Here is a 144,179-nt window from a genome sequence, read left to right as displayed (position 1 = left end):
ATGGTATCTTTGAGCAAACAAAAATCATATAAAGGTTTTAGAGCAGGATGTGTAAAGGCTACATATAAGAATATTTTTATGAAGTGTAATATTAATATTATTAATTTGAAAATAATGAGACAAAGCCAGACATTATTAATAGAACTTTATAAAAATAATCAGTCTTATAAGCAAGATGTTCACTGATGTGTATAAATGAAGGTGAGATCATGGAAGAGCATGGTGATACACTTTTTAAAAATCAGTAAACAAAAAGTAAGGAGCTAGGAATGATATTCATACAATATATGCATAGTGATGATATTTCAGCTCTCTGCATACTTTCCCTGGGCTGTTCCATGGTGAAAGCATCTTACCCGCCTGCTTTTTGAATTTGGTGTCAGGATAGTTTGATGACATGTGGCTTATGAACAATGGATTTTATGCCACCTAGTTTGTTATAAGAGGCCATTAAAGTAATATGAGTATTACTGTTGGGATTAACCCTATATTTTTTCTTATCCTGCAATTGGTATGTCCAAATTTTCTGTATCTGAGAGTACTCCTTTTCCTTTTTCAGCTCTGTCTGCTTTGACAAGTGGTGGCTTGGTCACACTTTCATAAATTGTTGATGGACATCTCAGTCTTTCCTCCCTTGCTTTAAATTTGAAAAGCCTTGACACAGTTGGCTTGCAAAGGTAAAACAGCATCTATCAGCCGTGGGTTTTCAGTGTAGTGGGTTTCCTACACCTTCTTTAATGTGATCCATTGCAGTCCTGTCAGAAATCCATTTGTTTTCTTTTTCACAAGTGAACATTTTAGTTTCTGTCAGCACTGGACTGTAATCACACAGTAAATAAAAGATTTATATTTCAGTTAAATACATGAATATAATTAATTTATGATAGTGACAACTAACAGAAACAGTGGTGGCAAGAGGGATCTACTTGTATTTTAGTCTCGAAAGACTGCCCTTAAGGACAGTCTTCAGAATACCATGTGAATGCATATATGGCCTCTAATTAGGACACAGTTTATGGCAGTGTTCTTTAGCCTGTTAATACTATCCCTAAACTAAGTGTTTAGAGTTAACTGATTTGCATAAACATTTGAAGAATCCTCTTCCAGTTTGCCTGATATTTATTTTTAAAGTTCTGGGCAAAAGGCCCCAGATGAGTTCTCCTTTAATGCAGTTTAAGCAGTTAAACAGTTCAGTGTATATTCAAGTCGAAATGTCAGTAGAATAGGCCACTTTCCTACAGATGCTTAATGAAAGAAAAGCTTTTTTAACCTTGAATGTCTTTAAACGAAAACTTAATAACTTCGTCTCAGTAATCAGTAAGCAGAACAACTTCAATTGAAAAATAGCTGTTTAATAAATGAAGCAAGTGGTTTTAAATATGTTTAGAAGACACTTTTAACTTCAGCATAGAGCTGATGTTCTCACAGTGAGTCTCTGTGACTAATCCACTGGAAAGATTTACCGTTAGGGAACGCAAGGTCTGAGTTTCAAAGGAAATATTGGTAAGGATTATTATTCCCTTGTCCCCAGCAGTTCTTAAAATCCCCTTACACATCAGCAGGATTTACAAATACAAAATAAATGACAAAACTAGAGTGCTCTGAGGCTCTGTGTTTGCCAAACAAAAAATGAAGCCTAGATAATTTGAATCTTATTTTGAGTTCATTATTAGATACCTATGTATTTTTATTCTAAATAAAATAATACTTTTTATTCTTACCAAAGGCAACTTTGGTAAGAAAAGAATCAAATACAGGCCACTACTAAGTGGCTGCAACAAAAATCTACATCAAAAAGATCTCCATAGGTTGCTTACAGAACAGATCTTAAAGAAACTTAATGAAAACCATGGGATTTAGTATGCTCTGATCAGTTTGCACAATGGTGACCCTTGCATGCTTGACTTTAGGTTTATAGAAGAATGATCAAGATAAGTAAATTGCAAAAATTAGGATCTAATTGACTGTTGAAAGAAAATAACAAGTTTCACACTTGGATAGCTGTAAGCTCTCTGATGGCTTGCTTATACTCCCAGAGTAGAGCAGCTGAAAGGGTCATTTGTTTAAGTGTGAGAAGATGCCACAGTAAATGTGTTTCAAGTTAAATATGTTCTTAACTGCTTTCCTGGGTGACTGTCAGGTAAAGCAAGGGTTTTCATTTGGGGAGATAAAGCAAGGTTAGTGAAAATGCACTCCTGGAGAGACCAATGAAATGGTATGTGTAATTAGGTAACCCAACTGCGTGGCATTCTCTCACATGCATTTTCAGAATTGCAACTTAATGCAAATCTAAAACCCATTACACTAAATTGCTTTCCTGTTAACTGTTTCATAGAATCATGGACTGATTTTCCAAGTATTTATGTTTACGCAGTAAACTTGCTTAGGGTGCTGAAATGTAGGTGCAGTCTTTCATATCTGATGCTTCTGTTGATTCTTGTTTTGAGAGATACTTTGCCACCACAGTCCTGAATAAGAGTTTAGTGCGTGTATGAGTTTTTGGAACCTATTTCTATTAGTCTCAGCCTTCCTTACAGGAGTACTTGATAATAGGTAAGTCCATTCTTACTTTTGCTGGTGAAGACAGAAACAATATGCTATGTTTCATTTTCTTACAGGCAAAGCTTGCTAGAAACCATGCAACTGTATCCTATAATATCCATACTGTTTTAATCCACAGATGATACCTGGGATTGCATGTTTCCTTTACCATTTCTAACACAAGTAAAATATTCTAGACAGAGTGTGAGAAAAATGCTTTCTTGTGCTGTGTCTTTTCCTGTGACTTTCAATCATTCCTTGTGACACTGCTTTTTAATTCTGAGTTTTAACGGGTTGCTTGGATTCAGTCCAAGACTTTCTTTGATTTTAGTTTGTTTTTAGGGAAGTAGTCTTGAGGGCCTTTCAGATGAAATTAAGACTTGACTTAAAGTTAAATCCCATGACAGAGCTGAATAAAATATTCACACTAAACCATATGTTGTTTGGGCCATCAGTAATTTATGTAAGATGTACCTATGCTTGTGATCATAATGTGCTCTAATGGAGAGAATGAAGCATGTTTTTCTTCAGAAAGTATCTGTTATTTATCATTTTTAACAAAGAACCTCCTGTGCAATCCAAATTCCACTGAATCGACTCTTTCCATTGGAGTTTTGTGTGGGTTTGTTTTTTTTGTTTTTTGTTAGTTTTTATCCTAGAAAGTAGCATTGTCAATTCTGTGTTGGAGCATCTTAATCAGGTCTTGGTCTCAGAGTGCTGTTTATCAGCTTAATGAGTTGTTCAATACAAGGACACAGTTCCACCTCCAGACCTTAACCTCCTGTGCTTTAAAGGGGGGGTTCAAGTACTTGACTAACCTGAAAAGTCCTGAACTGCTCACTAAAGCCAGCACAAAAGAAGAGAAAATGCAGTGAAAGGGGATGGGAAGGGTATGAAGGTGTGTCTACAGTATTTTCATTTTAGGGCCCCGGAGTGACTATGGTATTGCAAGTTCATAATAAGTTTCTATGTGTGTGTGTGTGTGTAAAACTCCTGAGGTCAGTAAACTTTCCTAGAAAACATGTCAGGTATACTACTGAACATTTCACAGTAAAAAGTGAGGATAAGGACATTGCTGCTTGGTGATGGAAAAAATCAAACTTAGTCTAAGGAATAGCAAACAGTGCCAGTCAGAGCAAAGAGAGCAGTATTATGTGAGTGTTTAAAGCTGTGATACAGTGGTAATTCTCACTACCATATTTCAAAATGATTTCTAAATTTTGGCCAAAGGCAGGGATGAACAATAAAGTACTAGGAATACCTAGTCCAGACTGCTGCTCTGACCAAACATGCCACACCTTAAGCACTTAAATAAACCTTCATATACAAGCATTTTTCAGTGGAATATGCTGTCAGCGATAAATCAGAAAATTCAGGCCAGGAATCAGGAAAAATCAAGCAGAGGTTTTTAAAGAGAAATCCCATATCAGATGGGGAAAATGGCATTGTGAAAAATGGTGTTTGTAGAAAAAATGTCGTAGAAAGTTGTGGCTGCCCCATTTGTTGAAGTGTTCAAGGCCAGGATGGGTGGGGCCCTGGACAACCTGGTCTAGTGAAAGGTGTCTCTGTCCATGGCATAGAGGTTAGAACTGGATGATCTTTGAGGTCACTTCCAACTCGAACCATTCTGTGATTCTAAGAGGAAACTTAGCAAATGATGAGCTTCCCCTTCCTCACCAAATAGGATCTTGCTCATTGTGTGGTAGGATGAATGGGAAGAATTATTCTTACAGCTTTGATGTTTTTGTGTAGCCAGGCTTCTTGTTGTCTCTGTGTAACTATACTTCTGTATACTACTGTCTCTCCTTGGGTGGTCAATTTAATCCAAAGTAATAACTTAGAAAAAAATATCATATAGGACTCACTACACTCTTTTTCATGTTTTATTGCTATTTCAACTGTTTTACTGACAGCTTTGTTTCTGATGTGTAAAATTTACTTACAGTCTGGAAACTGGGTTAGTCTTTGCTTCAGACATCCCGTTTTTGATAGTGAAATGCATACAGGTCAAAACAGGAGTAACTTAGCAGTAAGAAGCTGGGTTGTCACAGTATTTGAAGCCTCTGAAGAGGCATGCAGGACTTTTTGAAAATCCTGTTAAGCACAGATTATTTGGCCCTTGTCTTGTCTTTGTCAGAAGTTTTTCATCTTTAAAATGGGAGTGTTGTTATCTGTTCTCTACTGGATAAGGCCATGCGTGCTAAAAAATAGTGAGTTTGTGTGAAACTTAGACCATTTAACTATGAAAGAGAGATTGAAACCTTATGCAAGCTACTGGCACGCCACTGCCTCTGGAGGGTAAAGAGATTTTGGTGGATTTTACACATTTTAGTAGACTGGAATTTTGTACATTGATGGACAATGAGAATAGGTTGTTTAAAGCAAACATATATTGTATTTGACAATTTTCTAGGATTTGTGCTTTACAGAAAAAAAAAACAACAAAACAACACAGGGCTCTGACACAATTTACCATGAAATTAAATAGAGGTTTACCCCAGTAGCAAGTAGAAATCATCCCTCTGCCTGAAACTGAAACCCATTTCCCGCGCAGATGCAATATGTATCTTTTATCCACACTCTGCACTGATACAGGCACCTTGCAATGTCCCCTACAGTTAGTAGACTAAGGTTATTTCGGATTAGGAAGGAAGCTGTTCCACGCAGAATACAACCATGGAAAAGAACACATGAGCAGATATTTCTACCTTCAGTTTCTCTACATATGATTTATAACTTTTGAACCATCCTAGGATAGGTTTAAAATTGAAGTTTTCATTTTTCAATATTACTATAAGTTCCTTTCTAAATACTCCTATATTCAATTATAGAGAAAAAAATGCTAATCTTCATGGTGAATACATTTAAAGGATACTAGAAATATATTCTTTTATTTTCTTCTCCAGTGTGATAGCTTCTACTGAGCTAGGGAGTAAAAATGAATTATAGATTTTATTAGCAAGTCAGAGCAAAGATATGACACTTGCATAAATGCCTCCAAGACTTGAAGTTTCTTATCTTTTAGTATACCGTCATGCCTAGGGGGTAACTTGGAAGTAAGGGCAAAAAATATGTTAATAAGAATTTAGAAATAAAAACTAAACCAGTATATGCTCTTAGTCCCAGGGTCTTCCTCTAAACAATCACACAGAAGAATGGCTAGAGCTGGAATGCAGGAGATGTTCCTTCATGAAGCTTGCTAGCCTACTCTAAGTTTAAGGACTGCTATGTGTAGGGAGTCTGGATTCATGTCTTCATGGAAGACAAAAGTCAAAATAGAGGCTTTATTATGTAATCATAGGAAAGATACATGCCATAGCTTTGTATTTAGGCTTATGGCTTTTTTTATGTCTCTTGGTTGTATTGTCATGAATGCTCAAAACTTCTCTGTTTTTCTAAATTCCTACAACAGCGATCTTGTGTAAAAAAGAAGTAGGTTTGTTAAGCTGTTGCTTTCCTTGGAGCAGTAGAAAATGGTGAGGAAAGTCTAGATGATGCTGGAATACTATCTTTAATTCCTTAGTGACAACTTATACAAAATTGCAATGGTTTGTGATTTTTCTGCATGCAAAAAACTCCCGCAAACCTGTAATGCTGTATATACAATGAAACTAGTGTAGAAAAATAAACCAGACAGATCTATAGGAAGGCTATAATGATCTAATGAGACCATTATTACATTTAGAGGACCTGTACTAGGCTTGTGTTTTATCAGTTTTATCTTGAAAAAAATACTAAACAGATAATATGACACTTGCTGGGAAGCTGATGTATTAACTTCCTATTTTAAATGTTTATGAGAAGAAAGAGAGCCACAAGCTGTGAAGTAGACCATTTAAGAAAAACTTAATGAAATCTGTTCAAGTCAATTTGAAACCTGCTGTAGGATCCCCACTTGGACCGTGTTTAATGATGCACGAAAACCATTAGTCTGAACATGGCACAACATCAGCAAGTAATTGCATGGCAGGAAAACTTACGCATGGTTTACAAGTCTTAGAGCTGGGCAACAAAATAAATGATGGATTGGTTACGCTAAGCCTACAGAGTTGTAGTTCTGAGGCTTTGACCAAAGGGTTATTTCAGAATATACGTGATGACAGTGCAGCTGCTATCAGATGTAATAGAGCATTGGTCCCTTATGAGTTGGCATGAATATTCTGTAGCACTGGCAATTTACAAGGTGATACATACATGGAAGAAAAGCTCTCTGGTTAAATACTTAAAATGCAGTCTCTTGCCTTTTTAAAGCATTCAGCAAGTTCAGAAGAGATTCCATCCATATGCATGTGTCATCACAATGCTGAGAGTTGTTAGAGTTGACTGAGGAAGGAGGACAGAAGAGGCATGAGTGATGTTCAGCTCAAAAGCATTTAGAAAAGATGTAAGCATCACCTTAAAAAGTTGCTGTGTCCTTTGTTCATCTTTTTGTTCTTTTCATCTCTGGAACTTTTCTTTCAGTTGGGCCTTTAATGATTAAGGGACTACTTTTTCAATGGAAAAATATGCAATGATAAAAATCTCCTTAATGGAAAATACACTTGATGTTTTTTCATGGTATTAAATGATAAAATAGGAATTGGACAAACAATAAAATTTTTGCTGGTTATACTCATTACCTGTTTATGTGTGGAACCTCGATAATAATCATTTATCAACTGTTGTTGGTAAACAGGTTTGCCTTGGTTATCAGTTACAATATGCTACTGGGAAATCAAATTCAAACCAGCTAAGAGTTTCAGACTAGAAAGAGGGAGAAGGTAGGAAAAGGCAAGGCCATTGTAAGCTTTATTGGAGAACAGGGGTCAGACTGAGCTGGAAATTTTAATAGTATTTAGCTAATGAAAGAACTAGGAAGCTAGATTAAGCCTTTATGTTGGGAGTGTCAACTGTCCATAAGAGTCATGAGGATGCTTCTAGTGCTTTCTCACCAGCCACATTGTCACACATTAAGCAGAGTTCAAACACAAATGAAGATCTCTTCCAAATTTCTGATAGCAGCAGAAAGGCAGTCCAGCGTATCAGTATGAGTCAGTCTCTACTCTTCAAACACATTAAAGATATTTACTATTCTGCCTTAGAAAGTGGTTCTGGAAAGCATTCTTTTACTCTTTTGGTTTACCTGAATAACTATGGAGGCATGTGGTGGACACTGTAAAGGGATAAAATTCCATATCTAGGCTTTTGTCCATTTTTTAACAAACACTATTCATTTTGTTATATGTAACCCTACTGGTGTGATATGAGCCCACTACAAAGCCATTCTTTTCTTTCTTCTGCTGTAGGAAACTGACAGCAAGCTACTGTGAAAAATCTGTTAGTCTTTGTCTGAAAAAAATGTATGCTAGAGAATGGTGATAGGTAAATAAAAAATAAAAATAAAAGAATCTAGAACAGCTTCCAGTGAGCAGATTTACTGATCCCAACTGCCAGACTCCTTGGAGGGGGAATGTATCTGAGCCCCACAAGGTCAGAATACGTTTTCCATGTGTGAATTTATGTTGGTAGCTGCCCCCTCTCAAACACTGACTCACTCTCAAAGCACTTCCTGCTCACACACAGTTTCCCTGAAGCCATATGGTATGAAAACTTCACTATAATTTTTGTCCCTTTCCTCCATGCTTTCAAATCCTTTCTCCACTTCCTTTGCCTGTAAATTTACATTAAATTTACATTAACTTAGGGCATTCATAGAAAACAGCTGTATCTTCAGAGATGACCATTCTTTTGTTTAGTGGCTTTGCTTCTCTGTTAAGTACACAGTAGTATCAAATCATCTTGGGTGGCTACATTAGCCAAGGACACAGAGAGATCTTTCTATCAATTAGATTCTCTGAGGTTTATTATGCATTTTAAGAAGGAGTCACGGAATAAACAAGTAAATTGCAAGTATGTTTATGGTAGGAAGCTTCTGATTTTTTCTACATTTCATTTGGTGTTTGAGGATTTGTGTGGAATCCAAACCTAAATCCTCGAGATGCACTCGGTGTGGGGTCAAAGCTGAACAGCCTCAGAAGTTTCTTATGATTTCTGTGGTTTCTGTTTGAAAACAGAAATGATCCCAGAATCACTAGTGAGCTCTGGGAAGCATTTCAATTTACACAGCCCGAATTTCAGTTTTGTAATTAAATGATTATCATTGTCAACATCCATAGGCTGTGAGAGAAGCTTTTCATTTGGCTTCTTGCTCCTTAAATATCAGTATAATGTGCTTTCTTGCTGTGAGGATGACATGCTTCTGCTAGCTGCTTCAGATAACAAATGCTATTTATCAGTAACTCCTTGTAGGATAACGTGCAATTTTTTTTTTGCTTTTTTGTTAGTTTGGTTGGTTTGTTTGTTTTTTTAAATTTGGTAGCCAAAAGCAGAAAAGCTGAGTTGAAGTTCTGATAAGAATCTATCTGAGTTCTGTTGCAGATTTTAGGCAGAACAACTAGAAACTGCTATTATGATGGGAGTTTGCATTAACTGTGATTTCATCTTACTCTGAGTTTCTATTTAATAAACAGAAATTTACAAAGTGTTGAAGTCAGATATGGAAATGATATGATATAAAAGTGATATGTTCCCATATATAGAAATACTTCTCCAAGAGAGTGGTCAGGCACTGGAAAGGGCTGCCCGGGGAGAGATTGTAGAGTCACTGCCCCTGGAGGTGTTAGGTAGATGGTTGTACTGGATAATCTTGGAGGTCTTTTCCAACCTTGGTGATTATATGATTATTTCTTTTCCTACTCCATTACAAAATAGCCCAAATATGGAAATCTATCCAAGGTAATCATTTAGGTTATTATTTTTAAACTAGGAAGTCTACTAGATTATGTCAACGAAGTTCTTTTTCTCTCTCCATTTTTCCCTTCCTTAATTAAGTAACAACTGGATCTTGGAAGTTTATCTCTGTCAGATGTCACAGCTTAGAGTCTCATATTTAAATGTAGCAGGAAAATTAAATTGCTTCTATAACTAACATCAGTTTTAAAGCCAAAGAATTTAGAATGAAGTAATTTTGTATGGGAAATTTTGTTGATGTGTAGCTGGAGAGTATCTAACAACACTCTTTATTATATAGTTTTGTAATTGCATTCTGTTTACAATTAGGCTCCTAAGATCATAAACTCAAGGAAATTTACTAGTAAAACTGCAAACGCTAAAGGCATCTGATAAATTCTAAATTTAATCTGGACTAACTTGACTTGCAAGAGGCCCTGTTTATCAGCTTGTGGGAAGTGAATTTATTCCACTAAGCACAGTCACATTCTGGTATGTGTGACTACAGCTGTTATGTGATACAGAAACACAAATTAAAATGGTTAAACAGACAGGGAAAGATATATTTTTTTTTGTCTGTCTTCTCATGCTTAAAACTGTTCTCTGAGTTGACAAAGGGGCCTATTCAGATGCAAATATATCATTTATATTTATGATTAGGATCTGCCTCAGAAGGTGGTGATGTAAATGCCAAGCAGTGCTGTCACATTCTTACCTTGTGAGCAGCTATAAAAATCAACTGGGGAGCAATATACATTTACAGAGATTGTAAATTTATGACATCAGACCAAAGGAATAAAGCTCAAGCCTGAATACAGTTTGAGATCTCCTTAGGGATCCTCTTGACTCTCTTCACTTTGGGATACAGCACAGTCTTCCAGCATGACTTGCAGGTAATGGCTCTCTCTCCAAATTGTCTTCTCGTGGACATCTCTGAGACAAACCTTTGTCAGTCAGCTGACCCTAGATCATATGCTATTTCTCTATAAAGGTCAAGGACTTTTACAGTGCGTTGCATGTCCAACCTGAAAAGATTTTAAGAATTATAGGTAACTCCTTTCTCAGACATATGGCTCTTTAGTCTCTCACCCAATACTGAATACATTGCAAACACAGCAAGTGTAGTATATGCTCAACCTTTCCTTGCTCCCGTGTCAAGTTGCCCACGTCCACTACAGATATAAAAGTCTGTTACTGCACCCAGTCTTGGTCATTACACAGCCACTGCCCTTCTAATCACTTCAAGTCCAGACTTGTCTTCATATCTATCTGCAGCAACTTTTGGTCTTTTTATTTGTTAATTTACTTGTTACCTTCTTCTAGATGTCTCAGTTGTTATCAGTGTGAGGATAATGTCCCCGAGCTCTTAACATAGGATGCATCAAGAAAATGCCTGCTAGCTCTGTTTGCCTGGCACTGTGCTTCCCACAGATAAGTGCTGCAATGTCCTCTCCCATGTAAAAACAGCAGCTGTAATCTCTTGTCACTCCTTCTCTTCCACTGAAGCAAATTAGCTGCTACTGGCAGTAGATCACAAACTGCTTTTGGCAGTAATTTAGTGTTTGTACACCTTTGCTCTAAAGGTCAGGCCATGCTAGTGTCTCATGCTGATCCAACCCTATCTAATCCATTCATTTTGCTTTCTTACACCTGCTATGTTACATTATTGTCGTTCTTCTCTTATGTTTCTCTAACCTTGCTGTGAATTATTTCTTTCTGCTGTATTTTTCTTTTTGCTGTGCCTCGGGGTTGTTATGGAGTGTACATTATTTTTGTTTTCCTTTGTTTCCACTCCAGGCTAAGAGTAGTAAACTTTCATCTGGGCAGGGAAGGTTTTTATGAAAAGAAATTCTGTATCTTGACATTTTCTTCAAGGCTCTTGAGAAGTCTTTTGCTCACAGCCTCGAAAATTAGGCAGCAGCAGTATTTTTGTTTCATATCTCTTTAAATGATGTGACCTTTTCTATGATCCAGCAGTGAGACTTCCTAAAGGAGGGCTCCAACTGAAAGCTAGAGTGGGTTTAGCTGCTGCAGTTTAAAGTTTTAGCATCTCAGCAGCTTGCCTTTCCCTTCTGTAGGGATTTAGAGTCCTGCTGCTTGGGGATAGAGATGCAGCTTCACAGGTGGAGCCGTGTCTGACTGAAACCATCTTTGCTTGGTTTCCAGCCCAGATGTACCAGTTATGTACTGAAACAGATAAGATTTCAACGGTGAGGGAAGCCTTAGGGCTTCAAGCGAAGTCCTTCCGCACACATCTGTGCAGATATGCCAGAAAATAATTATGTAGTTAGCATGAATACACAATCAGGCTGAACAAAAGCAGACCTCATTGAAAACAATAGAAGAAATAATAGGAAGTAGCCTGTGCCTTTCAAAAATTGTGGGCAATGCAGTAGCAAGATCTGAAAGATGAAATATGTATGAAAACTAATAATTTCTCTTAGATAACTTGGCAGAAGAATATTAGCTAATGTAGCATTAGGAGAGAAGAAGATGCTATCTGATGTGGGAGCTCTGATAAGCCTCACTGTTCAAAAAATCCCTTCCTACGAACTCCTCAGTTTGTGTGAGGTTGAGCATAATGGCCACGCTGGTCAGTCCACTTAGCTTAGTGTTTCCTTCTGCTTCATCCAGTAGTGGATTTTTGGAGGGCAAAAAAAGTTACTAGCAAGGTGAACACATAACATTTGCCCTGAATGCTCCCCAAGCCTTGAAGAATTTGCAGCTTAAAAATCACATCTTTGTAATGTACAGGCTGCACAACACTTTAGGGCAGCAGAATTGAATTAGCTCCTAAAGCCATGCAGGATAGAGCCACAATTCTGCTTCCCTTCATCTGGTTACAGTTCATGATTCTCAGAGCATGACAAGAAGGAACTATTCTTGTATTTCTTTTTGTCTTCTTCTGTTCATGTAAAGGATGGATTTAATTTAGCCCTTAACACATTTCCTTTTGTGGTCTGCTGGAATCCCAGGGGAGCTGTGCTGTTGCTGAGGGCTCTTGTTGCTTTCTGGACTGGTTTGGAAAATGCACTCATTTCAATAGAATTAATCCAATTTAGGGGGGAAAAAAACCAACAAACATACATACATTTACAGCGCTGTCTTCAGATCTGATTTTTGATTACAGTGTTTGGTAGAAGCTCCTAGTAACAGAGGACATCTGCCTATTGATAACATCTCAAGACATTTCTGTGAACACAAATCTGAATACATCAATCCATACTTTGCAAAATGACACTGATCACAGCGTACAAATAAGTAAAATAAATCACTCATGAATAATGATTTGAGTGGTGAAATACGTATCTTTGCAAGATGGCAAATACCATGCAAAAGGGCAATCTGGGGAAACTGAAAGCATGATCTCATGCCCCATCAGCCTCACATTCTTCCTAGTGTTTTAAATAAATGTTCTGAGATGGTTTACAGTATTTCTGAGTGGGCTGCAATTCCCAAAGAGGATTTCCAGGACGTTTTTGGTGGGAAACAGTTCAAACTTCCTGCTTTTGATGTTGAGCCAAATAATTATTTAAGAAATATTGTGCTGTTGTGCAGCTGTATAATGCAAAATTTTCCTTGTTCCTGATGACAAAAAGTTAAAAGTAACATATAATATCAAATAATTAATAGACTGGTAATTTAATTATAATTAACGTATTAATAATGCTATTTTTTACTTTTCTAATATTAGCTTTATCACAAAATAACATTTTGCTGGTGTGGTACTTGAAACAGAGCAGCTTAAGACTTTCTGTGGACAATGATGCTATTTGCAATATAACCTGTGCTGTCATGCAACTCAACTGAGTGCATAAAGGTTTGTACTATTCTTCAGTGGACTGAATCAGGTCACTAGGAACTTTTAAAGAAATTAGCAAAAATGAAGATTCATAAGAGCAATTAAATTAATTTACAAATCCGTTCAGCCAGCACTGGGGAGACCTACTCTGTACTTTGTCCTAGTTATCTTCTAAGTATTGTGGGCAGTTGGGAGGAGAATGGTTTGTATCATTGAGTCATATTTGGTTTGGGATGGAAGGGAACTTGAAATCACTTGGTTCCGTCTTCCCCTGCTATATGTGCAGGGCTGCCCCCCACCAGCTCAGGTTGCCCAGTGCCCGATCCAACCTGGCCTTGAGTACCTGCAGGAAAGGGACACCCTTGACTTCTCTGGGCAACTTGTTCCTTTTCTTCATCACCCTCTGAGTAAAGATTTCCTCCTAACATTAAACCTAAATCCTTTTTTACTTTTGAAACCATTCCCCGTTATTTCAATGTAACTGTAGACTCTGGTGGCTGCTTCTTTTTTGATACAGCTCAGGATACTGTTGGCATTCTGGGCTGCAAGTGTGCTCTGCTGGCTCATGTCCAGCATCTCATCCACCAGAACCCCCATGTCTTTCTCTTCTGGGCTGCTGTCAGTGACTTCTCTTAGTTCTTGTGGTGTCACAATGTCAGTAACAAAGCGGAGTTAGTAGTAATCTCCAGTTTCTTTCTCACTTTCAGACTCACCAGAACTGTAAGCCCTCAACGAGATAAATCTCAAGTAATCTCTTGGGACACCACATTTAGAAAAAGCAGTTGTGTTCAAGATCATGCTTACTTTTTGAGTGGAGAAAAGTGCCTACTCTTTCCACAGAAAATTGACATCTTCATAGCTTTTTTATACCTAGAGCAGAGTGAGTTTCTAAGAGCAAGTCCCAGAAGGGATGATGTGAGTGTCTTGCATTCTGCTTTTAGATATGAGATCTTCTGCCAAATATTGTCTTACTGTGATTATCTATGTTGCTCTTCATTATGAGACAAGTAATGCTACATTGCATGATGTTAAGATCTGATATAAGAAACTGAAGTTAGGATAGAGTCTTAGGGTTGGCTTATTATGCAAGTATTTCACTTTGCTGCTTGCTGTTTGCTTTGCCCACAAACCTTGTGTTTGTGAGTCAGTGAACAATTTTGCTCTGAAATTACAATTAGTTTTCATCTCCTCATGTGTAAGGTGTTGCAATAAGTTAGTGCTCCAGAGCTCATCTCATTCCTCACAGTGGCTCCAATAGGAAGGAGCTATCAGTGGGGATAGTTCATAAGAAATCTCTCCTGTCCCTTAAGCCTGCTTTTAGGATTCTTACCACAAAGTGCCTGTTAATCTCTGAGTAAATATGAAAGTTCGTTACTTTTCTTGTGTTTTTGGGAAGTAGATGTACAAGTAGGGATGATTATTCTAGAGCATTTCTTTGCACATGTAGCTGCTATTACATTGCTTATTCATGAGATCAGTGCAAATTTTCCAACAGAGTGGATTTTCCTTTGAGAAATCTTCTTGATATATTAAATATACTAATTTCCAGAGGAAAAATTATGAAAGAAAAAGTCATAAACCATCTTCAGAAAATTCTGAGTTTGAGGCTTGACCTACTGGGCTGACACAGCTTGTTCTGGTCCCTTTAAACTGGGTTTCTGAGATGGGTAAGGTCTCTAAAATGCAGAGCAGAGGGGGGGAGTGGAACTAATTAGGCTGCTTGCTTGTTGTTTTCTCTTAAGCTGTGTAATTACCATTTTAGGTTACCAACTTATGCCATATGCTGTTGTTTACAGTTGTGGAAAATATAGCATGTTTTATTCCAAGTGAGTTCTTTTTAAAACTGGAACAACTGAATATTAATATCTGGTGTGTATGTATTCTAAAGAAACTTATTGTTGCAGAAACTCGAGAAACAGTTTTTAAATGACACTGACTGATATTTCTGAAGATGAGTTTAACTTTAAGACCATGGAGGTGAGAGAAAATGTAAAACTTTATTAAAGATTACCTTATTAAAACAGGTGTTTTATTGGATCTGACCTATAAATAACAGAAGCAGGTTAAGACTTCAGCTGAACTACATGAAGTATTGCTATCTTTCCTAGCTCTGATGGTCAGCAACACTGTAAAGGAGAACAAAAGTCTGTGTTTGGTCACTGTTGCTTGATTAGCAAGAGGAGCTGCTTGATTACTGTGGGAGAAAATCTGCAGTAGCAAAAATCAGGAATGACACCTATATGACACCTATGCTGTGCAGCCCATTTGCCAATCCAGGCAGAGTGCTGCAGAGAAACAGAAAAAATATTAAATATTTGTGCACACATATTAAGTGTTATGTACACAAAGGTGCAATATTTTAAGAATTTATTCTTGGTCAAGTGTGCCCATTTTGTGGCTTTAAATGTGCCAAGTCATTCCAGAGTGGGTGGGACTGTGGGTCAGAAGCACTTCATCCTTACTATGAGCTAATTCAAGTTGGGTTTCTCACTCCTTTTTCTTACTTTTGAATCTTTCCAGCAGTGTGCTGCAATATTCTTCAAGCTATAACTTGAAACTGGAAAAAAAGAAGTGCCACCGTCCTGCTGTTTAGGAAATTAACTTGGATTCATTGTTGTACTAAGGTGGTTGCATGTCTATAGTGGAGATTAGGTTTGTGTCTACTGGGCTCCTAGTGCTGTAAATGGAACTGTCTGTTTTTGTCACATTATTTGATTAAGTAACCAAGAGCTCATAAACATGTCTTAAAGGGAAACTCTGAAGGCACATCTATGAGTGATTAAATAGGGCAGAATTTTGCTTTTCTTTTTTATTTTTTCCTTTAAATCTTTTACATTCTTTTATTCCTCTTTGTGAGGCTGTAAATTATAATGACTCTTGTTGATGTTAAGGTGGCCAGAGAGCTAATGTTTCTATAACAGAACGGTTTTCTGCAATTTTAGAGCCAGATATGAATATCATTCCCCTCTCAGCAGAACAAACAACAACAAATGCCAGTAAACTGAGTAGGTTAGGTTTGTTTTTCCTCTTTTATGCAGCCCTTCATTTTGTGAAAACTTCCTAGGACTTTAGGCTTGTCTGGAAAAGGAAATGTCCCCCCAGTTAAGGGCTAGATTGAAAAATGTGTATCTCTGTTTCATTTCCCTGGACTACAGTAGAGTGAAATTTGTTAAAGAGACTGACTATATGAGTTGAGAAGGCCTTGTGGACAGCATGAAATTTAGTTCCTTTAAGGAGAAAAAAAAAATCCTTACCTATGTAATAAAGCCATCACTGTTCAGGAAGTCACATTAATATATACTTTAAGTTTATGAGTCTAACCATGTGCAAAATAGCATTCTTGGAGAGGAATAGTTCTCTAAACAGGAGCCTTAATTAACATGTTGCAATCCTGAGGTAAAAACTACTATAGAAACAGAAATCAGTGGTAATAATATCAGCCTCAGTACATTTAAATCCTCTTATTTCCTTTGATTGAAACTTAAGCATAGAAATGTAGCCTTTTAAATACAAATATATAATACACACACATATAGATGATCAAATATAAATACAGAGCAGCTCTTTAATTGGTATTATGTTTCATGAAACATATGTTCTAAATAACAAAATAATTGCAGATGTGTTGCCAGACTATATGAAAATTCAAATGACTTACCCCCAAGGAGCGACCAAAATAGCTGTGCACATACTTTTACTTGTATATTTTAAAAGCTGTAAGAGCAGAGCTGGGATCCCAAATGTCATACTATTTTTAAGTCCTTTACAGTACACAGGGGACAGAAAAATACCTTGTATGTGTATTTCTATGAGCATTTAAATGTTAACTCTTGCTTGACTTGGCAAATTAATAACAGTGGTACTATATAATTTATTTTACATGTGTTATCAGTTTCCTTTTTCCTTATGAGAAGTTTTTAATTGGCTTTCTCTTTGTATGGTCTTAAATTCCTTGTTTAAGTAAACAAGTACGTATTAAATATGCAATTCACATGCACAAATAGAAACTTGGCATTTGGGTTTTGGTGATGATTTTTCTGGATTTACATCAGTAAGAAAGACCTGGCCTTGGTCCTACTAACATAAAAAACTCTGATGAAGTGAACATGGAGAAGTGAAGGCTGCAGTAGTAGTTAAATGCAACATTAGCATAGAGCTTTACTGTCAGGATCTCCATGTACTTTGAGGAAAGAACATGGAAAACACTGTCTCATCTCAGTGAACTTAGCCAAATATGCTTCAAGATTTTGTAAGAATCTTGACAAAGGAAACAACCCTGCCCCCATCTCTCAAAGATCATAATTCTCTCACTGTCCTCTTACATCATTTTCTGCTTATTAACCTGTGTCTAAAAACGGGCTCTTTTCTTCTCTTTGGATACCTTATGACTGCAAGTAGTGCTGTTACTCAACAAGAGCTGTGCCTGGGAGCAGCAAAGCACAACTGTAATTCATTTTTCATATAACCTCTTAAATACTGTGTGATATGTGACAGCTGTGGTGCTGAAACATTTTGAAATTGGAGAACAGTCATTAGCATTGATATTATTGCATTCATACTCTTGAGTAGAGGCTCTATTTTCCTTTTCAGTAGTGAGAAAATATCACACTGATCTGTGTGCTTGGTTTCCATGACTAGCATAACAAAACTATTCTGTATCTTTGTAATTGTAATATTTCTACTTACAAGAGGCTGAAGTGTTGAAGAAGGAAAGTAATATTTCTTCTTCTGCTTGTTTCTTATCTTTAGCATCTGATGTTTTAAAATTTGATAGGAATTTTTTTTCTGTCTGTTGGGCCTGGCATGTTACAAGCTGATTTGGGGTCATGTGTCAGACTACCATCACTGTGATTTTGTTGTTGTTCCCTCCTCCTTGACCACTGCTGTTGGTGTACCTTTGGTGTTTTACATTCCCTTCTCCTCATATGTGTCTTACTGTTCATAATGCTGTGGCATGGATAATATGGTATAAATGAGTTCAAACTGTTCTTTGACATGTTGTCAACTTCAGTCTTAGGTGATAATGTAGCTTAGTCCTGTGGGGTAGCCAATTCCAACAGAGCAGCTCACTCTCACCCTCCCATCAGGATGAGGGAGAGAATGGGAAATGTGAAAGTGAGAAAAGTCATGGGTTGAGGTAAAGACAGTTCAGCAGGTGAGACAAAAACTGTGAGTGCAAGTAAAGCAAAACAAGGAGTTCATCCACCACTTTCCATTGGCAAGCGAGGGGAACTTCCAGGAAAGCAGGATGGCTTCTTTGTGTTATGTTTACTTAGGAATGCAAATACTGTAAGCATGATTGTCCCCTTCCCACATTCTTCTTTCTTTACCCCATGTTTACTCTTGATAGCATCATATGGTATGGTTGTTTGGGGTCATGTGTCCTTGCTCTGTCCCCTCCCAACTTGTGCACCACAGGCTAGGCCCACATGAGAAAAAGCCTTGCAACTTTCAGCAATAGCCAGAACATTAGTTTTTTTTACCAATTTTTTTTTTTTGGTCACAAATCTGAAACACAGTAACATATGATCTACTGTGAAGAAAATGAACTACATCCCAGCTAAAATCACTACAGGTAATTAAGCCTGGGATCACTTGCCATAGTTGACTAGTGAAGATGCCTCACTCAGTGCCTGCAAATGATACTTCCCCTGAAGTAAGTTGCAATGTGGATTATTCATATATAACTTCAGTGGTATTGCAGCTCATTATTTATTTATTTATTTATTTATTTATTTCCCATGCATCATTTTAGAAGTTGACTATAAGGTTCTGATTGATGCACCTTTCTCTTCCTCGTAGTCAAGGATGTAATTACCTAGTTAAAAGTTCTTACTGTCGTCTTCTCCATAAAAGAAAGTATTGTCTTAGTAAATTCCATAGAAGATGCCCTCTTTTTTCCTTTGCCTCACAAGCTTTGTTTCAAGGTTCTAATCTTGCAAAGAGAGTCAAAGTAAGAAGAAAGCACAAGACACATTCATTGTGATTATATTATTTACAAATCTGCAAGCCTTTTTTTTTTCTTCACAGTCCTCATTTTCATTATCCGAACAGCTTATTCTTTGCTGAATGGACTACATTTTGGCACATCAAAAAATAATTTGCAGAATTTATAGTTCAGAGAGATGAATACTTACTTCAAGGTAATCTTTCATGGAAGCACTTATGTATCTCAATATATGACTCAGAATAGGGTTCAAACAAATTCGCATAAACATTTATTTTCCCCTCATAACTATAATAAAGTTGTGCCTTGAACTGTACTGTCTGCGAGTCATACACAAAGAAAAGGGATACATATTAATCCTTAATATTAAATCCTTGTTTTATTCAGTTAGTGGAAGAGACTTCTCATTTATTTCTAAAATGATGTAATTTTTTTTTCAATTTCAGAGTAGATTGTTTTTCCCTGGTAAAAAGAATTATCTTCTTTAATTCATTTTCCCTTAAATTTGTGAGATTTCGTATATTATCCAAGTATCTTCCAGTGTTCTCCTTAACCTGAGAGCATTTTACACAGCTGAATAGAGCATGCAAGGATAGGTAAAGTGACTTATGTTTGGCCTTGCGTAGTCACTATAAAAATGACATTTTCACTGTGTTGAGGTGTTTGAACTTATGCAGTACCGTTAGACATTATTCATGAAAAGTAATACTTCCAAATCAGAAAAATGCGAAGTCATATTGCTTCTCTTCTTCAATTGCTTCATTTTTTGAATTGTAATTTTGAGCATTTTTAGCAATTTTTTTCTTTAAAAATGATCTTGATCTTACTCTGTCTTCATGGCCTCCAGGATACTGTGTATTTGCCATGTTTTTATTGCTGAAGACGAAGCACCTGCTGGTGTCCAATCGACCTTCAGAGCAATGCATAAACCCTGCTCTAGGCTGATGTGCTTGACACTAAGAATGCTGCTTCCTGTTCATTGTATGCTTTTTAGATGAGAATGCATTAAATCACAGACAGGCATTCTAAATTCCAGAAGTGTCTACATCTTTTGTGACAAATGTGCCTAAATACCAAGGTACTTAATACTGGAGAGGGAAAAGATCTGAACTGTCAGCTAGTGAGTGTTAAATGTCCTTTCATTTCATTAGGCAACAAAAGAACTTGTGGATTGACTTAGATGGGAATTCATATGGGTAAAAATGAGAGCTCCTTTCATTCTCTTTGCAGTAGTACTTTGAAAAAGAATATCCTCTGGTCACAGGTTTTTCTTTCACAGAGGTACACCATGCTTTTTAAGCTTGCATTCATTCTTTGGCTGCTGTGAGATTTTAAATCCGTTTGTACCCCAACACAAGAAAATGTTTTGGTTCTATTCATGAAAGCCTGTCAACAATGAAGTATCAACAGAGTTGTTTATTCTTTCAATTATAGATTTTTTTATTTTTTTGCTTCAGTATCTATGCTCATCCAGTTTAAAATGTAAAGCTGCTTATTGTGCAAGTCATGGAATTCTTTAGGATTTAAAAAAAGGAAACATGTCAAATAACAGAGCAACACTTCCCAAGTGCTTATCTGGCAGACTATAGAACCCTGATATTTCACTTGAATCAACTGTTCAAATGAACAGTTTAATGACAGTCTTTATTTGTGTAAGATTTGCTTATGTAGCAGCTAGAGTATTTATACAAAGAATAGCAGCTTGATGAAACAGAGTTAAGAAATGCATGCAAGCAAAATTAGATCTGTGCCAAACCATCTTCTTTCATATTTTTTGCAGTAGAAGATGAGCTCTTTTTCCATAAATAGGGAAGTCTGCATTGCTTAATAGTGAAGAAGTTAAATGGAGTCCCTCTAAATTTTAGTTAGATCTATTGCACTAGGAAAAATCTGAAGCCTTCTTCCCATTTAGCTCCTCTGAGTGTGTAAAAAGTATCTATTTTTCTCTGTCATGTGGTCTTCTATTTGTGGGGGAAAAAAAATAAGATGTAAGATATATACATCTACTAGTAGGTAGTATCTACTATCTAAGATATATATATCTACTTACTAAAGATAATTAGATTATTAAGAAGTATTTCTGAAGAGCTTCGTTACAGCTCTTGAACAGTCAAAACGTCTTCTATTACCAAAGGATAGGATTTATTATCTGCAGATTTACATGCTTATGTCTGATAGCCATCGTAATAATTAGGATGATGTGTGTAGTCCATTTTAGTGCTTACTTAGCTCCACAGAGTAAATGATGATATCTTAGGGAAAATCTCATGTGTAGGTCTTTGCAATGTAGGTATCTATTCCCAAACAGGCAAATCCTAATGTGGGTCCCAATAATGGGAAAAAATACTTGGTTATTTTCTCTATAACTTAGACTAAAAAATACCTTTGGTCATAATTTTCAGTTATACTTCTATATATCTTATGTGTTTTTAGGAATTTCATCCTTGTTAGATGTATCATCTACAGTAGTGCAAGTTTGCTGAAAACTGTCACTTTGAGAATAGAGAGGAAAATCTGTCACAGAGTGAATACTCTATGAATTCATGCACGTCTTTATCACCACAGTGTGGCTCTGAACAGTTCATGGAGTCATTTATGTTGTTTTTTGGAAGACATCAGTGGGGTCTTTATACACTTACTAAGGGTAAGAGTATATATAAAATACTTCATCTTGGTATACCTCAATCTCTGAAAAATCTCAAGAGACATGGCTATATCTTGGTTATCACTTGGTCTTCTCTTCAGTATGGTGTAGTGAAACAAGAAAAAGTTGAAAGTGCAATATGGAATGGTGTGGTGCGTTGTTTTCTCAAGAAAGAGAGTAGGTCAATATATAAACCTCTGGGGGAATATTTTCTGAAAACATTTTTAAGTATTCTTGTGTTTACCTTATTAGTCTGTTAAATACTTTTGTCTATAAAAATGCTTGCATAATTGCTTGACTGGTTATGCAAAATAGCTATAGAAATGATAGCATGTGTTCTATACCTAATTTTATGCTGTTGAATATGATTTGTCTGCAATGAAGTGCTTAGAAATGCATTTATAGACCAAGAGTTATATACTTGCATTTTTTTCCACAATGATTATTAATACAAAATAAATTAATTGAAGAACATAGTGTATTCATGGGCAACTGAGGAATTAAATGGAATAAATTGCTTTCCCTTATCTGTTTCCCTGTTCTAGCTATAAACAGAAAATTAAAATTATCCTCTGAAAAAATAGAAATAGAGCTTTCAATTAAATATAAGAGTATAATCAGGAAGAGAATACATGCCATGCAGTAATGTGGGATCAATGATAATCACAAGGGCTGCTCCAAAACTTTTATTTTATTCTTTTGGTCCTTGATGTCAGAAGCAGATGGTGGTGGTATGGCAGCAGAGGTTGGAACTTCCTGCCAATATTCCATTACATTTCGTTGTCATGTGACAGATGGCATCAGAAGGGCAGTCTGACTAAATGGTGTCTGACATGGAAGTGTGTAAATGAAGCAAATGCGTGGAACTGAATTCCTCAGTGCAGGAAAAGTCGCACCCATTGACATTCATCAATGCTTGCTGAACATTTATGAAGATCAAAGTATAGGTATTAGCACAGTGAGTGGGTGGTGAATTTCAGCAGTGCGGGCAGCAATGTGAAAGACAAGCCATGTTCCAAATTGCCATGCACAGCTGTTACATTACAAAATGAAGTGCCCTTGCTCATGGCTGATGAAAATGCATAACTAATGGTGGTGACTGCATTGAAAAATAGTGCTTTGTGGCTGAGAATCTGCTTTGTCAAACATTTATCTGTTGTAATTTCCATGGAAATAAATAGGAGGCATTGCTTTTCGATCAACCTGCAACATACAGTGTAATGCATGGATGTGGACTCATGCTATTAGCTCACGTCTTTTTGCACATACAGTTCTGATAATAGGTGAATATATTATATATTTCTTAGTTAGCTACTTTCTCTATACACTTTTTTCCGGCACCCTTGAGGGTTTTTTTTTTTTTTCACAACAATTTTCTTTTGAATGAGCAGGATGAAGCAAGCTAATGAGTTAAATATTGTGGATTGCAGATCCACCCTTGACTGACATGCAGTGACATGGAACTGAAGGCGCTTCAGGGGGTAATGGTTTTATCTGTCCCCTCCAGATCAGGATATACATGCCAGCCCTGGCACAGCTCTAGTACCTGAGGTAATATATCTGTGTCTGTATAGGACTAGATTGAGATTGTGACACATTTTGTGACACATGTGATTGACCATGTATACAGTGCTACACTGAAGTAGCACTCTTCTGCACCACAGCTGAGTTCTCAGAAGTATACTGTGCTATATTACAGTAATACCACTCCTCAGCACTAATTTGCTGAGGAACAGTATGGGAATTGCTACGTGGTGCTGTATTGCACCATATGGACATACAATTTAATGTGTAAAAAAGAATTAGAAGCAGTCAAAGCGCAAAAACGTGCAGTGCTTCTTTAGCCCAAGCACGCTTTTCTATGCAACTCTAAAATGACAGGATATAGAAACACATTCTAAGCAGACAGAGCTAGTATCTGTTGAGCAAGAAAAATATAGTCTTATTGTTGTGGAGTCATAGTAGGGTTCAGAGAGCTGCTCTGCTCTGGGTATTGTGGTTTAAAGCAGTGAACAAATACAAGCCTAGGCTTGGGGGCTTCATGTTTACTATTCACAATTTGTTTCTAAAGTATTATTAACATGACCTGTCATTATTTGATTTATGTTTATTTTACAGAACAATCAACACATGCATTTGTACCAGTATGAATCTCTGTTACAAATATGCCTGTGATGTTGTAAAATATCTTTTGTTATAAATTGTAATTTGGTTGAAAATGAATTGGAGAATGAGCTTTCATGGGACCCTGTTCATGTGGTTTGTAAGCCTACAGAGAAAATACATCACTGGCATTCCAGTTTAGTTTCACAGCCAGATCAGTTATGAAAATGTAGCCATATTGTGGAAGCTGTTTTGACTCAAGGCCACGTTCTTGTCCTCCCACACTAGAAAGTCTGATACAGATGACTGAAATAAGTAAGGGATTTCTAGCTTCAGGGGCAATTATGCTCCAAGATTGTTCATCTTCAAATTCATTTTCATGATGGCTGTGTTCAACCAACAAAATTTTTCAACATCGGGTAATTTTGAGAATGTACATTTGTGTGAGAACTAATATCCAAGGCTTTCTTAGGAATATATTTGTATTTCTGGAAAATATATTTTCCATGATCTAATTGTAGGGAAACCCTCATATAAGGCTTGGCTGTAGGCACATTTTCAGTTTTTCTTAACCTTGAATTGCAATTTGCCATAGCTCTGCTACTATAACAATATTTTATCAAAGGGAAATCTTAACTTTTAAGATATATCTAGGAAACTCGAGAGTTTGGGGGAAGGAGTAATTTTTCCACTTTGGTTTTTGAGACATCAGCTGTTAATAGATAATACCGCTTCCCTTTAGTAATTATTCTTTCTTCATACAGATTTGCAGCTTGTCTTTTTTTAGAGAAAAGTGAGACATGGTTTCTTTGCAGCTGTATTTCTCCTATATTATTGGATAGATTCAGACTGTTGAGATGTAGGGAATCCACTGTGTGACTTACCTAGTGATATTTTAGTGTCCTCTGCTGAGACTTTGAACAACAACCTAATAAATCTCAGTGGTACCCCTGGATAGAACAAAGTAGGCTCAAAAGACAATTCACCAGATAGAAGCAAAACATAATAAATACATGTTGGCTAAGACTAAAGCTAAGTCTTTCCACTGAAATGATCACCTAGTTCAAGCCATTTCTAGTAATAATAACAAAATATTTCTGTCAAAACCAGAGTGCAGTGAACAAAACAATATATTCTAAAAGTAATCAGTATATTTTCTCTCAGCCAAAAATGTTTAAATCCTTTGAAAATAAGAAGTGGGCATCAAAGGATATTCCCTGGTGGCTCTGATAGTGGCTGACCTCTCCATAAACATTGTGGACTGGAAAAAATTGAAAGCTCAATCCACAGGATTATTGTGAGTGGAAAAGAAAAAAAAGAAAAAGAAAAAATAAGGGTAGAACAATGGGTGTTCATAAAAGTTAAAAGGATGGTTTTGTTTTCTAGATTCAGTTTGAGCCTAAAAGAAGCTTGTGAGCTTCAAAATCCTGTGGAGATTTGACAGCTCAGAGAGCAGTAAGCTAAATTTGTTGTAAAAATTATTTCTTTTGGCAGTAACACTGATGTATGAATATTAATGATTCAGCTTAGCATACATTTGAATTCTGTGGATGTCATCCACTGAAGCTCTGTAGAGGCTCTTCTCTCTCACCATCCATGAAACATGACTCTGATTCAAAGGAGGAAAAACATAACAAAGCCTCTTTTACTTGTCTGTGAATCACTTGATTCCCTGTTGTCTTTCAGCTATTTAATGTTCATCCTAACCTGTTGGGAGCTGAGACCTGTTTCCATGCGAGCCCCATAGCTGACTTTTGCAGTCAGTAGGCTTGTTATGTGCTGCCATTGCATCTTGAGTGGACTTGAGAAAAACTCCTGAGTGCTGAACACCGACTTTCTCTGCATTCATGCTGGAGGAAGTTCTGCTGTTAACATATGCAAGGGCCATAGTGTCAACATCTTCTTTTATGTTTGAAAGCCAGGAATAAAATTAAGGTTCTGGTTATGCCCCAAACTGTATCATCATTTTGGAGCTTCTCAAGGACAAGCAGTAAATAGAATGAGTATAGAGCAAATGTGAGGTAGAGAAGTTGTCAAGTAGACATGCTTATTTGGCAACTAATAGTCAGCCGTGGAATAGCCACTGACAATAGTAATGCAGGAGCTCCACATGGTCAGGATCCTGCACAGATCCTCAGGAGCAGCTGCTATTTAAAAGAAACAAATTTGCTGTCAGAATAGCATGGAGGAGGGATGACAGTTGGCAGCTCTACAAGGCTGGGCAAGTCGGATGCTGAGGATGGCAGGTGGCTGCGACTGCACCAATGCTAGCAGTGCCAGGATCAGGCCTGGAGGCTGTGCCTGGGATCAGCCTCAGCCCAGTGATCAGTCAGCAACTCTACAGTGGTAAGGCAGGTCCCAGGTCAAGCTATTATGAGAAATGTGAGGGAAGTTCGGGGTTGAGGATGTACAAGACATAGTGTAGGCACAGCTAATGTAGCTCAGATATGGGTGAAGGATGAGCCCTTTAGTATAAGAGTTGATTTCAAGGGGGGAAGAGGGAGACCATCACTGAGGCTCCTTCCAGCTGCAGAAAGGTTCACAACAGCCCTTAGTAGTGAGCCGGCATTGAGCATATAAGGTGCTAAACTCCTACACACAATGGGTGCTGGCTTCACAGTGGCTAAGGCAACATGATAATGTGTTATGCCAATTAAGCTGGAAGCCTAAAAAATAACATTGCAGATTGTACCAATTTATGGGCATAGCACTCTTTTCCTCTGCTCCCACTATGGGAGATGGTGGATCAAGGATGGTGTGTGTGTGTCTCTCTCTCTATATATATATAAACATACACATATGGGATGCACTAAACAGTCTACTTGTTTGGATACATATTTATATTGTTTGTATCAGTATGTTAAAATGTGTCACTAAATCTTAAGACTGAATATCAAGCCATATGTTTTCTGGATTTTTATTTTGGTACTTCTGCCAAGTGTGAGGAGTGCTCCACCAGAAATAATCATAGTGAGAATGAAATCACATTTCCTAGGTGTACGCTGATGATGTAGGAAAAAATTATGAAAAAAAATTCTAATAGTACAGTGCAGGTTCATAGCAACAGCTATTGTATATCATAATTGCTGCTTTCACTGTTTAGATGGTTTCTGCTCCAAACTTATTATCTTGAAATGTCAGCCCATCTTTGTCTGATCGTAATCAATATGCAGTAGTGAGTAGCATGCATTTGTTGCATTTGTAGGTATGCATTAAGTATGGTTACCGATGAATATGTTGTAGGAAATACAAGCTTTAAAGTGTGGATAGGCAGAATTTTGATGTTGGAGCATTTCCTTGCTTATGAAAAGTGTTGTTATTTATCATAATGAGCTACCAACCTTTTAAAGACTTGGGCAGTCCTGGGAACAGTCATTAACAGTCTGCTTGGGCAGGGAGACATTTTGGAGGAGGCCCAGGAAGTACTTGTGTATCCGAGGCAAGCAACAGTGCACTGCTCCTTGAGGAAAGGGAGTCTACAGCCCTCTCCCAGCATCTCTGTGTTTTAAAGAAAGCTGGAAAGCATCTGCTGTTTGCAACTGAGGAGTCTCAAAGGGGGTTACAGTCAATAAAAAAACAAAAGGTATGTCTAGCCTTGAACCTCTCTCTGAACATTTTATGATAAAGCTGAGAACTGCCTGCCAGCTTATTAGAGATAATTGATGTGCAAAATAGAGTTGACTTTTTTCTTTCTTTTTTTTTTTTTTTTTAAGCCTTCTCTGAAAACTCAGGAGGACTTTTTTTATTTTTATTATTTTGGAGGAGGAGGCCAAAAGATAACAGAACTCTAATTGCAAGGCAGTTTTGAAAACTGGTAACATGGCAATATGGAAGGTAGAAGTGGCTTCCCTGATGCATGAAGTGAGATATACAGGAGTGTGTCTGAACTTAAGGAATCCAGAGAGTCTACAGCTGAATGCTAGCGGGAAAAAGCAATTTAAAATAAGTAAAACTTTTATATTTATCTGGTCTCATAGTGGTTTTGCTCTGCCAGTCTCAGCTATGAAATCAAAGACTAAAGAGGATATTTGAGCTGAGAACTCCTGTTATGAAATTTAATATGTACTGCTAGTACTATTTCATCCTGAAATGCTTCCACTTACTGTGAAGGAATTACATTCTCTGTGCGCTCTCTCTCTCTCTCTCTCTCTCTTGCATTCTCTTTCCAACAAACACCAGAGAGGTCTGCCTAGATTTTTGTTAAGGCATCTTAATGTGTGAGCTGCAGTTGGGAATTGCACCTCAATATGACTTTAATTTGTGTTAACATAACTGAAAGAGTTTTGTGACCCTCAGCAATGGAGCATCATTTGAATGAAAGGGGTATGTTATGGGATTACCCTGACACTTCTACTCTATTTGAATTTTTTCAATTTCCTGTTTTCTTAAGCAGTACAAAAACCCTTGTAAAAGTCTGAAAATAGCAACTACATAGATGCCAAGAAAGGATTTTTATTTGTTTTTGTCATAAGGATATAAAGTATAATATTTTAATTGCTGGCAAGAGAACATAGCTGGGAGCTCCAGCCTGCATACCACTGTCAGAACTATTTCTGTCTCTAAATGGTTGGCTTTGAGCGGAACACCAAAGATGACAAAACTCAGCAATCGTTTTAGGGAGCTGCTCATTCTGAAAGTGAGATACCAAACATCTGTTTCTGACTTGTTAGCTTACAAGTTACCTTGATGTGGGAAGAAAGATGTTTACTCATTATATTTTCCCTACACATTTAGCACAAAGTTTTATTGGGTCTCCCTTTATGCCTCGTACCTATTTGTGAACAAAATTCTCTTGCAAATGTGATGTTTTCTATCCAGATCCTGCTGCTTGAGAATGTAGGCTAATACTAAAGTGATGCTATCAGTCACTCATAATCACCCTGCTGTCAAAGAAGGCACTCCTCCAATACTCCCTTTGTCTTTCCCAAAATTTACTGGAAAAGAGTCCTACGTCTGTTTATTGCAGCATATGTCCCCAAAGTGCAAGTAGCATGCACAAGCTGAGACAGATTGCCCTTGAGGGATCTCAGGTAAAGAGGCCCAGGCTCTCTTTGTCCTACTGCTATCTCCATGGCATTTTCATTACAATTAACTGTAATAGATAGAGTGAGAAAACTGGAGGTTTCAGAAAGTACAGATGGGGAGAAAGATTAAATCAATTCTGTGAGAACAACTGCCTAAATGATTTCTACTTAAGGTACACTGGACAAAAAGGAATGGTGGGAGATACCAATTTCATTAGTCAGGGCTACGCTTACCAGGAGAGATCCAACTACTGGAGCCAATCTATGAGGTATGTTTTGAACTCCCATGTCCTTTTGACACAACAGTGTACCTTTTCCTTTCAGTGTATCCAAGGCATGACTGGAGTTTGCTATATTCAACCTTTCCAGTTTTAATCTCTTTCTGTCGTTTTTCTGTCCAGTTCAGCTAAGTCCCATTGGCCTTCTGTTTCTCCTTCATCAAGTCTCAGGATATTGTAAGGGGTAACCCTTTTCTCATTAGAGTGCCCTAGCCCCCTGACAGTAGGATGCAGTTTACTTACTTGAATAACTGGAGAGGGACTGAAGTAAGACTTCTGTTAGAGTTCAGACTTGGATGCTTCTTATTCTCTCATAGACAATCTTTCAAATGTACTTAGTACCTAACAAATGCATGTTCATGTCCTTAATCTCTAAATGAGATTCACAGTCTTAGAAAAATTTCAAATTGCTTATTGTCAAAGGAGTAAGCCTTCTTTTTGCTTCTGAATAGGAAATGTGTTCAGAATAAAGAAAATGTTGTTCCCCAAAAGCAAAACTTGCTTTTTCATTTTCTTTTTTTTTTTTCCACAGGATGACTTTCCTTAGCCTCTGCCTATTTGAATGCTTCTAGCTTATTTGAAAGAAGAAGAAACACCAGGCTTCCACTAACAAAATGAAGCCTTATGTGAGGGTACGTTTTCCAGCTCACTTCAAAAGGATATCCACTGAATTTGTAGAGGTTGCTTATTTTCTGCTGGGGACGATATTGTCCCTTAATTAGGCTTTTCAAATGTAAATTCTCAGCAAATGAAACATTTTAAGGATAAAAGCATTTGTTTGTGGCATTATGCCTCAAAGTGTCAACAAATCTGAGTCTGTAATCTCCATATGTTTTGATTACTTGCTATCATAGAAGTTTCTTGCAAAGCAAAACTTTTCTTTACACTCTAGCAGAGTCTAAACTTACACCTGGTGCCAGTACTCTTACAACTGACGTATGACTGTTTGAGTGGGAACAAAACTATGTTGACAGATGGGCATAAATTCAGGGGTGCCAAACAACCAGTGTCTGCACTAACTTTGAATACTAACGGGCCATTCATACCCTGTAGTGTCAGAACAACAGCCTGTTCACAGCTCCAGGTCATTAGGAGAGGAGTAGGGGGAGAGCAGAACACATAGTGAAATTAATAAACAAGGTGATTTTAGTGTTGTTTTTAAAACTATAAAACTGGGTGATACGTTGCAATTAAAAAAAAAAAAGAAAGTTAAACATCTGTATTTAGAGAATTGAGTTCTCTAAATATGTGCATAGAAGGAAATCAGATAGCTTCAGAGTAAGCTGCTGAGGAACACTGAAAGAAATCAGAAAGAAATTCTTTGCCCAGCATTCTACAGATAGATAGCTTCTTTGGCTGCTGTGCTGAGTTTTTGTAGCTTGCTCAAATCATCTTCAAGAATGGCTCATAATGCAAAACCATGCCTAGTTATCATGAAGTGATTCTGGCTTTTTTATTTTGTTTTAGAGATAGAGGATCTGTTTCTCATCACATACTTTCTACAGTGGCCTGTGCAATGAACCACGTACATAGCAGCAATGTTCTGCAGCTGCTCTATTAGTTCCAAGTCTCTTTTCAAAGAGATTTTGAAATTCAAGAAATTATATAGAACACAAGTTGCTAAGTAGAAAGAAACAGTTCAGCTGACTCAAGTTCATGTACTTCTGATCATGCAGTTCTTTTGGGGATATGTACTTGCAACTTGTGAATAAACAGTACTCCTTGCTCCACTGAACTATACACTGCTGGCTTTTGTATGCTGTACTCAGCAAGGATTTGTTTCCTTTATTTGTAAGGAAAGCGTGAGACTTTGTGGGATGACTGTCAGTCCTCCCATTTTTTAATAATTCCTTTCCACTCAGAGATACTGAACCTCTTGACAGGGGCTTTGAGTAAGGTAGCTTTACTCAGGGGAAAAATTTTGGAAGGGAAAAGACCTTTATCATTTAGGGCTTATTAATGCAGCCAGAATTCCATGAGTCTTTGTGTTTGCTGCTTTCTCTTGGCTAGCTTCAGGCTTTCAAAAACATTTAGTCAAAAGGAAACACCATGCTCAGGGGCTTAGATGGAATTTAGGACATCTGAGTAACTCTCAGAGTGTGTAAAATAAACTACCCTTTATCTGGACTGAGGTTGTTGACTCTTTGGGGGCATGAATGTTTAGGATTTAATTTATGGTTCTGGCTGCATGGTGCAAGTTTCATTTAATTTTCTTTCCAGGCTTATATTGAAATTTGTTTGTAATAGTTTTCCAAAGCAACTCAAGGTTTATAACCAGACACAAGGGGTCAATAACACTGGATGACCTTCTATAGCATGGAATTTAAGAGTTTTTTAAAGATGACCTTCTGTTGTGTCCAAGTTCCCTGTTATATTTTTCCATATATGTGTTTTTTCAATTTCTAAGAAGCATATCCTTCAGATTAAGGAAAGGAACAGAAAAAGAAATTTTCCTTCTGAAAGGGAAAGTGTTTTTGAGATATTGCTCCTTCTTTCATATCTGCTTATTAATATGTGGTGGTTTAGGCCACGGTGGCTTGATGTGTAGATACAGCACTCAGTTTAAATATCACTGTTAAAAAAAAGAGGGCTGAAACTATTTTGAAAAGTACCTTAGAATTAATTTCCAAGATGGCAGCAAAATTCTCTTTTTTTTGGTAACAGAGTACTAACTTTGGTCAGAGTCACAACATTTTACAGGCTTGAATAAGTATTTGCTGCATCATTCAGAAATTTCAGAGATCAAATTCATCATTATATTCTGCAGAGTACTGAAACTCTTTCTAAACTATTCCTCTGTATTATAAAATCAGTAACATCTGAAAAATGTGTTCATATAGAAATGGATATTTTCATGTAAAAATTGATAACTGTACTGCGATTCTCCCATGCCTCGATCTGATAAATACTTGCATATATGCGCAGGCACCCTATTAAGAGAGCAACAATTGCAGCCTAGAGAGCTGTTGTAAGCACAGATGAGCTATGAAGCACCCTACTATACACTTTATGGATTATATCTTTTTGCAGCTCTCTTTCATTTGTCTCTGAGGAGAAAGGCATGAAATGCAGGTGCACAGTTGCTACAGAGAAGCAGTATGTGCTCCATGTCTGCAGTGTTGCTTGTGATAGGGCAGGAGGCATGGAATGTTTTTTGTGGCTGGTGCACATCTTGTCCGAACACTCACTGCAGGATGTCCTGCTCATTTCAGTTGCATCAGATCCTAAGTAGAGAATGTTAGAGACTGCTTCCTGCCTGTAGCCCTGACAAGTAAACCTCATACTGGATTTTCCTATGCGTGTAATGTTCCCATGACCCATGGGAATTGCTGATAGACTTTTAAGGTTAATTTAAGTTATGAAAATCATATAACCTCAACAACCGAGATAAACCATTCCTCAGTTTCTACCCATTTAAGTTTATATCTGCACTTGTGTATATCTGCACTTGTGGCTGCTGGCAGCCTCATTTGAGACAGCTGCTTAGTATACTAAAACCCAGAACCGCAGCTATCTTGCTTTTGAGTGTTTTTCATGTGTGTATGGTCTTTAAGGGGTGTTTATTTTCAAAAATCAATATTCTAAAAGACAGAAGAACTCCTGTTAAACATTGACTTTCTCTTTAAATGCCACATGTTGTAAACCTTCCATCTGCTCATCACTTTCTGTACAGATGCATGATAGAAGCTATTGGCCCTTCCTACCTCTAAAATATTCTCCCTGCTTCTCTGCTTTTGCAACCTTTCTTTCCTCTCTTCACTATTTTAACCTCTCTTTCTTCACTTAATTTCTACTGCCTCTGCTATTTTAATAAAAGTCTTGCATTTCTGTTTGCCCCTTTTCAGTCCTATCACGCATGGAGCTGCTAGGTTTGGGATATTAACTGAGATGTAAACTCTTATCCCTGCTCCCAGATCTGAGCAGGAATTTGAAAGAAGACGGCGCTTCAGTGGTAAAACGTAATTTTGTAAAGAATTTTTGTAAAATATACCGCAGAACCTGTGAAACTGTATTTCAAGCACTGTTCTTTGTTCTGAAGTCTATGTATTATTTTTAGTGGTTTTGAACAGCAGAAGATACACTGCTAAGTGAATGCTCGTGCAATAGTGACAGCAACTTTTCTCAAACCTAAGCAGCCTCACAAACTAACAGTATAGTATTTATCTATGCCCTCTTTGCTGCTTGCTGGTGATGATACATCACAGGGAGCTAAGGATATGTTTTTTTCCTTATATGGTTTTGAACAAAAAGGGATACCTTAAGACCCGATCTGCGGATTATGTTATGGACTGCAAAGTCACATCAGGGCTAGCACAGAGTGAGTTGTTTTCAAGCAACTTTCAGTCTCAGCTTTGTCCACCTGGAGTATCTCCTACCTCTGTAGAAGAAAGAGGAGGAACTCACAAGACAAAGTGAAGGATGATCATGACAGTGCTCTAAAGTACTTAGTCTCAGTGTAGCCTGTCCTGGGCAGAAGACTGTGGTCTGGGTTGGGTAATTTTTTTCTGCCAAGAGTGCGCCAAGTCAGACCTGATTCGGAAGGCATTGAGACATATTGATAATGTCTGAGTAGGGACATCACCCAGAGAGACTTTGCAGAAAACCAGCCCTTTAATGGTGGTTTGAATACTTGCTTAGAGGGGATTTGAGCTCCAACCTTGTCTAGAATAATTCAGGTATAAGGCTATTCATGGCCATTAGCTTGGAGGTTGCTGAACCGCTCCTATTGAAATGGTTACTCTTTTACATGAATAATTAAATATTTGGTGGATTAAGGACTGGGCACTTTAGATAGATCCAATGTTTATGATGTATCTGAATGAGAAAAGTTGTTCATGGTAGTCTTTCCTGCAGTCAATGCTTGCTCTTTCTCTATATTCATTAAAGTCTGAGTGGACTGTCCAAAGAAAATCCAAGGAACATTAATTTGGAGATTGTATTTTCCCCTTCTTTTTCACTTTACTTACTGCCACAAAAATCATTAAATAGTTTTGCAGGCCGACAAATGACCCTTGAGATTAAGCTAGGAACTTTGACCTTCGAAAATGTAAGCATGCTTACTCACAAGTTTTCTTTTTCCAGTTGATATTCTTTGTTCAAGGAAAAAGCAGTGTCAGAATTGTTACTTGCTAGTGCTTGGGCTTAGGAAAAGAGAGAGCTTGGATGTGGGTTCCTCCAATCTCATAATGGAAGAGCAAATTAAAAGCTGGTGAGCTCCCTGCTGTCCTTAAAACTGCCTCCAGATCCTGGGGAGAATTTATGGCTGATCTTTCTGCAAAGAGATATGTATTTCTTTGCAGTGGAGAGCAGCATGTTTGGCACTTATAAAGAAAAATGAAACTTCCCCCTCATGTCCATCCTCATTGCCCGAGGAATTTCCAGCTCAGAATGCTGGCCTCTCTGAAATCTAATCTTAGCTACAATTTATTGATATGCTTCAATATTGGTTAGGCAACTATATAGTTAAAGTTAAGATCACGCTTAGTGCATGCTTCCCAACTGTAGATGTAGTTTTGAGTCATTCAGACTCGAATTTAAGAGGTGACTAGAGATTCAAAATGATTTAAGGCATTCAAATAACTTTTCAAATTGTGACATCAGATTGTTTGAAAATTTTATTGTGTAGGTAGATTGGGAAATGAAAAAGTATTTATTTACAGAATATGCAGGTAACAGTGTGAAACACCAAGCAGACTGGTAGCAAGAAAAAAGAAATTATGAGGTGAGTACCTAGTTCGTATTTTGACTTTCCAAGATGCTACAGTGTGTTTAAAGGTTGTGTTGTGCTTCTGGCCTATGTGTGACTCTTTGGCTTCTGTCTTTTCAGTGGGTCCTGCAGGGAATATGCTTTGACTGTGCCCAGAGATGAGAATCCCCTGTGCTTTTAAAAAAAGGCAAGTCACGCAGAGGGCTAAAGCACAGCTCACTCTGACCCAGTTTCAACAGAATTACCGTTTGTTGAGTAAGACCACACTGCAGAGACCAGCCAGAATTGTAGCTCAGTTGCTAAGCGTCGCTAGGTACCGTCAACACTAAACTTTGAATCAAATCAGACAACATCTGTGTTGTAGCCTAGTCTGTAGAGTCTGTTTTTCTTGTTGATGCCCCAAGAAACTGAGGAAAAATTCATGCATGATCTGGAAACCAAAGGGAATATTTGGACTTGAAGAAGCGATGTGTGGAAAAACTATTCTGTTTCAGAGATGATAATGTTAGATCTGTTATCACTCTGTTGCAAAACAAAGATCCAATCTTTGAGAAATTACTGTGAAATAATCTGGATCTGCACTTTGCAACACGTTGCCTGGCTCCTTCAGTAGAAGCCCAGACTGAGGCGCCAGACAGAGTTGCCGAGAATTTGGTCCCAGTGACATTTTGTTGAAATCAGAAGGAATAAGCAAAACTTGCCAGAACATTGGTCAAGGATGTGAGTGTTTTTGTGAGCACATGCTTGTGGAATTGTTTTGTGTTTTGGTTGCAGATGTGCTCTTGGAACTGAGGTTTAGCATGTTTTGGTTTACTTCCAGTGACAGTGGATAGAGTTGGCATTACATGCTCTCTGGCTTACAATAATGATAACTTCTGTTGTTATTTTGCTCTTACCAAATAAGTAACAGCCATTTGTACAAATGAATACAGGTAGCTCTTTGAATATTACTGTAAAGGGAGAAAAAAACTAAAACATTTGACTTACTCTGAGACAAGTTTTCAAAAAATGTACAAAAATATTCATATGTGTTCACAGCACTCCATATATATATTTGTGCATATATATAAACTATTCATATGTGAACATAGTTCATGTGTACTCTGACAACCAGTGATATAACTAACTTAAATGTCCGTTGATGATGTTGTTTGATTTTGTTTACTGTTGAGAATGCCTTGTAGTGTAGATATTTGTGAAAGCTGCTCAGTTCTGTGCAATGTACCGTGGAGATGCTGAGTACTATAAGATGGACATGGTGCAGAGTCAGTACAGAAATCTGTCAGTGAACTTTTGCTGCTGGAGCTGAGGGAGGGTGAATTTAGCCTGCTTGCAATCTCATGGCGCCTGGGCTGGACTTCTCCCAGAACCCAGTAAATTCTGACTACTGGGAAGAAATGCCTAGGCCCAATCATGCTCATCTGTCTGCTCAAAGGATTTATATTCTAGGAAGCTTTAGGTTGGAAAAGACTTCTGAGGCAGGACTGGGCTGTGTATGAATTTGATTTGGCTCAGTTTTTGCAGAGTTATCTAAAGAGTGAAAGTGAATCTAGCTGTTTTATATAAAAAACCTCTTCTGTAGGATCCCATGTTGGATCAGATGCTGATGTGGATTGTTTGTCTAAATATCCTCAGGGCTGGCATAGCCTGAGAGGTTAACCAGTAAAGCCTTTGGTATATGTAGAACACAATCCAGGTCTGCTGTCTATCTTGTGCCTTAGCTTCAAAATCATCCTTTTAAGGAGAATTCACCGAGCCATTCATGTTTTGTCATTTATAAGCATTAAATTCGCTGGTATTTTACTTTTTTAAAGTTTCATAAAGCTAAGGAACCCTTTTCTAAGTTCTGTAGATGCTTAGAGGCAAGTTTCCTTTCGTTGTTTTTATTTTTTATTTTTCCCTCCTCTCTAACTAAGCCTTCCATTAACTGGAAAAAAAAAAAAAAAAAGAAAAAAAAAAAAGAAAAAAAAAAGAAAAAAATCACAAGAGAGGCTTTATGCTACTTTCCTGTTTTCCAACATGACAGATGCATTAGAAAGTGTAATGCACTCTAACAAACAAGGAAACTTTGCATATTGAATATAGCACATGAAATAATAAAAGAAGAACAGCTGCTGAGAGACAGAAAGAAGAAAAGAGATAAAAGTTAACTTGAGTTGTGTTTCATATGAAGAGCTTTGAATTCAGTCAGATTTAAAATTCAATGCCAAGTACATTTACAGACATCTGGGAAATCAGGTCACATACTCTTTGTCAAGTCTGCTACTACTGGTATAAAACAGGGTACATGGAAATGTAAGCCTGTCACAAGGACAGTCTTTTTCTTTCAGAAAATGACAATTTAACTATTACGTTTGTGCAGTGATTAATGTGACCAGCGATAACTGGAAACAGGATAACACTAGAAAGGGATTATAATAGGATTCAAAGTTTTCCAAAGTTTAAGGTTTTCTGAATCCACAAGTTGAGTGGGACACACTTGTGCCAAATCTATACTTTCTAAATGAATGCTAATGTAAGGTTGTGCATCAGGACATTGACATATCACTGAAGGCCTTAAGGGAACATGTGTGCATTCCTGTAAAATAGCTAACTGCTAATAGTGAAATGATTTAGTTGCTGCTCGATTGTCAGTAATCTCAACTATAGAGAAAATGTATATAGCAAGTTGCCTATAGATTCCTAAATGTCTATCATGGTACTGTATATTGAATGTTAAATTAGGCTGACTTTGACGTGCTGAATATTTGTACCTTGTACCCAGGTGCTCTGGGGGGCAAGTTGATAGTGGTTTTGACCACAGACTAGATTTGAAACATGATGAAAAAGAAAGGCACTGCTTAGGAAAAGTGGAGTAAGCTTCATAGGGTGATCCAGTTCCTGAATCAGCTGTAGGAGTTACATCTGCTTGCAGGCAAATGTTTGTCCACAGTAGGTTAGTGGGTGGTAGTTTGAGATGGTACCTGTGTGCACAATGGTCCCTTGGTACAGCAGCAGTACTCACTGTTGCTTGACATATGAGAAGTAGGAAGAAGGTAGAAACAACTCAGTTTTCTTCATATCTCTACTTAAATTTTAGCTTTCTATCAACGAGTCTTGTAAATATCTTCCTAGCTGAAAGTACTCTCATGTTTTACTTTTGAAAACTGGAGACAGGTCTTCTCCATGCTTCTAAGGAGCAAAGCTGAGATAAGTTGTTTTTGGCTTTTATTTTAAAAAACATGAATTTCAGGGCTTGTGAGATATCAAATTAATGTAAGATGAAGCCTGTTCTGTCAAGTTCCATGTCAGACTTTCACAGAAGTATGTAGTCCTCAGCAGGGTGTGCTCCTCATTAATACGTTAAATGTAGCTGAGAAATTAAGAACACCAATCATGCACACTGCATTGCTTTCTTTGCTTGAAGTACACATCTAGCTTAATAAACCCCAAAGAAGATATCTGTTAAAATCTAATGTTCCTTCTAGGCTCTAGATGTTCCTTGAATGCTAATGAGCAAATTCTTCCCTACCTATTTCATTAAGCCTTCCAGCCTTTCAGTAATTCTGTCAGAAGCCCAACAGGTCTGGCTGCTTGCCTTTTTGTTTCAGACTCAGTACTGTAAATATCAGAACACAGATTGCACAAATTTCAGCATATGTGCTTAGAGAATGACAACAGCAATTGGACTGAGCCAACAGTGGGCACTATATTCATGTGGCATTTCATGATTTCTTCAGAAACTAAGCAAAAAAAACCCCACTATAATAACAGAAGCAAACATATAAGAAACAAAACAAACACCATCCCTGTTGCGAGGAGAAGCAAAAAAATTACGTGTTATCTTGCCTTCCTGAGTCTCCATGCAGTCTGAAGCAACAGCTCCAAGTCCAAAAAGACACAAAGGCCAGCTGAAGGTTGAGGGAGAGGAATGGGATCATTGTAATACTCTGTAGTGTATGGAAAGGGAGTGCAAGGAAGCAGAACACCTCCTGAGAGTGATTCCTTAGGCAATAGGACTTACATACAAGGTCAGCCTAAGTGGATTCACTGCCAGATGATGTGAGGAACTGGCATTTGCACTCACATGGGTAGGGGGTGCAAAAATATTTTCATACCAGCTATGTTGTGAGACTGGAGCTCTTTGCAGAGCACTAGGTGTGACCCTCTGAAGGGCTAAGAGTCAGAAATTGTCATAGTTCCATTGTGAGATAATGCTGAGACAGACACTTATTTTGAAGGCATTATTGTGTTATTACTGAATTTCCTCTTTTTTTGTTGTTGTTGTTTTTGTTTGTTTTCTTTTTTCTTTTTTTTCTTTAAAATGTTCCTCATCATGATGATCTTTAATGAATTTACTTGTTGCACAAGTTTTGGAAACTGGACCCCTCCTAGTTCTAGAGTTTGTCTTTTTAGCATAGAGATATGTAGTCTCCAATTGCTCTGAGGAGAATGATAGAAGGTAGTGCTATTTCACTGTGCCCACAGGTGCGCCTGAATTGGGAAATTTCTCAGTTGCTGTGTAAGCTCTCAACTTCTCGTATCTGCGTTGTTGTAGCATCATGAAAAGTGTTGTATACAATGTGCTTTTTTCTCTTTTCTGATCAAGGAGGCAGACCTCTCCCTTACAGATATTCAAATTGTTTAATGTGGTGATGATGGGAAGGCGCACTCATTGCTATCAGATAAATCTAGCCTGATACAACTCTTGCAGCAATAGAGCCCCAAATCCTCTATTCATTTGTAGTGTATCATGCTTCAGTCTTTCTCTCTTTCCTTCCCTTACTTTTCCGTGTTAAGATTTTTGGATTCCCTCAAACAAAAATCTGGGAGGTGTTACTTAGGGTAGCTCTCTAGGTTGTGCTAGATACATAATGGTTTGTACCAGCTGTTGAGACTACTTCTGTTTTAAAGTAAGCATCATATTCCTCTCAGGGAGAGAGAGAGGGAAAAAAAAGAAAAAGAAAGAAATAGAAATCCCATCTAAGCCGTCTGTATTTTAAGTGTTGAATTTCCCATCACATTTTCTTGGTGAAGATGAAAAGCCTTAAAAGAAAATCAGACTTTGTAATCAGATGATGATGCATGAAAGGATGTGTCTGGGTAATGTGACAGATGATCCTAACCTTCATTAATATGCTTTAATTGGATTAAGCTTTCTATGAAAGGCCTTTTCTTCTTTTTCAACACCTTCAGGGCTCTTGGCCTCACAATGTGAATGTACAGAACATCCTGCAAAAGGGCACTCATCCAGCTTCATAGACATATGCTGTACATCCTGACACCAAGTTAACATAAACAGAGCGTATCTTCAATGACATGGCCCCTAGGGTGCCAGAGAGTGGTGGCCATCAAGTGATAATTGGGCAGTTACAAGATTTGTTGCAGCACTTGGAGCACTAAATCCCTTTACTGCCCAATGGGCTACTGCACCAAGACTGGAAACTGTCGCTATACATATCAGCTCTTCATACTATTATAAATAAAAGCACAGATTATAGATGATTGACAGTGGGACAGGCTTGCTGCTGCTGTTAATACTGAGAATACTATTTGCTGCGTTGTCTCACAGTTTTGAATAGGACTACCTGGGGAGTAAGGTATTACTGAGCATAAGCCAAAGTGGCAGCCTCTTTCATAAAGTGATGGACAGCAGCAGAAGTAACATATGTTTTGCCTCAATGGACTGGGAAGGTATTCTGCAACATTTGAAATTATTTTTGTGAATAGGGTATATGTGTACAACTACTTTTTCTGACATCGGGCTTGCAGACTTGCTCATTTTGACTGCTTTTAAAGATTCAGCAAATTCAACACTGGCAAATTCCTCACATATGCTAACCACGGTGGATTTGCATGCTACATATGGGTAGTTTGTTTATGTGGGGGAAGATTAGAGAAAAATAATTAAAAACAGGCTTAAAAATAGGGATGAGAGGGTGGATAGAGGATCTGTGTATTGAAGGAAAACGGAAGGAGAGATTTCAAAGACAAGCAATGCATTTCATGTCACATAAAAAAGGCATCTCATTTTCGTAAAGTTTCTGGTTATTTTGTTGTTGCTTTAAAAAGTACTTACCCCCCCCCAAAAAGCACTAAAATCTAGTTCAGTGTAAGTCAGTGAGGATGATGCTGGCTATGGCAGATGTATATTCAAGTTTGAGGTGCTGTTGTACCCATGTATGTCTGGTCTTCTAAGCCTCAAAAAAGCAGGGGCAGATGTTTTTGAGTGTTCTTACAGAATGATGTCTTTGTATCCTTGAAGGAGATTTTTTTTTTAAATTTTTATTTTTTTTAGTAATAAATTTGTTAAACATACTGTATTTACAGTAATATTTGAACTACAACTTCATGGGAAGCTACCAACTGTATGACAGCTAGAATACTTTGTGCAAAGAATATTCCCACAATATGTCGTTTAGGAAATGTTTGGGGGAAAGCCAACAATTTTGAAATGTTTCATATTGATTCATGACTCTCCAAATGTTATTTTAGTCTTCTAGATCACAGAATGTGGTATGTTCAAGATTTATTTCTTTTCCATATATTAACAGTTGCTTGTCAAAGGTCTTTGTCGTATTTTTAAAATGACTTTTGCTGTTTCTTTTTTCTTTATTTATTTATTTTCTTTTTTTTTTTTTTCTTTCCCTTCTTTTTATTTATTCACATGCTTCCAAAATATTTGATTTTTACTTTGGTAATACTTGGACTCTTGGTCTTTCCCTCAGTATTTAAATACTATGTCTCTAATTTAAAAGGCATTGCAAATTTTGTACTGCTTACAAAAGCTAGATTTGAGTTTTATTTGCTGCTTGAAGTCATAAATGTAGATGATGGCTAAGCCAATTAGGAACAAGTTTGTTCATCTCACTTCTCATTCCTTGATTGTCTTTCTTGTTTCTTGATGTTTCTCAGCCTGTTTATCATTTTTCTGAAGCAAAAGGAAGTAGTGGTTAGAAATAACAGTCTGTTGGGGTCTGAACAACTCTCCAGTGTCATAGCACAGTATCATACCTCTGTCCCACTGAATGCGATGCCCAGAAGAAAGCCTGATAACTACTCAGGAGAAAGTGTGTAGAGTGAAATTTTAGATATAAGAAAAACAAAAATGGATATTTTACATTTCATAAGAAATCCCCTTTGAACAATCACAGCCACTTAATTGTTAAAAGGCCCTACTCTGTCGCCAAAGACATTTTGTAAACTGGTAACTTTGTCTAACCTTAATAATTCTGTGTAGACAGCATGTTATTGCAGCTTTTGAAGTAAAATTTTACCTCTAATTGTTAAAAATAATAAAAAAATAAAAATAGCAAGCTGTCAAGTCAGAGGCCCAGGTGCTTGTTAGATTATATAAATTGCTTGCAATTAATTAGGTGGTTGTATTTATGTATAAGCATTCTTGTCACCCATTTTTATAAATAGGTTTGTATCATGAGAAGTTAAACAGGAAAAGCATCCCTTCAAAAACAGAAGAAAAGCATTTCGCGTAGTTCTCATATGCCATAACAAAGTCATAAAGAACACAACTCCAGTGTTATGTTTCCTCCTTTCTAGGTTCCCTTTAGCTAATTTCATCTTGTTTCGCTTTCTGACCTCTGAAACAGAGCATTCATCCAATGACACTCTGCTTCAGGCATATCTCTCTTCAAACCTCAACTTTTTCCACTAATAAACTCTCTAAGGTCACATGTTAGTAACCAAAATATATGCATGTTTGTAGCAATCAACAGTGCTGCAGAAGTGCTTTAGAGAAGAGCACATTCTATCAGCACATCATAGTGGTGGTTCTACTGGTACATAGAACTACAGTTTGCCAGAAATAGCAGATCACTTGTTTATATAGATTGATTTAGAATTGACATTTCTCATGTGCATCTTGTTTAGGTGAACGCTGTTCTGTGGGACCTTGCTCTGAGCATCTTAGTATGTCAGTGGCTCAGTGAGTGTACTGACATTTTTCCAAGGCAGCTAAAGCTCAGGCTCTCTATAGATCCTAGCTAGCCTTCATTTCTCTCTACCTTCCTTATGTGCAGAAACCTCTGCCTATGCTGGAGTGAGAAGTGTAGAATGACCCCTGATTTTTTCTTAACCATATCTGATGTCCTCAATTATTTCTGCATTATATATATATATATATATATATATATATATATATTTTTTTTTTTGCCCCCTGGCACTTAGACCTGTGTACATGCAGATTGGAAAATGAAGTGGTGCACAAGCTGATGTAGAGGCCAAAGAAAAGTTCTTAATGAGCATCACAAAAAATGCTGATTGGCCTATTTATAGATTTATATAATATATTTGCTCTTGCAGCAAAGGCATGGAATTGTTAGCTGAGTAGGATCTTTAATTGGTATAGTTTAGGATTCTGTGTTTTTGCTGGAGATTCCACGGACCACCTCCAACATGGAATGACAGTGAAAACACGAAGGCACTGTCCCCTATCTTTTTACACAAATGAGAAACAGTTAGAATTAGTTAGCTGTTGCTAAAGAAAGTTGTAGGGTTTTCTGATCCTACTAGTTTTCCCAATGGTCAGTTTGTTGCACTGTAGATTTTTTTTACCATATCTTACAGAAGTCAAGGATTTCTGTAGTGTACTTCATAATGTTCACTAAATGCGCATGTGTGTATGCAGTTATGAAGTGTCCTCCTTCTGCTTTGCTTGAGATTAACAGGTTCACAGAATCATAGAATCCTTAAGGTTGGAAAATCTCTAAGATCATCTAGTCCAACCTCAACCCATCACCTCCATGCCCACTAACCACATCTCTCCGTGCCACATCTGCATATTTCTTGAGCACCTCCAAGGATGGTGACTCCACCACTTCCCTGTGCAGCCTGTTCTAATACTTGAACACTCAAAGAATTTTTTTTTATTATTATTTTTTTTTAATATCCAACCTGAACCTGGTCTTGTCCCAGTAGCAAATACTAAAAGTGATAATATACCTGAAGGCAGCTTAGAGTGGAGGCCCCTGTGGCATTTTCTACCAGATACTTTTGAGTATCTGGTAATTTAAGATGAAACTTCCTTTTCCTAGTCCTCTGATGTGTGACTTTTGGAAGGAAAGCTGGGGAATGAAGGTGATTCCTGCAAGCTTCAGAGCTCCCTGTCTCTCTTGAGAGACAGAGAGCAAATCATCTGAATTCTGTGCATCGTTCTGACTTGCCTGCTCCATAGTTTGGAGCCAAACATATGCTAAGTGGCTGTGGGCAATATCCTTCAAGCTGGCAGGACAGGAATGCTGGCTGTCAGCTCGTCTGCCCCTTTCTGCTGCTTCCAAGGAGCATCCAAGCTATCATTCTCATAGTTATTTAAGCAGGCAGACTTTTTTTTACAGATCCACTAGGAAAGCAATCATGCACTCCAAAAGCCTATGAACGTTAGCCAAATACAAACAAATTAAGGAGAGAGAGCAGAAGAGTTGCATCTGTCAGGTCAAGCTGGGTGCAAAATGGCTTTAGGAGCTGCTGAAATGGAAGAGGAATTCTACCACGTTGAACTTCTCACGAGAAAGCAGGCTGCTCTTCCGCATCCTCCTCCCAAGGCCTGTGTGAATCAGCCCAAGTGGTATGCAGTTTACAGTACGACTCCAGAGGAAAAAAATAACAAAGGGCCTGAGAATCCTGAGGAGATAAAGATGCTTATTATAGAGCTCTTGTACTACTAAGCTGTATTTTCTCCCAAGGGCAAAATGTTAACAAGTAGTAGCGGTCAGCATGAATAGCAATTTAAAAGCATTATTCTCTTTTCTAGAGAAAGACTTTGAAAAACTGACTTCATCAAAAATCCATTTCCTTTCAAGTATTTTTCTACTACATTATTGATACTGTTTCCTTTTTAGGGTATCATTTACACATAACTATAATCCTTCCCTTTCTTCTTAATTAGTCTGTGCCTGCTCAGGGTCTCTTCTGAATGCTGGATATGATCTGTAGAAAAAGAGTAGGACACGCAGATTGTTTTTATAGGGAAAAAGTCAGGATATGTACTTCAACTTGATGAATAACTATATATGTAGATGTCTGTCCGCCTATGCACGGAGCATATGCTCGTGTCCTCACATGATTTGCTTTATTCACTTTCTTAGCATATAGCTGAGCTTATTATCTTACTTTGATGTAGCGGTGTGGACTATCTGAAAAATAGCTGCTGCTCTTGGGAAGGTCAAAAGAGATTAACAGGTAGATACCGCTAAAGAGCTAGACATCAACAGACAAATGTCGTGCTTGATACCCTAGCCAGTGACGAGGTGCAATGTACCCTCATAATGATTTTGTCAGCCACTCAAACTGAGTAACACTGATTTAGTTGGCTGCATCTTTACCCTGAGGTATACATTTCCTCTGGGCTGAGGAAAACTGAGAATCGGTGAATCAAACTCAAACAATTAGATTGATGTTGTCTCTCTTTTTTTTTATGACTTGTTTTGCTTCCCATATGTCATGCATTTTGGCATGAAAGTTGGAAGCCAGATGCAAAATGTGATGCTATTTCTGCTCTTCCCTTGGGACAGCAATGATAGTTCTTGTGGAATAAAGAACAAGGGGTTTTGCTCTCAGGGGGATAGGAGTGGCTGTATGTTCAACAGCAAGTAAATATATCTTTTAGTTGGAAAGATCCATGCATAATATTCCTCAGGTTGTTACCTTTCCAGCTTCTGAATACTTTTATTTCCCCTCTGATGTAATCCCCAGCTACTGGTAGGGCTATGCAGAGCTTGTAATGTTGTTAAAATCTATTCTTCAAATAAATTTACCAAAGTGAATCAGTTTCCCTGAAGAATCTCAGAGAAGCAAAGGAAGTGGTGTGATGGCAGTGAGGATCAGTGGGGTTAGGAATACAAAGCCAAATATAGAGTTTTTAAAGGACAGAAAGGGTCCTGAAAATCTCATTGGAAGAAGCAGATAGAGACGTNACAAATGAACCTGTAATCTATCTGGCAAGCTCTGCTTAGAGGAAAATATTCCTTGTTCCACGTATTTCTTCTTAGCACATGTAAAGCAATACAAATTGTTCCAGTCAAAATTATGACCTTCATGTAATTAATATGAGTATGGTCACACGAGACTCTTCTAATGCACAAGAGAACTCAGTTAAAAGGATTCTTAAACATGCTGTTTCTGGAGCTGATCATAGTTTTGGGTGCCTAAGTCTGGAAATTTATGCTTGATGAAATCATGGGGTCAGCCCATATGACATGGGATACGTGATGGCTAAAGTTACCTTTAGTCTTAACTGAAACTTTAATTCTTTGTCCATAAATAAACATTTTAATCTTAGATTTCCCCCTAAACAGAGGTTCTGGTTTTATTTTTTTCCTGGAAATCAGCATAAGTCCACTAGTGGCATTGAAACTGTCTCCTAGTCATTTGTTGTCAAATCAGTCTCTATTTAAGGGTGTGTTAAGTTACTGTTTCATGGATTTAAGATACCTAATTAGGGCTATTTTGCAGTTTGCTCTTACTTTATAACCTGAGGGGTCAGGTCCAGTTTAGATTGTCCTGGATTTCTTGAGAAGAACAGATCTAGAATTTTCAAACTCCACTTATGCCTAGCTGCTTTGGACAGGAAATCATAGAATCATAGAATGAATCACAGAATTGCTTGGGTTGAAGGGGTGGTGAAACCCATCCTAGCCCTTGACACTCTCTTGATCAAGCTGCCCAGGGCTCCATCCAACCTGGCCTTGAGCACCTCCAGAATCATAAAATCACCAAGGTTGGAAAAGACGGTTCATCCAGTCCAACCATCCACCTACCACCCATATTTCCCCACTGAATCATGTCTCTTAGTACAGTGTCCAAACATTTCTTGAACACCACCAAGGATGGTGACTCGACCACCTACCTGTGCAGAATGTACCAGTGCCTTATAGCCCGCTGAGGACATCTTCCTAATTTCTAAATTTCCCCTTTTTTATTTAAAACCATCTCTCCCCCCCCCCGTCCTATCACTTCTGCCCTTGTAAAAAGTAGGTTAAGTGTTTTGCAATTTCTTGAGGTCTTTAACAGAAGATGTACTGCAGCCAAAAAACTTTGAAGGAAGTATTATTTTATTTCATTAGTGTTGAGGATCTGCATAGCTATTTTCATGCTAGTTCTCTAGTTCCAGTAGTATCTTTTCTGTGCCATGACAACAAATTGTGTTAGGAGTATTTTCAATTGTGACTTGAGAGGATAGCATCAAAGGAGGTTAGTCATGCAGGATTCACTGAGTATAGATTAAAAGCAAATATTTATTTTTGTATGTGTATTTAATAGATGGAAATAATTTGCAGTTGATTGTAGTTTGAGGGATAGCTTCCAAGGTAAGTAACCATAGGCTGTTAAGAATTGATCTCAGTTTTTGAGCTTGGACATGTGTGACCCAAGAAGTCTGGAACAGATTACAGTAGAAATACACATTGTGTCCTGTGTCCCACTCCTTCCTCTACCAGTAACAAAATTTTGCTCTAAGTTGGCTGCCCTATCCTGCCTAATAAATGCAGATGACCTACTTTTCCACCTCTTTCCTTTAACCTCTGTCTCGAGGGAAAGCTTACCCCTCGTTTTGTCACAGCTTGCTCTATGTACAAAATAGGGATAGAAGAGGGAGTCTGAATTCATCTACTTACCTTTACTGAGTCACAACAGACAATGGATGCAGTCTGTCTCCAAGCAAGTATTTTTCTTGCAGCACAGCAACATCCATGTAACTTGTGTAAGAAAAACTCTTTGTCAAAGTTTTCTCAAGATGTGCTTTGAAGAGCAGAATGTACAACGCAGGCAGTGCTAGAAAGAAATGTTTTCCAGACAGGATTTTCCTCTTCAGACAATAAAGTAAACTCTCTCTCTGTCCCTTATGTTTGTAATTGGTTCAAGGTGGCCTGCCTTGGGTAAACACCAAGGGGAGGAAGGGGGATTAAAAATGATTGTTTGCAAGGAATTTACATGGTGAAAATCTGAACATAAGTTTAACAATATTACTTTCTGAAAAGTCATCTTTCACATTGGCTTTCACAGACTTAACGTGAAAGTTTCTGAATAGCACTGAAAATTATTGAGGCTTTAAGGACATGCTTCAGCATCTTCCTCATGTCTGTCTTCTTGCTGTGATAGCTTTGTGCAATGCTATGTTCTTCCAGAAAAAAAAAGAGGAGAGTAACAGCTGGTCCTAATTATCTTAACTACAGTGTGACTACACACACAAATGTCCCACATTTCCATTTAGTTCCATTGCTTAATGAATGAGTTATTAAAGAAAAAAAAAAAAAAAAAAAGGAAAAAAAAAACCAACAAAAAAAAAAGAATTGTGGTGTTTGTACTCTGCTTCACCATTTGTTTCTGTTTACTCACATCAGTGAATCTCTGCTCACATGATTTCCCTGATCAGAAGCCAGCATATTTGATGAGAGGAGAGCTTTGGAGAATTTAGCAGGCACAATAGAAAAGACTGTCTGATACAGAATAACATAAAAGTTCCTCTTGGAACTTAATGACTTTTTTAAAAATAATGCTTCAAATGAGAACAACTAATAAGAATGCCTCTTTTATTTCAGATGAAGGTAACTGCAAAGCAGCCAGCTTTTTGGACCTGAATGACCTTTATCAAAGTCAAAGGCTCCTGGCTATAGTGAGTTATTAAGGCAAAAACAGCATGTTCTATACTGTCCTTGATAAAGGTCACGTGAGACTAAATATCAGACCTTTTCAATTGCTTCACCTTAAGTAAAAACACTATTTTATGTACTAAAGCTGTCTCCATTCATTTAGTGTTTTAAGGAATTATTTGGGTCCAGCATGCCTAGAGGAGCATTGTGTTAGTTTATAATAAATGAGATGCTGAGTTTAGAACAGGCATGCACCCTGGAGCACCTGCTTTCTGCATTCTAGAATAAAGTCATGCTGTTAGTCTGCCTGTTTGGTGCTCACTTTGCCCTTTAGAATTCAGGTGAGAACAAAGAAAAAGCTCTAGGAGAAAGCCAGACATTCAGAAATTAAAATGAGTGCTATGCCATTATTATCTAGGCAGTACATTTTTATGTTGTCCTCTATACGTAACTTTCATCAGAGCCAATTTTCTCTCACACACGACACTGCAGGTCCTGAACAGGAACCATTCCTCTCACCAGACATGGCTCCTTCAGCCTGGTTATACTCACTGATTTCTTATGAATGGGCTACAACTGCAACAGCCCCTCTTCAGTTCTCTTGCCACTCTTTCCCAGTAGTTAGGTTGGAGGTTTTGGGAAAAGAATGCCTTGGAGTCAGTGAATGCTTTTACTTGGCCTCATATTTCAGCCCATACTAAGAATATTTTTTCTTAATTTCTTAGCATTTAAATACAGATAATGCATGTCATTTAGCTTTATATGTGTATGCATATAAAAATGACGAGGGTACTTTTAACTTCAGTGACTGCTGAGATCTGTATGTTCTTTGTGGAGAGTGGTGGAGATGGGACCTTGCCAGCATAGTTACTGTAGCAGTCAAAGATTTCAAGCTTTGCACCTCAGAACAAATCTCTGATGAATGTATACTTGTAACAGGAGGATCTCAAAGATCACATGAAGTTTTACAAGTTATCAGAAGCTACCTTGCCATCCCCAGTGAAGTAGATGAGGAGCTTTGATTTCTTTCTCCTAAGACCTTCAGCTTCAGCTGTGTGACAAGGTAGGAAACTTGCAGCTGTAGAAAGAGCAGGCAAAGGAATAGTTTTTTTCTGGTTCTCTGTTACAATCCTTTTGCAGCATTTTGCAGCCAGTATGGGGGAGGGGAGGGAGTGGGAAGGAAGGCTTCACTTTGTCTGGGCCAGACAGATTCTTGGTAAATTGTGTTCATTCATGAAGCAGATTCACTGTTAGTTTTTCCTGATGGCTTTCGTAGTCAGCTTATCCCCTCCTTCCTTTCCCTCTTTCCCACCAACTCCCTGACTAACTATCCTCAGAAGAGACTTTGTTCAGGCTTGATTGGGGATTTGATGTTCACATGGTTATTATTTTGAAAAGACTGTGATATTTAATTTGGATTTGCAAGATGGCAGAGTGTCTTTTCTTTTGCACTTCCTTTCATCAGAACGCAAACTGGCTCATTTGATTCCTGACTTTAGAGATATATCTGACAGTTCCCTGGTGTGTAAATTGCCTGTTAAAACCAATAGCATAATTGTGAAATATCCATGAATAAGATCTCTAGGTAGGTGTGAGCTGTTCCTGAAGGAATAACAATGTGATCTGATAAAGTTGGAATGAATTTTGCATTTTGATTCGAGGAATAATTTCTTAGTCATATTGTACATAGCTTTTCTTACTTTTCTAATGCGCATCCTTTTAGATATGTGTTTGATATAAAGAAATTTAATTACAACCTACTTGATTATTCGGTGTTAATATAATAATATTGAAAACAGAATTATTGAAGCTGGTTGTTACTGGTTTGATTCAGTTTCCAGTCAGTGACAGTGGTTGTTTTTGATCCCAGTAGGATCAGCATGAGGTGAGTGCAAGATGCATTTGAAAATGCAACCTTGAAAGTATTATGTGTAGATATATTATATGGGATAAAGGAACTGTTTTTTTACTTCACAGAAAGAAAGGGAGGATCAAAACACAAAACATTTACACAGATCCATCCCTTATGTTGCTAAATAAGACAAGTATTTAGAACAGGTCAACAGTACACTAAGTCACACGATTTATTTGCATTCACCTACCTTTGAAATAACATGGACTTTTTAGTGTGACACAATATATGGTAAATTAGATATAAATAGGAGGCAGACACAGGTCACCAGTGCCTATAGTACCTATATTATAGTATTTTTAGTCAAAACATGATGAAATAGATCTGCAAATACAAGCACTACTATTTATGCAATGTGCTTACTTTATGAATATTGTGCTGTTTGCAGGATCTTCTGAACTAGCTGTCTAGTTTAGGTATATCAGCTAAGATCAGAGATCTTGACACTTATCTTGTATCTGAACAGATTATACTTGCCAGATTGTGGGAGGCCTTTTTTTGTTAGGAAAAATAATGTACTGTAAAAGCTTTATTCTCTCTCTTGCACCAGGATATGACCTCCTCCTTTCACTCTCCATTAAGACAGCATGTTGGAGGAAAGCAGTGAGTCTGGCAACTTGTCACTCACTGGGGTAGAAATCTTGTCTGGGAATTGGGCTGAGATTGTCTAACCCTGAGGCACAGGCTAGCTGAACCACTGAGAAAACATGTGTTAGACTTTGTGAATACAAGAGGGGTTTTTTGTTGCATAAAACAGGTCTATGGCAGCATTTTGTGTGATATCAAAGGAAGCCACTGTATGACAAGTAACTTGCTCAAATAAAGAAAAAAGAAAAAAAAAAAAAAAGGTTACACAAAAGACCTTTGTGGAAGTATCTCCTAGGGCAGCTATGCATCAGGATGCTGCTACTACAAAAAGTTCATCTTTAATAACACAAGAGAGCGAACATTGTTTCTTCAGCAATGTAGTTACATATGTTTTTAAGGCAATTTAACAATGCCTAATGTTTTACCATTTGCTTGCACTAGTTCTGGCTGCCTGCCTGAAATTCATAGGAATGTCTCAAATCGAAGTGTTTAATAATCTCCCGGGTTGTCTGTTCCATATTTCAAAACACTGAAGCAGCAACACTTCCAGAATTGTAAGTAATACAATCAGATAGCACTGTATGCTTCCTACTTTAGAAATAGTTCAGTAAGATACAGAATATAATTCCCTTTTACTGCTTTCAGATATGGCATCAAAAAGATTCTTGCTTTCATCTCAAAGTATATTCAGAAAGAGGTTATATTTAATACTGGTCAGAAAGATTGTTTTTTAGGCATATGGTCTGTGTTTTAAGGCAAAGTAACAAACTCAGTTTCACTTTTGGCTTACAGAGAGTTTCTCCAGAAGATCTCAATGGTCACTGGTTTTATTTCCTTCAGAGAAAGTCTGTTTTCTTACTGATTTAAGAGATTGCAGTTTAAGTAGTGCTGAAAGCTTTTGGAAGTTCCACCTGCCTTCCAGTGTTATCCAAAATGTAAATTAAAGTATATATTAATTTACTCTATCCCGGTTACACTATGAGCTAATTTAGTAATGCTTGTTTCATATGTATGGTATTGAACATTTTTATTTCCATACATATTGGCAATACCTTTAGAACTCTGGCTCTTGCAGTCTGTCCTGTTAAAAGTGAGATTTTTTTTTTTCTTTTAAATCATTTGAATATTTTATTCATCTTTATTTCCAACCTCTTTCTGCTATCTATTTAAAGAAAGGGATTTATTTTCCAGATCCATTTGGGATCCAACTGTTCCCATTTTTTCAGAAGCATTTTTCATCTTGGGCTTTAGTTCTTCACATAAAATAAAATAACAAAATACTTCAACCATTAAGTACAAGACAGCACAAACTGTATTCTCATTGTCTTAGAGTATATAAAGAATAGTTGATTAGTGTCTGAAGTTTTCAGTCATAAATCCATTTCTGAAAGTAATGCCTTATTCAGCAAGCCTTTAAATTGCCTGACTGCTGTTTTTATGCCGTGATCCAAAGTGCACTCAAATCCATGGAGAGGCTCCAGTGTCCATAAGCAGGGTTTGGATGCAGACCAAAGAACAACGTGCGGTCAGGTAAGAGGCTCTGCCAGAGTGAAGCATGACTAGAGTCTCCAGAACAGGATGAATTGGCCAGGCGGTTCTATAAAGATTTCTTTAATAATATTACTTTTGGCTGAGCTGCAGTCACCCTTTCTTTCTTCCTTTCTTCTAATGCTTATTTTGGCAGAGCTCAGAAAATTTTTGCCTCTTGCAGGGATTCTTATAATGTAGCACGTAAAAAAGAGTTTTGAAACAATGAACTGCCCCAGAAAGGAGTAAGACCCTCCATTTTTCTTCAGGCACATATCCAAACTGTGAAACAGATAAACAGGATGGAGGACAAAAATTAAACAGCAGTTAGCAATGGTAAAGGGTTTTCAGGTAACAATGAGATCCTATTGTAAAGAATGCTTTATATTGTCTCTTCATCAAAGTGCATTTATTTCAATGCAATTTATTTCACTTCATATATTACAAATATTTGGAAAGGAGTATTAGTTGAGAAGGTTGAAGTGTCAGTTTTTGTAACTTCAAGCTGAAATACAGGTTAAAAAAAAAGGGTGAAACTCTTAAATGCACTTTACTGTACAGAGAAAAGTGGTAGTTTACAGCATAGGAGATCAGTGTAACTATAGCTGCTATTGGAAATTTAGCTTTCTACAGTGTGTATGCAACTTGCAGTCGTTTGGTCCAGTGGAATTGGGGACATAAAGAAATTGAAACTTCATACAAATATTGTTATTATTTCTTTCCCTTTTCCTTGAAAACCACTAAAACAAGATCCTTCCAGACACATTAACAGTATAATTCACTGAAGAAGCAGCACATAGATGGACTCTGCATATGGGCAATGATTTGGTACAGTTTTTAAACACATTCATCTATATGCCCATCAGTAAATTCTGCTAGACTTGTTAGTACTATTTGCATGTTGACTTACAGTGCACTAAGTGCTTAACTATTGCAAGGTCAAAACATAATTCACATGTAGTTATAGTCTGTCGCACATTTGTGTATTTTTTAAGTCCTCAGTTTTAAAAACTCACAGAATCTTTGGTATTCAAAGACTATGAACTTTATTCTTCATAACGAAAGCAGCGGTATAAGCATTGTCTTTATGATTAATATGAATGATTATCCTAATGAAAGGAGGAAATAAGAATGTTTTATTTCACTTTGTGCTCTTGGATTAGAATTGAAAAATACTAAGTGGTATGTTTTAAAGCAAAAAGATGTATGTACTGTGATAATATGGTCTACAGAAGTGCATTGGACATTTGATTGCAGATGTAATTTCCACTTGCTGTAATTGCAAGCTAGTTTGTCCTAGAATTTTTTAATATTTTGATCAAATTTCCTCTTCAAGCAGGAAGATTTTTCTTCCACTGCTGTAATAGAAATGTTGCTCTGGTATCACACTGTTCTAGTCCTAGAAAACTTCTCCAATTCTAATCTTACTTTTATGAATGACCGGTAAATATCTATTTCATCTTGTGCAACAGCATGCCATGTAGTAAATATCTGTCTTTGATGATGGAATTTCCTGGGGACAAATGGCTATTGCTGAACCTCATACCTATGAATAAACAAGATAAGAGGTTTTATTTAGAATTCACAGACAGATTCACAACTCAAACTATAGCACTTGCTCTTCTTAGATAGTAAAGTACTATCCAAAAAAAAAAAAAAAAAAAAAAGAACAGTGTCCCTTGTTTGGAAATTACTTCAGTGGCAGCAAGATTGGATCATATCATATTTGGAATGGCAAATGTTCTTATTGCTTTCTTATTTTCCTCAGTTAAACTACTGTAGCTAAAACCATTCCTTTTGCCAAATTTGAACGAAAAATGTCTTCCATTTTTCAAATGAGTTCTTCCATTTTACGATCCAGCTCTCCCACCTCAAAATCTTAGTTTGAGTATTCTGCAGAGATGGGGGGGGGTAAGGGGGAGGAAGCTCCAAGAACAGTTAGTTACTATCTCCATGATGGCAAAATCTACTGTGTCCTTTTGTCCACTATTTTGCTTTCTCTCTGTAAAGTTACTGGAATGCAAGGAATTTGGCATTGTAGGAGGTCATACTGGAAATAATCATCATATCCTTCAGGGCTGTTCAAGTCATTCCTTGTTTTCATAGTCCCTTCTGGTCAACTTATGTTCCCCCAGAAATGGGTATTAAAATCTGGTGTGAGAGCTTACATTTGCAGACTGAGGAAAACACTGAAGGAAGGGGAAGGATAGAAACAAGTTTTTTAGAGATTCTGATGTTTTGTGGTAAGTTGCATCTTAGATAGTAGCCTAATACCAAAGAGGATGTAGACACTGGAAAATAGTTGTACATCTCTGAGCTTTGTTCATCTAAAAACGGTCTGGAATTGGGAACCAATTGTGCAACAATCTTTAGAGATAATTATACGTGCTACTAATGAAAACTGTTTGAGCACTACTGGGTTGCTCACTGTGTTGATAAAACACTTGCATTTCTGGTATTCCACAGGGTAAGACAGTGAGTCACCAAAGTCAGTATAAAAATAAATATAATATATATATATATATATATATATATATATATATATATATAAAATAATAAATAAATAAGTAAAAAATCCCAAGTTTGAATGTATGGGCTTAGCATCTCTTCTGAGTGTGGAAAGTTGTTGTGTTTCTCTTTTTTTTGTGTGTGTGTGTGTGTGTTTGTGGTTTGTTTGTTTGTTTGTTTGTTTTTAAATAATTTTGCTATAAGGCCTACCTGGAACTTGTATCTAGTAAATATCCTAATTTGGCTCTGGGAACCAAACCAAGGAACAGGAAAGAATTTGTTTGGTTTGTGGGGATTAGTAAGTGATGGGAAAAAAATAATAATGGGATGGCATCTAAAATTTGTCAGTCTTTTCTGAAAAGAATGTGAACACTTCTTGACTTGGTTTTATTATTATTATTATTATTATTATTATTTTCATTGCTGTTTTTCAGTAGTCTACTGAGAGACTTTATTTGGAATCATATAATTAGAACATACTTCAGTATTTCTTTTTCAATGTGATCTGTTTCTTCTTTTGCTTCAAGTACTCATTTTCTGTCATATTTGCCATGTTTTAGCACAGCCAAGTGCAGCGTATTGAATATTATCTGTCTCAGTCTTATTTGCAAATGGTAGAATTTTGATCTGAAGGGAGAAGAGAGTTTTGAAGCAAAGTCCTATTGAATCAAACTCTTATGGGATTTCAAATCCCAGCAAGGCTTTTTGAAATTAAACTTCACTGATTTCAGTAATTTTCCTTTTTTATGCCTGAGAAATGCCATAGGCAATCCAAATCCAGTAAATTAACTGCAGTCACATATTGTTATCTGGCATTATGGGAAGCACTCAAATACTGCATATTATTTACTCAGATTTATTGAATATTGGAATTCATAAGAGAAGCAGAGAGGATAAATGTACTTTTGCTATATATTCTGAGTTTCTGTAGTGAGTCTTACCTTTCTGAACCAGCCTCCAAAGAGAAGCAGAAATATATTGAAGTCAGGAGGGGTGGAGCAGATAAGGCTTAAACTGATATGCAATTCTAATTTGAGTTGTCATGAGGGTCTCTAAAGGGTTAAGATAACTTGGACAGGTGATATGAATGCATATGCTGTATATCTATCTTACATTTTAGCATGAAGCCCACTGTACAATTCAGGGAAGTAAATTCACAGCTTTTAGTGAAATGCCAACAGGTCTGAAGTGCCTACATGCAAATTGGCATGTGTAAGATATCTTTCTCTCTGTTTAGCAGTTAATTGTTTACCAGGGACTCTGCCAGAGCTGCCTGGTAGCCTTTTTACTGAACATGGCTTAAGCACTGTATATTCACAGCACAGAAGAGTAATTTTTCAGGGTATTCTAATTTTCTGACATTTTTTTTTAATCAAGGACATAAAATACATGTGGAAATGACATTTATATAGATTTCATATTGAAAACTCAGCTATTTTTCCCCTCAGCAGAGCTGTAGCACAACTCTGTAAACAACTCCAGTGGAAACAGAGGTGGAAACAAGGACATTTCTGCAATAACATTCCTCAGTTCAGCTTTTTCCCCTCTTCCCTTTGCCCAGCCTGTGCTTTGACAGCTAACTAACTCTGACAAGCGCACTCCTGTGGTGTGGAAGTGCAGGGCTGAGATTTTGTGAAGGATTATAGTTCACTGTCTAAAGTTCAAGTCATTAAGGAAGGAAAAATGACTTTCGTTATCATTTCAGTTTTCCTTACTTTAATTCCTATGGGTTTGCAGTGAAACTAGCAATGCTTACATCACGCTGTTCTGAGAACAAGCAGTCACCACGTACTAATCTTTCACCACCCACATGCAGCTCAGGAACTGCTCAACACTTCCTAGTTCAAAGTACCTTCAGACTTCATTTCCACACTGCTTCTTGAGTTTGGCTTGCTCTACATGGGCCTAAGCGTGTTTTGACAGTAAGGCAGAATTTGCACTAATTGTCCTCCAGAGTAGTGTGAAGCTACAAAATAAGAGGGTGAAAGCTGCAGGGTAGACACAAAACCTCAAAATAGCATTGGCTCAAGAAAAAGCAACATGGAAGAGCAAAACCAAAAGTAGGCACTCAGAGTGCATAGCAAGAAACTGGTTTTTTTGTGCATCTCCAGAAGAAATAGTGCACAGAGTTTTACCTCAGCTTCTAGGAAAATATATATCTGACCAAAAGTTGTGATGGATTAGAGAGGAATGCCACTTAATTCTGAGACAATGTGCTTCAGAATCTGAAAGGAGAGCAAAATTAGTTTACTGAGTTAATCAAGCTGAGAAAAGCAAGTTTTTATGTTAAGACATCTCTCCTGCTACTGAGTTTCTGGCTCCCACTTTTCTCTCTGATTTACACCTTGCTCCTTAGCTCTGAGTTGAATCACCAGCTACTTATATATATGAAAGCATTTTTGGCTGTGATAGACACATAGGACAAAATAGATTTTTCTTCATTCCAAGTCAATATATTTCCATTAATAGAATTTTGTGGAGATCTTTACTAGGAGAGTGGTTAGGCCCTGGAACAGGCTGCCCAGGGAGGTTGTGGATGCCCCATCCTTGGAGGTGTTCAAGACCAGGTTAGACAGGGCCCTGGGCAACCTGATCTAGTAAAGGTGTATGTTTGGTGGCCCTGCTAGGCAGGGGGGTTGGAACTACATGATCCTTGAGGTCCCTTCCAACCCGGGTCATTCTGTGTTTCTGTGTGATCTGGCATTCACGCAAGTATTTGTCATTGAAACTGGACATCTGACAAAATCTACATGTTAGGGAGAAGTTAGTTTCATAATAGCTATCTGTATAAATAAAACCAAGCAGCAGGATCTTCTTAGTCACTGGATAGACTTTATGGACCAGAAATAAGCTACTCAATTTGTAGATCTTTTGCTCAGGTTTCTTTGAGGAAGCCTTGTTAACAGACCTAACGAAGAATGCATTTCCCTTTGCAGTGTTTCAAGTCTGAAAAGGCCTTTCAGACTTTCAAGAACTGTTTCAATTGTAAGTCAGCGTATGCTTTTCTTTAGTGAAGAATTCACATTTCAAACATATTTCTGAGGAACTAGGGGCTGTCTTATTCCAAGAGATCAATGGACAGATCTATCTAGACCAAATTGCTTCTAAAGATTACTTGATGACAGAAGAGGAATGCCTTGCTATTGAAAGGCTTTGAATGTCTTCACAACCGCCTCTTCAGTAACCAGTCAGAACTGATGACTCTTTCAGACATCTGACTTTCTGGAAAAATGTCAGGATCTGAAATAAAATTATGGTACTTAGCCCTCAGCCCTATTCTTTCAGAAGCAGAATACTATATTTCCATTTCTTTAGCATTGAAGAATTTGACATTTGCTATATGGGTCTGATGACCCTTGCTTACTTGTATATGAATGCCTAAGGAATGCACAAACTCAAGAATAACCTAACGTGGAAAAGAACTGAGGATTGAAATTGTCAGGATAGATTTAGGTTGTCCGCAGTGAATATTTTCCTGATATATATACCTGCTTCTAATAATCAAGGAAGAGTAAGGAACAAAGGAAATGAAAGAAGCTACAAAAAGGAATTGCTATCATGAAGGTGGGATTAATTTGTTTATGGGTTAGGGCTGTAAGCACAAACACTATTATGGCTGGGCACCTTATCTAATGGACCTAATGTAAATGTTTTCCCTTTATGAGCATCTTTCCATGTTTGGGCTGGAGCCATTGTTTGCAGTTTTCTAGTTATAGGTTTTTAAAAATTTCTTTTTTGCCCCCAGATATTTTGACTTCACTTAAATTGGAGATTTTCTATTTGATTTTACACTTTTCTTTCTCTATTTCTATGCCCTATGCCTCTTTCAATTTTTTCTCTTTTTATTTTCTTATCGTCTTCAGCTGCTCTTTTGCTTTCTTTCTTTCTTCTGCTTTTCTACTTTTAATTGCTGCTTTTGGAAAGCTAATGTGAAAAAGGAGCATAAACACAGCACTAGCAGACATTCACAGTAGTTTTCTCTGAACACCTATCAGGAGCGTATGGAAAGAAGTCTCTTTTTTCTTTTCTTTAACTGTGCTGTAAACAGTCTGAGAGTGTTCTAAGGCAAAATGTCTTGACATAAACTCAGTAAGTATTATCTGTTACATGGCAGTAACACAATATCAATGAGTGATTCTCAATGGAAAAATGGCATATATAGATGAATGTAAGTTCAGTAATTATAAAATATTTTTATACTGTTATCATACAATGCATTTTTAAGTAAAATCGTGTGGCAAGAAATTGGGCGAACTTGCCTTGGATAATAGCGATTAGAGTTACAGTGATCCAATAGGATGATTAGCACCTTCTGCTACCAGATGTTCAGATTCCTGCGGCAAAGAATCATGTTCTTGCAGGACTGACCAGTAAAATGAAGGCTTCCTTAGGCTAATTCAGCTTATGCTGGGCTCTCGCGATAAATAACATGCCTTGCCTTAGGGAAAGTAAGAGGAATGAGCTTTCTGGGATAAATTTTGCTATTTCACACTGACTTTACCCCTTTCATGTTTTCCATCATACTACTCCTTTGCATGCTGTCTGCACAAAAATTGACACACTAAGGTTGGGAAGAAATGTTCATGGATGTTGAGAAAAGCATATGCATTCACATACATACTTCTTGTCTTTCCCATTGCAGTTTTTCTTAATCTGTTACTATTTTCCTTTCCATTGAAAAAGTGATGTAAAATGGCCAACAGTGGATGGAGCAGTTTCATGAGAAGCCTAGAGGAATACTAAAATTCTCTGTGAGAATGATATAAATCTTAGAATTATAAAATTCCTGTCACTTGTGCTCTGCCTACATCTCACTGAATCCACACCATTCTGATTTTTCTGGGTAAGGATATTAAGTAGTTGTAATAAAAATAGCTGAAGGTATGAATGGCTAGAAAGTGGTGCTAATCCCACAGAAAGAAGTGTGTGATGATTTCAGTCCAAAATTGTAAATAGTTACAAAAAATGGAGCCGTTTCTTGAACAGTCAAGTGTTTTAGAAGAGAGTGTAGAGAAGGGAAAAAAATTGAAGCTGCACATTTTGACTCCAAATCTTCATGTAATGGTCTTAATTTGGTAGTGCAGTAACTGAGCAGTAAGTTGTGAATTTTAATAGGTTTTCAAATAAATGCATTAGAAATAGATAATACTAACAGATACGGACACATTAAAATCTCTCCACTGTGTATTAGTGTTGTAAATTTCTAACTAGGATTGGTACAAGAAATAGACATCTTAGTTTTGAATACCTGATTAAGGCATTTATGGCAAAGACAGAGAGCAAATGGGGGATTATGGGAGAGAAAACAGCACATTTAAATTTAAACTTCAAAATTTAACCTTTAAGTTAAACTAGTAGGAAGATTAAATATTACATCTTCATTGTGAAATGTGGGAAAGTAGAATCAGGACACTTGTCTGTTTTTTCATGGAAATATGGACAATGGGGAAATATCAGAGGTTCTAACAATAAATGCATTGAGTCGAATATGGGTAGAAGGCATCTTGGCACTGAAGAAGGCAGGAAAACATCCGGAAGTTCAGATATATCTGAAGCTTTTTAAAAGGGCTGTGCAAAACATGATGGCTTTATCTGAATCAAATTGTTCTTCTACCTCTACCCTTAGTTCTTTACCCCTTAACTCAGCAGTTATTCCCTATGTATCACTTCTATGCTGGCACACATCGGTATTTAATTTTTTACTTCAAACAATGCAGGAATTACTTTACATCCTTTCCATGTGTTCCCTATTAGTGTCTTAAAAGCAGAGAAACCGACCTCCCAGCATTTCCTGCTTAGAAAGCATTCACTTCTAAATGTCTAGAGAATATCTGAGAATAGTTGTTTATAAATGCATTTCTAGAACTTAACTGCATGTTCAGAGCCAGACTGCATGTGAAGGACGTTTATGGTTGACCATACAGTCAGATCTGGAATGCAATTTGTTTATTACAGGAAGAACGGTCTTGGAGATTCAAATAAAAAGAGAACTGTAATTTTGATAAAGTTTTGTTTAGTCGAAGACCTAAATAAATTCCTGGAGGTTTTCTCTTGCTCCCAGCTACTTGACGCCTTTTGATCATTTGCAGATGGCTCATGTGGGACTGTTACAATATCCAAGAGCAAACCTCCTGTATCCTTCCAACGCACTTTATACTAACAGCTTACTACAGTCAAGTTAATCCAAACAATAAGCAATAAATCAGATGCTTCAATTCCTTCTGCCACCGTTTGCCCTATGTAACTCCACCTACCAGAACTTCAGCAGTTAAACTGAGAATAAAGAAATTGGCCCAATCTATCTTATGTCATTGCTCTAAAAATTAAGAACTTGAGTGTTTGCTTGATGCTTTGGCTGTACTGTAGACCACATAGTTGCTTTCCTTTAAAACCCACCATCTTGTCTGAACTGCAAAACTCAGCACTGCGTAAGTTTTCAATACAGCCAAGAAGGAAAGTTAAGATTTAATTTAAAAATATTTCTATTTAGACCAAAGTGGTAGTTAGAAGAAAAAACAGTTGAAATGTTGAAACTGATATGTGTACAACAAAGGCAGTTGGTCTGAATGCTAATTGTGGGGTACCACATTTGGCAACTTCTACCTCTCTGCAGTTGGACTGAAAAAAAATTAGATAACATTCTTGAGATCTTGCATCATTTCGTTGTAATTATAAATTCAGAGTCCTTTGTAGATGGGCTTTCTGGGAACCAGACTTGCGTTTTTGGAGAAGATATTTTGTTTCTCCTTATATAAAGCAAATCATTAAGGCTGGATTGCCAGAGATTTTTTCCTGCATAAGGAGTTAGAAAAGAAAAAAAAAAAAACACAGACATTTAGTGATTCAGACCTGCATGGGTCTTAATAAAAATGCTTGTAAAAAGCTACAAGTAAAACTCTGCTATGTTATAAGGAAAAATATCAGCTTGTGTTTCCTTTGTATTCAAATATTAGAAGACTTTTTTTGTGTGTGCATTCCCAGGGAATGGCTCTTTCTCTTTCAAGTAACCTTAATCTACCTAATGAGAATATCCATATTTTTGTGTGGAGATGACTGCATTTACCACTCTCGCTTAATGTTTTTAAAATGCAGCATCATTTTTTTTCTTCTGCTCATTTTTTCTGCTATATTTTAGTGACTGCACATGAAGACCTTTTTTTCTTTTCTCCCACATATCTAAAGAGGTGCTGGACTTTTTTTTTTTTTTTTTGACAGATAAATTACAATACTGTGCAGTATTTATTTTTTTTATTTTCTTTTAGTTTTTCATTTAAAAATAGTGATTGCCTGGAATTTCTCCAGCTATGGCTTTTTTCCTGTTTTATGTGGGCACCCTAATACTCAGCAGTCTAACAACTGGGCACCCAGCAGAAGTTGTTTCATCCTGCTTGGCAGAAATGCAGTTGAATACCAAAGGGATATTAACATTTCGGTTTGCCAAGAGTGACAGATCTGATTCAGAGCTGCCCAGGAAGACTGCAAATAATGGCCTGTTAAAGAAAGGTGGCAGATTATTTCATGATGTTTTTCGTGCACAGCCTAAAAGCATGCTGTGGGACCTAACTAAAACTCTAAAGAGGAAAATACATCTCATGGCAATATTCAGCTAACAAAAGGAGAGAGAGGTGCATTCAAATCGCAGTGCATTCCTTTAGTCCAAGTTTGTAGGCCAGGATAATAATTAGCAAAGATTTTCACTGCTCTTTTGGCTCTCAAGTGGCTTGCCATCACATCACAGGGCTGTGCAACGTCTTCATTCACACTTGCTTGCTGAATAACTTCTGTGAATAATTTGCAGCTTCTTGTTCACAAGCATTTTAGCAGTTGCAAGTATTTGATATGCAAATTGTTGCCTTTGGAAACGCAGGTCAGAGAATGTGTCTGATCCCTTGCTGGATCAGAATGAAGGTTTTGATGCAAATTTTTGTGATGAATTTAGTACTTTTCCCCCATTTGAAGACACTTGCATTTCCCATCTGAACATAGTTCTGTCAGTGTTTTTCTGTTCAGTTCTAGTGCTGAATCTCTGAAAAAATAATTAGCTTAAGGAAAATGCAAACCACATGTCTGTACCTGTTTCTATAGAATGACACACATATACAAATATCCAGGAAGTACTGCAGATCATAGAAGCCCTATTTAGACTAAATAAAACGTGTTTTGGATCTTGCAGTTCTTGGAAGGCAATGCACTGGGCTAATGCATTAGTCCAGATTATTAATGGAATATTTTTTTTTCCAGCGTGCATGCCAAAAAACACTTAGTGGAGCTGCAGAGAGGAAACCCAAGAGTGGGTGATACGTGCTATTTCCTATCTTGAGTCTGCCTGTCTGTTCTTGCATCTCCAATAAATCAGAGCAGCAAAACTCACTGTGCTGTAATAAACTCCTTACATCACTCTTATAGGGGGATGGGATAAGATGGTCTGCATCTCTGCAGTTCAAAAAGAAGTAAATGCATCCTTCTTGGTAATGGGAATCAGACCTTGCTTGCTCTGAGTGGGAGGCAGTCTCTCCTTCAGTACTTCCTGTGACTGATGCAATTTCTATCCTCCTCCTGTAATCCCAGTGCTAAATTATTGTCCCCCTTTTCTTTTTTTTTTTTCAGACTCGAAATGGGTGCATTCACTTGAGAAATGTGAACAGGGCTGCATATCATCAGCCAGGCTTCAAGACGTCTTGGCTGCCTTGGTGGTGTAAACTTCAGTATCGTTCAATACACACTCACTGGTGAGTGAATTCACATAATAATTTCTAACAATTGCCTTTGATCGAACTCCATCAGCCTGTAGGAAAGGCATTGGAAGATGTGACTACAACTGATGAGGTGCAGGAGAGAACGTGCTGAGTATTTACAGACATATGTTGAAAAGGGGTTAGTTACATTATCAATGCCTGAAAAGATTGGCAGTGAACAAGGGTGCTGCTGCACCCTTATCATGCTCCCTTATGACTGTTGCTGCTGAACGATATTTTCCACTGTGATCCTCCCAGTAGTGAAGGAGCTGGGCTTCTTGCAGGCTGCTTACCACAGCAGCTTCATGGTTTTGGGATGGGAAGGCAAAAACCTTCCCTCTGCAGCACAACTGAGTTCTCACTTGATCACACTGAGGTTCTATGTGATAGGCTTGCCAAAGGCATGTGTATTAGCTGAGATAACAGGTATTCTTTGCATCTCCACCTAGGAGAGTGGAAAAGAAGGCTGAATGACTCAGGGAATATTGCAGGCAGCAATATCCTGGGGTGGTGAACTGCAGCCACTAAAATGTTGAAATTATAAGTTAGATTTTCAAATGTGCTTGTATTTAGAAAGGTATGGAGGGACATATTTGTCATTTATTGAAACGTTAGTCCTGGGGCATTTTTCTTTAAAGCCAAGTGTTATTGAAGTGGCTATTGCAATAGCTAATCCTCTCAAAAGCATGTTTGTGAACATTTTTTTAGGTCACAGAATAGCCAATAATGAAAACATCTGAAAGAGAAAACACTTTTCTTGCAGTGTTTTCCCATTATTGAAGCTAAATCACTCTCAAATGACTATGAACAAAACAACAAACAGAAAAATGAAATAAACTGTACAGCCAGCTCTGCTTGTATGCAAGTCATCTACTCACCAGGGCAAGTAAGAGCCCTGGATGCAGTAGTTTTTCACATGCATCTGATCTGGAAAAAACTGTTAGACTTTATCCCGATCTCTGAGAACTACTATGATGACACCTTTTTAAAAATCTGGTTCCATCACTTACAATAATGTTTTTTTCTGTTTTACTGATGCAGAAATCTCTGGTAGTGGATGAGCTAATCAATACATTCTCACATCTTCCTATGCTCATTGATGACTGTTTCTCCATGGCATTGGTAAACAACATTTTTTGTAGTGCTTTTTAGCTTCTACTTTCTTGTTCTGAACTGGCTCTGAGTTTAGACAGCTGCAGAAACATTTCCAGCTGTGAGAGAGGAAGCTGTAATTGCTAACCGTATGATGGGCCGAGTATGCCATTACCCTTTGAAAAGCTACAATAACGTTTGTGTTGGGTTATGCTTATTGAAAGAAAACTCAGGGAAATCTTTAGTGGTGGGGAAGGGGACTCAAACAGTGTACTGAGAATAAGAGTTTGTAATTCACTGCATAGAAGAAGTCCCAAATAATGGGGCTGCAGTCAGTGGACAACTGGATACTCCTTTTCTCCTCAGAGTAGTAACAATCCTTCAGCCTGCACCTGAGAGAGATGATTACAGTTCTGATAGGGGAACAGTCTCATCTTTCTGTGACTGGCAAATAACCTTTCTTGTTTTTCCTTGGTAAGAAAGATGACATTCGGTCTTTTGTCATTTTTCCTCATTAATATAGGAGGTGCTTAGGAGAAGAGTCTTCACAAGTTCTTTTCTATGTATTTTGCTGCCCTTCTATGATCTATGAGTTGTAGGCAGAGTTTTATCCTTGTTGATTTGTGACAGTACTTGAGGCAATGGCACAGATGTAGCAGAGGTGAATTTTGGAAAAATTCAGGTATTACTATATGCCATCAAGAACTAGGGTAGCTAGTTCTTGATGGCATACAAGAACTAGCTAAAGTTTGGACCCACCAGCTCAGAAACCATTTGCTGACTTATAAAGAACTACTTCACAGTTTGTTATTTTTAGCCATTGGGCAATTATGGGGACACCATATGTTGGCGCAGGGGTGCACATATAGCATATATCCAAATATTTGAAGGGCACATACTGTGCTGCTGTCTGTGAATGCTGCAAGACAGAGTCATGGTCATACACACTCTCCAGCTCCCTCTTCCAGTGCTCCTTGTGTGATGAACACAGCAAGTGTGTAATAGTCCTCCTCTGATTTAATCTCCTTTAATGCCCCTCGCCCCAGGTTTGTAAAGAAGAAGGAAATTCCAGCGACAGTCAGGTCTGATGCAGGAACCACAGAATCACATATGTGAAGCTGGCCTCAGTCTTTAACTGCACTTAAACCAGCTGATTTGTGTGTATGTCTCTGAGATCTGGCCTTGAACAGTAGGCCAGGTAATGAAACAAACTTTACGAAGTAAACTGGTATGTGCTCATGAGGCAAATTAAAAGTAATTGGGATTAGTTGTGTGTTTCATTAGGGAGAAAGCCCCAGATCCAGAGAGTGGTGTGCAGCCTGCCTGAAAAGTGAAGGCATTTCTGTGTAGTCTGGTAAGAAGTTGCTGGAGAGTGAGGGTTGCCATAGCAATACTGAACAATTTTAAACAGCTAATACTTCCTACACAGCTGAATGGAGTGGGCTGAGGAGTGGAATCTGAAATCATCCTCAGCATAGCTAAGTTAAATTCAACTGCATTTATTAAATGTGCACTTATGTCACACTGGCTATTCCACAGGCCCTCAAAGCACTGCACTAGAGTAACGTGCTGTCTGATACAGCAGCACTCAGAGGCAGGCACACTGAAATGGAGTGATGACAGCTGAGTGCTGCAACACAAGATGATTGAAACCTCAGTGAAGGACCAAGTATAACAGGAAGAAAACTTCCGTGTGATGCTGTGTCCATTTAGAAGAGATAAGGACTGGGATTTTGACAGTCTCTTGCAGTCAGGCATCACTGTAAACTGCATGTTACAGATGGCTGGAAAAAAAAGCAACAAAGAAATTCCTAAGTAAACTGATACAGTGGGTATTTTAGAGAAAGCGATGGCACTTATACATTTTATTTCTTGATCCATCCTGCAGCAATCATTTTCCAGTGAAAACTGTTTGGTATTGAAAGCTTTTAGAAGGTATAAAGAGAGAGAAGGGGCATGGTGCTCCCTTCCCTAGCACATCTGTAAGAAGCCAACTTACCATGCAAACTTCATGTTTGACACATTTATTTCGAGCTTTTCTGTTCTGTTTGTAGTTGTTGTGAATTTGTTAATTGAAATGTGGATCAGGAAGAAATTTTAGGGAAGGGTGAAAGGAAACTGCTTTGCTTCAGACAGCTGCTAGGAGGATTTGGGAGGTAGGAGGGGAAGGCAGGTAAGAGCAGAGAAACTGAGGAAATGTCAAGAGAAGTAAGGAGATGCAATTCATCAAAATCAAAAGTTACTGTTTAATGGTTACTAATTCACTTTTTCCCCCATGAATTTGTCTAGTTCCTTTGTGCACCTCATTTTAGTTTGGCATCCACAGCTTCTCATGGTAGTGACTTTTATACTTAAACTGCCAATATATAAGTACCCTTTCCTTCTTGAGACATAAAATCTGGTCATTTTATTCTATCCCTCTATTTCTTGACATTTGGAAATGCTTCTCAGGTCTTTGAAGGTAAAGATTCTGTTTAGGCTCTTGTATATCTTATAATCTGATGTGTCCTGAGAGAGAATAGCTTTCCTTCTTAAAAGAGTAACAAATACCCTTTATCCAATTTTTTCCTATGAGCATGTCCAAAATACTCCAAATATTTAAGTTCAGCTTTGCGCCACCTTATGCCTTGCTGATGTGTTCAGGTACAGAGTCATTATTTCAGGCACAGAAGAGTTAGTAGGCTCAAAAGTTTCACAACAAGCACATTATTGTTCCAAAGTAAGTTTGTTATGAAATCACACTGTCTCCAGTGCTGACAGAGGCTATTTCATTTTTGCTGAATACTGTGCAGAGTAATGAATCCAGCTATAGAGTGGCAAAGTTACATTATACAGTCACCCAAGGGGGTTCTTCTTGTCCTTGTTGTGCATATAGAAATGTGCAGTCTAGCAAGTAACTTGTATGTGGCTGCACATTTTATTTTTCCTCTAAACACTTTGCTGTCAAAACGTATCTGTCCTGTTACATGGAGGAACTGTGCCTCAAGTTGTAACTAAATATCTTTTAATAGGGATATGCTGTCTTAAATGCATCTTTTAATTATTATTTTGAGTTTTAAAGCCTCTCTCTCCCCTCCTTTTTTTTTTTTTTTTTTTTTTTTTTAAATACTCTGCTTTTGCTATCATATGATGTCTTATAGGCACTGCCCACCACTTTAAGCACAGACATGCACATGGCTAGCTGGATGCTTTTCTAATCAGCAGCAGCTGTGTTCATTTGTAAACTGACATGCCTTCATGGCTGGGCCTGATTGTTGGTGACTTTCAATAGAAATCCAGTTTTTGTAAACCACAGGTTTCTGCATTGTTGTCCATACACAGTAGTATAATTTTCCATGTCCCCAATCACAATGGATCTCTACCTTATTTTTTTGCCTGTCTTCTCCATTTAATGTCATTTTTTAAAAGACATTTTTAGTTTTTTAATTGTGGTTTTCCTTTGAAATAGTTTCATGATTGACGCGTCACAGAAATGGTTTTTTTAATAGTCTGAGCATCTTTGCCTTGATGATCCCCCTAATGGTTATAACAGAGATGGATAAGGAAACAAGCTGTCAACAGGTCTGAAATCTTTGCCATCTGAGTAGATTCAGTTCCCCTGCTTTCTCTCTGAATTTGCCAGGAGTGAGATATTCTGAAATTACTACAAAGAAATGTATGTAAATATAAAAGATACGTAAGAAGTAAATAAGAGGCATCTCTCCTGTTCCTGACTTGAAGGAATAATTCTAGAGACAGTTAGCTCTAGCTCCTCATTTTTACCCTTCTGATCCCCTAACAGCTGTATTTTCTCAAACAAATGAATAGCGTTTCCAGCCCTCCTAAATTTCAGAGGAATTTAGAGTAATTGGAGACATTGTTTCAGAGGATTAGGCAGCCAAACTGTTTTGATTTCCAATAAGATAGAAATCCTTAGGGATAAATGGTCACCACAGTATTAGCAGAGACCTCTTTTTAGTTTTGCTTCCCCCATTCCCACTCATATCTTGAGGTATAAGTCAGCAACAGGGAATAATATTGTCTCACTGGCTTACCTTCGTTCTGCTCCTGTTTGTGCTTTCTCGCTCTGCAGTACTGAGGCATATTAAACCAACAAGAATTAACACTCCTCTAGTCACCTCCTCCAAATCCTCCCTTCCCTGCCATGTCCCCACAAAGACAGCCTGGGGGCTAAGCAGAGAGCAACAGAACTTTACAACGTGCAGGAGACGTCTACAGAAATTTAGCAACATCCCCTCAGAAGCACAGCAGCAGAACACAGAAGTACGAGGATGGCTTTAGAAAGTGACTGTGAACATCTGCTGCTAAGCTAGCCCAGATGCCTGGGCCCCAGTGTCAATTATCTAAGTTTATGCTATAGTCCAGGCATGTCACAGATCCCTTTTGAAAGTGGTTCTTCAGTTCCTAAGTAATGTCAGAGTTTTAGTAACTTTATGATCTCAGCCGACTTGCTTTTGCCCAAATCTGGAAGAATCACTCCAGATGGGTCAATGATGAAACACTGTTTTTTGCAGAGAAAGCTCCATGACGGTTGTCTCAATTCTGCTCCATAAGCTCTATTTTAAAGTTATTATAAAGCAGGGAAGCCAAGAACACCAATTTCTTATGTAATACCTTATAGATTTCCTGGTTCTGAAAGACTGCAAGGAAATGACAGCCACTTGCAGACGTATCCCATTAGGAAGTTTAGCTGAAAATTACATACAGTTTTATACATTTCTTGCTGTTGCATCCCCCAGAATGAGGACAGGTAATAGAATCTTTGCTTCTTATTTATGAGTTCTCCTGTGAGAACTCAAATAGGAGAGATCCCTTTTAATAATGTGTTTGGCACAGTTCTGAGAAAAGCCTCACTAAAAAATTTAGATAATACTTCCTCTCCCCCACAGCCCTACCACTATGAACAAAAACACAGAGAAAGGAGGGCAGAATGGAAAAGATGTGGAAAGAAAGGGTCCTTTGCAAGGCGCATTCAAGAAATAAAATAACACATTTATATTTTATAACGCGGTCCCCAATCACCAAAGAAAAAGCATAAAATTAAGCAATTCCCTATAAGCATTCTGTATGATAGCACTGCTTTAATAATTAAAGCATAACTCTTTTTTGAAAGAATTTGATGTGCAGCTCCCTCCTTCCTTTCAAATGTACTGCTCTAACTGAATGGCTGAGCTTCATATAAAGCAGTCCCATAGTATAGTAGCAACTCTGTTTTTACTTTTGTAAAACTTCAGTTTGCTTCTTTTCCTCTTTCTCTTATCACCTTCAGTTTCATGAGATGATCTGACTGACCACCCCTGACAGTCGCAGTCCAAATCTCATGGCATTTTCCACAAGCACAAAGCCAAGTGAGAGGGAAGTCAAGTGAAAGTTCCCAGAATTTCCTTACATGACTGCTCTTTTTATATCTAGATCACATGGAAAAGCAGACACTTTAAATGTACATTTTCTGTGCATGAGAGTTTGTGCACTCAGATCCCATTCCAAATGATAGGAACAGCAATTGTATCTCTGCTATCCCATTTTTAAAATGCATATGTGAACTGCAGTTGAAAGGCTAGCACAGAAAGTTTCTCTGCTACAAATGGATCTGCTGGTCTGGCACTGTCTGGACTTTTGGAAATGCCTGTTGTCACATTAGTTGTTTATGAAGCTTTTTCTATATTGATTTGAAAGCTGCCTATTTAGTGCTCTCTTATGTCCAGATGTTGGAACTGGTGCCAAGGGTGCATGGGGCTGGCTGCAGAGGGCACATGAACTGATTTGGTCAAAACTCTTGCCAGCATCTGTGACTTCATTTATATGGAACAACAAAAGGTCCCTCCAGGTGCAAAATGCCCCAAGCCCTTCTGTGAAGGGCTCTTGCTTTGGCTTCCTGACAAAAGCCCATACTGCTAAGTGCAGTTTCCTAGGTATAAGGAGGAAAACCTACAAGAACAGCCTCACTGAAAGCAGGGGGCCATTTTGGGTTACAGTTTGGGGCCTCTGATGAATCCAAAGCCTAGTTTCTCTGAAAGCCTATAAGAAAACCTGTAGCTCTAGGGGGCAAATAGGGATTGGTTAAGGGCAGAGATTTCTATTATTTAATCAAGTGAGCAGTCATAGACAAACACTGCAGTGAAAATATTTTCTGAGATTGCTTGTAAGCCTTCTTGGGCAACTGTTTGTTTGCTAGTGACAGAAACAGAAAAGCCATATTCAGTTAAAGCTTCGTAAAGCACAGCTGGGTAGGAAAACACAAAGAGTATGAGTGAATAATCAGTGTTTTATGACCATCTCTAATTAACTAATCATGACTTCACCAGAAAACAATACTTACAAGAATGTGGCAAATGTTATAATACATACAAAGGAACTAATTTTCTCAGTGAAAATAAACACATCTTCTTAAGAATATAAACACCTGTCAGTCTTTTAACTGCCACACCAGGAACGCTAATTTTCAAATGATATTTTAACTCTATGGATTTGCTGTAGAGCAAAACAGAAAAACAGTGTTTTCTGGGGAAAAACAATCACTTTTGTGATGATGTGGGTGGGAAAGAAAACTTCCTTAATTTGAGGAGGTGAAGAAGTCACCTCCTCAGATCGTTTATTTTTAAGACATTGTCTCTGAAAAACTGGGAAGGTACCCAGTAACTTCATATGTTTTCTGTTAGGCTTTCTAAGCAACCAAAGAAGGAGCCTTGGGAGCTGATATGGAATGTGAAGTGCAGAAATTCATGCAGCTTCTCCTGTATTTATATAAAGCAAGAGCCAGGATCATTGGTTGAAAGACTGCCACTGAGACCACTGATCACTTGACTGGCACTGAGTCCTAAACGGTAAGCAGGCTATAATGTAGAAAAGCAGAATCATGTCCCTTTTGAAGAGGCTGCACAGAAAAATAATAATAATAAAAAAAAAAAGTAGATGTCACCCTTTTTTCACTTCTTTTCTTTGTACTGCTTTGATTTTCCATCTAAGGAATAGGAAGTGCACCTGAATTCTTTGCTGTTCCTGGCTACAGCTCTTGGGATTTTTCATGTATTGGAAAAACTATATTGGGCCATAGATTTCCAAATAGCCTCCTGCCATCCCACAGAAAATTTGAATTGTTATACTTCCCCTGGTCTATCAGAGAAGCCATGATAGTTAATGAATATAGTAAAGATTTTTCTAAAGAGTTTCTTTTTTTTTTCTTTTTTTTTTAATAATCTCTCTTTCATGCCTTCTGAAAATGAAATATGATGCAGTGAGACTGAATCCAGCATGAAGTAGTTTGATAACATTTCCATCTAGGGTACTAGCTGTTTTTAAGACCTATTATTTCATATTTCACTGAGTCAATCACTTTTGTCTACCCTAAGCTCACAAGTTGAAAATTGGAAATGTAATCCATCCAGTAAGTGAACTAATAAGGGAAGGAGAACCCGTAGGAAAAATCTCAGAGTAAATGCACGTTTCTATGTTTTCTATTAAGTCTTTTCCTGGCTCTCATCTGAATTTGTACTGAGGAGTGATTGGGTTTGAGTGTGAATCTACAGTGTCCTCATATGTACGCTTCCCCTGTGTTGCTGAAAGAAAATAGGATGCATCACGGTACGGATGGCCTGGCCCCAGCCCTGCCATGTGATCAGCACAGCTTTCCAAGAGGGCTGGCATGCCTCATAGCTCCTGTCTCATTTCCTCTTTTTTAAAAAATGATGCCACTGCTATTCAGACAAGCTTCTCCTTTCACAAAAAGAAAATAAAACAACTGCTGAAGACTTTGAATTTTTCTACATAATGTTGATATTTTTAAATTTAGGTGTATTGTTGTTCATGTCTAATGTAATAGTGTGTTCCCCCTTTCTTTCATATTGTTAGAGTGTGATTTTGTAGTTCATTTCTCTTTTATGGAGAACCAGTTTTTCAGTTTAGACTGAGGCTCCTTTTGCACACAAAATGGTCTCAGAGTGTTCAGGACTCGTAAGGGTAGTAGGAGTAAATAAGGGAAAAAATGGTGGTAAGTTCCTGGCTCTTGCTAGAAGATCTTAAGATACAAACCGTGGTTATGTAGGTTTGGCATATTGAAGGTTTATGATGTTAGACAGTAGCTCTCCAAAGAACCATGTATCCTATTCCTGAACCCAAGGAAGAAATGTCTGCATTTGTTTTTCTTCTCAAAGCATTTTACCAGATACTTACTCTGGCTACATAATAACTAACTCAACTATTTTATTTTAAAACTCTTGGTATTTTAATTTAGAAAACAGTAACCAAAGCACAAAGAATTTTTAACAGAAACTCAAAAGGGGTAAAAAGTGGAGAATACAAAAAAGAAATATATTGAAAATCCTGTATGCAGAAGCACAGCTGTATTCACTGTTGTACTTCACTGCTGCTAAGGTAAGTGGCACATTCAGTACCAGGCTCTTTGAGATCTACTTTTACAGAGATTGAAACAGAGGAAGAGATGTTATTCTAGAGGCTGATTATGGCAAAATAAGGAAAAATATGGGGCTACTTAATTACTTCATGTCAACTATAGTGCTTCTGTCAAAACTATAACAATCATTGTCACAATAATTTTGAGGAGAATTAAATTTGGGACATGGGTTCTTGCCTAGGATGTCAGAAAGACCCTTTTTTTTTTAAAAAAAAAAAAATTATTTATTTATTTATATATATATATATATCTTGGCTATTTTTTTTCTATTTTGGATATGATTCCTTCAGTTACCTAACCTCTACTAGTCCTTTAGCTCTCTGGTGCAAAATAACCCCGCAGGATGCAATTGTTTTCTTCTTTTAAATCTCAGGCAGTCTAATTAGCGTGCAGGAATCCAGCACAATCCTAATAAGATGATATGGTAATGTCCTGCCAGGTTACACCACTGCATTGCTGCTTCAGCTTTAGCTTCCCAAATCACCTTGAGTCCCTGATTTAGTGATAATATAAGCCCTGAAGTCAAAAGGTTTGCTGAGGTTAGATCTTCCACAGTGAGAAAAGTTCTCAAGTAATTTGACTTCTTATGCAAGTGTCACTGGGGTAAGTTGGATTGTTATTCCCTTGGATTCACAGAGGTATGGAAAGTCCTCTTTTTTTTTTTTTTTTTTTTTTTTAGAGGCATTCAGAGTTAAATGGTCTCCTTCTGGTTCTGTGAAGAGCTTTTACATTTCAGCAGTCATACCATTATAATGAGTCAACCAACAGACCATCTGGTCCTGTATTTGATCTCTGGTAATGGCCAGTACCAGATGCTTCACAGGGCAGAGCAGCAGAATCCACAGCCAAATAACCAGCCAACAAGGGAAGTTTTTTTCAGCTCTTGTCAATTAGTGGCTCATTCATGCCTTATAAAATAAGCATTTGTTATTTTTAATACTTTTTGTTATCCGATAATCTTAATTTTACAGTTGTTCTGTACTATTTTTTATGAGTTAAAAGAAATTTGCTATAGAGTATAGGACATTACTAGTAATACAGTTAATTCATTATTTGTTCCATAGGCTGTCCTGTTCTTCAGCTGTGACTTGCTATTTCACCCTAGCTCAGTGGGGCTTTGTTCTTGTAGAGACAGGAGTAGAAACTTGAAAAAATCTTAATGAATATCACAGCTGGATGTACAAGGGGTGCAGTTGAGCAGGCCCTGCTTAGATGCAGGGGCAGAGACAATAACATTGAATCCTAATTCAGGATTATTGAGTACATATAATATTTTGGATCCCAAAAGCTCTGTACATCTCAGCTTGGGAGATGAAGGACTGATACTTACGTTAGAACCTTTTGATGCTAATGCACTATCTAATAGTAGTTTCTTATTTGCAGTATTCGCAGGGATAAAAAGAAAAAAGAACAGACTGAGCTTATTTCAAGCTGTCGCTTCCAGCAGATGTGTTACCATGTACTGTATTGGCCAGTCAGTGGGATGTTCTCAGTTAGTAATGATTTGTATATTCTTAATCATATCACTTATCCTTTGTTTTCCTTTTGATGACAAGAAGTTGAACCATTGTGCCTTGTGAGACAAAATTTGGTGCCCTGATTCCCTCTGTCCTCAAGGATTGTCCCAGAACTTCTGAATTTGTGTATCTCACAATTATTTAGCATGCGGGAGATGGGCATAGCTGTGTAACTTTACCTTTATAACTAAGCTATGTGTCAGTGAGGCTCAGTGATCAGGAACTGAAACAATGGCTAAAATCTCATGTATCCTTCCCAGGAAGCTGTCTGCCTCCTTGGCTCACTTTAAAAATGACGCAGGCTCTCAGCCTTTTGGTCCTGCTCATTCTTCAAATGTTTTGATCTGCCTTTTCCTACCTGTGCTATCTTCTAATTTTGCTGTTCAGAAACAGTTATAACAGTGAAAAGGACTTTTATTTTTTCCTTTCTTTTTCTTTTTTCTTTCTTTCTTTCTTTTTTTTTTTTTTAAAGATAAATTATCCAAGAAAGAAAGATTCACAAATCAGAGCTGCCATCTAGCCAGAAGAGCGCTACAGAAAATTAATTAATAGATGGAAGGAGAATGCAGAAGAACATGATTTTACTTTGAGTGCAGTGAGCCAGTGCATTTATGACAGAATTGCTTTGCAGCTACCTTAGGGACCGCAATGTAAAAAATAATCTTATGCATGAGACAAGCAATAGAGGAAAAGACTGCATTTCACTGGAAGTTAAGTGCAAAGTCCTGAAGAGTAATTTTGTCAAGTGTATGGGAAAGCTAATTAAATCAAATAGCTGTGAAGTCTCACTGCTTCTTCATGGCAGAGATGCAATTGATTTGTTTTCAAATGGACCTGTGTATGTCAATAGATCAAAATTTCATATATGGCCTAGAAAATGATGAACTGTTTGAGCAGGCTTAATGCATTATGCTGTACTGTATGGATGCAAATTTAGGAGGCTTGAGAGGCTTGTGGCTTACAGGTGTAGATTGGTTCTTAGATAACTGAATATGCAAATGCTACCTCTGATTGATAAGTTATAAGGTGATATCTAGGATCATTTATTTTGAACCCTTTGTGATATAGGTATATAAGTATCTGCCACTAAGTAGAACTCTCTCAGGTTAAACAGAAATGGTGCGGGAATTACATATTTTCCTCTTTGCTAAAGGAAAAGGTATCTTTGTTTTCAGTTCCATTTCATAAAAACGTACCAGCAACTTTTACAAATCACATCAAGCTGAGGGAGGGGGGAAGAAATGAGTAAAAAAATAATCTCTTTCCAGTGCTAATATTTACTGTGGCTTCAAAAGACAATTGATTCTTGCTATGATTAACTGCAAGAAATCCTAACACAGCAAAAAAAGGCCAATGATAAATTGACACAAGGAAGGGAACTGAATGAAAGGAATAGGTTTTCAATATAAGCAAAAACTAAAGCATGGCCTTAAGTGACCAGATGGCTGAAGGGATTAACAATGCTATATGGTCTTTTCACCTTCCTCCTGTCCCCTCCTCTTCCAGCAGCAAGTTCAAATATCTGAGTTAATAATGTAAGGATTCAGACAAATTTAGCTGAAAGAGTCTTCATCAGCAACAGGCAGCATGTTGAAAGTTGTCACTATCTCATAGCACTATCTCTGTGAGAAGAATTATATGTTAGATTTGTGCACTTTTGTTGTTGTTGTTGTTGTTGATGATGATGAAATGTTTGTTTTACATTGAAAGCCTTCAGTTTTCTTTCAGACTCTTTTAAAAACATCATTATGCATATGTCCATTTTGTAAACTTTGGAACAAAACATTGTTCTGAAATAAAAGCATTGTCATTTAAAAACCTCTACAAATGTCACATTTTAAACATACTAGTTTCACAGAGGAGCAGACATGCATACTAGAAAAGCACCATCATGAGGGGTAATAAGTAAAAATTCTTTAGGAAATCTTAACTGACTATATACTACTGAAGATAACTTTTTAAGTCATTTATTGAGGATATGAGCTAGAAGGTGGGTTTTATCTGTAGTACTTGCTAAGTAAATATATAGACTTAAATCCTTGTCTTGAGTGCTGTAGGTTTTCTGTGTTTCAAGAGCATGAAAAGCAATAATCAGAGCCATTGGTCATATTCTACATTGAAATTAATAATACTGACTGTAGTAAAATATATACATATACATATACATACATACATACATACACACACACACACGCACACACACACACATATATATATATATTTGAGGAGAAGAAAAGTAAGGCAAAAAGGTACTGGAGCCTGTAAATGAATCTCTTACTACAGTACCATCTGTTCCTGTGTGTCACTTTTTAAATTCCAAAAATACATCTGCAGCTTGGAATTTCAGATGGTCAGACTGCTGACTTTTAGCTATAGACTTAAATTCTCTTTCTTTTCTTCAATAGAAGTAATAATTTAGCCTTTATGCAAGATAAATGCAGAACATAAAAATGCTAGTTGAGTTTAATGATCTGATTTTCTGCTCAGCTTTGATAAAACTGTTTTTCTCCTTCTACTTTGTTACTTCCTTTCTGATGCCTTTTTTTTTCTTTTTCCCCCCACCAAATACATGATTTCAGATGCTAAAATACATATTTTCTTATATGTTCAGGCAAACTCTTAATGTTACATCAATTTTCTTTCACAGATTTTGACCTTTCAAGAAAATATGTTGGCCCTTCTGAAGTTACGAGCAAAATTTGCTGTGATTTCAACAGAGAAGAGGTTACCCTCAGGGATATCATTGTGGTAAGGCCGTAATATTCCCAGTGAGCTCAGAGTGGGACCATATTGCCTGTAATTCCACACTGGTTTTGGTCTGACCTAGTAGTACTTGCTATTACTCTCTGGAATGTTATGTCTCTGATAGCAGTACTTAGGCACTAGCTGCACAGTGATATTTGGGTACAGTAGCACATGGGAAGGACAAAGTCTGGGCTGGTAATCTCCACTGACTGCCATAAGCCACAAACTAACATTGTTTAGGTTGCAACTTGGTAGCAGATATATGCTGTCCCTTTCCTTACTTCCAAAGATATATGTGATACCACTGCAGCCTTAAGTTGGAATGGGTAGAGACCTGCAAATCTGTTCAACTCTAGGGCACATGGACAATCCATCCTTACTTAGCTACAGCATCCATTATGAAGAGTCAAGGTGCTTGCACCTCTTAGAAACTTGAAAACCAAGACAGGTAGTTTGACTGTCTTGCCTATTCAAATTTATGCCATCCCATTTATATTAAGTAAGAAAGGGGATTTGCAGTCTTAGCAGTTTTACAGTATGTTTACTGTGGTAGCTTTGGCGGAAGTATAAGCCTGCATTTCTTATTCAGACAAAACTGCTATAAGTTCATTGAATGCAGTTAATCAATAGAAACTAATCATGCTGACACCAAATTCATGACGATTTCTTTATGTTTATACATTGTTTGGAAAAAAATAAAATGGGTCACACACTGGCACACAGAGAGTTATCAGCCCCAGACTCATGACTTCATTGCTTCTGCTTTCTCTGGTTAATGTGGCTTCCTTTGGCTCTCCAAAGGCCATATACTATTTTCTCTTTACTTAAAGTCTTGGTTCAGACATGGGAGTAGTCTATTGATCTTCAGCCATTTTAAAATTCCTTAAATATATTGCATTCCGTGATGTGTCTGCAGTGTGTAGTGATGCAGTCTGGAAGTTGCAGTGTTGGTATCTACATTCATTGAAGTTTATTGTAGACAAAATATTTCTACGTAAGCTATTTTATGAAGTGCACAACATAAAGCAGTGGACTCTAAACATGATTGTACATATGGCAAAAATACTTCTTTTTCATAAAAATCCATTCCTTCAGTGAGTACTGTCATTGTATCAAAACATATTTGAATCATAATAATATCTCTAGGGAAAAGACTCTTCAAAACTATATGTAACCAACAGTAAGTGCAAAATTCAGCCCCACAAGTTCAGCATCAAGATCCTGTGTGTCAGACTTAGTTTAAGCCTTCATAGTTGGGACAATTTTATAGTCCTTCTCAGATGACAATAAAATTCAAACCAGACTATAGAAACGTGCAAATGTTATTGTTAGTCTGTCTTTCAGCTTTGGTCTCATAAAACACATTTGAAACTGCAGATTTTCGGTAGGAAGGCTTTCAGACTGCCGGCCATTCAGGGCCACGGGAGATAGAATGGTGGTGGGAGGACCAGCCTTTTCAGAGGTGGGCACAGGCCATGTAAACAGATGTGGCTGCAGTGAATGGGCCAGCCTGAATAGCGACATTGTTCCTCGCCTCCAGCGCTCTGAGCAGGCAGCAGCACAAGTCACACTTGCAGATGAGAGCTTAAAGTCTGCCTGTTACCGCTGTTGGGGCGGGGGTGGGGGTGGAGGGAGGTGAACAACCAGCACCAAGCCTGGCTTCGTTTAAATTTTATTAAGTCAATCAAATATCACGGACATTACCCCTCAGAGCCATTTCTGAGGCATTCCTGAGCAATATTTATTATAATAGTGGTTTTTTTCGGGTTTTTTGTTTTTGTTTTTTTTTTTTTTTTTCTGTGTATAGCAGAGCTCATTTAAAGTAAGACACCATCAAAGCCACTTCAAGAGGAACTTTTGCTTTTTTAAATTGATGTTGTAGTTTATTTTGGAAACTAGCTCATTTTCCATTGTCTGTGACTCATGATGGGCCTATAAATAGCAGCTTTAATACATACATGGATACATAATGCTGCTCAATAGCTGTACATTAAGTGCATTCCAAGAAGGAAGACTGGAGAGATACTGTAAACAGATTTTGTATAATGATATACACCCTGCATTCAGTAACATCTTCTGGACTGATTGTAGGGAGACAATTCAAACGTGTTGACAGAAATTCAGCTTGAAACTTTCATGCCTCTGCTGAGTTATTATACACATGTTCATTGATTTATTTCATAGGAAACTGTTATTGTTGAAAACTTGTAAAGGTCACATATACCAGTATTTGGAAGCTTGCCCAGGTTCCTTTAAATAACCCCAGGGACACTGAGTTTTGTGATTTCTGAGGCCTTTCTGGGGAAGAGACAGCAGTAGAAATGCAGCTCTAGTTTGAGAGTTTAACTAGCATTTCAGTAACAGCTCAGTAAGAAATTTCTTCATAAATACATACCACTGCATTCTGGTGCACAGGAGTGGTGGTTTTTCCTTTCCCCTAGTAATGAAAAACGGTTGTGGGAAATATGTTTCAGATGCATGCAGCCTTCCATTTTGTTAAGTTTATGTGTAGAGATTATGCCCCTATTTTGTAGACTTTTGTGCTATCTGGAGCATGCCAAACATCTCCAAAACAGAAAAAGAAGCAAAATAGGAGGGAGAAGAGGAATGCATGATTTTTAAGTGCCAGTTTCCATTTGTCTCACATTCAAAAATTATGTGTAGTACTTCTGTAGCAGCTAAATGAGGACATATGTTAGGTCTATTAATACTAATTTTTCAACCTCAAAGTCCTTTGTCTGTCTCAACAGCAGCTACAGTATTCTAGGAAAGCAAAATAAACCCAGAAGACAGCATGCTTTAAATGCTTTTTCAGTGTTGCTCTGAAAGTTTGCTGCAAACGTGTAGACAAAGGCAGTGTAGAGGAGTGTGTTTGATTCCATTTATTTTTGGATTAGCACTTGGTTGTTTGTTTTTCAGTGTGCTCTTAAAGCCTGTTTGATTTTTTTTTCTTTTTCTTTTGGTAGTATGATTCTATCTCAAAAAGAGTGATAGGGAGTAAATAAAGTGGCCTGATTTAATTTCTTGTTCTGCCACGCACTGACTTTGTGTCTCAGGTCATTAATGGATATAATAGGATTTTGGCATGAAACTGGGGAGAGGGAGGGCAGGGGATGAGCCGCAGAGAGAACTGCTGCCTTTCTTAACTCGAAAGCAATGTCAGGCCTATCAGCCTTCTCTTTAGTCCTTCCTGACAGAGCTGCAGGCATTTTTCTATACATGAATGTGTCTCATGCATTCATGAGGCTTTTTGACGCCACAACCTCTTTTGTTAAGAGGTAGATCACTGCTCTACCCTTCTCCCAGCTGCCATATGGTGCCGTGGAAAGAGCCTTTCAAAGAGGGAGTGGGACTGAGGGACTGAGGCAGAGAGAAGAAAGAAATCGAACTGCAGCAGATGAAATTGATTTATTTTCAGAGCAAAGGGGGCAAGTGACTGCGACTGGTGGAGAGAGGGGATGCTTCAGAATAGAAAACCATCGCCCAAGCAGGCAACCAGGCTGTTCGGATGACAGCCACGCTGTGATTGTTCTCCACACAGAGCCCTTGAAAATAAACATGTGCATTTTTGTTATCTTAGTAATGCTATCTGAGAATGACTTACAGCCCTGATGCCTCAACGTCGGACCTCAGCAACTTCATTTCAGCTTGCAATTTTAACTTTTTTTTTTTTTTTTTTTTTTTTGAGAATATAATCTCTCTGTAGTACCACATGTGCATAACTGTCAAACGTTAGTCTGACAACCTTGGAAGTTTCTGAAAGATATCTGTCCTCAGCATGACATTTAGAGAAGTAGTCCTTAAAGGAAAACACCACTTGATAATTTCTTCTGTTAAATGTGAGCAAATCCACTAAAATCAGTTGTGTTTGTTCAGACCTACAGGATATTACCTTGTTTTACCAGGTGACCTTTATTCTTCTCTAGAATATTAAGACCACATCAATTTTATTTTATTTTTACATATATATGTAGATTTTTTCCACTAATATTTTATTTTGCTTCAAAAGTAAGCCTGCTTTACATCTGCCTGCAGTTGGTTTTACTTCCAGAAAAAGGAAGGCAATGAATGCAAGTTGGAATTGTAATAATTTTCTTTTGGAGATTATTTGAATTTTGAGGCAAGTTGAACTTCAGTTTTGATGTCAGTGTGGATAAGAAAAATATGTGTAAGCACGAACTTTTCAACTGCATTCAGGAAAACTTCTGATTAAGCTGAATGAAATCGCTATTCTTATTCCAAGAAAACTTGCTGAATCTCTGTCATTATTTTCATACCTTTGTAGGTCAAAACTAAAATACTAAAATATGGAGAATACACAGAAAGGGTGTCATCAACAAAGGTGTAGAACTTATGGAATTTTTTGTTTTTAACTCATTTGCTGTCTGTGTTCCCTGACCTACTTAAGGAGACTCATGGGAGCTGTAGTTCACGGGATATGCAAGAGAGCTGGGGAGATCAAAGATCTGGACCATTTCCACAGGAAGAGAAGATAATAGAGAGAGAAACAATGAGAAGGTTATGGTATAAGTTTGCAAAATTGTGATTGGCATGGTAGCTAGGGAAGCATTATTCTCTGTTTCTCAGTGAAAGTACTGGAAGACGCCCAGTATCAATTTAAAATAGAAGTTTTGAAGTGAGTGAAGGAAAACTTTTTTTTCACACTATGCATAGTTAAATAGAAGCTCTCATTGCTGCAGGAAATTCTGAAGTCAAAACATATAAATGGATTTAAAACAACGGACTGAAGTATTCATTTGAAGATGCATAACGTAGATCTTACGCACAGTGCTCTGAATGCAGTCCCTAGATCGGGAAGTCCCAGAAATCGCACATTTTTGGGAGTTGAAACAATAAGCCAGAAGAAATAATTAACCTCTAATTTTATTTTATTTTTTTTCTTTTTGCCTCTTCTACTAACACTGTCAGAAGCACAAATGTGTACTAAATTAACGTTTTATCTGACCCATTGTAATTATTCTTTTGTTCATATAAGATATTAATCATTTCCATTAAGCTGGGCTCTGTCCTTACTCCATTTATCCTGTCAGATACCATTCATGTGTTTACTTCCATATTTCAGTTTTGATTTTTAACTAGAAAAAAGATGTTGATGCATTTGGGAGATTTACCAGACAGGATAGACCTGTCAAAAGGAAAAACTCAAATCTACATTTCCCAGGAAACACGATGGGAAGCCCAATTGGCTTTTGAAAGAGGTTGAATGGGCTCCAAGCAGAATATTACTCTTCTGAAAAATCAACTGCTTGGCTTGGATATAAGCCAAGATGATTTCTATTATAGACAGATTCATTTTGAATTAAAAACAAAACAAAACACATTTTTGTTACAGAATAAACTATTGCATAAAGACTGGATTTTTTTATTCCCCCAAATGTGCTGGTCAGTTTCTTGATTGTTGTAAATTTCTTTCTTTAAGACCTCAAAATAGCAACCAGGTTTACTAATCACCTAAATATGGTTTTAATCCCTGCTTCTGAGACAGTATTCTGTATGTTTGGTTTGTTTCAACTTGGAGGTAGATCTTCTCTTTCAAGGTTTGGCACTATATGGTAGAGCTGACAAATGAGGAAAGTAGGCAATGCCAAAATAAGAGGCATAGCTCTTGGAACAACTAGAAGCAGTGGAGTGCAAAGCCAATGACTGAAGAACCCAGGAGAGCTGTACTGCCCCTAGATGCATTCCTGTGCTCTCAGCTAACATTGCCACTCTGGGAGCTCCTGGGACTGTCCTGTGATTTCCATTCATCTCTTTCACACATATATGGCATGATGTAACAGCAGCGTGCTTCATTGTGTGAGGGACTGACAGAAAAAGAGAGTCACTGTTGTTTTTGGTGATTCGTGTTGGTAGGATCTCGCTGTGTTGTCAGTGCCCAGTGTAGTGGGCAGTCCCAGCTGTCTGGTCCCTCCCTCTGTTGGTGTGTGTGCTCAGCCTGAAGCACAGCAATAAAGAAAGGTTGCTTTTTAAATGCCCCAAACAGCACAGCAGATGTGTTGGGACAGACCACAGAGGTCCACTGGAACCCTGCAATACTTGGTGCAGTGAAACAGGATTGTCCTTTCACCCTATTCCCTGAACAGTGTAGATGGAGAAATGCCAGTCTAAATTCCTTTGGCTTAGATTCAGCAGTGCCTTTGAGTAAGAGTCAGTAAAGCTTGTTTTAAGTTAATGATTGTGCTACACGCAGTCCTCATGGAGAACATGTGCAAGGGATCATGTTCCCCTTTTATGCATATGTCAGCCCTTGAGAAAAGCAGAATGAGATGAATAAAACCACTTCATCAAGATTATTTCTGAGAATTTTCCAGTGAGTCATCCAAGTTTCATATCTTTAAGAATTTAAACGATTATATGGTTGTGTTTTGCTTTCTACAAATAAATATGTATGCAAATGAAGAAAAGGAAGGAAAATATAATTATTTTTTTTTTCTTAGTTGATGGTGGTCACAAAAGAGCTATTGTGTTGCTTGTTTGTTGTTGCATTTTTTTTGTCTTTGTTTTCCCTTCCTAGGAGTGATTCACATTGTCGAGACACTGAAAGTACTAATCCCCTTAAAAAATGCTGCTGCTTTTTGAAAAGAGAAAAACAGCATCTGGGCTAAATTCTGACCTTGCATTAAAAATCATTGTTAGTTACAAAGATGTTTATTCAGTATTCTTCTCCACTACCTATTATTACAGTAGGAAAAGAAAAGCAAGTTTACATAAAAGAGCAGATAAGTTATATGTTTTTCTTCTTTTTTTATTTGTATTGTCATTATGTGTTCTTTAGAGAGAAAGAAATACTGAACTTGGAGGACACCGGTGACCCATCTGTCTCAGGACTGTTTATTGGAAATGCCATAGGGAAGGGCATGAAAACCCACATACTTCCAGCAGATGAGTCCTCTCAGCTCCATGGTATACAGAACTGTGGTCCTAGCTCTTTTAATACTGGGCAGGTATGTACACCCTTCTAGTCTACTTGGTGACCTGTTGACCATCAGTTGGTTGTATACTCAAATCTACTGATCCCTTTAGAAAGGAAGATGAAAGAATACAAGTAAAATGCAAGAATATATTCTTATCATATCTTTAAAACAATGCCTTACAGTGCAAAGGAAATTATTAACTAAAGCATATCATATCAACAATTTTAAAATGTTTTATGGAATCACTGCTTTTGACCAAATAGCTCATAATTTATACATAAGGTCCAAACTGACTGCAGCATAGTTTTGATGCTCAGATTGACAGATTTACGATGTGTTTTAAAATATGCCAGCTATAACTATGAGTTTAATCCACTCAAGAATGCCAGGTGTGATCAAATATTCATAAAGGAACGTGCTTATGAATTTAACTAAAAAGAGTCAAAGTACTTAGCACCTTGCTGTATTAAATGTAAACGGCTTATGCAGTATCATACAGCCAAAAACCAGGACTGAAAAGTGAAGTGAAATGTTTTTAAAAAGGTCAAACAAATCATTTAGCAATCTAATTCTCATACAGAGTCAGACTCAGTATAGATCAGATGCAATGAAAACCAATGGTAATTACTTTTGACAGATTTCTTTGTTTCTGATAATTACTGTCTTGATGTTGTATTTGGGCTGCCTGGTAACATATTCTTAGCAGCAGAGTGGGAGCTAGCTAACCACTTCTCCAAAGGTGGGTTAAATATGTAGATTCAAAAAAAACCAACCCACAACATTTTAGCAGTTTCCAGTACGGCTTCCTTTTGTGAAACACTATTACAAACTTGTGGCAATGGTATTATAAGTGGGTAGATGGGCCACGTATTTCAAAAAGGGGGCTAAAGGACTTGTTGTGAGTACTGCAGCTTCGTAGAGTCCCTGAGGCCATGAGATCTGAACTAATACTTGTCACTGCATAGGGAGGTGGAATCCATCTTAATTTTCATTGAATGAGGAGCCTTGGAAAATCATTTGACAAGACATTAGGCTATAGTTGATCTACATTTCAGTTCATGATTCTGGGTAGCACAGATGTGCCAAAATGCATTGTTTTTCAGTTGCTGCTATTCATATATGATTTTGACAATGAAGACATTATTATATGAGATTCATTCAAGTATCATCATTAGGTGCCTCATTACTTTATGAAAATTATGTCCAATCAATAACTGTAATGTCAGTAAGATTTCATGGGGGATAGCTGTAGAAAGATCCGCATACTTAGTATTCAAGTGTACAATTTGTGGTAATTATTGTTATGATTTTTTCAAGGGAAATATCTGACAGCCCCACTGTACCTTGATGGTCCTGTATGCTCCAGTTATGTCCTTGCCATAGTTTGACTATTGGAATCATGCTTGTGTATTGCCTAGAATGAAAGTTTCTTTGGAGGAAAATGTCTTCAGTAACTATATTCACAGGAAATGGCTACTCTGAAGAGACTTGATGACTACTGATTTATCAGAGAAACCTTTGAAAGCTGTTAGAAATGATATTGAAAACTTATATTTAGAGAAACACATGTGAGAAAGTTGCAAGTTGGTTTTATGGAAGACGTGGCAGACTTTTTGGAGCACTTTCCATAGCACCTATTGCTACACGTTTTCATTTTAGCAGCATTAAATCAGTGAGACTGCAGCAAATAGCTCAGATACAGTATAACTAAACTGATGCATGAAAATCCTGGGAGAGCAATATGCCAGAATTTGACACTAGCTAATCATATGGTTATCGCAGAAACATCCATTTCATTTCATGCCCCAGATTTCCAATAGCAAGATGTAGCCAAATTACAGGTACAGCAAAAACTGTTTGAACTAGTGCTGCTAAGAAAGTACTCATGTATATGGAGTGCGTAGAGCTCTGCTTCCCAATTAAATCAAGTTGTTATTTTAAATATAATTAATCTGTGTTAGTAATGAAAATACACCAACAGAATGCAAGCTAAGTGCTTAACAAAATCTTACGGACTCTTCCAGCCCATATAGGAAACAAAACATCTGTATGTAAATATTACTCTTGATGAGTTAGGCTGTTTCCTGAATCCGGTAATGTAGTCTGTACCTAGTACTGACACAGAAGAAATCAGCGGAAATCACTGTGCTCAAAAGTAATGTAACACTTAGGCAATAAGGTTCTCTTAAAAACAAACCTTTAAGACACAGTGTAGAACTTGCACTGAGATAGGACAGTCCTGGGCAATCACTTAAATCAAGCATAGCTCATACCGTCTGATGAAAGCAGTAGGATATATGTCCTGCATCTTCTGCACACAGATTCCTATGTATCAAGGCCTTGACTGATGCTCTTTCTGGAGATTAGTCTTCAGCAATCTAAGTTCAAAAGCCTGATAGCTCCTTCAATCTCCCTTTTCATTTTGCTCTTGTATCTGTGTTATCTCACATCTACCTGCAATTGCAAAGGCGGTCTTTTTTCTTCTGCATATTCTTTTGAGGTTTAAATTGTTGGTGCAGGAAATGGGAACACAGAAGAGAGAAGTTTTGCTACATACAGACTTCCAAAATGAATTCAGTTTTACAGTTAGTTAAAAATTATCTGCATATGGAGGTGTCCAGTGCTTTTACCTGCACAGATCTTCAAGGAAACTGGTACTTGTTTTGTTCATAGCCTTACTTGTGCTGAAATATACGGGGTTAGGGTTGTGCAAGTTGGGAAGAAAAAAGAAAGCCTGGGTTACTTAGCCTTTTTTATGCCTTTCTAATGCCCAGTACTGTTATAGTCATTCTGCTCCCCGCATCACTTATCATTGATTTCTCATGTTAGAAGTGTGCTTTGCTCAGCAGCTGAAGGTTTATTCCTGAGTATTTTTAACCTTCTGCCAGATGGTTTCTGCTAAATTCTGGAAAACAGACAAACAAACAAAAACCTGCGTAGAGGTTTAACCTTAAATACGAGCCTTCTCAATTTATCCCCAAGCTAAGCATAGGTCAGTGGCATACATTTCTGCAGTCTTGACAAATCCAGTAGGTGATTCCTTAAACAAACACAAACCCAAGCAGAGGCAATATTTGCACAGATAGCTATCAAGTCAAAATAAGCTCTGTTTTCATTACAGAACACAGTGCAAGATGCACATCCAGCCTCCGAACAGAAACACATTTCTTCTGGTATTTCAGCCCTAGATCATATTGAAGGATGCCTGTGCCCACATAAAAAAAGTTGAAAAGCTATGTGTAATGAGAAGCAGGATATTCTCTCGTTCATCACTGTTAGGGAGCTGCATGCCTTCTAATGTTCAAGCTGGATCATATAGCTCTGTAGCTACACAATAAGTAAGTAAACATTGAATCGCCCCTCTTCCTGTCCCTGCTTCTTCCTCCCTGACCCTCAGAGGAACTGTGGAAATATTGTAAGAGAGGGAAAAAAGACAGCTTACATTTGCTAGAATTTAGCTTCTGGCAAGCGACATTATAAGGAATTCATTTCCTGGCACATAATTTACGTGTCCAGTCCTCCCACCCACTCTTTTTTTTTCTCCCACCCTACCCCCACATCCCTCCCCCAAGCTGCCTGCTCTGCAGTGTTCCCGCAGCTTCCTGCCTCATGTTTGCTTTCTATTTTCATATCCATGGGAAAGGAATCTGCTTCAGCAGGGGCTGCTGTCCTGCCTGCACCAGCCAGCCGGGTCTGCCACCTTTAGCTGAGGCCACAGGTATGTGGACTTCATTAAATGGTGGTGAAGCACTGAACAAATGACTGTCATTACATTTTGGCAGTATTAGCTGGAGAAATCTTCTCTTTGCTTTGAGGTTTTCCCTTTCTGCTGGCAATAAAAATAAAATAATTTTTGATTTTAAATATTTAATCTAAATCCTGTTTTAGAGCTTTATTTTGGGGAAAAGTCAGTTGTGTCCCTCTTGCTCATTAAGGGGCTCTCTGTTGTGTATCTTTGATTCTGCTTTGGGCAGCTCTGCTACTTTGATCCTCTTAGAAATAGGCTCATTACAACATCCACCTCGCAGACTAACACTTCAAAGAGCTTTGCGAAGGACAAAGGGAGGAATTTAGAAACAGAGCCAAGTGGCTCTCAAATATCTTGACTAAATTACCTTTGTACTAAGAGTAGCTGGCCCAGTTGCAGTTCCGAAAGGAGGAAACAAAGTAATGCTCTATGCTTCTTTAATGCATTTCATATCAAATTAATAAACTCACTCAAAATCTTATAGAACTCGGTGCTATAACTGCTGCTAAGCTAAGCAGACACCACTGTTGTCAAACTTCACAGTCACTTGGACTAAGGTGAATCAACGTCACTACCTGATCCACCTTGCCAATGTGATAGAACCAATCTTATTCAGCTAGTGAGACTAAATGAGAACATGGGCGGTTCTCAAAATTCTTACCTCCTGAAATACCAGTAATGGCATACATTATGAGGTGTTCAAATCTACCATGTCTGTAATGATGTGTATTGTATTGGTCAAATCTAATTTCATTACTTCAGATATGTTTGATTTAGGTCTTCAGTTTGGAATATAATGCTATGTACTAATAGTATTATGTGCTTTCAACACCAATGACAGTATGCTGTCAATGCTGTGCAAATAGAAACTACTTAAGTGGCTTTGTCCCACATAAAATGCAGTGCCAAATGCAGAGATCAGCTGATACCACGAGTGTCTTAAGCATACTGCATATCTTTAGTGGGCAATGCTGCCTAGACCTTGTGTGTGACTGTGAACTTAGACCCTCAGCTATAATCCCTACCATGGGAAAGGCTTTTTCTTTTGAAATAATTGATGACCATAGCTTAAGTAGTACTTACTCTACATATCAAAGGTAGATGACATTAGTTACTCTAATCACAGGAACCGAGTACTACAATGCAAGTTGTACCTACTACTGTGTAAGTATACTAGGCACCTCATAATGCACTATACTAGGGTTCAGATTACTGTCATTCATCGATCCTTAACCATGCTTGTGATCTCAGCTATGACTCTGCAGGAACTGTCATAGTCTCTTGCCCACACATACTTCTACTACATCTTCCTAGCCATCCTTAAAATGTTCCTACGTGTCTCTTCAAGCCATTCCTTTATTTCAGTGAATTTAATTAATTATTATGATTTTTCTGGGCAATGAGGAGATAGATAGTAACATCTTTTTGCTTGTATACCTTTATTTCATGATAATAATAATAGATTATATACACTTGGTCTGCCACATGCATTTCTTTGTCAAGTATGAATCACATTAACATTAGACTTGTTACTAATCTGTCACAGCCTTCCTGTCAGAAAGATGCTTGTTCTTTAAAATTCAGCAACAAGTCTGAGGAACCTGCCTAGCATAGCCAGAACCTGTGCTAGCAAATAGGAGTGCAAGGTGCAGACACTTGTGGTATAATCTTGTTATGTCTGTGTCTAGATGCAGTTTAGGTTCCTGTATGTTGTATGAATGAGAAAATCTTGATCTATCAGTCATGCTTTGGACATCAGTTACTGCTGTGTCTTCAAAGATAAGGCATCTACACACAGACAAGGCTTCTTCAAAGAGCTTGAATGTCTACAACATGCTGCTTGGACTCTGGAATCAAGTCCTTCCTTCAAGAGAATTTTTTGCAGGTAGAGTAACAGTTTCCTGTTTCTATTGCACCTGTTCTCTGAAGGAATTCCCCTGAGCAAAGTCCAGATTATAATGCATCTTCCTAAAATGGTCCCACTTTTTATTCTGTCACTGGCTTTAGTGGTTATAGGCACTGACAGCAAGACTCAGCAGCAATTTTTTCTCCACTTGTACATCACTGACAGAGCCAAATGACTCAAGCAGTGACAAATGGTGCCCTTTCATAACTGTAGTTATTCCTCACTACATCATTCCTGTTTCTGTTGGCATGTGCATGCTGTCAGATATAGCTTCAATATAGCAGGGCACTAACACAGTGGTTGTTATGACCTTTTATGCAGAAAGGTGATACTTTCTCTGACTGTACTAAGCAAAGATGATAGAAAGCTTAAGATATTCTTCTAGTCTTGAACTGACCCTTGTTATTTCTGTCTCTAGACCTATGGTTTATCTTTTCACAGGAAGTTCAGAAGTGTTTGAACAGTATCTGAATGCTTGCTGAGAGCTTACCTAAAGGAAAGAAACTGGCAACTGAACTCCTGGAAAAAGCTGTCTTAGAGTCTTTGGAGGTTTATTGTCCTGATGGACTATATATTGTCTTGAGCACTATAACTTAGAACTTAGTTGTCTCTAAATTTCTCATCATTTTTAACACAGCTGACCTTTAGACAAGGAAATACATTCACATCTCACCTCTTCATAGTTATTTCCCTGGAAGGTGACCCTAATCCATATTTTAGGTTCTTATTTATATCCATTGCAGGCATTGCTTTGTGGTGAAACACTGAGTTCTGCAAGGCCCACCTATTAGTGTGCCAAAAGGAACACCCATACCCAATACATGAGGAAAACCAACTTTTGCTAATTGCTTTGGTCTGCTTATGATATTCTAAAGCTGTCTGCCATGCCCAGGAAAAATGATTTGTTCTTGGAAATATTAGAACTCTTTCCAAGATATTTCACTCTCCTTTTCAGAAACCAGCAGGACAAATCATATTGTGTTGGATAATATACTTACTAGAAAGATTTTAGTGCTTGTATAATTTGTTTCTGTCCTATTTTGAGCAACATAGCAGCATCTGTAATACATTCTCCTTCTTCAGTCCCTCTTGTAAAGATGGGGTAGATTCTTCAGAGGTAGCTGGTTTAATTGGGAATAGTACCGACTTACTGGCACTATGAATGCATATAATTCATTATTCAGTGTCCTGGAAAGTCATTCTTGTACACTTACTCATATTTTTCTGGTTTTAAACCATCTCATCACTTCTATATAAGGCAAAATCAGGTCTTGACACACTTCTCAAAATTGTGACATATCTTTGGGAGACTGTTTTCTAACTGCAAGTTTCTGTTCTTACTAAGTTTCCCTAGAAATTTTAGGTTTATCGTCTTCTGTTTTTTTGTTTTTTTGTTTGGTTTTTTTGTTTGTTTGTTTGTTTTTGTTTGTTTGTTTTTTCCAGAAACTCAAGGGAATCCATAGCCATAGGAATATATTAATGAATTGGGACTGCTTTCTCATGGGAATTTACTTTATCAATTTGGTTAGTTTCTGAAGAAAATAAACCACCACCAACAGAAAACGAACACACTTGTTTTTAGGTTGGAAGCTAAAAATCAGACACAACTATATAGGAGAAATGATGGAAAGGGCTGACAAAATGGGACATGATAGAAGGGAACAGCTAGGCTTTCTTTCTGTCTTTAGTGAAATGTTAGTCCCTATTTTACCCCAATACTACAACTCTTGTTTTCACAAGGAACTACATTTCTGTGTTCCTTGATGGCAGAAATAAAACCCAGTGATCTGAGATGTTTTTCTGAAAAAAAGACAAAAAGTAGAAATTTTCTTTGACGAAGTGTCCTTCTAAAGACCTATAGATAACTGGATATTGTAAACAACCTAATATTTCTTGCATTGTGTGCTGGCTAGTTTCTAAAATATCGAGGGAGTTGATATAACACTACAGTGTCTAGGCACTTGTGTTTATTCTCAGCTTTTGGAGAAGAAGCAGATAGATTTGTCTCTAGTCCATAGCTTTTATAGGTTTCCATAGTAGTAATATGTTTTTGTTTGGATTAATTGCACACATTTAATAGAAAAACATATCTATTTTGAATGCAATTTATATTTAAAAATTATACTTTAATACTTACTGGTTTATGATAAAGTTAAATGTTGAAGTATAGAGAAACATAAGAATAGGTTTCAAAATTGTAGCTGCAACATGGGTTTGTCAAGATTATAAACAAAGAGTAAATGCAGTGTGCTTTGCTGGCTCTTCTGTCATTGTGGAAATACAGAGAAGCATCTTGTGGCTGATGTAACTCCCACATATAAGTAAAGAATTCTCTAGTAATTATTTTCTGTCAGTGGATTGATAATGATTTGATCTTCATGCAGCCTGGGTATGTTGTTACCTTCCCGGGCAGTAAGTTGTTAGCCTTCTGAGGTGTGTCAAATGGAGCAGCTGACACCACCTAGGGTTATTGTGGTATTTGCATGGTCACTAAGGAATGGATGAGATAGTCAGACTTGATGAGATGGTGCCCATTGAGGCTGGTCCTGCTGCCGCCCAGGAGACCTCTGGGTTCCTCTAGCTACTACGGGGCCAACAGAGCAGTCACTGTGCCAGGCGCTAGACAAAAAGTCAGACAGCTGCTTTCTGTAAGATGAAAAATGAGATGGAAGAGTTCAGTGATTAAGGCAGTGGTCAAAGAGATTAATGTGACCAAACAGAGACACTAAACTGACCAGACATAATTCACGAACTAGTATTACTGAAGATAACACGACAAAATGCTCAGGCCTAGTGAGATCTATTTTTGATGTACTGGCGTCTGAACAAGAAAACTGGAATTAATAGTCATATAATTTGTTTCCCACTCCCACTCCTCTTAAATTATTGAGCAGAGCTCATGGGAGAGCTCAGAGGCTCAATGCCAAGGCCAGTGAAAACTGATCCATTTCAGCTTGCATATGACTGAGGAGATGGATTTTAGAGAAAGTGTGGCAAAAGCCTTGCATTTCCTCTGATGAATATTCTACAATTGATCTCTCAAAGATGGCAGATGGGAAATAGAGCAAAACTTTTATAATGCAGTGGGACAGAGAGGGACACTTCCAAACCTAGCAAATAAAAAGAGAAAACTATAGCAAAAAGTGCACCTTTGTAAAACAATGGACCATGAGCTTAGCTGTAATGATCAAGCTTTCCCTTTCTTTCCTTCAATCAGCAGAAATGTTGTCAGCCATACAGCAAACAGATCTCACTAATTGCAAACAAATTTGCATGTGATAAACACATTGACCATGGAAGCAGTGGTAGGAATAGACAGAAGATTTTGTATTAATGTAATAATAATGTGAGGTAAATATTTTATGCCATGTGTAAGATATTGCTATATTCCTTCTTTTGTTGTTTTTTTGCTTGTTTTGGCTGTTAATGTTTTAAAATTATGTGGGAGCTAACTATTAGCATTAAAAGTTGTGATTTAGAGTCAGCTAGGAACAGTGTGTGCATATATTCTTTTTCTTGCCAGCTTCAGTCTCAAAACTGTAGTTTTTATTTCTGAAGGCTGGATACAACCTAACATGCTTTTCCTCCACAACTTCTGGACTGAAACTGTTGCTGAGGAAACAGATGCATCTTTTCCTATCTGCATAAATCTGATTCAAACAATCATACTGGGTTTTACATCAGCTTGGCTAAATTGGCTCACAATTTAAATCAGTACAAGACACAGGAAATGCTTCTAGGTTTTAGAAATACAGGTTTCACACAATGCCTGCCCAGGGCTGTGGAGCAGCTGTCTAAGCATGGAAAGGCCATTCTACTTCTAACTGACCATTGTGAATTAAATTCAAGTAAAAACAACTTTAAATACTGTCCATAATTTGCGCAATATTTTTCTGAAGTGGTACCAGATTTTTACTATATTGTTTATGCCTGCCTGTTCAATTTTTTTTTTTTTTTTTTTTTTTTTTTTTTCTTTTTTCTTTTTCTTTTTTTTTTTTTTTTTTTTTTTTTTTTTTTTACTCTTACAAAGAAAATCTGTTTTTGTAATGGCAACACCTGGCCGGAATTACTTTCCTTTGGAGAAAATGGTGCTGTTTTTCTCTCATTGGCAGGTAAACACTGTTCACTTGTTGAACTTTAATATCTTCCAAGCAAGGTGACAGATATTTAAATGATATGAGCTTGTGATAAGCTGCCATTGGCTGGTGATACCTAAAGTGGTTTCTAAGAGTCAGTTGTGTATTAGTTTGCAGCCAAGTGACTTCTCTATGTGTATATATGTCTATATGATATTTTGTTCTGTCAGACCCGTCGCCTGTTGTGTAGCTGTGTTTGTGAGATGGTGAAGCAATGCTCTCTCTTTATCACCAGTTCATTGAGCACAAGCTCAGCCCTGCACTAACATGGCTGCGCAGCCCCCCCAGCAGCTCACAGACAAACTGAACTCAGGCTTTTTTAGAGCTAAGCCAGACAGCACTTGCATGTGCCTGCAAAACCCCACATAGGATTTAACCTTCATTATGTCAAGGGGGCCTTTGAATATTCATTTCCTTTCAGAAATAATGGTTCTGAAAGTTCCCAGCACTGGCTATGTGGTAGCACTTTGCTCTCGCTCCTCTCACCTATGAGGATGAAGGTCAGAATCAAGTGGATGAGTTGATTGTAGCACAATGTAATGTCTGCTGGCCCATTTTTACCCTTAGAAGAAGCTAGAACCCTCCATTCACATTTTATATTCATTTATGCCTATTTGCTAAGTAATTCTTTTCTTCTTCATCTTTCTATACCCTGACACCTTAATCTTGCTGACATCTTGCAATAGTTAATGAGAAGCAGCTCCCTGTCTTTTCACTGCTTGCTTTCTTTCTCCTAATACCAAGGCATAGGATGATAGTTTACTTTGCAAGACTTGAAACTGTTGTGTTGTACTTCTCTTTTGAAGAATACATATATATTAACAGAGCTCAAGCCAAGAGCTATAATGACAGCCTTATAAAACATGATTACTAGCTGAGACACAAGTACAGACACTGTCTTGAATATATCACCCAGGTATTATTTTCAGCTCCAGACCTGAAAGCAATTTCCATATTTTATAGACAAAAACATGACACCTCGCTCTAGTGGAAGCACAACGGATCTAATATATTTGAAAACACAGTACTTCTAAATAACACTGTTTCAGGGGTATCTATAAACTCTCTGTTATGAGGGTAATTCATTAATTTCAGCTTCTTTAATGTCTGTCATGCAGTTAAGACATACAAATCCTTCTAACAAGCAAGATCTCTTGCTTTTGGGAGACAAGGTGTTCTGAGAAAACAGACAACTCTGTTAACACTCAAGACCAAAACTCAAGCCCAAATGTAATTAACACACACACACACAAACAAACAAACAAACCCAACAACATAAACAGGGAGGGAAGTGAATTTGTTCATGATGTGTTTTTCAAAAATATGGAAAAGGAAATCTGGTTGGACAAATAAACCACATGCAAATGTTTATGCTGTTATTGTGAAAGAACAAATAATCGAGTGAGCAGATTGCACTCATGGCAATCTCAGCAGTGGCAGCTATGTGGATTTTTTTCGTTCAGTTTCTCTCCTTTTGCTGGAATCACAACAGGAATATTAGGGGAACTACTGAGCCAGCCACTGCTGAGCTGAAAAGACACTAACTATATACCAGATGCACCTCGTGTTTTCATGCCAGGTTAACTGTTCTGTGCCTCAAGTAAAGAACATTTTATTAAAAATAAAAAATAAAAAAGTTCTAGAAGAGAAGACTGCTGTCTCATGCTATTATGCTGGATACAAGAAACATCACCTGCTTATTCCAGACAGAATCTTGTCCAATACTGTCTGCTCTTCTAGGGTGAATATTTGCATTGTGAAGTCAACAATCACTCTGTGTATATTGACTTTTAAGTCCCGTTGTAGCTTTGACAGAAGTGTGCCAAGCCTACATCTTTGTAATACCAACAGCTACAGCAAACAGTAAGTCTGTCTGTACTCTGGGTCTGTAAAAGCAAGACAGCTCCTTGACTTCCTCCAGAGCTCACAGCTGGCCAAAAGAAGGGTAGACCAGTCAAAGATACCTTTCATGGCTGCTCTCAGTTTTGGTCGCAAAGTATAATGTAAATTCATTCATATTCATAAATTGATAGGCAGTGTTCTACCTGTGCTGACTGCTATAGAAAACTTTCCTGAATCTAATATATTTAAGTCGCTGTCTCCTCTCTCTTACGGTATAAACTTGTCTTCACAATGCTGTTCTCACTAGTTTTGTTCACAAAGTTTTTGGCTGTATTGAAATATACACCTTGTGCATTGTGATTTTTATAGCATTATTAGAAAAATAAGTTCTCTGACTAAAAGTTTATAGCTGCTTCTAAAATTAACATTAATTCCACTAATTAAAACTGTTCTGTGCAGTGCTTCATTTATCTTGAATTCACGAAGAAGAGGTCATCTTGAAGGCATGGATCTCCAGCATGGGTCTAGTAATGCAGGTGCAAAATGAGTGAAGACTAAAAGATAAACACTGAAAAGAAGAAAACTTAACAGCAGCCAGCATGAAGTTCATGACACTGACTGGTGGACTGAGCCAGGGCTTTTGCTATGTTGTTGTGTTTACATTTGTTCTTGTTCATGCTGTAGTGTATTTCAAGTATATGTGTCTTTTTATTCACCATTGCATTTCTCTCACTTTTCCTGAGGAACTGAACAGTTCCTGAATTTATCTGCACAAATTTTAAACTTACCTCAGAACTGTGTATCACATGACTGTCACAAGTCCATGCAAAAGCCCATTGCTTGTGAAATTCATAGCATGTTTTCTCCTCCAGATTCAGACATCTTTCATGGGTCCATAATGTATGTGCAATAGAAGTCAATGGTGAGGATGAAGCATTGGCTGAATTGCTAACAGGTCATGGCTAGAACATACCCATTGAATACTTCATTCCTCTACCAAGATAATGTCCTAGTCTTGGCCTTGAATACAATTTGTGAGCTTCAAATTTGAGATGTTGTACCATAGATTAGAAATAATTCAAAGGCTCCTTAAAATTCCCTTATGCTTTTACCCACAGGCTAACTCGATTCTTCTTCCCTCTGGCCAGAACACATGCCACTGAAGGAACGATTTATTTCCCTAAGCAATGCTGCTTTCAGCAATTTCAGATAGCTTTAAATTATGTGTAAGTATCTCACTTCTTATCAATATTTCACCTTTAGTGTTACTGAGTGCATAGGTCTGCACTATCCATTTAGGATTTTTTTTTTCAATATCAGTTCTAAATTATTAACCCTGTTTGGGCATGTAGAGTTGCTCACACTACTAGGGATTAAACTACCACCAAAAATCTTGTGTTCTTTTCTCCTTGATCCTGTCTTTTAATTTACTTGAGTTTATAAGCTTTGCAAACCTCTGATACTTTTAATTGCCTGTCTGTGTTAGCATTATCATAAAACCTTTTAACATTTCACCTTTGCATTCTTCAGGATGTGACCTTTAGCTTTTTCTGGAAGCACAAAGACAAGAATTAATTCTCTGTCTACAACAATATTAAATTTGTCTGTCATCAGCATCTTAGTTTTGTTCCATAATGGTCCTCATTAATTTCTCTTTTGATAGCTTCTGATCTGTGTACCAAATAATTGCAGAGTGTATGTGAGAAGACCTGGGTATATCTCTACATATGCATTGAGATGGAACAAAAAAAGGTACATTTACTAACCTGTGGCACATGTGTAATCTTGTGCACTCATGCAGTTACTAGAAAGAAATAGTGGCAATACTGAAATAAATCTGAACATAACTCAATGTTTTAATACCTCCCTTATTCTTTGCAATAACGTTATTTGGGCCAGGCTTTAGAGTTCAATAATATTTAAAATTTAACAATGGAGACATTATAAGTGTCTTTCTTAATATACCAGTTTGTGAAATGATTATTCTTTTAAAACTCACTTCTTTATTACTAAATTCATCTTATAGCTCCCCTTACATATTATAAAAAACTCTAACATTTTTTTCCCAAGGTTTTCTTGCTCCATTCTTGGATCTTTTATATATCAGCTTCTTCAGAAAGAGACCAGTAGACCAGCTGTCTACACTAATGAAACACCCCCCTTTAAAAGGATTGTCTACGAAAATATGCTGCATAAAAGAGAAGTTCCACAGAGCTTGTCCTTTGTGCCTCTTACCCCTTTCTTCCTGTCTCCAGAATAATCATTGAATCCTGCTTTTATATTTTCCTGAAATAAAAGACTTGAGTTGCTGTAATATGGTAAAGTGTCGACTGTAATAACACATCTGCATGGGATACGACAGGCTTGCTTTCTCTTCAGAAGAATATACTCTTTTATTCATAACACAAGTTATTTTCAGATAGAGATGCTAAGGAGAATGGAACTTTCTTCTGATTGACCTCTCTTTGTTAAAAAAAGGTAAATTCCAGGACTAGACTTACGATCCTTACTTTCATCATGATCTCACCAACAGCTGAATTTGTTCCCCTTTTGTGTTTAACAATTTTTTTATTTCTTAGGCATTATTCCTACAGCCTGGGCTGATTCATACTTTCTTTTCCTGTAATACAAAGATTTTCTTACACCAGTTCTTTAAGAATTTTCAGTTGAGAATTTTCCAGTTACTTCTATTTGAGGAACGGTTCTGAGTGCATCCTTTTTGGATGTAGGCATTTCTACTTTCAGCTCCTTGTTTGCATTAGCCAACCTGACTGTTCCTGCGCTTACAGAGCTTGACCCCACACGATAGTCCACTGAATGAAGGGCATGGTATGTTTTGGTGTACCACTGCATTCTAACATTTGCTTTCTGTCCTCCACTCATCCGGTTATTCAAAAATTAATCTGATTGTTTTATAGTGTGCAAACTCTTCAGTGTGCTTTATTTGGAGGTCCAATTCATGCCTTCATTATGAATGAAGCTGCCAGGCATAAATATATTTTTAAGCATTTTATTTTTAAATATTCAGCTAGACTGGTATTTCTTGATGAGATTCAACTATGTTGAAGGTACCTAACTCATTGATTTCAGGGTATTTTCAAAGTTTCCTATAGGGATCATTCAGATTGTTGGATATTTAGACATCTTTCAAAAATCTTACCTTTAAGAGCTAAAATGTCCTGGTTTGCTAAGAGAGTTCTGAAATATCACCCAGTTCTCTTTGGTGTAGTTAGAAGCCACTGCACGATATATTTATTTAATTTACCTCTGCTAAGGAGCCTAATTAATACCCAACTTTTCTGAAACGTTTAAAAATACATCCCACGGATCTTATACAACTTAATCTCAGGTTTAACCAAAAATCTGCATTAGCAGTTTATAAATGCATCCTCCTGTGATCCGTGCCTCTGTGTGGTAGATGATGATTGTAGTATTTGAAGATTACAAAAACAAACCTAATGCTCACTGTTATACTGATCATAGCAAGAATACATGTCCTGATTGAATATTATCAGGAGATCACCAGAGCAGTAAGTGACAGCAGCAGTGAAATGATGAAAATAAAAAGAAGAAAATTATAGATAAAAGTAAACTGCTATAAACCAAAGCAGATGAATGAGCAATAGTCACAGTTTTACTCTCCTTTCCCTCTCAGAGTGGTTAATTGTTTTTCAACTTCAGCACATATGTCTTAAATGAAAAAGTACTACTATAAAATGTGTGTGCATGTCTAGGGAGTCTAGGGAAATGAGATTAGTGATAGCCAAATGAATATTATGTACTGATAAATCAATATAAAAACAAATTACAGAAGCTCTTCCACAACTGTAATCCATCTTCTAGTTTTCTTCAGTTTTGTATCCTTCTATTTCATAGACTTTCAGCCGATTGGAGGAGAGTAGCCATGTTTTCCTTGCTCCCATCCATGACAAATTTACCCACTCATTGGCTAACACTACGCAGTGCTAATTTATGCAGGTGCTCCTTTCCTGGCACTGGGGTGAAGAGAGCAGATAAGACTAAACAAAATAAGTGTTTTTGAACATCATTATGTATGGTCTGGGAACTGGATTTGTTTTGGTCTTCTGACAGCAATTCCTATGTATGAAACTTTTTGAGAATAGTCTACTTCCATTTGGCAAGAAAGTGAAATAGAATGAAAATCTTGCAGATATTTTGAGAAATGAAGTAGATTGGAGCAGATACTCTTTCTGCAGCCAAAATTAAGTTAGGTGAAACTGCATATTTTGCTGAAACTATAATTAGTTGAAAAAGTCACTGCCAGCTCTAGCTGGAACACAAAAATTGCATCATGCTGGTAGGCTTGTTTTATGTCTGTTGACTTCAGTAAGCTTTTCCATCTTTAAGTACCTGTCGCAGAAGTGTGCTGCTGCTTTGAGCTCAACTCATCAGGAAAGCAAAGGAAAAGCTCCAGCTTCTTATCAAGTCCTTTCTCCTCCTGTCCTGCCAGGCTCAATTCTCCTGCTGCTTCCAGGGATTTCTCTTCTTCTTTTTGCTATTCCAGCTAGCACCAGCTGCAGATCAATCCCCCTGCAGCTTTCTTCCCAGTTTCTGCTGCTCTCCGTTCACTGGTCTTGAGCACTGATGCGGGAACCCCTTTCTGCTGGCTACCAGAAACACCCAGATAGCTACAATCATTGTTTTCTTCTCCTGCTTTCTTTGCCTCAGGACAGTTTTGTTTCAAAATGCACAAGCTGGAGGTGACCCACCAACAGAGACTCTTCCCTTTCCCATAATTGCTCTCCTTTTGAGCTTTGTTGATCCCCATGTCTGCACCCACTCTTTCTTTCCAGCTGGCAAGGAATTTTTCTTTCCTTTCATCCATTCTCATTCTCTTCCCAAAAGGCACAGCTAGAGCTTGAAAGTGATAATTCCATCCACATGTCCAACATAGGAAGGTGAACTTACAGCCAGAGCTCCTCAGTGCAGTTTTGAAAATCTCAGAACTTTGGTCTTTGAGTACCCTGAAGAAAGCCATGGTTTATTCCAGAATTTCACAGAAATCTGCTATTACATGACCACGGTATGACTTCTCAAAACTGCAGAAACAAAATATAGCACTTCACTGAAATGCTAATTCAAATGATTAAATATTTTGACAGCTGGGAGAGAAAATGTCCTGGAAAGTGGTCCACAAAGTGATGCAATGTGCAGAATATCTAATTACTTTAACGTATAAAAAAGTTAAATCTTTTATTTCCTGTCGGAATCTAAATAATATCTTCCACTGGAAAGGGAAAAAGCTCAGGTTCAAGAAATCCATTGTGATGTAGTGACAAACACTCCAATTCCTTCTCTGTTACACTGATCTGAGTAACATTCAAGCCAGACAAATCTTCACCTGACTTTATAGATCAGTGGGTGAGGCTCTTAACCATATAGAAATGAGAGCTTGATGTTCCTACGCAATGAATTGCCCTGTTCTAATCTTAACCAACTTTCCCCACATTAAACAAACAAACAAACAAAATGCTTGCCTCTGGCTGTTAGCATAAAGAGATTCATCAGTATGAGGTCCTGTTTCCTCCTCATTCCAACACAAAAGGTTCATAAACTGGAGTAGATGCCAGCTTCTATGCAGAAATGATCACAAGAAAAGTGAGTAATGTATTCTAGAAATAAATGTACCACAACCATCTGGCCGAGTATAACACAGACCCGCAACAGAGTGGATACTTAAACTTCGAACATCTGATGCTGTGTCTTTAGCTGACTTTACGGTGCTGCTTTGCTGAGTGGAAAATCTAGTTACTTGGATGTATAAAGAAAATGAAGACTTACATTTCATGACAGGATCTAAATAACATATCTGTCCAAGTGAAAATCATGTGCGTTACACTAGAATGGTTATGTACATCATCCTTCTAGTTTACATCGTTAGAGTGCTTTTACATCAAGGATGTCATTTTCTCTCATATCAGACATCCAGGGGTTTCTCATGCAGCCTTTCTCCTCCCACTCTGCCCTCACTGCTCTTTGTTTGATTACCAGATACTATGAAACTGTAACTATATTTTGCAAGCTGTTTTCCACAGGTTGCAGTAAAATATATTTATATCATGAGTAAGTACTTCATTTTAAAATGTACAAGAAGAATTTCTTTCTTCAGCAAGATGTCTCAACTTGGAGCACTAAGTGTATTATTAGAAGCACTGTTGCACTGTAAAAGCTTTAAATGGCATCTTAAAGCCTTTTAAACACAGTGTTGTCTCTGCAGCTCTGTAAATCACTATCCTGTTGGAAGTCAAAAGATTATCATTTAGAGAAGGTTTCATTCTTTTTGAAGGAAACTGGTTAGCCAAAGTTATATAAATAAGCTGTCTGCCCCGAGACTTAGCCATGTGGCAAAATATGTCTTTGTTGTCAAATGTGGAGATGCTAATATGAAGACAGTACCTACTGTTTCCCTGCGGTGCTTACAGGTAGTAGCATATTGTTTATGGTGACAAAGTGAGACTCGTTTATATTCTCGGCGCTAATAACTCTTCATCCTGAAAGACCAAGAATTTACAGCAGACAAACTAATATGGACAGGTATATGTAGGAAGGAAGCATTTCTCAGAGTCTGTAAATGCTCTACTCATTCAAAACTTCTTTGCTTATATATTTGACCTTGGGATAAGTACAATGCTCAAATATATTATAGTATAATTATTCTGTTTCTTTCATCATGACAGACGTTTATAGTAAAACTGCCAGCATACCTGCTGAAATGTGTGCACCTATAGGTAATATGTTTTGAAATATGATACCTAAGCATAAGGTATGTAGTGTGTTCAATATGCTTCTTTATTAACCTCTAACAAAACCCAAACTAACATACAAAGTACTCAAGCTTGACTGTCTGACAGCTTCATCTGCCAACAATCCTATAATTAGGACTCAGAAATATAGAAATGCAAAGGACAGCAATTTGTACTGTAGACTTCCAGATGCTTTTAAAACTCCCTTGGAAACTGAACCAGGATGAATGCGAATGCCTCATTCCTATGTGCACTTAGAAGGAACCCTCTCCTAGGCAAAACATGAAGGCATTTATTTATATTTTTAGTCTTTTTTTTTTTTTTTTTTTTTGTACACTGGAAGCTTAATGCTGAAAGAAAGTTTTCATTATCTGAGTTGATAGCTAACAGTCAAAGTTGCTCTCTTGTCTCGGTATCTTTCAGTGTTTGGGAAACCGATTTATAACAATACATGGATGCACTGAATTAGAAAAGACAGTTTTAGAGCAGTGACATGTTTTTTTTCCTACAGTGCACACTCCACTGAGATAAGTCAAATACACTGCATGAGAGCTGCATGCAGTCTGAAAGGTTCTCCTGCCCGCACTCTCGTTTTCTTCCTTCCTTTTTTCTCTGCCAGCCTGGGGGCCCACAGGAGACCCAAATCCTGCCATTTTGTGGCCCCTTGTTACAAAGGGCACAGCAACTGGTGAAGTAAAATTGCTGCTCATGAATCTGACTAAGCTTACAAGCTCAGTAACACACAGAGCTTTCACTGTTTTGGAGCCTGGAAATTCAAGATCTTGTCCAAATTTTAGCAGACTGTGAAGTCCTTGAACTTAGACCCAACCCTACTTTTAGTTCTGTAATTTCCAGAAAAGACTGGCTGGTTTCTCAGTGATTCTTAAGTGTCCCAAACGGCGGATTCTAAGACTATTTCCTTAACAAAAGGTGTGTATTTCATAAATCTACCACTGGTGTTTGAAGCTGAGATACAGTTATTTGTGAACTAGACTTTTTCTGCCGTTTATTTTATTTAACAAAACTGCAGTGATGCTAACTCTGCTAATTCATTGTGATAAGCTGTGTATTCCTGCCATGAGTATTCAGACATACTCCCTCCTTACCCACCTGAACAGCATAAACACATCCTCTGCCATGTCAGGCACTTTGAATGCTTTTCTACAACTCAAACATCTTTCTTATCTCTTCCATCATTTCCAGAATGCAAAAAAGAAATGTCTTGCATGGTTTTAAAACCTTTCAAGTTTCGTGAGTTATGTATACCTCTTCAGACCAATGTGATTTTACATTTAATAAGCTGAGAACAAATAACAAGGAAAAGCCTTGAAAAATTTACTGTAAGACATCACAATATGAATCTATCTATCTATAAAAAAAGTGAATCCAAGCTGAATATAAAATGGCTGCTTCCTCCAACAGGCCCTGTGAGGTACAGCTCAATGTACAAAGCAAAAATTGCTTTGCATATATATATATATACATATATATATATATATATATGCACACACACACATACATATGTATGCCATGTGCAGAAATTTCTGGTGTAGTCAAAATTGTTGCATTTAGCAGACTTTTGTCATAAATGTCCACTTGAGTGCACAGATGAACTTGTAAAACCAATATAACTGCTCTGGCTTCATTGCTAGTTAGTAATGAAATTTTTTAGATCAACTTCTGTGCACTTCTGATTCTGCATGTGTATACTTCCGTTTTATACCCTTATACAGAAAAAAATAATTATAATGGACAATGGTTTTGTTAGCAAATCTCCAAAATTGCAGAACCAAAGAATTAAGGGTAGTTTTACGTGAGGAAGAGCATGCAATGTTCAGAAGTAACAGGTAAATGAACATTTATGTTTACCCAAACAAAGTTTCAGATCATTCTATATAATATATAATTAAGCAAGTAATATATATTACTACCATTACTAGCACTGGTATTTGTTATGATTTTCCACAGTATTGAGAATAATTCGAGATAGATTTCCCCCGTTAGCATTTCACCAGGAAGCTGCTTTATAACACAATTTAAGACAGAAAGTTAAGATCATACCCACTAACAGAGTTAATAATCAATTCCAGCAATATATTTCAAGTCCTACTTTTTGCTCAGATCTATTCTTTTTTTTTTTTTTTTTTTCAATATATTTTCTCATAAATTCTCTCTTTCTCTCTCTTTTTATCCCTAGGAGGACTCGATGATCTGTAAGGTCCCTTCCAACCAGCACGAAACTATGAAACTATGAAAAGTCTTCAAATCTACAAGAAGTACTCCATTAGCTGTGTGTTTTTCTCTAAGGAAATTATTGCTTTTTAATCTGCCATTCATCTCATCCACAGAGGAACAAAGTGGATTTTCAGGTCAGATACCTCTCTTACAAATCAATAAGACGTTGTTGAAAAGTTGGATTTTGAAAGAAATTATATGTATGTGACTTCTGTGTAAATGATGTACTTAAATCTGTGCAATATTGAGAGATGTTTGAACCTGAGTGGGTTCCTGGCTGGACCCTACAAGTGAAAGAAATGAAGTCATAGAGATTGCTTGTTTTTGTCAAGGAGGTGTGTAAGATGTTTTTGTTTCAGGCAACTTATTCCTTGAGGTAATGTATATCAGTGTGCATGAAGAAACTGGGTCATATTCTATTAGGTTTCACAGAAATATAATAAGCAAAAATTGGATGTTCTAACAGCCTATAGAAATTGAACTGTAAGGCTGGGAGTACTTGGGATGCATGAGCAAGACTCACCTGTATTTTGGGAATTAACTTTTTATCATGATAATGCAGATTCTTTTTTGGAATTGATCTGAAATATAAATAATTGATTTTTAAAAAGTAAAGCTACTAAAAATGAAAGTCTCTTGTTAAAACTTGACAAGGAATAAATTATTTTAGTTGAGCTCCTAAAGTAGTATTTGAGTAATGGCAGTTATCACAAATGGATCACTCCAGTACTGGCTGGCCGAGAAGGCATAGGGCCACTTTGTGGCTTTTTTCCCCCACGTTGTCTGTTGCCAGGTTTGACTTTTATGTGGACTGAGATGATGGGAGCTGGCTACTACTAGTCAAGCATTAAATGTCCTTCATTTCTCCTGATCATTTGTACATGTTAGGCTGTAGCCAGCTTGTGAGGTGTTTTGGCTGTGGGGATATTTCTACACTGTGATGTTTTTTTCCATCCTGATTGAAAATTACTTTAATTAAAGCTTGTTCCCTGGTTTTCTGCTCCTCATAAATGCAGTGATTCTGGAGTAGTTTAATGACATATATTTTGAAAAATGCTGATTATCAAGTTTGATTTTTCTCTTTGTGCCAATGTGTTGCTTCTGACAGCATCTTCTGATGGGAACAAGACTGTACAAAAATGTATGAGCAGCTGCATTTTCATGAATATATTAATTTCATTACTTTACTTATTCTTTCTGTGATGAAGACCTGAGATGAAGACCTGAAACCAGTCTTCCATCTGAAATGTAAAACTTATCATTGTTTATATGTATGTATATATGTATTTATATACATACATGCTCACATACATGTATACATATGCTTCTCCATGTAAACTTAAGACAAAGCTTGACACTTTCTACTTTTTTTTCTTCTTCTTTTAATGTCTTGGGCAGTTTGTTATGCAGGAAATATGCCATGATTCATACATTCTGATAGATTCCACTTCCAACTACGTCTGAATTTTCCATCTTTTGAAGAATTTTATGCTGTTAACAATGTGCATTTAGTCTAGGTAAACATACTTCCTGAGTTCCCTTTCCTTTCCTGGCAGTACAAAGTGACAAAGCAAAAAGCTTTAGAAGAAAACATTTTCTTGACTCGGAGGCTCCTTGCAAATGTTTCATTCCTCAAACAGAGCTCTTTCCTGCTTAAAACTTTCGTAACTTGTTTGGAACTTAATGAGCCCCATATGTCCTGGCTCCCAGCACGAGCCAGCCTGCAGCAGCAGAGCAGCCCTCCTGCTCTGCACAGGGTCATGAAAAATGTCAGTATTCCCCAGTACTTTTTTGAAATCTTTTCCTTTTTTTGTTTATACTCTGAGGACTCTATTTGCTGGTCAGCTGACCCCCTAAATTCAAAACTGAATTTACAACATAGCAAATCTCTTGTGTAGTTATAAAGACAGCAGACAAACTAGCACTCCAGTAGTGCTCTGGTCTCTCTTGGATTCTCATGAAATATGATGCCAAGCCCAAAGTTTTAGACTGGATAAAAACTGTTCACAGGACTTCTCCATTGTTCCAGAGAATCCACTTTCCTTTCCACCAGCACAAATACAAAGGACAAAGTCACAAGAGTGGCACCCACTGTGAATGGCAGAAGTTTGGTGGAAGGTGGTTTCTGGCCAGACAGATTTACAACAACAATATATGGAAACAGACAATAATGTATTTTAAAATGTGTATCTGTATATGTCTATATATGCAGAGTTATAAAATACTTCAAAGCCATTTCAGAAATCATCTCAATGAACAGTAGAGAAGCAGCAAAAGCAACTCATTTGATAAAAAAAAAAGGGAGAGTAATATATCTAGATGAAATATAATGGTAAAAGGAAACGAAAAAGAATCCCTGAAATCTCAGAAACAGTACTTATATGTAGATTTTTCATATGCATTTTCCATATTGAGGTAGAAATTCATATCTAGCTATGTAGATATTCTCTGTTTCTACTACAGAAGTTGTTCTTAGCATTTGTATGCCATAAGAATGCTATAAGATATGGTGAAATTCATACTGGGTAGGAAAAAATGTTTAGCTAATTGGGAAAGAAGTATTCCTTCTTGGGATCTGTTCAACCAGCACAAACCAGAAGCCAAACTAAAAAATGCAATCCTATTTCTTTCTCAATTCAATCAGTTACAAAAATGTGTACCTTAAGGGTAATTCTCTTTGATTCTTATGGGATAATAGAGTGTATCAAACACTTTCAGTATTAACTTGATATAGCAGAAAAAAAAAAAAGAAATGGCTGAAAGAACTGCCTCAGTCATCAGTTTGGGAAGCAAAGTCAGATTGTATCAGCCGTAAAATATGTGCACTACACTTGCCTTATGTAGTATACAATGTTCAGAAGCAAGGTCCCTTCAAGGAAAATATTTGGGACTGGGAGATAACTTTAAGGCTGTACGCTTTCAGGCTTGGATTTGTCTGCCAATCCCTACAACTGCAACCTTGCAAAAACCAAGTTATTTATAGCATGCAGTGGGACAGAGATGTAACAAGTTTGGTGTTATTTCTTACTTAAAAATATATATTTTATTAAATAATTATTTCATTTAAATCTCTATATTCTTCTCATAACATGTTAGAAGGAGTTAAGGATTACCTGGCATATATATCATTGTGCATACTAAGCTGGAATATACATTTGGTTTCTTCTTCACCATTTGCAGAAAAACTGAATTTCTTCCCTCTGACAATCAGGAGAGCCACTCGTTGGCTTTTTATTCTGATTCACTGAGAAAAGGACATTGATGAAATCCTAATGGTTCTAGGTAACAAGCCTGAAGACTGGATAATGCTAAAGTAAAGTTATTTTTCACCAGAAAGAGGAAAGACAATGGCTGAGCCTGCTCTGTGATGAGCATCATAAAATCCCTTCACCTGCAATAATTGATATGCTAATAACTATAATTCTTTAAGATGATAAAAAGACGACTGTTGGAGATACATCAAGAAAAAAATGTTTGACTTTTTTTTTTTTCTTTTTTTTTTTCTCACAGTTTGTACAGAGATATTTGCTCTTATATTTAAAGCTTTATTTTTCTTTTTAATGCAGGTGTCCAGGCTGCTGGTTAGAGAGAACTGAAAGCTCATTTCTCCTGGGCTTTCAATATTTTAATGTTTAGACTTTCAGGGATTCAGGAGCACAGAAAGGGTTTTAAATGCTCATGTTTTTCTAACCAGAGCTTATGCAAAATCTTGTTAGTTTTCTGAAAAGTTATTGTACAGGGGAGTGCATGTGAGAATTTCTCCTGAGTCTCTAAATCCCCTTACTAGAGCAGAAGCAGATATTGCATTTCTACCTTTCTATTCTTCCAGTTGTAAGTATAATCTGTGCAAACGGATTAAAACAGAACTAGAAAATTGTTAATATAATGTTGTATACCATTTACACATTGTCCTTTCCAGGTGATCTTTTGGTTGTTTTATTTATTTATTTTTATTAAGCGTAGTCCAAACAGGAATGGAATTGACACATATCCCATTTTCTTTCCTCATTCCTTGTTTCTGCCTCTCTTCCATACTTATTTTCCTAAAAACCTGTTCTCACCACTACCCATTAAGTTCATCACTTGTTATTTCCCAGATATTCCTCTTTGCACTTTACCACTTGTAATGCTGATGTTCAAATTCAGCTGGACCATCCCCTTTCCAAAGATGCCTTCCTCACTTCTGTGGTCCTGCTTGTGGTCAGATTTCCAGCAACAGTGGACTCTTTCCATCATTTCCAATCTCATATTATTTTGGCATGTAAACACGCAAAATGAAATTGTTATTAACTTTTGTTTACCCAAGATTATGCCTTTTTGTTTTGATTTCACAGTCAAAAATTAATACATGCTAATGCTGCTTCTGTGTTTCTCTTATTCTCATTTTAATCTTTTTTTATGTTATGCATTATGTAGATTTTACTATGTATTTTTAATGTGTATGTCTCCCCTTCTTCTCTGTTGTTTGCTTGTTTGTTTTGTTTTGCTGCAGTTGTTGTTTTTAATAAGCGTGTGGAAGTTAATGTATCTATATACTTTCAGTTTGGGAACATTGGGTTTCAGCACAATGTTATGGTATGTATCTACTTCTGTTATTTGTGTGCACAGTGCTCATGGTTGCATATGCAGTTGCTGTTGTCATCAGTAAAATTCATTGCTTGTAGGGAGATGGTAGTTATTGTCTGGGCAGTCCAAAATCCTGTGAAAGCAATTTTGCATAATGACACAAAGCCAGCCATTAGAAATGATATATGCCACATAGCAAGGCAGGCATACCAACTGGGAGCCTGAGAACTGAAAACTACCATGAATTAGTATAATTTTTCAATTTTCAACAAAAAGTAACTTGGAATTTTTTTAAGAAATCTGAAACAATGATGCCTACTAGTGCTTGTCTGTTAACAAAGTGACTTTGTGGGATTCACATGAAAATTTATATAGGTTTTCATTTTAAGGCTCATTTTCAGTTTATTTTGTATATATATATATTTCCTTTTGAAGTAGTTATTATTCTTATTTTAAATACACATTGCATGGATTTCATTTAAAGTATGTCAGGCTTCCATGATTTTACACTAGGTAAAAACCCCACATATTTTGCAAGTAGATTTTACAGTAGGTTGGTTGTCCTGCAAAATGCTAACACTAACAATGAGGCATCTTTTCTCTCCCTCTCTTCTCCCTCTTACTCAATTCCTTATTTGTGTATACATATCATGGTAACCTGACAATCTCCAGGGTGCTCAGCTCCAATAAACTAATTTCAGAATTCATGCATTGCAGAAGATCTGTGAAAAATAGTTAGCTGGTTTTCTGTTGTGGTCTGAGGGCACCATAAATTAAACTTAGTAACTGGAGAAGTAGTAACGATCAGATTTGTCAAAGGCAAGGGACTATAAAGACTGCTTCTCATTTTCTAAATGTACAGATCATGAGACTAGGTATATAGCTTGTTTGAGAATACAAATCAATCATTTTGGCTTCATTTTCACATGGATAAGGCTCAGGCTTTTATATATATTATATACTATACATATATATATAATATACATATATGTATATATATATATACATATATATATATTTTATATATATAATATACATATATGTATATTCCTTTTTTTCTTTCTTAAAAAAGATAAATTCCTTCATCTGAATTGTTGCAATTACAGTGCAAACACCTCTATTGTATTTCAGGGAAACAAATCAATTTATAAACATGATTTCCCCTCAGTTACATTTGGTTTTGGCAAGTGGTACATAAATCTGGCACACATCATGAGCCATACTCTGAGAAATGGTTTATCTCATTCATTTAATCCTATTAAAAGTGAGGACTTGTGTTCCCCATGTATTCATTGGTGACAGCAGAATTTGGCCCAGTGGCAGATATTTTGGGAGGTGGACTTTTCAGATGCAGTCAAATCAGTTAATGTATCCAGTCCAGGTGAGCCTATGAGTACAGTACTTCCTATGTCCCTTTCTGCCTATTGATGCCAAAGAGAATGCAGCACATTCCCTGATGGTACAAACAAATCAAACCATCCTGACCTGTCAGATATTAATGTACTGAAATGAAGCTTGAAGCACGGTTATGAGAACAAAATCTGCTTGAAGTCCTGGTTATGGACCATAACCATGTTGAATTACTAGCGAGTCAGCCGCTTGTCACGGCTGAGGGCTGTTTGACCCAGGTGGAAATTGGAAACTGAATGTGAACAGAACTTAGAACTATATAGGCTATAACTTCAAAAAATTAAACTCTTAAAATATTATCAGCTGTGAATGTGAGACATGCTTGTGATCTTGGAATGTCCATCTAAGAGTTTCCACCAAGGATTTTTCAAATTTGATCTAGATTCAGTAATATACACTTTGGCTGGAATTAAACCATTAACTCATCTATGCTCATGGATACCTCATTCAACAGGCTCCTTCCTTCCTTATGCTCCCACCAACCAAGAAGGTGGAGCTTACTGTCAGCTATAAACAAAATCTAGTGTTATAGTCAGCTGAGGGAAGTATTCTTTGGCATCCCTAAGTCAACTGATGTGATCCGTAGTGAAAATAATAATCATATGATTACACATTTTCCACTGAAATAGGCCAACATCTTACTAGCACAGACACCCTAAAGAAAAGGCACCTATGAAAAATGATTACAAATAGCTGAAAAGTGCAAAAGTAACTTAAGGAGATGAATTACAAAGATCTTTTCACTAAACTCCTTGTTTCTCTCAAAATTTTACATGTACATAAATACATACTTCATATATGTGCATAACACCTGCTGCTTGCTCCATTAAAAACAGTTATGTTTGGAAAATAATTGTATGTGTTAAGAGCACCATGCTTCAGTACCAGTCCAGTTATTACTATTTTCTAATTTAGAAACTTTCTGTAAAAGAAATGCCAGCTGCCTCATTGCGTCATACTGAAATGTTCCAGGGTCTGACATAAATGTTTTGGACCACAGAAAGGGAAAAAAAAAAATGTGGGTGTACCCATGTTTATGCAGCCTGGTGAGAGAATGCATTCCATTAAGTTAAGGTTATTTTGGAATAGTCTTGCATATTTAATTGAATTGACATCTGATTGAAGCAGAAATCTTCCTGACAGATGAAAACTGTCAGATTGAAACGTCTCAAGAAAATCAAAACACATTTTTGATGTATCTTCTGTACACTTTGTATCCTCTTGCTGGCCACAAAGAATTTCATTTATATAGTACAAAAGCAGCACAATTCTTTCATTTGAACTAATGGGGTTCTAATGAATTTTATGAATACTAATACACACACAATACATTTCATACAGTTGGGCCATAGTGCACTATTTCTAAAATGAGTCTGCGCAAATTAACTTTGAAGGGTGTCTGTGGCAGCCTTTCATCCATTAACTGCCTGGTGCGAGCCCCCACGACAGCTGATTTCAGAGTTAACCCCGCCTGATTCTTGCCAGTGGAAATTTGCCAAAATGATTACATCAACTTTCAATAAACCACATGTGCATGACAACAGTAAGCAAACAATTACTTAAAACCCTATAATATAATTTGTAATTTGACATAATAGACTGTTCTTTCAGGGTTCACATTTCCATGACAAAGCCACAAGAACTGGGGCAGTTCTGCAAACAAGCATGCACTCTGAGTATCAGCAAGAGAGGTGCCCTTGGCCCTCCTCTCCTCCGGGCTCTGGGTTTGCACAACCACAGCGGTGTCTGGAACCAGACATCATTTTGGGAAGCTCACCAAAACACGGCCACTTCTTTCATTTTAGCTCTGTGGGGCAGCAATGCCCAGCTTGTGTTTTGCCTAACAAGACAGCGAGGGGGCTGAGGAAAATAAACCTGTAGTAATGATTTATGGAAACAATAACACTGCTCTGAGTTTTAAAAACATCTGAAAATAAATGTCATGCCCTCACCTCATCCCCAGCTCTGTGTGACATTTTCCATCCTCTGGTGTTACAGAGAGCAAGCAGAGACAGTCTTAGGAAAGACATGTGGTCGTAAATGTATTTCTGCTTACATCTAGTATTTTTCAGTGAGGTCACAACTTGCTATCTATGCAACATTCGAAAAGTGTAAGATTACTGCACATTCGAGCCTTGAAGCTCTTCTGTTTTCTTTGTTCAAAGACTGAGAGAGATCCTTGACTTCTATTCAGGAGGCAGGAGGCAGCTTAAATTCTCATTCTCTTTCTCCTTCCCCTACTCTCTGCTCTTAGCTGAGTGATTTATTTAAAAAACGGCAACTTCTCTAATTTTCCATTTATGGGCAAGGGGTTCTTTGAAGCAATAAAAGGACATGGGGCCAGCAAGGAGGAATCAGGCAGTATCTGTTGTAGGAAAATGAAAAATAATTGCAGTTTTACATGGGGTGAGGACACTTAAAGGAATGCAAAGGCTTTATCTGCAGATACGTGTTAACATTTTGTTTAGTCTGTGGCCATCAGAGGAAGATGTCAGTTAACTCTGAAGTTCCCTATATCCTAAAGAGTAAAAGTCTCAGGCTGTTTTCCAAATTAACTCATAATCAGAAACTAGAGTTTGTCTGTTCATAATGGGGGGGGAAAACAACAACAACAACAACAACAAAAAACCACAACAAAATAAATCAAAAGTTTTTCACAATTTTGAATATGGCTGAGATTATGGAATAAGAGCAGTGGCACTCTGTAATGTCTTCTGAATCACTGAAACAGCTTATAAGATACTTACCAAAAGCATACAAAAATGTAAAGACAAATAAGTCTATTTTTACAATACAGTGACTTTCCTAAAAAACTTTACTATGAATGCTGAAAGTTTATTGGTGTTTCTGTATTAAGGCCATTGATTTTAGGCCATTAGTAGCTGTTATGTCCCTTTGCTCTTCCAACCCTGTGTGAACTGTTTTTGCAGTCCCTTGGCCCAGACTCGGAGAAGAGGAGCCCGAGTGCTCCTGATGAATGGTAATGAGTATTGTCAGGGAGGCAGGAAAATTGAGTCCCGGCTCTGGCTGCCAGGTCAGGAGCTGCAGGAGCTAATTGTGTCAATGGTAATGAGACTGAGCAGGCAGCAGATGCTCACGTGCCTTTACAATCCAAATCCCACCAACAAATTCCTCCCACAGAAACTTTAAGGGACGCCTTGGCACCCTGGAGATGGTGATAGACCCGGTCCCAGCCACATGCCACCTGCTAGAGCCATTGTTTAATAAAGGACAAAAAAAAAAAGCCTATTATGATAACAAAGTTGTTTGCTGTCTCTCGCAATGACTTTATGGCACCAGTTTTACCATACTGCGTCTATTGAAAAAGGAAAAAAAAAGAAAAGGAACATCTGATTCTTTAAAGAGAAACAGTTGTATTGAGCACTGTTAACAACTTACTTGGGAAGCCGGATGTTCAGTATATGTTACATATTCCACTGATAAACCATGCTTGCCTTTTTCCCATTACATCTCCCACTGTGCTTGCTTCCTACAGCAGGTTTACATTTTCACATGTTTTCCCATGACATAGAAGCGGGGAACATTTCTTTACTCTTTTTTTTTTTCTTTTTTTCTTTTTTTTTTCCCAGAAAAATCAAGAACATAAAATGCAGATAACCATGTAGAGTGCTGTATAAATATTTATTGTGAAATCAAACAAACTGCATATTTGGTCCCGACTCTTGGAGCAGGATGGCTGGCGATCTGTGCCTGAGGTTTTGAAGAGGTGAAGGCCACCAGCACCAGATTCCCTTCCTGGCCATGATGTGCAACACAGGATTGCTAAATGCTGCCACGTGGAGAGATTCAGATTCTTGCAGGAAATCTCAGCCCAAGAATATCTGTTTCTGAACAAGTCTGACCAAGTGTCCTTCATTGCCATCAGAATTTGAGCCCTGTGAGGCTCAGACTATGAGCGTCTCTGGTGTCCTCAGGGTGAGCTGGTCGCAGGCAGCTGCTGGCAGGAGGTGCAGATGAGTGGGTCTCGACTGTTTGGCTTAGCCTGTCAGGGGAAGATTGAAGACATGCTTTGTCTGGTCTGAAGATACTTGAAGCAGCAATTATGCTCCTTTTTTAAACTCCCAGGGGTAGTGGAGAAAGTTAAAGTTGCTTAAAAAGCTTGGTTTGAGCTGGTAATTTAACTAAGTGTGCACTGTAGCCCTGGCTAAATTCACATCTATGCCAAACTTCAAACCCTTCCTTTACAAATCCTCACTCTTGTGAGGGGAAGAATCACAAATGTAGCACATCTTCTGCCCTGTAAAATGTGAGAATGGCCCTGAAGGGTGCTAGGGCGAGGTGTTCATCCCTAGAGAACTGCAGCAGTATGATGGAAAGCATTTATTTCAAACTCAAGTATGTCAATTACATGTGTTACATGAATTATATGTAGTATACCAGTCATATATATATGTACACAATTAGTTAACACCTGGAATAAAAGCAGGCATAGGATATTCAGTGCAATTATATCAGTTCATAAGGCTGAAAACATGCACCTGAGGAATGTCTCGGCTCTTGACACTGTTTTCCTTATGGGGGAGTGGGGTTCGGGGTCTTCAACTATGTCAGTGTTTCTCCAGACCCACTGGGCATGGACTGAATGTCATAGCCACTCTGCTCTGGAGCATCTGGTTCTGGTGACAAAAAAAAAAAAAAGAGGTATTAGGAAATGGGCAGTCGTGTACAACCACAGCCACAGTTGGGTTAATGAGGCATTTATGAGAAATCGTTACTGTAGTTTCCTCAGGTGTGTGGGGAAAGAAGCATACTATATTTTTAAAGGTGCCTTTGGTAGGTCCCAGGCATAAATAATGCTGAAAACCAAGTGCATACCTTGCTCTTAAAGGCAGTTTGAAGTAGGAGGCTAGCAGAGGTATTCTACATCATACTTTACAAAGAAACAACTAAACAGAATGATAAACACAATTTCAGATGCACTTAGAGTGATCAGAATGGAATTTTCATTATATTCTGTGCCTGTCTGTTAATGATTACTCATATTCAAAAGTAACCTTTCCTTATAATAAAGATTCAGTATGCTGTAAGTCTCAGGCATTTTGCACTTGGTAAAACGATGAGAGATAAATGTGTTATTGGTTCAGAAAGAGACTAAATATCTTGGTACAGCACTTACCATGCATGAACCATGTACAAGTTTAACTTGCTATTTATATACACAATGCTGCATTGCAAAACTGCCATGAAATTTTACTCATGTAGCAGAAAATCTGCTCCCCTGCCCTTTGCCACAATGATTGATGATAATGTAAAATCTAATTTTGAACTCACTTATATAAATTAATAAATAAATAAAGTTCCCAACCATCAGCAAATGTATAAAATTTTGTGGTTTGATGTATTTTAATGACTGATTAGATTTCTCAAAGCAACTTGAAACAGTGAAAAGTGTAGATCAGGAGCATGAACTAAATTTCTCTGTTCACCCTTCCTCTCCTTCTGCTTCAAGGGCTAACCCTAAACCTAACCCTCTGGTCACCCCATTCCTTCACTTATGGGCAGGGCATGACAGCTGTTCTACTGAGGCCAAGAAGCCATTTTTCCCTGATATAGCTGTTATGTTTACAGGTGTCTCAAAGGTGACAGCCGTCATTGAGGATGCTCCTGTTGGGAATAAGGGGCACAACAGGGGCAGCACTCTCAGGGTTACAGTAATTTAAGGTGCAGATTTGGGGGAAGTCAGGATTGATAGTATCAAGAGGATTTTTGGCCTTTCTAATTTATCCATCAGCAGCCTCTGTCCCCTGTTGGGATGGTCAGTGATCTGCTGCATAACTGATGCCTGAGTGAGGGACAAATAAAGGTTAAAGTAAATGCCCCAGCTAATCTCTTAAAAAGGCTACGATACACAGGAGGTCCTATTTGATAATGCAGTGGCCCACTCAGCCTTTGGTGTCTCTTACAGCAATCTGACCTCTAACACATCCTACTTCTGGCAGAGGTATCAGGTACAAGCATGTCTGATGAGACAGCTAACAGGTTGGACAAATTCAGCACTACTTTGTGGTAACTTCTATAATACGGTTGTCCGTGCTAGAAAATCAGGCTAAAATGTCAGACTCCTTTCACCTCTAGCAACTTCTCTCTGGCTCCAAGAGTGAGTCTGAAGTGGTAACACTCATCTTCTTACATGGGTACCCTTTGCCCATTCTGCTGCATCAGATGGAAATGTAAGGTGAAAAGATAAGAGAGAGCCCTGTTTTTGGTTTTACTTTGGGCAGCAAGCTCGCTGAAGAGGAAGGGGGAGAGAAGAAGGAGGGAGGGACAGATAGAAGGAGAGGAAGAAGAAAGAAAAGAGACAGAACAGTCCCCCAGTTTTGTCATTCATTGTGATGGAAATGTTCTTTTAAAATACACTTCTGACTTAGGGAGACTTGTCTTTCACATTCATTACACAGGTGTCAAATCAAATTTTGTCTTGCTGTGTCTTGTGCACTGGAGCATAGTGCATATGACATTTTGTAACATGTTGCAACATAAGGCAATAAATCATACTGAAAGTGAATAAAACCTCATTTCTTTTTTGGGGGTGGGGTGGATGAACCAAATGGCACTGTGCTAATTTCACCATGCTTCTGTCATTGTCAAGAAAATCATTTTCTTTCTGCCCTGTCCCTGGCAAGGGACTGTTTCTTAAAGCAGTTCCTCAAAGTAAAATTCTCTGTCACCTAAGTTTTGGATATATACCATGCACCTAGGGGATTAGTAACTTTTAGAAGGAGATATATGCTTCAAAGCTCAATAAAACTCCTTTGAGAAACAAGACAGACTTTAAAGCATCTTCACCAAAGAAGTAAACCTATTTTCAGCTAAGTGAAAAAATTACTTAAGCTGTTGTGCAGCTGAGGCTTCCGGAGCAGCAGAGTAGGCAAAAGTCCAACTGGGAGATGCCTTCTTTTCTTTCCACATGTGCACTGCTGAGCATTTCTGAATTCACCACTGCAGTGAGTAGATAGGTATCGGGTGGGAATAGCCCAGCTTGGTCTCCAGGAGGCCAGCAGCACTCCGCTCACGTGCCTAGCAGCACTCAAATACCACGCTCCATAAGAACTGTCTGCGGGCTGCACGTGGGACTCTCCCTTCCCTTTGTAAAGGAAGTCTGCCATGTCAAAGGTGGACGGGAGTTTAAGAGACTTTCAGACAGGACTCTTTCACTGGCTGAGTGAGGAGTCAGCCCTAGGAGTGCTGTGATTGTTGCCAAGCGCCACTAACTCCAACGCTGTAGCCTTTGCACCAACAGAGTGAGGATGGTCTTCTCCTGGCTCAGAGGTTCAAGCGGATGCTGGAAAAAAAAAGCAGCAGAGGAATGCTTCTCCATTGCTTTAGTTCAAAATCCAGATAAGAGCTGTGCCAGTGACATCTTTATCTTCATTGTAAGTGTTAATGCTTAGTGGCGTGACAGTGTGGACTTCTGTGACAATGTTATAAATAACCTGATGGTGAACTTGCCAAAATAAAAAAGGAAAAAAAGAAAAGAGACGCCGCTCTTCCCATCTATAGGCATCCTGCTATCTGTTAATACAGATATTAATATGAGAGTATCTCAGAGAGTGTCTCTGAGAAAGATCAAGGTGATGAAAAGGAATTACTATTTGGAAAGTGATAAGAACTGCACCATGAAACAAATTCTGCACAGCTAAATGTACCCAACAGTTACTCGTAGGAACATGTTATCATTTAAATATATATATATAAAGTGTTTACATTTCAGCAGGGAAATTATTTTTTCTATGAATTATTCATCTTCTGTAGTCGTGTAATGGGGCAGTGACTTCTTTTATCAACAAAATACTTTTTATTGACACTCAGAACTGCATTTAATTGAACCCGTTTCCCCAGTTATAGTTGGAAAAGAGTTTACATTGACATTTTGGAGAAATGTTATAGGAGGATTTATCAGAGCCACAACAACAACAACAAAAAAAACTGCCCGTGAACTAATGGAATTAGATTATCTTTGAATTTTCTCCACCAGAACTTAGAATGGCCACTAATTCCTTTCTTTGCTCTTTTGGTGTTTGCAAAGGGGTTCACTAAAGCCTGAATTGATATAATTATTGGCTCGGATTGTTAGAGATTTAGGCCAGATGGCTATGGGTTTCTAAAGTCCCAGTTGCTTGTGTTAGCTTTTCTAGTTTGCCTATAGGGTTTGGGGATCAGCAATTTGAAAGGGCTGCAAACTTGTAAAACAGTATTATTCATGGGGGCAGAATGTTCATCGGCGTGACCCAGTACTAAATACATTCATTATAGGCATTTCTATTCTGCACAATTTGCCACACGGCGCTGGTTTGTGGAAAAAAAAAGAAAAAGAGAGAGACAATGGCTTATAAAATGCTTTTGAATGCTTAAAAAGAAGGAGAGTTCACGCTGAGCCTCCTCTGCTTTTCTCTTTCAACAGGAACCTTCTTAGTGACTTTGGCTGAGCACTGCGGAGAGCAAGTAAATTGGAAGAATCAGAGATTTACTTTTTTACATTTCTGGACATGTCAGGGAGAATGTCTGAGAGAAGAAAAAAAAAAAAAAAAGCAATAAAGAAGAGTGATGGTGAGGTGATGTGAAACACCAATAAACAAGTGGGAGAAGTTAGCGGGGAAACAATGGGAAGAGCGAAGGGGCTGCAGTAGCTAAAATGATAAACTAAAGGGGAAATAGGGATCACATCGTGAGCAGATACGCGAGCAGATACCTGCTCGGGAGACCTGGCTGCAGCGCAGAGCTCGTGCGTCCATCCGTGCTGTTTCTGGACACATCACTCGCCCAGCCCTCAGATGATGTTATTTTTTGGTACAAGTTGCCGTGTAAACACGAGACCAGCTCCCCGGCTGCGGGGAATGATGACTGTCGGAGCGCTCCGTCAGCCCCACGGCCCTTGGCACAGCCCGCGCGTGGCACCCGCCGGGAGGAAACGGATCTAAGGAACGGCCACGCTGGGGCACACGCGCTGAGGGCAGAAGTGCTGCGGGAGGAGACGCGGGTTCCCCGGGTGCGAGCAACGCGGAGACCCCAAGGAGCGAGAGGAGCTCTCCGCGAACAAACAGGCACTAAGGAGCGGCGGCTGACAGGGATACAAGCGGCACCGATGCGCAGCCTTGAGAAGCGAGCAGTTAACTAAACGGAAGGACCACGCTGTACCAGCGGGGCGGCGGCAGGACCGGGACCCCTCGGAACGCAGCGAGCGCGAACCCCTCGGCGCTGCCCCCGCTGGCGGGAAGCCCTGGATAGCGGCTCCGCCCCCGCGTCCCCCAGCCGTGCCCGCTAATTGGCTGCCGGCCCCGGGCCGCGCCGCGCTGCGGCTTTGTCCGAGTGAAGTTGCGCGGGGCTGCGGCCGGAGCCGGCGCCGCCTGCGCTTAGTGCGCCGCCCAGGGAGGGAGGGGCGTGCCCGGAGACGCCGCCGAGCTCGGGTCCGCCGGCGGCACATGGAGAGCGGCTGAGCAGCGAGAAGGGAGGAGGCGCGGGAGCGCAGGCGGCGGTGGCGGCTCGTCCCTGGATGTCCCGGCACGGTGTGTATGGGAAAGTTTCTACTGTGCTGTCGATGTTGGGCTGGTTGTGAGAGGCGGCTGGAAGGAGCAGATGTGCGCGGGGTTTGAGGTACCGGAGGAAGTTTGAGTAATTGCTTCTTAACTCGCTGGGAGAAATGAATTGCAGAAACTTACAAACGCGGCAGGCTGGCAGCAAAATGCACTTTATATTCCTTTTTGCATTGGCGGTTGCGTCTCTCGATAAAGCTGTGCTGGGCAAAAACCTGAAGTACCGGATTTACGAGGAGCAGCGGGTCGGCTCGGTCATTGCCAGGCTGGCGGAGGACGTGGCCGATGTTCTGTCGAAAATCCCCAACCCCGCCTCGGTCCGCTTCCGAGCCATGCAGAGGGGGAACTCCCCGCTGCTCGTCGTCCGCGAGGATAACGGGGAGATCAGCATCGGCGCTAAGATCGACCGGGAACAACTCTGCCAGAAAAACTTGAACTGCTCCATCGAGTTCGACGTGATCACTCTGCCCACCGAGCATCTGCAGCTCTTCCATGTGGAAGTGGAGGTGCTGGACATCAACGACAACTCCCCCCAGTTTTCCAGGGCTCTCATCCCCATCGAAATATCGGAGAGCGCGGCGGTGGGCACCCGCATCCCCCTGGATAGTGCTTTTGACCCAGATGTGGGGGACAACTCCCTGCACACTTACTCCCTTTCCGACAATGATTTTTTCAGCATTGAGGTGAGGACGAGGACTGATGGTGCCAAGTATGCAGAGCTTATCGTGGTGAGGGAGCTGGACCGGGAGCTGAAGTCGAGTTATGAGCTCCAGCTCACTGCATCCGATAAGGGGGTGCCGCAGAGGTCTGGGTCATCCCTCCTGAAAATCAGCATTTCGGACTCCAACGACAACAGCCCTGCTTTTGAGCAGCAGTCCTATATAATTCAACTCCTGGAAAACTCCCCAATTGGGACTTTGCTTATAGACCTCAATGCGACCGACCCAGATGAGGGCGCTAATGGGAAGGTCGTGTACTCCTTTAGCAGTCATGTGTCTCCTAAAATTATGGAGACTTTCAGGATAGATTCAGAAAAAGGACATCTGACCCTCCTGAAGCAAGTGGACTATGAAATTACCAAGTCCTATGAAATTGATGCTCAGGCTCAAGACATGGGACCAAATTCTATTCCAGCCCACTGCAAAATTATAATTAAAATTGTGGATGTGAATGATAACAGGCCTGAAATTAGCTTAAATTTGATGTCCCCAGAAAAAGAAGAAACAGCTTACATTTCTGAGGGGTCCCCCTTGGACACATTTGTTGCCCTGGTCAGGGTGCAGGACAAAGACTCGGGTGTAAATGGAGAAGTAGTTTGCAAGCTTCATGGTCATGGCCACTTTAAACTGCAAAAGACTTATGAAAATAACTATTTAATCTTGACTAATGCCAGTCTAGATAGAGAAAAGAGATCTGAATACAGCTTGACTGTAATAGCAGAGGACAAGGGAACGCCAAGTCTCTCCACAGTAAAACACTTTACTGTCCAAATCAGTGATGAAAATGACAACCCACCCCGCTTCCAGACAAACAGATACGAAGTAGTTATCTTAGAAAATAACTCTCCGGGAGCATATATCACATCTGTCACGGCCACAGACCCAGATCTTGGGGACAATGGGCAAGTGACCTACACTATACTGGAGACCTCTGTTTCAGGAAGTTCTATAACCACCTATGTGACCATTGATCCCTCCAATGGGGCAATCTATGCCTTGAGAACTTTTGACCATGAAGAGGTAAATCAGATTGCCTTTATGGTACAAGCTAGGGATGGAGGGAGCCAGCAACTTGTTAGTAACACTACAGTTGTGCTAACCATCATTGATGAAAATGACAATGCTCCTGTCATTGTGGGCCCAGCACTGCGCAACAGTACAGCGGAAATCTCAATCCCTAAAGATGCTGGGATTGGCTTTCTTGTCACGAGGATAAGGGCTACAGATAGAGACTCTGGTATGAACTCTGAACTTAGCTGCTCCATAGCAGCTGACAAGGAAAACAGCATCTTTGTGATGGATCCCAAAACTTGTGATATCTCCATCAACGCAAGTGTAGAATCGGTTCCAACTAAGCACTGGGAGTTTTATGTCATAGTCCAGGATAAAGGCAGTCCTCAGCTTAGTACTAAAGCACTTCTGAAATGTACAGTTTTTGAGTATGTTTATTCATTTTCAAGCACAGAAGCTACTTTGGTAAGCCAGCCCTCTCTGGATGTCTCGATGATAACCATTATATCCTTAGGATCAATATGTGCCGTGTTGCTGGTCATCATGGTTATCTTTGCTACGAGATGTAATCGAGAGAAAAAGGACACCAGGTCCTACAACTGCCGTGTGGCAGAATCGACCTACCAGCACCACCCAAAGCGACCCTCCAGACAGATCCACAAAGGGGACATCACATTGGTGCCAACAGTTAATGGCACGCTACCCATCCGATCTCACCACAGAGCTTCCCCGTCCTCATCCCCGACCCTGGAAAGAGGACAGATGAGCAGTCGGCAGAGCCATCACAGCCACCAATCATTGAACAGCCTGGTGACAATCTCCTCCAACCATGTGCCTGAGAACTTCTCACTGGAGCTCACCCACGCAACTCCAGCTGTTGAGGTAAGGTCCTCACCTCGCTTTGCACTCACAGGTCCTCTTGGGAGTTTGGGGGTACTTTTCATGCAACAGGCAGATAGATCTAAGTTCCATGCTTTACAGATTTCCCTTTAAATGTTACAGCTCTGCAGCTTTACTCCAGTAGAAACTGGATCCATTACCACAGGGTTACATCTGTTATTAATAGTGTTGGTTCTTCCCTGTAAGGCTGAAACAATGCAGTGTAACATGCACAGGAATCTGCTCTGGTTTATGAAGCTTCCTCCTTCCTTGCCTTTCCTTTCCCTCCTTGGCTGTTTTAGAAAGAGTCCAGAAGAACAGAGGAAATTTATTAACAGGAATAGAAAACTGCAAGTTTAAACACACAGTTTAGGTACATGTATTCTAAGGCAATATGTGCCTGAGACATGCACACAGTGTCCTAAACTTTGGTACCACACATTTCACTTTTTCCTGCAGCTTTGGTGTGATGGCCTTAAATGACTGCTACCTCATTATACCTAGTGATTTATGACTGTGGAATGGCAAAGGGGTGTCTCTAATCTATTAAAGCAAAGCAAAATGCAACCTCTGTTTAATTAGTTGTTTTACTTGTCAATGAATTCTGAGGCTAACAAACAGCAGTTCATTTCCTCATTCTGAAATGTCTTCAGTTATTTTCTGTGGCAGACTCTACACTAATAGTCAGTTGTACTGCATTGTGTATGTATAGGAATTTGGTATAATTAAACTTGAAAAAAAAATGCTTGAAGTGAATTAGTAGTTTTAGAACTAGGAGTCTGAGCATTTATTTCAAGGAATCATTCCTTTCACCTTCTCTTTAGCAGGTTTCTCAACTTCTCTCGATGCTTCACCAGGGCCAGTATCAACCAAGGCCAAGTTTTCGAGGAAACAAATACTCCAGAAGCTATAGGTAAGGATCTGAATTATTGTGCTGTATGTATATCAAACAATATACTATTGGTTTTTTTAATCCAAGTGGTACATGAGATAATTTGATTCCACCATTATCACAATTCTCTTTACAGATATGCCCTTCAAGATATGGATAAATTCAGCTTGAAAGACAGTGGCCGGGGTGATAGCGAAGCTGGAGACAGCGATTATGATTTGGGTAGAGAGTCTCCAATTGACAGACTTCTTGGGGAAGGATTCAGTGACCTTTTCCTTACAGATGGGAGAATTCCTGCAGGTATGAGCACAATGGAAACTGAACGGTTTATTTACAGTGCTGCCTAGCTGTCACTTTGATAAAGCTACTACTGAGAAAGCAAAAATTCTTTAGCTTTCAAGTCTTATATTTTCTTCTGTCTTCTCTGCCTCATGATAAATACTGAGCTGGAGCATTCCCATATCTAGGCAAATGAAAACTCAGATGCAACTGAAAAATCTGCCCAGAGCAACTCATACTTTTTTCTTTTATTTGCATCATCTTGAGCTGGCTCCAAATTCCCCAACAAAAAGCATCAACTTCTCTACGTCCTTAGACTTCTAATGACTGGGTGGATGTTTGTTTTTAAAGCCAGGCAGTTGTGGTTTGTTAAAAATACACAGAACTATAATTTAGGGGATACATTTTCCACAGTGGGTTTGAACCATAGGATACAAACTTGCACAGTTCAGAAGTGAATTGTGAACTTGGTCAAGTTGGTCGACAGAAGAAAGGGAAGTATTTTTCCTAGTGAAAAAATGGGTTCAGGCAGCAATGGAAGCATCTTAATGTGTGCCAGATCTAAGTCTTGCAGTCCTGACTTATAGGAGGAGAAGCTTAAGACAAACAGCTCAGGTAGAGGAGAGAAAATTTAGAAAAAGATGAGTGAAAGCAAGCTAAATACATGCTTGTATATGAAGTACCATTTGTGAATTTCTGCCCAGTTTTCAGGAAGATATAGGAAATCACACTGCATACAGACATAAGATTTTTAAAAATACTTTGATAATTACATAGCCACTGTTTGTACCCTTGATCTTGTACCCATTTCAGTTCATATTTAGTTATCTTTGTCCAGCTGTCAGGGCTGGATAACTTCAGTGTGGTTGAAGCTTACATCAAGACTGATTAATAAAGTCATTCTATGAACAAGGGAACATTGCTTTGTAGGTTGGTGCAGCATGTGTTCCTTCTTGCAGTTACCCCCAGACATTGCCTAGAGCTGGAGCAGAGGAGCTGCAGTGTTGTAGCTTCTTCCTTCTGCTGCCATAGAAAACAACAGTGGGCTTATCTCTGCTCATGACAAGGGTTTGGAAGCAGGTTTTGTATCACTGGTCCAGACATTCAGCTGTCTCCTCAACATAGTCTTTGGTACCCAGTATTTCAAAACCAGAGGCCTTTAGAATGGACTATTTTCCCAGAATCTTCAATCAAAATCTCATGTTCTAATGCCTTTTTCGTTCTAATCTCCCCCTTTCCTATTACTTATTCCCCTGACATCCAGCATGAGGCATGTCTCCCCCTCTCCTATGGTTAGCAAAGTAGGGAGGGATCTGCTACAGCTCTCAGTTGCCAGGGGAACTTGAAGTGCGGTGGTGTTTGCACTGGCGTCCGGCCTGCTGCTGCCAAGGCATAGCTGTCCCCTTCCTGCTAGGGGGTTGAGGGCTGCCAGCAGAGTAGACAGGAGTGGCGACACTCTAGGCTATCTGAAATACTGCTATGCATCTTCAGCTCCTGCAATTCTCTCTCTAAACAGGAAGCCTAAGGGCAGGGTTTCCAAAAGTCCCTGGCCTTCCCCTAACACTAATTGAATTCAGAGTAAGGAAGGCTCCTGCTGCGTACAGATGCAACTCAGTTTAGCTGCAAAGTAGTGCATTTAATCTCAGCTAGATGCCCATTTACCACAATGTTTAGTATTAGTCTATCAGATAAGTATGCTCAACTTATTCAGATGAGGTGTGGACTGTTCTGAGTCCCCTGTTACAATCCAAACAAAACAAAACAAACAAACAAACAAACAAAACAGAAAAAAAAAAAAAAAAAAGGAAGGAAGGAAAAGAAAACTTCCTGGAGGTTTCCTGCTCTCCGTTTTGAAAGGTTTCTGCATTGTAAGTCTGGACACAGGCAAAATGCTGAGAGAAAGCCCTTGCAATCTGTTCTTTTAAGGTGGAACTGGAGAGGAATGAAGCTTTCGAAACTTCAAAAATGTCAAGATCAGAAAGTTTGGTAACTGCCCTCAAAAAACTTCTTTCTTTCTTTCTCTCACTTTTTATCTTCAGTTTTAAGCTCCAGTTTTTCTTTTTTACTTTATTGGTGATCTAAGGGCAGACTGTGATATCATTCATTTTTCTCAGAGTATCTTTTGATCTTCTGCTCACAATGTCTGTATTTATAATTATTTTAGCAAAACTAAACATGATCAGTAGCAAACCTCACAATGAGGTAATCATAGAATCGTGAAGTTTTGAAAAGACCTCTAAGACCATCTTAGACCATCTTGTCCAACTGTCTGCCTACCACCTATATTCCCCATTAGATCATGTCCCTAAGTACTACATCTGTCCTCTTCTTAAACACCTCAAGGGATGGTGACTCCACCACCTCCCTGGGCAGCCTGTTCTTATGCCTGACCACTCGTATTGAGAAAAATTTTTTCCTAATATACAACCTGAACTTCCCCTAGTGCATCTTGAGGCCATTCCCTCTCATCCTAATACTATTACCCGGGAAATGAAGCCAACCCCCACCTTGCCACAACTTCCTTTTAGGAAAGTGGAGACAGCTGTAAGGTCTCCCCTGAGCCTCCTCCAGACCGAACAATCCCAGTTCCTTCAGCTGCTCCTGGGGCCATCCCAGAGTGCAGTACTTGAGGCACAGCCACACCACAGCTGAGTACAGGGGCCAATCACCTCCCTAATCCTCCTGGCAATGCTATTTCTGATGCAAGCCAGGATGCCATTGGCCTTCTTGGCCATTGCTAATAAAATGCCAAACTGTTGAGAGTCTCCCATTAATTTACAGGAGTATTCTTAATTAGGGGAGTAATTTTGACCTTCTGGGATAAGTTGAGAGCTAGTCCAGGCACAACGGATCACTGAGATATCTTTACTTTCTAATTCTTTGGCATTTCCTGTTAAGGCAGCACAAGTATGTTTTTCATGCATGGGAACAAAGCACTCTAAGGCATTGCAGTTTCTCATACCAAGATGTCAACCACTGATATTTTCTAGGTTTTTTTTCATTATTTGCAGTTGGAAGCTTGCTGATCAGTAGGCCATTTGCAATACCTTGTGCAATATCCAGCCTGCAGCCTGAACCCATGTTCTTGAAGAAATTGATGCTCCCTTGTGTGAGGAGCAGAGAAAGTTTGTACTTGAAGGAATGGGAAGGGCACTAGCAAAGCAAACAATATGATAGGCTGTGTAAGGCATAGAGATAAATAACGCTGACAGTTTAACAGTAGCACTTTATCAATCATGGGTATGTTCAAAGCTGAAATACACTACTCAGTTCTGCTCACACTGCTGCAAAAAGAACTTTTGATAAAGTGTGTGGATCCAGAGCCAAATGGGGAGCATGATGAGAAAATGAGGAAAATCTACAGGGCATGACTGAAGACATTTAGTTTCAGAAGTGTTCAGTATTTCCTCCATCTTTAATGTATAAATGGAGAAAGAAAAAGAAATTACATCCTGCCTGGGATAATCTAACCAGTAGTCCATGGGGGATTTGGGGAAAATTCTCCTACAGTCCGGATATGCATAATGTGAAGGCTGGCATTGCTAAAAACTTTCTTTGAAGTATGTTGCTCAGATTCAAGTTAGTGGCCTCTGCAATGCTTGGGCTTTTCCTGAAGGACCCAGACAAGTACACAGACAGTGCCCAGCCCGTTCTGAGGCTTTCTGTCACGAAGAGTCAGTTCCTTTTGGAGAGGCAAATTTGACCTCTCCCCCGGCACATCCCTCCTTGCAGGCCTGTCATGTAGGTCTTTACCTGTTTCTGCTTCCAGGGACCTTTCCCAGGTCTCCTCAGTGTTGATGGTCTACTCTTGCAGTGACTGTCAGTGGGCTAATCACTGACCTTACTGCATAGCTTCTGTATGACACACTACTAAAGTCTAGCAGTGAAAGAGGGAGTTTTCAACTCTTCAACTCTTGCTGGCTTGAATGCCCGTCTTGTAGGTTAATGCCACCCTTGTGTCTACGCTGTGCCGGCGTAACACAGGAACTGGAACTACAGAGCTGCAGATACTATTTAGAGTAACTCTTGTCTGTATAAACCCTGATGTCACGCTGGATACAGATTAAAACCTAAATATTCTGTTCCTGGATTAAAATTTAAATGATTCAATTAATAAGGTCAGATGTTAGTGGATCACCTGGTGTTCAACATACACCCCATTGCAAGGTCAAAAGGAAATAATTTAATGGAGAATCCTCTTCATGGTTTTGTTGTTCTGTATTTCCTCTGTCTGTTAATTCTCCTGTTATTACTCTGATGGGCTCCTTTAGTTGCATGTGAAAGACTTGAGTAAAACAACTAAAAGCTTGAAGGTAGAAACACCTTCATTTTATTTCTCTATTTATGTAAAAGCACTTCACAAAGGGAATGAATGTCTTTTAAGTCACAAGACCTAGTTATCTCCATGGGGTTTATGTTTATCTGCCATCTTAGTTAACATATTTTATCACTTTATCACTTTCTTACCAGTTCTGTGCTTATTCTTGAGTTTTGAGACCTTTTAGGAATGGGAGTGCATTTAAATCCAGGCCATTTGCAGTTGTTGACTTCATGCGTACAGCAAGGGAATCCAAACACCAGGCTGGAATATCTTTGATCCTGGAGATGTTTAGCCTTTGTCTTCCCTGGGTGTTAGATATTCACTCTCACCTTTTCTCTTGCAGCAATGAGGCTGTGCACGGAGGAATGCAGGGTTCTAGGCCACTCTGACCAGTGCTGGATGCCACCGTTGCCATCTCCCTCATCCGATTACAGAAGTAACATGTTCATCCCTGGAGAGGAGTTTCAATCACCACAGCAGCAGCTGCAGCAGCAGCAGCAGGGCCTCGAGGAAGATCCACAGCCTGCTGACACCAGTGAAAAGAAGAAGAGCTTTTCAACGTTTGGCAAAGACTGTCAGGGTGAGGAGGAATCAGGAGACACTTGTACCTCCTCTCTTCTTTCTGAAATGAGCAGCGTCTTCCAGCGCCTGCTGCCTCCCTCGCTAGATGCCTACACAGAATGCAATGAGATGGATCGCTTGAATTCGTTGGAGCGCAGGAAGGGACATTTGCCTGCCAAGGCTGTGAATTATCCACAGGGAGTGGCTGCCTGGGCAGCCAGCACGCATTTCCAAAATCCAGCCAACAATGGGCCAACTCTGGGGACTCACTCGAGTGCACAGCCTTCCTCTAAATGGCTGCCAGCCATGGAGGAAATCCCAGAGAATTATGAAGAAGATGATTTTGACAATGTACTGAATCACCTCAGTGACGGTAAACATGAACTCATGGATGCCAGCGAGCTGGTGGCAGAAATTAACAAGCTGCTGCAAGATGTCCGGCAGAACTAAATGTTTCAAAAGGCTATTTTTCCATGTTTATGGAAAACTGGAAAGAAAGGAAAAAAAAAAAAAAAGAAAAAAAAGAACAAAAACCAGACTGAGGAGAACTGGCATTGCCAATGAGTTGCATTTATCATAAATGTGTCTGTGTATGTTGAATATTAAAATACTGTATTTTCATATGTACACAATGCAAGTGTGATTATCTGTATTTTAAAAATACATTTGTACCTTATATTTATGTGTAATTTAACAAATAAATTTTATTTTTCTACACCCACAGCAAGCATGTTTTCCTAAATGTATATAGATGGTACCATCCTTGTCAAACATCCACCGTTCTTGCCATGCAGGCATGTAAATAACAAAACAAGGGCAGTCACTGCTTTCCATTATTATTTCTTTCAAGTCTCAAATGTTACAAATCCAAATCACTGAAAGCTTATCCAAGCGTTAGTTTTAATAACTGATCCAACACCTTGTTGCAATGTTTCTTTCTTATAATAAAGAGCTGTCAACTCCCACAAAGCCTAAAATGTCCTTTTTTAAAAATTTATTTTGATATTTGGTTAAAAGTCATTTTTTTCCCATTTAATTAATAGGTTATTGCAGACTTGGGCCTTCTGGTTACAAATAATTATTTCCTCAAGTGGAGAAATCATAGAATTAATTGATAGAGCTTTCAATTTTCTCTTAAAAAAAACACCACAAAACAGGAATAAACAAAAACATTCATTTGTTCTGCCACTGTTATGCTGCAAAGCCAGTTGAAGTGAATGCTGTATACTTGAAAGACAGCAATCAAATTAGATTTGCTGATCTCAGGCTGAATTCTTACCCCATGTAAATAAAAAAGTTGCAATTGCCTTCTTAGTGACACCACAATAAAATGAATGTTGCATCTCTCAGGAAAACTATTATTTTACATAGCAATTGTAGCTATATTTTGTGTCTGTTTTGTGTCTATTTTGTATGTGTCAAATTATATAGAAGTACTTTAACTCCATAGAATAGAGCTGCTTTGCTGTCTTAATCAGTTCCAACACACAGGGTTTGTCCCTTTATTGAAGGAAGCTCAATGAAAACTGAGTAATTTATACCTCTGTGCCATCACCTTTGTCAGAGAAGTAGATAGTGTTTCTCACATAATAGAATGACTTGAGTTGGAAAGGACCTTAAAGATCATCTAGTTTCAGGTCCCCTGTCACGGGCAGGGTTTTCAGCCACTGGATATTTGCTATCATCCAACCAATTATTTATTCACCTTATAGTCCAGTTTTCAAATTCATCTCTTCAATTTAGAGAGAAGAATGTGGCATGGGACCACGTCAAAGGTCTCGTGCATGCTTAGGTAGGTGACTTCAGTTCCCTTCCTTCCTCCTGTGATGTTGTCAGATTGTAATAGGAAGCCACCAGACTGGCAGGCACAGTTTGCCTTTGGTGAAGCCCTGCCAGCTCTCTTGGATCACCTCTTTGTCTCTCATGTGCCTTAACATGGATCTGCTTCATGATCTGATCTTACAGAAAACAGATTGACATCTGAGAAACATGGAAGGGTTTTAGATTCCTGATGTTCATTTAGGGAGAGAGCTAAGTTATTAAGAGCCAGAAGGAAAACTGGTATTTGGGCTTTTCATTCAGGACTGCAAAAGCTTGTTTCCACTTCAGGAGTTGAAAAGTACAGCCATGTTAGTTAGAAGTCCAAGACCTTCTAACCAAGTATTCATGTTGTCAGAAATTATCATGCACATTAAAATATCAATGGGTAGTTTTCTCAGTGTGCTGTACAAATTTGAGAGAACTGACTTATCTGCATTGCCTTTAAAAAAATCATCTAATAGCAGAGGGTTTGTTTCCATTTCTGTGAAGTTTTTAGCATGTTGGTTTGAAATACCAGCATGGCCTCAGTTTTATCCAACTACTTTCAGTTACTTAAAAAACAAAATTATGACTTCTCTGTCACTAAATACTCAAAAACCTTTCTTTATTTTTCTGCTTTTTTTATTCTTTTTGCTGAACCTTTCCTAGGTCTGTTGCCAGTGCCAATCCAGAGCCACCATTCAATTTTGGATCCAACTTTTCTCATTCTTCATCCAACTTTTCAAATTGTTCTTATCCATCTACGAACTCATCTTCATTCCCAAAGTCTGCCAAGCGGGCTGCTTTTATCCTTTGCATCTATCTGAGCTCCAAGCGCACTAATAGGCCTTTCAGGCTGACCAAGACCTCAAGTTCATTTAAGCTCAGCCTCTATCTGCCTGTGGGTTGTTGTCTCACTTTGCATTCTGGAGGGACATTAGACTTAATATACAACAACATCCCAAATCTATCTCCAGTTGTTGCTGACTGGAGCCTTCTGGTGTTCTCTTCCTTCACTATGACAGGGGTATTGATAGACTTTGTTACCAGCACCTGGCTCAACCTCCTGCATTCAGGTAGGGTGATACTGTGCCAGTGAGGATACTGGTTTGTCCTCTGTTCCCTACTGGGCAGCCGTGCTCTTCTTGATATTTCCTGAGAGTATCTCATGCCCTGTGTCTCTAGGCTCTCCTTATTAGCCACACAGAGTTGACTTTGCTACGGTAGCTTTCATACCGACCCTGAAGCTCACAAGGATGTGGCTTCTTTCTTAGTTATTTCTTTCTCATCTCAGCACCCTCCTCCAGGTTTACCTCATTTTCATTAGTACCCAGTTTTGGTCTCACTTTCCAAGTTCCTCTGTTCTTGTCTTGTCCTTTTTCTGACTCATCTCTCTGATTCTTCTTTACTTAAGTCAGTGTACTAATCTTATTGGGCTTGTGGCTGTACTCCTGACTTCACAAAGCACTTATGGTATCAATATCTTTGTCTGTGGTTGAAGTTCCCAGTTGGATGTTAGCACACATTCCTCAAATGACCTAATTTTTAGCATGTAGCTGTTCCACTGGTTTCCATCTTCCTCCTTACCTAATGCTTTTTACTGGGCCATTGAACAGCATTGCAGGGGGTTATGCTCCTGTGGTCCCTCTCCAATACTGTTTTTTCATAGGTGTCCAGTGAGGGGGAGGCTCAGGCACAGCAATAGCTCCTGAGACAAAAACTCATGTCTGCTAAGGAAATCAGCTGTTATTTGATTCCAACTGTGGGAACACATGAAGTATGAGATAGCACCAAGGGATTGGAAGTTATGTCAAAAATGCACACCATGGTACATAGCAATAGCTAATACATTTGGAAGTTATTTAAGAAGTTTTCTGTTGACATGGTGTATAGGAAATTGGTAATCACAGCCTGAACCTCTGATTAACCAGCTGAGGCAAGTGTCGGGTCAGCTGTGGGAGCACAGGTGAAGGTGATTCAGCTGTGCTCCCAGAAGGAGTGAACCTTGACTCCACCTCTCCTTGACTTTGTTTAAGAGCTGACCACCACATTGACAGCTTCTTTTTTTGGAGATTGCTCCTTTGTGGAGTTTGGGTGACTAGCCTCAGCATTTTCCATCTAGATTGAAGACCTCAGAATTGGTGAGTTTCTCCTATAGATAACCTTTGGCTATCTATTATATGATCGTTCTTGTATTATATTTTACCCCATGCATGGGTAAAGCATTGCTGTCTGTCACAAAATCAGCAGCTGAAAATGAAACTTGCCTTCAGGTGGTGCAGATCCCTCCTTCACGAATAAATGCAGATAGATAATTTTTCCTGTTTCTAGAGGAGAAAATACTAGACCTTCAGGCACTGATTGGTTTGTGCTGTCTACAGTCTTGCAGGACAGCCTGATAAGCTCTATTTTCACAGTCACATCATCCGCTAAGGATTACCAACCTGTTTTAAATTTAAAATCCTTAAATCAGTTTATGCCCACTGGCCCATGTCACACAGGTAGTCTCAGTGATTTAAATCGCCATTGTTTGCAGGGAGAGCTTTCTAGCAAAATAAATCCAAATGAATTTTTCTGGGATTGCTAGGCATCCAAATATCATAGAATACCTAATGTTTTCCTAGAGGTGGTTTCTGAACCATCACGCAGTAATAATATTTGGTATGTGCATTGCTGCAAGGATCTTATCATGTAAAGGGACCAGTTATAAAATTAGTACAGTTTTGGGAGCAAAAATGTTTACTTTGATTAAATCTAAACTGCAGCAGAGTTTGAGCTGCGCTTATTATCAATAGGGAGCTTGTTAAAAGTTCTGGAGGTTGTGGTAAATGGAAGAAAGTCTGTTTAATCCTACTCTCAGTTCTTCCTCTTTTTGTCAAGCTTCCCTCCTAAACAGAGGGAAAAATATTTCCTATTGTGTCTTCACACACTTACACACTGCACATGTAGGTGAATACTAGCACCTAGCAAATCTTTACTGTGTTGAACACGGAAAATATATCACTCACTCAGTACAAGAAAAAAAAGTAAACAAATCTTGATTTGCTACATGTTGGCAGCTAATAGAAGATTATGTGTCAGTGGTTTATTTTAAGCACCAAACATAAGCAAGATTATTCTGTCCAGAAGTCTAGATTGCTATGAGCTCTCTAAAAGATGGACATATCCTTGAAACAAAATAGCTTTCTTCCTTGATACAATAATGACAAAAAGATCATGGAAGTCAGCAAATGTTAATTAACAAAATTAATGCTGAATGCTGGTGATTCTGTCGCTGGTGTCATAGCTGAAATTCCTACTACTTCTGAGTAAATAAATAGCTTAACTAATAGATAGTAAGCCATTCTTTTCCTCCAGACTCCCTGTATGTTTTCTTCCTTCAGTCTCTAATGTATCTGATACTTGCAAAGATGTACTGAAATAATGATTAGAGATAGTGGGCTGTTTCACCACTTATTTAATTTGTGTTTAAAGTATATCCATAACCACTGCACTGCACTTTACTCTTCAGGGTACATAAGCATAAACACACTGAAAGGATGTGGAGGATGTGGCTGCCAATAATGTTTTTGTTGCATTCTGCACCCTGATCATGTTTATAGTTACTTATATTAATAACAGCAATAGAAAGTAAACAAAAGCTACCACAAAATATTTAACCTTTACTGTTTCCTATCTTTTTTATTAAAAATAAATAAATAGAAATTCACAAAAAAAGCCAGGAAATTTCATTTCCTCCTCTTCTCTGCAACCTGCAGAGAATGTCAGATGTTTCCACAGATTAGAAGAACTGAAAACCTCAATTGTCAGATGCATATGTGAAACATAAACTTCCCAGCAGCATTTAGACTAGAAAAAGCTTGCCTGTAAGCTGTGAAAAGGCTAGATTTATGATGAAAATCTTATATTTAAACTTTTCAGGAAAAGCACACATAAAGATTAGTTTGAGTTGCTTTTAAACAGCAAACACAAAAAGAGCTCTCTCTTGGTTAGGGAGCATTAGGTGGCCAGCACTGTGCTAAACCAAGATCCCTAGGAGACTGTTGCATATGTGCACTCTCTTTTAGTAATGCAGGAAGGTATGAAATTGTGTCTTAAATGGTTTCTCAGGGTCAGAATCTGTCCTCACATAAAACTTATCATTCAGCTTATTCTGTAATATATTTTGCATGAATAAGATTGAAAAAGTGATAATACCTTCACTTCAATCAATTAAACATCATAATTAATGTTTCTGTTGTGTGTCACCTCCTTTAACCCCCTATTAAATAGCAAGACTTCTCTAAGAGGCACACAGGAACTGTTTAAACTATGCTGTGAAAACTATTTACAACAGAGTTGGTAAATAATACCTTGTTTAATTAAAACTCAAGGGGCACTCATTCAGAAACAGGTAGTAATATAAACTGAAGTATGAGCAGTGCACATGTTGTCCTCCCACTTGTGCGAATTAACTCTATGGGAAACATAGTATGAAATGGTTCCACAAACTGTTTTACAGCTTGCATGAAGCATTTAAAGCATTTCTATTCCTCCAGTTTCATCATATGTCTTTGGTTTAGTACTGATTCCAGAGAAAAAAGTACTGCATAGATCTTGCTTGCAGGACTTTCATCCTTGTAATGACCACACACAAAGAATGACAGGTAAACTCCCCAAGTTTATAGTCACAGAAGAAAATCTTACTTGAGTCAGATTTTCCTTCGCATATTTATGAAAAAAATATTTTCAAGTGGCCTAAAGGGTAGAGATACAAAATTTCTTGAGTAACTGTAAGTTACTTTAACGATTTTTATCATGTAAATCCTATACAGAGCATCTTAAAATATGGATGCTTTCTTGTTGGTTGGCTATTTTTCTATTTCTGTTCTGCTTTCTATTGCTATTACTTAGAAAAAATGCTTATTATTCTCAAAAAAGTGATTGCTGGCTATATATCTTCTCCAACAAATACAATGTTAAGTTCTCTAGATGTGAAGATGTTATGCCAAAGCCTGTCATTCTCTGAGCAGAATGGGGCAAGTGACCCATCACCTAACTTATTTCACAGCCTCTGTGTAGAGGAGGTTTGCCCATCTGAACACGTGTATGCAAAACTCATCTCTGGAGGAAACTACAGGATCAGGGGAAAACAGGCATTTGAATAGGCACTAGAAGATCAATTGTCTTCTCTTCCAGGTGGTTACCCCTGAACTATTTTAATTTACTTACTTTTTCTCTATGGCTGAAAATATGTATTTCAATTAATAAACAGAGACAGCATTATAAATGCAATAAAAAATAAAATAATATGATAGGTTATTAGTTTGGTCAATAAGTTTAGGATTCCTGAGAAGATAAAAGGATTTGAAGCTGAATCATCTCATAGCTCTGGTAAGAGTTAAAAAAAAACAAAAACAAAAAACAAACAAAAAACAAACAAAAAAAAACCCAAAAAACAAACAACAAAAAAAACACCATTGTAATTGGACTTTTTGTATTTTAAGTATTTACCTTTATTTGTGTACTTTTGACTTTAACCCAAGACCCAGTACCTTTTTCTCCCTTTTGCATTCCCTGGGCATTCTGACCCTGGGTATTTCAACATTCTTTGCTGCCCAAACAAGAATACTGTGAGGTAGTTCAAGGAGCTGATTGGCATTAGAGTCAGTGGCTTGTTCATGATTTCAAGAGTGCTGCTGAAATGATGCTTCTAGAGTATGCAATAGTCTGGGCTTTACATGGCATTGCTTCTGTAGAGCTGTGCTTTTGCTCTCTAATGAACATGCAGCCATTCTAATTTGAGTATTGCTAAGAAGGCAGCTGTTGGGGCATGAAGTACAGGGCAGGCTGCAAAATCTGTTTTACATGTTCAGTGTTCCGGTAATGTACTCTGCTTTGCTCTTGCTTGTAACACAGACAAAAATAGTTCAGTTTTGTCTATGGAGGGAGGTTATTCTTTGTACAGTTGAAGTTTGGTCCATACTGCCATCACTGACTTTGTTTACTGTTTGGTCCAGGTGTTTGTTGTAGTAATGAGACTAAGGCGGCAATTCTCTTCCTGGTATCTTAGGAGAGTACTCTGCATTTAAACATCATAGAGGTTTTACAGTGAATTTGAAATTGATAATTTGGCAATTTTTTTTTTTCTGTGCAAAAGAGTACCTTTAAATTGCAATATTTACCCACTTAGTGAGACTCATTTCTCGCTGATAAACCATTGTCTCTGGGTCACTGTGGCAGAATTAAGTGGAAATTGAGTTATTCCATAAAAGGAAGCATTCTTCAGCTGTATATGGAAAATGAAAGTCTCTCGCATATGGTACTGTTGTGGGTGGCTATAATAACTTGGCACAACTTACTCTCTTTATCTTAGAAAAAGATAAGAATTCAACAGTGATAATATTTATATCCCAGAGCATTCAGCTATCCACTTGTTAGAGCAAAGACAAGGAAAATAAGCAAAATCTGTATGAGATGGTGTTGTATTTGCTGCCTTTCTACAGCCTCCAGCTTGTTTTGAAATAAAATGGTTGCTCTCACTGCACGTAAACAGATGTACTACATGTTTAAAAGAACATTGCTATAAGCATGATTGAAATGGGATGGGAGGTGCATGTCAGCCAAGGACCTGATGTTACTTCTCTGGATTGTGAACGGGAGTAGTAAGAGGTGGGTTTTTGATGCTCAGGATAAAGCTAATTTAAGAATTTGGCACTCTAATTAGCAGAAGGCACCACCTGTGTGTGAAAGTGTATGTGGGGGAAAAAAGTCATTTACAAATGAATGTAGCATTGTAAAAGAAGGAATGAAGTATGCTAGAAATCCAGTTTTTGTTGTTAATCAGGCAGTGTTGCCTCAAGTATTGCCTATTATCCACAGTATTTTCAAGCTGACAGTTAACTAGTTTGGCTTTTGGACAAATAATGACAAACAACCACAGCAGCTTGGTGCATCCCTGAAAAAGAATGATGGGCATTTCTTACTGAAATAAAATGAAAACACAACTTTGGTAAATTGGAAGACTTGAGACCACCTGGGCCTATTTAAACCCATCTGGCTTTCTTAAATTACTGTAATAACTACATCACCTCACTATAAAAATAAGTTGATTTGTACCCACTAAACACTGGTGGTAAAGTAGTTGTTAGGCATATTTACAAAATATCAGTGAGCGATGTTAAAATCTTTTTACATCTTCAGGGTTGGGCTTCTGTTTATTTTATTTTAAATTTTTGTTATGTAAGATTAATTCAGACCTGATAAGTGCTGTAACTTAAACTTCTACTAAAAATCTTGTTTTACATTGCCAGTGGTGAAATAGTTCAGTGTCATTTGCTCTGTGTTAAGAAATCAAGCTATACTACCACAGTTGTTCTTTGGGGTCTTTAAAACCTATTAAACCAAAACAACGATAGAAGTGTATGTTGAAGGGCAACCAACATTTAGGTCTCTTTGACAATTCTTGTCTCACTGTAGTGTAGTGGGACAGTCAAGTCCTAATATCTACAGCACTACTATAGATATTTGAGACCATGGATTCTTGTGGGATGTAGAAAAAATGAGATTTATCACTGAAAACTGATTTGGATGTAGCGGAGAACTTAATGGCTTTCTGCCAGCAGGGTTGGACAGCAGTAATTCATTCTGAAGCACGTTACTCAACACAGATTTCTTCAGCATTGTTTACAAAAGTGTTCAACAAAACATTCATAGGCAACAAACAGCAGTTCAGGTAAACTGTGCAGAGCAATACTGGCTAGTTGGCAGCACATGTAAATTTGCATTTTTTTAACCTTTCAGAGTGAATTACTTTTTTCCCCACATATCACAATAAAATCTTCTATACATTAAAGGTATATAAATGTCCTTAACTGCAATCTTACAATACAAGATGTAGCAAAAAAGTCATATAATAAAAATGTGTATGAAAAGAGCCACCAAAGTTAATTAGCAATTAAACTAGCATGAACTTTATAACTTAATTTTAAGCATAGCCACTTGTGTTTATGTAGATTTGACTCACAGCCAATTTTAGATAAAGAAATAAAGCTTATAATTTAGATCATTTTCATGTGAGTGACTGCGCACACTATGGTACTGCAATAAAAACTGTTCTCAGATGGTATCATTTCTGAGAAATACATATATTCAAATACAAAATTAGATTCTATATTTGGAATATGTTACTGTTTTGCAAGGCGATTTATTGATTTTTTTTTTTTTTTTAAATTTGATTGAAATAAAAACACATACTGAAAGAGGAAAAAGTGTAAATATTGGTGCCACTGTTCTGTTCTTTCTGCATTGGACAGAATCTGGTGTGGATGAGTCAGTTATTCTGAATGATTGAAAAGTTAACTATTATGACAAATAATTTGTGTATGTTTTTGAGTGCTTATGGTTATTTCACCTACTTGGAACCTTTATTTGGTATTACTGCAATCATTCCCACAGCATCTGAAAGACTTGTGTTATGAGTACAGAAAGTAAGCTTTTTATGGTAGCACTGAATTGAAACTGAAAAAGATTGACAAACTATGTATTATCAGTTACCATTAGCAACTTTAAATGGCATGTGGAAGTATAAGAACGGACACTACTTCCCTGAAACTCAAGAGAAGCCTCTCAATAAATGCTGCTATTATTTTAACAGCTTAATTTAAGAAAAAGCAAATATAAAATGCTTTTCCTACACTGCTTCTTATCCCAGACTGCACAGAATAAGGGAGAACAGATAAAAGACCTGAGCTCTCCTGGGAGGGTACAAGTACTCCACCATACCTGTGCTCCAGCACTGAAATACCTCAGAGAAGGGATCACCCAGGGAATTAACCAAGGCATCAAACATGCCTTTCTGGATAAATCCTCTGGGTCAGATACTGAGCTGGACTTATTACTAATTTAGTACTGGGGCACCTTGTGAGTTGTCTACTGCCTTGCAGTGTACAGTTCTGCTGAGACTGGTAAGGATTGGGGTGGATGGATAATGCAGGAACTGATTGATCAAGCTTAGTGGTTCCAGCAAAGTCTACTCAGAGATTGGCTAGGGATTCAAAAATTCCTGAAACCTGTAAGATCTACTGTGGGGAGCCTGAGAATCTGAGCTTCTTGATCGTTGGACCTGTATCTAAAAAAGTCATTTGCTCTCTGTGCTTCAGGGATCTGAAAGAACTGGCAAGGTAGCAGAGGGTACTTCTGGAAAGAGCTCAGCTCATAACTCAGGGTGTGAAAAGAAGCCTGGGGATGAAGAGAGCTGTCATCTTTCTTTGATTGCATTGTCCTCAGTAATGGTCTTTTTCACTGAAAGTAGCAACGTCGTTATTATCTCTCTATGGAGTCAATAGGCAATAAATGAAAGCCTGTCTGACTTCAGAAATGAAAATTGATTCCTTCAATTTGGAGACAGCTTGTGTTCTCTCCATCCCCCTTGGAACCTGAATACACAGAAACTTGTGCCAAAACTCTTGCTGCTACAAGAGTATCAGACACAAAGCTGATAAATGTCACCAGTAGGCAACTGCAAACAGACATGGGGGCAAAAGGTTAGTAGCCATTCGGTCATGCTAAGGGGAAATCTGGAATGAGAGAGAAGGACCACCTGGAAGGAAGGTGTGTGGAAAAAATATTTCAGTCTGTTTGTTTCCTTGAGAGCTGTTTTGCAGTAAGTTCCCAGGCAATTTAAAGAAGAGTTACTTATTGTATATTATATACGGTTAGAAGAGTGTCTTTGGGCTATTTAGTTAAATGTTGAGCCTGGGACTCATTGTATGAGACTGGTGAAATTAAATAAGATATGATAGGTTGCTTCTAAAGAGCATTTGCAGCAGTGTTATGTTTAACAGCATTACTCAGTTTAATGTTATCTTTCTGAAAAGCATTCTTTGAAGGAATATCTGAAAGCAGAAATAAAGGAGAGTTATCTTGAAGCATCTCTCCAAATCCATAAAATGTAAACTTTATTTTGTGAGAGGTGGAGGAAACAAAACAGTTATTTTTTCTTACTCAACTCACAGCTTAAAATCCTTATTTTAGGAACAATAATCGATGAGAGAGAAATTCTAGTTGCACCACTATAGGAATTGATTTCCCTGTCTTATTCCAGCTTACCTGCAGATATCTGCTTTGCTATGACTCCCCAGAAAGTCATCTTGCCCCTCCCATAATTCTTCATAGCTTCTGTGACTTATTCTGTGAGCCACAAGATTTTAATCATGCCAGAAAACTCTCAGATGAAAACTTATTTTACTAAGTAATTTAATACTCTAATAAAGTATTAAGAAAGCATCATTTAGTAAGTTTAATTTAGTAAGCTTACTTAGGCACAATTTTCCCATGTCTCCTAGAGCTCCATTATCTGTTAGCATGCTATTCACTTTAGCCTGTGCTGCTTGCTCACTTGAATTACTGAATATTTATGATCACTTAATTTACTGTGCAAATAATAACCTAGAATATGTATTGCTAGGACTCAAATTTCTTTTATAACACAACATTCAAACCAGGAAAATGCATTGATCCAATCTGTTTTACCAAGAACACTGTTTGCTAAATTATTTTAGACGTGTTTTCTTAATATGGCATTGGCTATTCTGTTTGTTTTCATTGCATTTTGAGGGCATCAGTTCAGAGTATGTTAAGTATCAAAAACAATGGTAGGAAGACTAGCATTTCAGGTAAATTGAATTTGCCTCAGGATAAACAAAATATGACCATACGTTATTGTTTAGAGAACTTTTTGTAAACTTAACATTGATACTCTGAAGAGCTGGTAATGATGTTTCTAACTTTAAAAAAGAGTATATTTATGTAATTGCTTTGAAAAGTATTCAGTTCATGAGTACAATGATTGCTCAAACATGAGTACAAGGAGAAGAGTGCTGCTCCAGCTTAAAATAAGAAAATAATTAGACCATTGACAAAAACTCCTTTGTAGAAGAAATCAGCCATAGCCAAGTGCATCACAAAGTGCATCAGGTTCTTTGGTCATGATTATCCTATACCGTAAGAGAAACACTTATCTTTTAAGACTTTCTGAAAGGGCAAGTATAAGTAGTTCAGTGAATTGAATCATAGTCCAAGTGAAAAACATCGACTCTTCTAGTGACAGATGGGAAAATAACAGCCAAAACTGAGATATGAGAACAACATTTGTAAATTTCATGGAACAAAAAACAAATAAGATTCACAGTACTACATAAAGTTAGTAAGAGTTATTCAGTTATTAACAGCTGAGAAAACTGATACAGGCACAGGCAAGATGAAAGAACGACTGAAAACCATAAGCAGGAATTAATGTACGAACAGGCAGTTTTCTGCTTCAAAACTCAAAGCAGGGTGAGAAGTGTTTTCAACAGAGTTCTTTCAGAATGAGACGAGTTCTGTTATATTGATGCAAAACTCTTTTGTACAAAGGCACAACAAAATTCACAGGAAGACAGTTCAAGCCAAGTTAAGCAGCACTGATGATAATGGAAGCTGCAGCAAATGTTTTCTTACTTTATCTGGAAAACAGTCATTACTTTTTTGTTCAAACTTATTCATAGTAATAAAGTAATTTGATATTGTCAAACTAGAATTTTCTAGTGCCAGTGACCCAGAAGAGCATTTCTACCAAGGCTTTCTTCACACATTTTCCATCCCTACCTGGTTCCTTCCCACCCTCCTAAGCACAAAGCCATTTGCAGTTGTTCATCTTGTATAAGTGACAAAAATCTGGATGTTGCTTTTCTCATTACCATCTATCCCTGTAGTATCTCCTGTACTGTTCTATCTTATGGTAATTTTGTGTTCTCATAATAGTGAGTGTGTTTATTTAGCTGGAGGTGATTGAGTACTACAGTGATGAGCAACGGAGATGCATGCCAATAACGTTTAGATTGAAGTCTAGGTTTCCATTTTGTTTTTAGAATTTTAGGATTTTCAAAAACAAACAAACAAACAAAAACCAACAAAAACAAACAAAAAAAAACCCCAGAACCTATAGGAATTGCAGGCCTGCAATAGGTAATAAAAATGATTAATGGGGTGATGAGGAGGAAAAAATATCAAAGAAAAGGCAGAGGTAAGGGACCCAAGTGAAGGAGCAGAAAGTTCCTCTCAGTTCAGAGGTTCGCAAGGAGCTGTGCGTAAGAAGTTGATTCAGTTCCTGTAAAGCATAATAGCATGGAAATTAGATAGAAAATGCTTATTAGGTTACGCAGGCCGTTTCCCAGAGCTAGCAGGGGAGGGAAGAAATGGAAAGTAAATCTCATGTCACCCTCATGTCCCCTCTGGCTATTTTCGGAATAAACCCTGCTGGGAGCCACACCCAGGTACTTCTGGCCAGAGGAAGCTGAGCTGGCAAATAATGCTGGAGGGGAGGCAAAACTTAGGAGTCGTTCGTGAAGTGATAAAAGCTTTTCCTTTGTGATCTGCGATACTTAATTTATTTGCATAGGAAGCGAGCAAATGCTGCAATGATTATCCGGTTTGCTGTCAGATCTGTTTGCTGTGTCCATGCACCAAATCCCCTCACTAAGTCCTCCTTCACTTGGGCTGTGCCTCTGCTGTGGTGGGAGTTTGTGATGCACCCATGGGTGGTGTGCCAAATAGGATACTTGACAGCAATTAGGAAATATGGCAATTAAGAAAAAGGGCATTTGAGCTCTTTTGACTTGGTAGAGAGAAAATTACAAAAGCAATGTCAAAGCCTCAATGTAAAAAACTAAAAACAAAACAAAAACCAACAAAGCAGTTTGGTTGGCCTTAAACTGCTTCCAGCTAAAAATAACTGAATTTTAAATAAATGAGGTTGGTCTGTCTGTCTCTTTGCTGTTCAGCTCTCTGTTCTGTTTTTTATCTGTTTTTGAAGTTAAATTACTGTAACGGTTAGTACCAAAGCCAGGTCATGTGAGGTACCAATTTGAGGCTGAGCAATTTTGTAAGCATTTTTCAGTCACCCAACCACAGGCATAAATGAGGCTGCCAGAAAAGAATCCAAGTGTGTTTTTCTTTTTATCTTTTTTGTTCTCCTGTGGAATTCTGTTCAAGTATTTTTTTCTGGGTTTGTGGTTTTTTGTTGTTTTTTTTTTTTTTTTACTTGCATGTTTTTTTTAGTATGTTGGCAGATGACTATGAAGCCACCTGACAGGGTGGCTGTTTTTTCCTTTTCTTTTTTCTTCTTAGTTTTTGAAAGAACATGGCTATTATTACAGTTCTTCTCATTTTTTGTTTTT

General features: G+C 38.1%; 1 protein-coding gene and 2 long non-coding RNA genes across 6 annotated transcripts; all 3 read left to right on the top strand.

Annotated features, from left to right (window-relative positions):
• The first annotated feature begins 28,821 nt into the window (after nt 1-28,821).
• Nucleotides 28,822-116,306, top strand: LOC107313110. 3 transcript variants are annotated; one of them, XR_004306965.1, is made up of 8 exons: nt 28,823-29,098; nt 29,640-29,739; nt 63,537-63,658; nt 77,331-77,431; nt 84,225-84,393; nt 97,114-97,221; nt 97,659-97,747; nt 102,694-104,950. It is a non-coding gene; the product is annotated as an uncharacterized LOC107313110 (long non-coding RNA). The 3 variants fall into 3 exon arrangements; XR_004306963.1 differs by lacking the exons at nt 97,659-97,747; nt 102,694-104,950 and adding exons at nt 104,957-105,128; nt 114,561-116,306 and having other exon boundaries at nt 28,824-29,098; XR_004306964.1 differs by lacking the exon at nt 102,694-104,950 and having other exon boundaries at nt 28,822-29,098; nt 97,659-98,309.
• Nucleotides 86,248-93,944, top strand: LOC116653346. Its single transcript, XR_004306966.1, has 3 exons — nt 86,248-88,081; nt 89,800-89,996; nt 90,459-93,944. It is a non-coding gene; the product is annotated as an uncharacterized LOC116653346 (long non-coding RNA).
• A 4,009-nt stretch (nt 116,307-120,315) lies between the features above and the next one.
• PCDH18 (protocadherin 18) lies at nt 120,316-130,148 on the top strand. Of its 2 annotated transcripts, none has more exons than XM_015861050.2 (4): nt 120,316-123,133; nt 123,955-124,043; nt 124,159-124,322; nt 128,966-130,148. In XM_015861050.2, exons 1-4 carry the CDS (start codon nt 120,629-120,631, stop codon nt 129,631-129,633), a joined length of 3,426 nt encoding a protein of 1,141 aa, XP_015716536.1. In that variant the 5' UTR covers nt 120,316-120,628; the 3' UTR covers nt 129,634-130,148. The 2 variants fall into 2 exon arrangements, with proteins under 2 accessions (XP_015716536.1, XP_015716538.1); XM_015861052.2 differs by having other exon boundaries at nt 120,317-123,133; nt 123,958-124,043; nt 128,966-129,633.
• Nucleotides 130,149-144,179: the final 14,031 nt, after the last annotated feature.

Source organism: Coturnix japonica, chromosome 4 (assembly GCF_001577835.2).
Source record: "Coturnix japonica isolate 7356 chromosome 4, Coturnix japonica 2.1, whole genome shotgun sequence".
Classification (NCBI taxonomy): Eukaryota; Metazoa; Chordata; class Aves; order Galliformes; family Phasianidae; genus Coturnix; species Coturnix japonica.
The sequence above is the reverse complement of the archived record's forward strand: the minus strand, read 5'-3'. Positions and strand labels throughout refer to the sequence as shown.

Excerpts from the sequence above, each read along its gene's own strand:
- PCDH18 (XM_015861050.2), top strand. The coding sequence starts at position 120,629 with ATGAATTGCAGAAACTTACAAACGCGGCAGGCTGGCAGCAAAATGCAC. Across the intron at positions 123,134-123,954 it reads ACGCAACTCCAGCTGTTGAG|CAGGTTTCTCAACTTCTCTC; the intron begins GTAAGGTCCTCA and ends CCTTCTCTTTAG. Across the intron at positions 124,323-128,965 it reads AGATGGGAGAATTCCTGCAG|CAATGAGGCTGTGCACGGAG; the intron begins GTATGAGCACAA and ends TTTCTCTTGCAG.